At 39.3% G+C, this 123554-nt stretch overlaps 1 protein-coding gene across 1 annotated transcript; it reads right to left on the bottom strand.

The window, feature by feature from the left end:
- Nucleotides 1-1919: 1919 nt before the first annotated feature.
- ALG13 (ALG13 UDP-N-acetylglucosaminyltransferase subunit) lies at nucleotides 1920-76691 on the bottom strand (the record flags this gene model as incomplete). Its single annotated transcript, XM_084258489.1, is given in 28 exon segments — nucleotides 1920-2176; nucleotides 7136-7319; nucleotides 9440-9480; nucleotides 13668-13841; nucleotides 21500-21665; nucleotides 22887-22958; nucleotides 27408-27463; nucleotides 27562-27594; nucleotides 30146-30266; nucleotides 30672-30828; nucleotides 30980-31093; nucleotides 31513-31759; nucleotides 32484-32611; nucleotides 33625-33725; nucleotides 34023-34087; nucleotides 35377-35485; nucleotides 36484-36559; nucleotides 38430-38592; nucleotides 38789-38870; nucleotides 51702-51774; nucleotides 53132-53178; nucleotides 53884-53934; nucleotides 55941-56024; nucleotides 56555-56914; nucleotides 56918-56936; nucleotides 73918-74056; nucleotides 75419-75581; nucleotides 76611-76691. Coding segments are annotated over 28 exon segments (3363 nt in total).
- Between the last annotated feature and the right edge of the window lie 46863 nt (nucleotides 76692-123554).

The raw sequence follows: 123554 nt of genomic DNA, 5'->3' as shown, positions 1-123554 counted from the left end.
AGGGAACTAACCCACATGTGGCACAGCAGACCTCTCCTGTCTCACCCACTGCTCCCCTTAGAGGTGTTCAGTAAATCCACCTGTCCTGTTCCCCACACTGTCTCTGGTGAATCCTCACATTCCCTGCACCTCTGGCCTACACCACAAACTACACTCCAGTTCTTCTATGCATAAATCTTAAAAAAAAAAAAAAACTTGGGCCTCCCTAGCGGCACAAGGGGTTAAGTTGTCCACAGCCTCTGCACTCTGCAGCACGAGTTCAATCCCTGGCCAGGGAGCAACCCACATGGCGCAGCAGACCTCTCCTGACTTGCCCGCTGCTCCCCTCAGCAGTGTAATTCCGTCAATCTGCCTGTTCTGTTCCCTACTCGGTCTCTAGTGAATCCTCTCACACCCCCCTGCCCCTCTGGCCTGTGCCCCAGTTCTTGTATGCATAAATAAATAAACCTTAAAAATAAAAAACCTTACGAGAAGGCAATATAAAGAGGCTTTGGCCTGTAAAGAACACTAAAAATAGCTGTTTGTCAGGTGAGACACAACAAAAGCATTCACAATGAATTACCCCTCAGAGGAGAACTGAGAGAGAAAAGCTTACAGTCTTTGGGTAAAGGGAAAAGGCAGAAAGGGTGATGAAATTAAGACACAGAAAGTCAGGCAGGCCTAGAAAGATACAAGTCTAAAAACAAAAATTGCGAGATATGACAACTACTAAAAGGACAATGAAAAAATAAATGTAGATTAATGTTCCACATGGGAGTTATGGATTTAAAAAAAATTACACCTGGGCCTCCCTGGTGGCGCAAGGGGTTAAGACACAACCTATGAAGCTGTCCGCAGCCTCTGCAGCACGAGTTCGATCCCCCGGCTGGCCAGGGAGCAATCCACATGGCACAGCAGACTTCTGATTTGTCCACTGCTCCCCTCAGCAGTGTACTTCGGTCAACCTGCCTGTTCTGTTCCCCACTGTCTCTGGTGAATCCTCTCACCCCCAACACCTCTGGCCTGTGCCCCAGATTTTGTATGCATAAACAAATCTTTGAAAAAAATAAAATAAAAATACACCTAAAAAGGAACTTCTCAAAGGAAAAGAACTAGATATAGTAGTATGCATTGCAATGTTTTGAAACTAAATAGCATTTCAACTGGCCTTGTCAGTTTATGCTGTGAATTCACTTTCTTCCGCAACCAAAGGACCAAGGGAAAAAACATATTGGAATGATCAAACGTCTGGTACTCTCTGCTTACATGAATAAAGCAAAAAAGAAAATCCCACTCATTTTAGCAATTTTAAATGCTAATTTTTATTTACTGCTAACTGTGCAAAGGACACCAATTCAATACTGTGCAGTAAAAGTTACATAAATCCAACATTAAACAATAGCATATGGGATAAATCTAAAGCAGAACACCATGTGCCTTCAAAACTGATTAGTATTAGAACACAACCCAGTTAACACAATTCTTAAGAATCCTAAAGAGGTCTCTCATTTAATATAAAGACAGTTACCCAGAAGCAAAGGCTCTTGGTTCTGATGTTTTATAATCTAGAAAAAAGTGGCAGTCATTCCAATTTTGCATTGTTTAATATAATGTGTGACTCGAACCACGGATATAGTTCAGATGTCATTCCTTTTATCAATTGGTACCATCAACTAACTAATACAAAGTTGAGAAGCTGGTTGATATGAGAACAGCTGAATACAACTATGTTCAATATGGGGCTAGTTGTATATCCAATTTCCATATTCACAGCTCAAAGTAGCAGCCCTTTATTTTAAATCAAAAGATAAAATAATCTTAAAGGTAGATATAATAACCACTTAAGCTACCTAAATCACTTAAACACTAACAAAATATTTTAAAAAATTAAAAAACAGCAAGAAAAATGGCAGTGCAAGAATACTTCATACTGCTGAATGTTACATATTCTGAGGTACATAATGAGAAGGTGAAGCAATATAACCAACTGGTCCAGGATTCACAGCACCATGAACAGGAGAACCACCACCATATGCTGTGCCAACTGGATGCCACGGTGCAACACAGGGATAATCTGGCACAACAGGAATACAGGAATCAAATCCCGGCAAAGGTGGCTGCCCATAGGGATCTGACATCACTGGATAATAGACTGTTCCCTGAGGGACACTTGCAGGATCAGCATTTGGAAATGTACCTGAAAAAAGAATGTATACAGAACACTTTATATACAGACCCACTAAAACACCAACATAAATCGATGTTCTTACAGGTGATTAAAAATTTGCACTATAGAAAAGGTCACAACAATTGTGGCATGAGGAGCACTTGATAGGAGTTAACTGATAAGAACAGGCTACCTCAAACAAAATATTATATAAAAATATACCAATATTAAAAATTTAAATGTATCTGTATATAATATGTCAAATGTATTCGACCTAGAGATAGCCATCTTCTTGGGATGATCTAGTACCAACAAACTAAATATATAAATATTCTCTATATTCCTTCTTAGAAATTAAGTTCTTCTAAGAATTGATCACAATGAAGTTACCCAAAAGTTTTCCAGTATAACAAGTATCACCCAAAATAACCATTTCTGTATCACTTTGCAACAATTAAAAACTACTGTCACCTCCTGAATGTCATTAAGTTCCCAGCATCATTTTAATTTTACAGCAATTTTGCTACCACGAGTCAGTTTCAGAGGAAATAGACATTGTTCTGACCCTTCTAATAGGGACTGTATAAATGTTAAAAAAGAAATTCTTCATTAGTTGGGATAACTTAGATTCACTCATTCTGTAAAAATAAGAATACCATGATCTCATGGCTTATACAAATAAAAATAGCTCTATAAAAGTTAACTTTTTAGGGGCCTCCCTGGTGGTGCAAGGGGTTAAGACACAACCTATGAAGCTGTCCGCACCCTCTGCAGCAAGAGTTCGATCCCTGGCCAACCAGGGAGCAACCCACGGTGCAGCAGACCTCTCCTGACTCACCCGCTGCTCCCCTCAGCAGTGTACTTCAGTCAATCTGCCTGTTCTGTTCCCTATTCTGTCTCTGGTGAATCCTCTCATCCCCCACACCTCTGGCCTGTGCTCTTGTATGCATAAATAAGTATCTTTAAAAAGTTAACTTTTAAAAAAATGCAATGTAGATTGATACTTTTAATTTTCACCACCATGGGCCACATCACACCACCCCACCAGGGATGAGATTCTATAATGCCAACATTCAAGAACCACTAATATGCCTGGGGAAAAAAGGGAGAAAAGAAAGGAAATCTGCTTTCCTAACATGTTTCTGCTGGGAAAGCTACTCGGTTCAAGCAGTCCTTCCAAGGTATGAATGAGTCCAAAGTCTTGCTCCAAATAGAGAGCCAGACTCTGAGGGCAAGGTTGAGCTCTTCAAGGGGACGCACCAGCACTGGAAGTATGCCAAAAGACTGAGTCACATCTTAGCCAAAAAGTCAGGAAGGGGCCTCCCTGGTGGCACAGCTGGTTGAGCACAGCGCAGTGAAGCTGTCTGCAGCCTCTGCAGCGCAGGTTCGATTCCCAGCCAGCCAGGGAGATTCCCACATGGCGTGGCAGACTTCTCCTGTCTCGTCTGCTGTTCCCCTCAGCATTGTCTTCGGTCTGTCTGCCTGTTCTGCTCCCCACTCTGTCTCTGGTGAATCCTCTCACCCTCCCACGCCTCTGGCCTGTACCCCAGCTCTTGTATAAAAATAAATAAATCTTAAAAAAAAAAAATAGCACAGTGATCCTGGGCCAGGAAGTCATGGAGTCTCGAAAGAGTCTATTCCAGTTCCTTCCTGTGACACAGTGATGAGCAGACTGGATGAAGCCATGCAATGAGTGGAAATAGGTCTGGAAACTGTCCAGGATGTTCTTAGCAAAACAATATAATCTTTGTGATTAAGACCTCAGTACAGGGAGCAGGACTGGGTTGGGAGTTCTGAGGCCCAGTCTTAATTCTACTTTGCTCCTGTGGCTAAGGAAGAACAAGTGTTTTCAGTTCTCTACCCACCCTTCTCCTGCATAGACACTTGTTTAGTGATTCAAATGTGAGTTACAATAAAAAATAAAGTGTGTATACATATGTTTACATATGTGTACATATATAAAGTATATATATTAAGTATATATATTAAGTATATATAATAGATATGTGAAACATACAGTTATACATATAAACAAATCTATGAAGTGTATATGTTATGTATATGTATATATAAAAAAATAAGCAAAATCCTGAAAGTTATGTTAACTCTCCAAACAGTATTTCTCTCCATTTCACTGGCAGAGCAATTCAAGAAGGACTCTTGGAGGAGGAGCTGGGTTATCCATGACTTCTTGGCATTCCTGTAGTACTCTAGCAGCGTGTTTATTAAAATGCTTGAAAGCCTTGGGGTTCTTACTGTGTCAGATCACAAAGGGTTTCAATTTGCAGCCTGCAAAACTGCCCCCAAGTGAAACTGTTATTCTGCCTTTAAAGCCTTGAACCCAGGTATTGACTTGGCCTACTTATGAATGAAAGTCCTTTCAGGCATCTATTCAGAATAGGGAGGTTTCATCCATACCAAAGATTTGCTCTGGCAAGTTACTACTCCTCCAAAATCAGTGTATCAAGAGTTTAAAAAAATTCTTCAGCTGATTCCACCAGCACTTGCAGACTCACCACTCAATTTCAAATTATGTAATGAATGACAATTCTTGAATCATTTAAGCCACTCAGAGCTAGCAGTAAATTTGACATGGTAGTCAGGTCCAGCCTTTCTTTCAACTAACTTTTTGCTTTGGTCATGATGGTCATGGTGTTGGCAAAGACTATGTTTCTATGTCTGGTCTTCAATCCAGATCATTAGAAATTTCACTGTATCTGAAATAGGCTCTTTTTGACTTTTTGTAAGTCTAATGTTTTCAATGAAACAGCTACTTCAACAGCCTCTGTTTCTTAGTGCTTGTTACTCAAGATTATATCTATGATAGAATGGGACACGCCTGACTGGGGAGCAATAACTGTCACTGACTTTCCACTTTCATAGTCCTAATCACTTTTAATTTTGTTTCTAGGTCAGTCACTTGGTATGGCCTTTTACTGACAACATGGGCAGTGAGCTTTGTAGACTTAGGGGAAATGAATAAAACGACACAAGATTAAATCAAGCACAGGGGAAAATGGTGTTTTCAAGAGACACAGTAAATGCGGGACACATGAGGCTGCTGCCAATGTAAAATGCTATGAAGTCATGATGCTCTATTTTTAGGTAGCAGGAATTTTGGGGACCATATATGTTGACGGTTTTTGACCAAAATGTCATTACATGGTACATGACTGTATATTTAGTTTTTGTAACAACTTTGGCAAGTAAAGTATCTCCCACTTTACAGAAAATCAGGCTTAGGGAGGTTAAGAAACTTGGCTGTGATACAACCATCAAATTGCTGTGCTAGAATGGGCCACAGATTTGGTTAGGTTAGTTCAATTTCTCTATCTCCTTGCTCATTCCTTCTGAGGAGGACAGTCCAAAGATCCCATTTAAATTCTTCAAAATATCTTCCCATCTATTATACTGTAAACTCAGAGAGCAACCATACTCATGGTCTAGTATGGTGGCTCAGATTTTTGGTCTCAGGATCCCTATACATTCAAGAATGTATAGTCCTCTCCTATTTTGGAGAGGACTCCAAATAGTTTTGTTTATATGGGTTGTATCTACCAATATTTACCATTAGGATTTAAACTGAGAAAATTAGAAATATTAATTCATAAATAACCCAATCATATATTAATGCAAATAAAAACTTTTTGAAAATTTAGTTCATTTTCCAAAACAAAAAAAAATTTTGGCATTCTACACTTGTGCAAACATCTAATATATGGCTCACTAGAAGACAACTAGATTCTCAGTTCTATTTCTGTAACCTGTTATATATTGTTTTGGTTGAAATATAAGAAATTTGGTTTCATAAAATATATAGTTGGAAAAGAGACTTTCTTAATAACTAGTCATTTCAGATAATTGAGGATTTCTCTGATGTTAGTAGTTTCTTTTTTTTTTTTTGGTGGGACCCTCACCAGCGGCCGGGGAACGAACCGGCGCTGCAGAGGCTGCGGGCAGCCTCGCAGCCCAGCGCTCAACCGCTGTGCTACCAGGGGAGGAGTAAGTAGTTTCTTAAAGGTGAGTAGCACCGTGAACTTTTCACACATTAAAATTCGTTGTCATACCTTGTACTTTAGATAAGATTTTTAACATAATCATATATAGGTAACATCATACACTGGAAATTAGGAAAATGTTTTCTCCTTGTATCACTGAGTTATAGAGAGTTCCCAAATGTTGACACATTTCATTACACAATGTAAAAAATGACATTCATTAATAGTCCCATAATTTATGATAAGTGCTGAGTATCAGGAAGCTGTCATGGTCATGAAGGCAGATACAAGTGTTCAAAATTGTAATATTTGAGAGTTGAGTTTTTATCTTTGACAACAAATATATGTTAATGAAATGAGAGGCTCACACTGTTCATTTGAGACATTTGAGAAAATGTCTGCCAGATCTACAAGTCTGAACATGGTTGACCTATCATTCTTTCAAGTAAAAAGTGTTGCATGAAAAGTCAGCTAGCTCAGCTTAGAACTGCATAAATCCTTTTAAATTGATCATCATACTTGAGTATGCAGAGTGCTTTATGAGTATTTCCCATTCTGTTATGCCAAATATTAAGGACAATGATGCAAGTATAAAGTTTTAGTAAAAAAGAATGCCTTTGATAACATAAAAACTGGCATTTCTGTATCACAAGTTTGTGCAAGAGAGGAAGATACTGATTACTAGCATAGTTTAGTGCCACCACCTTGTTTTGTGCTTAGGTGCCAGCAGTTTTAGAGAGCACTGATTTTTGTTCCCTCAAATGAAATGCAACACAATCAAAGGGACAAATAATATATGTGTATAATGATAAATACTTCTGGCCTCATGAATCCCTTAACAGGGTCTCAGGGACAAGGTATGCATGGGCACCATATTTTGAGAAATGTTCACCTAATTAATATATTAACCTAAAGAAACATCTGAAGGCCATTATTAGATTATACGGAATAAAATCCAGTCATCTTTTCCAAAGGCAATCTTGTTACTCACCATTTGCTGATGCTTCTCCTGGTGTGCCATCTTGTCTCCCCACCTCATTGTACAACTGAGGAACAGTTTGATCTACCATAGGAGGTGGCTCAGTATAAACTGGATAATTCTCCACATGAAGCTGCTGTTGCTGCTGCATCTGTGGTACATAGACCATGGAGTGCCAGTAGTTGTGGTGGTAACACTTGGGCAAAAAAAGAAAAAAGAAACAAACATGGAAAATCTATTCTCTACTACATTAAGATCTTTTGCAGCATGTGTATTTCACATTTGAACAAAGGAATTCTTTTAGGAAAGCACCCAAAGGAAAACAGAATATACACAACGACCTGTACACATGAATGGAGGAGGGGATTACGCTAACTGAAACTAGTAAACAGAAAGACAAATACCAGATGATTTTATTCATAAGTGGAATATAAAGAAACAAAACAAGAGAACAGAAAAACTAAACCCAAGCAGAACTGAGGCTATCAGAGCAGGAGAGTGAGGAACAAAGGCGGGAAGGAGACCTAATGGACTATGGTGGAGGATTTGGGGGCTTTGGTGGAAGGTGTGGTGGGGTAATATACATCTGAAGAGATGGGGACCTATATCCATAAATCATAAACAGTGTTGTAAACCAATACTATCTCAATTAAAAAAGCAAATTTTAGAAATAAAAATAAAAGCAAAACCACTGAGTAATCTAAATATTCAACAGGAAACCAGATGAACAAATTTTGTTATATTCATGATGGAAAATCATACAGGCAATCAATATCATGATATAAAATAAATGAAGAAAAATTCATATTGTTGAATATCTCACACCAGTGAGAATGGCCCATATTAAAAAAATACCAACAAATGCCAGTGATGAAAATACAGGGTGTTGTCACTCACATGTGGAATACAAAGAAATTGAGTAACAGGTTAAACACCCTTTAAAAACCAACCCTTGAGGGGCCTCCCTGGTGGTGCAAGGGGTTAAGGCACAACCTATGAAGCTGTCCACAGCCACTGCAGCATGAGTTTGATCCCCTGGCCAGCCAGGGAGCAACCCACATGCTGTAGCAGACCTCTCCTGGCTTGCCCACTGCTCCCCTCAGCAGTGTACTTCGGTCAATCTGCCTGTTCTGTTCCCCACTCTGTCTCTGATGAATCCTCTCGCCACCCCTCCACACCTCTAGCCTGTATCCCAGCTCTTGTATGCATAAATAAATAAATCTTTAAAAAAAAAAAAAAAAACCAACCCTTGAAAGCTGATATAGAACTGAGGCATTTGGGGGCCTTTGGGGGCCTCCCCTGGTGGGCAGCAGTTGAGTGCTGGGTTGCCCACAGCCTCTGCAGCGCCGGTTCGTTCCCGGGCCGCCAGCGAGGGTACCACAAAAAAAGAAAAAGAAAAAGAAAAAGAAATGAGGCATTTGGGGTGGGGGTGTGAAGGCTGAGAACAGTGTAGGCAGAGAGCACACCGGACTATGGGGGAAGACTATATATAGGTGCTTTGGTGGTAGGTGCACTAAGGTGACAGCACCTGAAGGGAAAGATCTATATACTTCCAAGTACTAAAAAGGATGTAAACCAAGGATGCACTTTGATAGAAAACTTTAAAAGCATTAGTCAAAAATGAAAAAAAAAAAAAAAACACCATGTAATACCACTCTTTACATGTCACTAAGTCTACTTGTCACATAAAATGCAGGGATAGCCACATGAATGTTCTAAGTAGAATAATTTATTATTTTGAGATAAAAACATAGTAAAAGGCTGGCATATGATTTAAAAATGGAGTTTAATGGTGCTAAAGTTGTGCTACTTAAAGTTCACACGCAACACAATTTAACAACTATTTTTATATAAAAAATTACTGAAGTACAGGAAGGCTAAAGTAGAAAAATGACCTATATACATCTTCAGAAATATCTCAGAGGCACCAGGTGCCTCCCTGGTGGTGCAGGGGTTAAAGACAGCATATCAAGCTATCGCCAGCCACTGCACCATGAGTTTGATCCCCAGCCAGCCAGGGAGCTACCTACATGGCGCATCAGGCCTCTCCTGTCTCACCTGCTGCTCCCCTCAGCAGTGTATTTCAGTCAGTCTGCCCGTTCTGCTCCCCACTCTGATGAATCCTCTCACTCCCCCCCACCCCGCACTTCTGGTTTATGCCCCAGTTCTTTAATGCATAAATAAATAAATCTTTAAAAAAATAGATAGAAAGAAGTAAACCTTTTAGGTCCTTCACAGTGTCGCTGGCTTTTAAAATTCAAGAGCCTGACTATAATTTTAATATAGTTTATAAAGCAATTTTAACATGACCCTTACCTGCAATCCCAGATTGAAGTAGTACTGCAAAACTTTTGTATCTAAAATTAAAAAATTAACATTTTAATTTTAATTTAATGAGTAGATGACATTAGCAATTAGAACTAACGTAGCTTCTCTTTTAGCTTTGATTAAGGTAAATACAAATACAGTCATCCCAGATCAATACCACCCTCATCAATTCTACCCTAAACAATCATTTCCTAGAGTTAGAGGTAAGATTATTCTCTGATCCAAGATTTAACCAACAAACATTTTATTCATATTCTTATTTGACATGTTACAGGAATATCACTCTGCTAATATTTAGAAAGAACCCAGTAAAAGCATTTTCTTGCCTGTCTCAAGACCAAAATTTAATGCAAATCTATTACATAAGTAATCACATTGGTCTTCAAATAACAGAACTACTATATAGTAACAATGTTAAGACTAGTGATATCTACTGAGACAACTTGCACCGTACAAAACACTTCATCTTTTTATTTGACATGATTAACACACCACCACTCCAATGCCAAAAAGAGGAGACAATGAGCAAGGTTAACTTGAAAGAAGTTATATTCTAAGATGATAAAATTTCTCCAAATATAGAATTTAATATTTCACAAACAAAAACATGTACCAGGGTAGGAGGAAATAGTTTTAGCATTCTAATTATATCTCAAAGTATCTTTACTAACTGACTTGAGATCCATGTATATTCTTATAAAACAATATAACTTGTGTTACACAAATGAACACTCAGAAAAACTCTAAATTTGAAGAACACCGATGCATACAAATACATATAGTGCCACTTTCAAAACACAAATTTGATGCTTTTTACTATCACATGGAAAATAATACCCAAGCTAAAGAATATGAAAAGATAAAGTAAAATTCACAAGTGCATGAGAACCTAACCTACTTTTTGGTATATACAGACTTCACTAAAAAATCTGTATAAAAGTATCAATAGCAGTATTATTCACAATAGTAAAAGTGGAAATGACCAAATATCAAAATGATAAAATGTGGTATATCCAAAAAATTGGAGTATTATTCAGTCATAAAATATGAAGTACTAGCATATGATGAACCTTGAAAACATCATGCTAAGTGAAGGAAGCCAGTAACCAAAGATCACATAGGATATGACTCCATTTACATGAAATGCTCAGAACAGGCCAATCTGTATGAAGAAAAAGTAGATCAGTGCTGGCCAGGGGAGAAATGAGTGAATGCTAATGAGTATAGCGTGTTCTTTGGTGACGGTTATAAAAATGTTCAGTAATCAGATAGTTATGATGGTTGCACATATTTGTGAAAAAACTGCCAAAAAAAAAAAACTTTAAAGAGGTGACTTTCATGTTATGTGACTTGTATCCTAACAAAAGGTACAAAAAAAGAAATACAGGAACTTAAAAACAGCAAGCTGAATTTCAATGGGGGGGAGTATTGTGAAATTAATTGCATTTGAACAGAAAATTAGAGGGGAAAGTAGATACAGAATTTGAGTAGAATCACCAAGTTAACAAAGGCTTAGAAGTAAATACTAGGTACACAGAATTCTTGTAAAAGTAGAAAAAGACAAGGTATACCTTTAGAAAAATGACTAGCAGTTTCTTATAAAACACACACACACACAACATGAGCATGCAAGAGCTGGGGTGCAGGCCAGAGATGCGGGGGGTGAGAGGATTCACCAGAGACAGAGTGGGAAGCAGAACAGGTGGAGCTACTGAAACATATTGCTGAGGGGTGCAGCGGGAGAGACAGGAGAGGTCTGCTGAGCCATGTGGGTCACCTCCCTGGCCGGGAATAGAACTCATACTGTAGTGGCTGGATAGCTTCATAGTGCTGTGTTCACAGCAGTTCTAAACTGCAAATAGGCCAGAAGTCCATTAACATAAGAATGGACTAAATGTGAAATATTCACATAATGAAATACTCCTCACTAATAAAAGCAAGTGGACTAATAAATGCAGCAACAGTAACTTGCTCTACCTCATACAACAACTGTCAGAGTTAGGATATAAATCTATATCTAACTTAAAAGGCAAGTACATCCTAAGTTCTGGATGGTGTACAACAAAAACTACTACAACTATGAAACCAGTGACAACTCATTCAAAGCTGATGGAGTATAGGCCTTTCTATGGAAACATCAGCAGTAGGTGAGAGAGAATCTTCAAGTAAAATCAAATAAAAATATATTGTATTTAATTAAAAAAATAGGGCCTCCCCTGGTGGCGCAGCGGTTGAGCGCTGGGCTGCGAATCTGCCCGCAGCCTCTGCAGCGCCAGTTCGATCCCCGGCTGCCAGCGAGGGTCCCACACGGCACAACAGACCTCTCCTGCCACGCCCGCTGCTTCCCTCAGCAGTGTATTTTGTCAGTCTGTCTATTCTGTTCCCCACTCTGGCTCTGGTGAATTCTCTCACCCTCCCGCGCTTCTGACTGTACCCAGTGCTTGTATAAATAAAATAAATAAGTCTTTAAAAAAATAAATGCAGCAACATGGAAGACTCAAAATATTACGCTGAGTTTAAGAAGCCTTTCACAAAGAGTATATACTACTGTGATCATGTTTATATGAAATTCTGAAACAGCCAAAATTATGGCACAAAATAATTAGAACAATCATTGCCGCTGAGGGGAGGCAGAGATGGAATTAGCTAAGACTGAAAAGGAACATGAGGAGACTGAGAGAACAGAATTACTTTATACACCTCAGTGGGAATCTGAGTTACACAAATGCATGCATTTATTTGTCAAAATTCAACAGAGTTGAGCACTGCAGCACTGAGTTCAATCCCCAGCCAGGTAGCTAGCCCACATGGCGGCAGCAGACCTCTCCTGTCTTGCCTGCTGCTTCCCTCAGCAGTGCATTCCTGTCAATTGGCCTGTTCTGCTCCCCACTCTGACTCTAGTGAATCCTCTTACCCCACTCCCTGCACCTCTGGCCTACACCCCAGGCTCTTGTATGCATAGATAAACAAATCTTAAATAGAAAAGCTCAACAGAGCACATTTACAATTTGTTTGTAAACTTTACAATTAAAAAAATAGCCAACTAGTTAATGATGTGTGCTGAAGTTTTTAAGGGGAGCTATGATGATGCTCACGATTTACTTTGAAATGCACCAAATATAAACTATAAAATAAAATTCAAAAATATAAATTCAACTTTCATATATATTTGAATATTTTCATAACAAAATGCTGGAATATACAGAATCAGCATTATGAGGTACTGAGTAAATCTTGGGCAGGAGCTAGGTAAGCAACCACAGAAGAGGAAAGATATCAGGTGTTTAGAGTAGGCAGATTAAGGTGGAAATGATACTATTAACAAATTGGGAACTCAAAAGAGAATTGTTCTGCAGGGCCTGGAGAGAAGAAGTGAGATAAAGATGAGGAGTTTCATTATAGACTAAGGGTGAAATGAAAGACAAGTGAAAATGTCTGGCAGGTAGCTAGAAACTAACAGCCCAGGGCTAGAAGAAATCATCTATATAAAGATGATAAAATTTTAAAGTAAAGGAACAGAACAGAGTTGCAAAAGATCTTGGTGACTTAGGGGCTAAAAAAAAAAAGAAGCGATTAAAAAAAAAAATCAAGAGACTGTTACAAGCAAGGAAAATATAAAGAAGCTACAAGCAACTTTCAACTACAATTCTCTGAGAAATACTGTCAAACTGAGGTTTAACAAAGAACTGTTAATGGAAAGCTATTCCTTAGTTTTCATAAGGAAACAATACAAGGCAGGTATCAAGGCAGATCAGGACCCCAATCCCTCCCCCGCCAAAAAATAAATAAATAAAACCCTCTCCAAATTTTCATAAAATTCAATTAGAATTCTAAATATCAAAGACTGCAACAATTTCAGATACTTGTGGTAAGACTTTAAGACATGGTGAAGATTTTTATAGCAACTCCTGCTTTTCAAGAAAATAGAAGAAATCTGGTTGAGAATCCTGTTCAGAGCAGACATGTAGCTACAAAAAAAAAAAAAAAAAAAAAAAAAAAAGCAACATATGTCAGCTCAACCATCCACTTCTTGATTGTATATAAGATGTTCCCAGCTTAAAACTGCTCCTTTCCTTAGTCACTTAACTAGCATTATACTCTGAGGTCAATTTCCATAGGACCCCAACTCTACCTCACAGGACAACCAAATAGAGATGTACTTAAATTTAATTTTCAGACCCAATCAATCTATACACAAACCTCAAAATCTGCTTACCCTGAGGCAGATCACTACCACTTGGATCACAGGAGTAAGGTGGTGGTGGTGGTGGTAAGTTTGGTGCCTCTCCTACCTCAAAAGGAGGAGGAAGAGGTGGTGGAACAGGTAGAGAAGCAGCAGCAGCAGCAGGAATAGAAGCAGGGAGATATGGATAGGATGATGAAGGAATCACTGAAAAAAAGAAACAAAAGTAAGTAACAATGCACAACTAACACCTTAAAAGCAGCAGTTCAGGGCCTCCCTGGTGGGTAGTGGAGGGTTGTCTTCAGTGCTATCACCTGTTGTGGCCTAAGTTTGATCCCTGGCCAGGGAGCTAACCTACATATAGCACAGCAGACCTCTTCTGTCTCACTCATTGCTCCCCTCTGCATTGTGTTTCAGTAGATCTACCAGTCTGCTCCCCACACTGTTTCTGGTGAATCCTCTCACCCCTGCACCTCTGGCATATACCTTAGTTCTTTCATGCATAAATAAAATCTTTTTTTTTTTTAAAAAAGCAGTAGTTCATCTTTTACAAATTCTTGTGTGTCTCCAGTATGGTCAAACAACTCTAATTCTTATAATTTGACTTATAAACAAAAACTTGAAAGGTGAACTGCCTGTGGGCTGAAAACTGGGAATTCATTACAGGTTATTCTGAATTAAGGAAATTACTTAAAATTAAAGGGGAAAAAATGGAAGCAGCAGGGCTCAATCAAGACTTTGAACATGGGCTAACAGGTATATAAAAAAATACCATTAAAGAAAGTTTTAACTTGGCTTAATACTCAATTCAAAGTTAATGCTTTCAATCTGCCATTCTTAGTCAAATCACAAAATGCAAAAACTAGTAAGAGACTCAATTGCACAGATCATGGACTTAAGTAATCCCACCAATTTCTTTTTTTAAAAGATTTATTTATTTATTTATACAAGCACCGGGTACAGTCAGAAGCGCGGGAAGGTGAGAGAATTCACCAGAGCCAGAGCAGGGAACAGAACAGGCAGACTGACAAAATACACTGCTGAGGGGAGCAGTGGACGCCGCAGGAGAGATCTGTGCACCAAGTGGGACGCTTGCCGGCAGCAGCTGCAGATGCTGTGCGCAGCTTCGCAGCCCAGCGCTCAACCGCTGCACCAACGGGAAGGCCCAATCCCACCAATTTCTACCCATAGCATTAAAGGAATATAAGGAACTAAATCATGAGTTCCATTTGTAACGATATACCAGAAACTGAAACAAACATGCTGGATGGTATATCTTACCCATTTTAACTTTCTATGCCTGTTACTATTGTTTAAAAACAACTCATTTTATGAGTTTGTTTTTGACATAAGAAATTCAAATGTTTGGGCTTCCCTGTTGGCGCAAGGGGTTAAGCACCGCACTATGAAGCAATCCCCAGCCTCTGCAGCATGAGTTCGATCCCCGGGTGGCCAGGGAGCAACCCACATGGTGAAACAGACCTCTCCTGGCTTGCCTGCTGCTCCCCTCAGCAATGTATTTCAGTCTACCTATTCTGCTCCCCACTCTGTCTCTAGTGAATCCTCTCATCCCTCACATCTCTGGCCTGTACCCTAGCTCTTGTATGCATAAATAAATCTTTTTAAAAAATTCAAATGTTTAAACGTGAATACATTGCTCTGTGACAATGAAGGAAACAATGCAGTTCCACTCTAGTAAAAATAAGTATCTTCATGCATACACAGTATGACAGATAAATTTGTTAAACGTTCCAGCAAAAGATGGATGATACAACCCTTCAGTTACTTGAAATAAATCATTTTAGTCAACTTAGAAATTTAAGTACTAGATTTTATCATTGTGTTTCTTGTACTATAATTTTAACCCTTAGAAGTATAGCAAATCATCCATTTGTTCAATAAAGGCTTAAATTCAGTTTCAGAACAGATAGTTTAGTATAGGAACAGGCCACACAAAGTAAAAATTTGTTTTTCAGGTACTTCAGTGAAAGGAATTGAAGGCCAAGTTTTAGAAGTAATCTACAGTTTCAGTCACTGACATAAATACTAAAAAATACAGCTCTATGCAGTGCCAAAAACTCAAAAACACATGAATTTTACTGTATTTACAGTAAATTTTAAAATCTTGCTCAAATCTTGGGAGTGCTGTCATATGTAGAGATTTCTACTTTTGCTGTGGAAGATGAATTTAATAATCAGAACATCTCCAAATGTTCTAGAGGCTTTATATGGGTTTGTTTTCTATAAAATCATGGCTTCTTCAACAAAGCTCCTTTCTTATTCCTTTCAAACTAACACACTGCAAATGGAATAAATTAGCTAAAGATAGAATGTGATTATGATCGCTAGGTAAAAAATCAACTACTAGACAAACAGGTAGCTAAACAAGTTCTCACAGGTGTGAGAGAATCAAAGGTATCAGAGATTTGGAGGTTACTTTGCCTGAATTCACCTTCCTTGTAAATACATATTACAAAAAGCCCTTATCAAAAAAGTTTTATAACTTCCAGTTGCTCCAGAGATGCGCAAGCATCTGCACAGGCTTAATGGGTATAAGTTAAGGGAGGGATGGTTCTAGGACAACTGAAACAAATTTTTCTAAAATGCTAATGAAAACCAACCACATTCAAAATGCTATTTCCCCCTGTCCAGGAAACTGTAGTCTGCCTCAGGACATTTCAGAAAAAAACATGAAAAACAGTAAGCCCCACAGATCTCTAGATCACTGGGCAGGGCTGGGACTAAGATACACTGAGGTACTAAAGTTAAGGGACCACCAAATTAATGCATCGTGGATATCGAAACTTTATAAAGACAGGATCCAAGCCTGTACTGTATATCTCAGGATAAATACCTCAACTCACCATAAGCCTTGCCCAAAAATCCTCCTTATTTAAAATTTTGATAGTCTATTGTGGATTTTTTACATACATTTTGATTTTTTTAAATAGCGTAAAGTATCATTTATCTTGCTCACTATGGTGTTTTGGCATGCACTCCCTTGCATTTTGCACCCAGGAAATGTGAGTCACTGGTCCCAGCCCTGGCAAGTCTTGGGAATAGTTACCAAAACCCAGTTAACAGAATTTAATGATGATGAGTTAGGAAACTGATATTAAAGGCAAGGTTAGCCTGGTTACCTGGCTGCTAAGAAGTGACTTAAAGGAGGATGGGATGTGGCTGCCAGAGACATGAATTAACACAATGGGAGACATGAGCTGTTTCATGTGGATAACTGACAGGAATGATAAAAAACTAAAAAAGCAGTCATGACCTGGTAGAGGCATACCTGAGGTTCATAAGAGATTCAAAGAACAAAATGGAAAATAAATGAAGGCAGTATACATTTTTAGAAGAAACTACACAGAACACAAATCTGGCATTTAAAGGGTAAGCTTTCAGTGATTCTTCACAAATGAGACATTATAACGATTGATTCACCTTATCACTTGATTTTTTTTAAGCTCAGACATGTGCTTTTGGAATCAGAAGTCAGTACTTTCCCTTTACAGAGTAATAAAGCCAGGTCTATATTAACATTTCCAATAAAAATTTCTGTGGCCATTAACATATAGTGTATATTTTTGTTCCAGGCACTGTGCTAAGCAATTGTTTTTATTATAAACCAAATAAGTAACAAATCAAATATATGATTTAATGAATTGTTTTAAAGTGGATACTCTCAAGGTCAAGAACTGAAACTTTGCCACCACGCCACAGAACTTCCATGTGCCCCACCCCAATCCCAACTCTCTCCCTTCCACCATAATTAACCATTATCCTTTCCATTTTAAGGAAATGCTTCTTTTTTAAGTGTGGTATCACCCAAATGTGAATCCTCAGATACGATTTAAAGTTAGAATCTTGAATCCCTTTTGACCTATTGTCCCTTACTCCATTCTTCTTAGTTCTTCTTTTCAAACAACCTGGGTCCTTTTGACCTGTTGAGTTTGCACGGAGAATTCTGTGGACTATATAATCATAGCGCAATTCAACATGTTCTGCATTTCTTGCAAATAAGCAGAACTAGACCTAGGAAACTAAACACAGGACTGATTTCTTTGGCACATCTAAGTAGGCAATGTCTATTACTGATGTTAGCGACTGCTAACATCTGTTAAATACCCATCCATTAAGGCTGCAAAATGATTATATTCTGCCACTTCTTTCCCACTGAATAGTAGGAACATTTCCCCTCAATCTCTCACCTTATTTTCCAGTTTTCAAGAAAATGAATTGGTTTCCTATCATCCTCTTAAGGTAACCAATTTTAAAAATATCATTAGGAACTTTTAATGTATTTAATATGTTCTAATCTATTGCAATGATCACTGTTGAGGTGTTTCAGCTTTGGCCAGGTGGAAGCCATTTCAAGATGGCTCCTGAGTCCTTTGACATGACCCCAGTCTACGATAGCTTCTAAGCTTATCTTGAATATTTCCTGCCCAGACTTGGAAGCAGCCATTTCTCCATGAAATCTGTTTTGTATATGAGAACTGGTATTTTAAGACAACAGACTAAATGCTAAAGATACTCATTGTTTCTAAAGTCTTTTCAGTGGTCAGTTAGGAAATAAACACACATTGAAGATAGAATAGTCTCTTTATACTGATATTCCCAATTCCAATTGGAGGCCATAGTGCTTTTATTTACTCTTTATTACCACCGTATTACCTTTCTTCAATACTGAGGCTCCCAGTTTGCATGGACACAAAGCAAAATTAGAACATTCCATACTCCCAATTTGTTTTGGCTTACAATAAATCCTCAGAACTGAGGATCTAGATAAAGAACCTGATATGATGACTGAGAGCATTAAACAATGATTTGGGCACATGGTTCCTCAATTCTCCTGTTTTTAAAAATCACCATATTATTTCTACTGCCCAAACAAAAGGCTTTATTTAACATAGTATATTCTCAATCTCTTGGGTTTCATTTTGTCTTAATTCTATATTTAATACTACTTATGTTTATGTCTCTAATTGTCTCAGCAGTCTAACAGTCAAAATTCATTCTCTGGTTTACTGTGGTCCATCCAAAACAACTGTTTGGGATAGTAGAAGTATTCTATTTCTGTACTGTCCAACAAATATCCACTAGTCATATATAGCTTTGAGCACTTGACAACTGAAGATTTTATATTTAAAATTTGTCACATGTGGCTAATGATACCTTGCTTGACAGTATTGCATTAGTAGATTCCTCAGAAAGAGCTCATGCAAATACTCTGAATTCTTACAAACTGCTCTTTAGGTTTGAAAATCAGTTTGGATAGGTATAAAGTCTTTGGTTCATCGATTCATTATCTAAAATTATGCTCTAATTTCTTGCAGCATAAAGTATTGCTGTCAAAGTATCATGATTATATTTCCTTTATACTCCTATAGGTTCTTTGATCAAGATAATCAGAGGATTGTTTTTCTTTAAAGTCCAGTCATTTCACTAGAATATCCTAGTGGTCGTTTTAAGTAAATATTGTCAGCGATGCAGAGTATTTCATATTTCAGTATGTAAAAATTTCACCAAAGCTTTCTGGATTCTAGTTTTTATTACTTGTTCCTTTAACTTACTTTGGTTTTCTGCATCAGGATTTCTACCTAGCATTTGAGTTCCTTTGCCTAACTTCATTTTATATTTCTTCCCTTTCTTAATCTTCCTCTAAAGCATTATCTGTTGTATAAATTTGGCTTCCCTGGTGGTGCAGTGGTTAGTCTCAACATTATGAAGCTATCGGCAGCCTCTGCAGCATGAGTTCGATCCCCGGCCAGGGAGCTGATCCCCATGGAGCAACAGACCTCTCCTCTCTTGCATGCTGCTCCCCTCAGTAGTGTATTTCAGTAGAGCTGCCTGTTCTGCTCCCCACTCCCTCTGGCGAATCCTCTCACCCCCGCACCTCTGGCCTACACCCCAGTTCTTGTATGCATAAATAATCTTAAAATAAATTTGGTCCTGTTCCTTTTAAGTCTTCATTACAGAAATTACTTTTAATTTCTAATGTTTTCCTGAGTTGTTACCTAATCGGAGTTTTTCTAATTCTGGCCTATGATATTCTTTAATGTTCTCAATTATTTCATTAATGCAAGAGACTAAATGCTCTAAGCTCATTTTGCATTGTTAGGTTAGTTTACTTTAGCTTGGTTCTGTTCAATGGACACATTTGTGACAAGCTTTTACAGTAGAGATTTTTGCTTTTTTTGTCTTAAAGCATCTTTATACAGTAGTTGACCTTAATGCTTTTCTGCTAGATTTTAGGTAAACTTATTTTTCCATGAACTTGAGAGTCAGGTGAGGTATACAAAAACTTTTCTTATTTCCTAAGGCTCCCATTTCTATTGCTTTTGTGGTGCTTAAAAACATGACTCCTTCCTGAGAATCTTGGCTCTTTCAACATTAGTCTGGACTTGTTCTTTTCCCTATCTTGATTACTTCTGATTCCACTCCCGGCAGTTTCCATTTCAATTTCCTAAAAGGGAGCCCTGGAGGTCAGTTTTGGCATTTCTTTAGGGGCCAAACTGCTCCAAGTGCTTCAGTCTTTTTACCATATTCCCAAGGCACTCACCCAGTACACTGAAGAGGTCAAATCCCTTCTCGGTCTTAGCTACTCCTTCCAAATATTAACTCTCTTTGGGATTCTTCTTTTCTCAGGTCCAAAGACAATATCCATGATGCTTAACTACTTGCTCCCACACAGACCCTGATAACATGCAGGTCTTATGACTAGTGGTTTGTCCCTCCCTGCTTAAATTTTGGGTTTGCTGGAGATAGCGTGTCACCTATTTATTAAGTGTTGTTCGTGGGTTTTGGCTTTGCTATTTTCATTTTTACATGGGGGTGTCAGATTGAAAAGCTATGCTACTGTTGCCACCACCTTTCCAGTTCTGAGAATTTCAAATTATCTCATTGGTACTTACAACCACTTCATAAATGGGTAGTAACAGTACCCACAAGCACACAGACAAAGAAGTTTAATAATTTGCCGAAAATTATATAAGTAGTGAGTTATAAAACCAGGATTCTAATTATCTCATTGGTATATGACAACCACTTCATAAATGGGTAGTAACAGTACCCACAAGTGCACAGACAAAAAAGTTCAATACATAAGTAGTGAGTTATAAAACCAGATTCTAAGGTAGATCTCTTAAATTCTAGAGCCTAGTTCTATATTATGACACTTGCAGGAAAATGATTCACTATACAAAAATGTATTTTATAGCAAATTTTCAGGAACTCTGTGAAGCACGAAACCCCGTCTCCCCTTAATTCCTATATAATAAAACAACTCAAAGTTAGAGAAACTAATACAAGTCCTATAAATAGTGGGGGTAAGCAAAAATATAGCTTCAAAATCTTATCAAGTCAAATTTGCAAAAACAATTGAAACACCTATCCTCATATCTCATGGGTTCCTTGACTATAGAACATACTTTATTAAGTAGTCAAAAAAGCTAAACAGGGCCTCCCCTGGTGGTGCAGCAGTTGAGTGCTGGTCTGCGAAGCTGCCCCACAGCCTCTGCAGCACCGTTCGATCCCTGGCCACCGGTGAGAGTCCCACATGGCACGACAGACCTCTCCTGCTGTGCCCGCTGCTCCCCTCAGCAGTGTATTTCATCAGTCTGCCTGTTCTGTTCCCAGCTCTGGCTCTGGTGAATTCTCTCACCCTCCCGCGCTTCTGACTGTACCCAGTGCTTAAATAAATAAATATAAGTTATTTAAATATAAATAAATCTTAAATATATATATTTTAAAAAGATAAATACTGGAAATTAAAGTAATCCTATCTAATCAACTAGAATTGTTGTATCTACATATTCATGAATAGGGAAAGAGGCTTCCAAAGAAAGCGACCACTAATAACCTACCTGGCCTGCCTTGTGTAGGTGGAGAAACAAATAGAGGCTGTATAGCATTCTGTGAGGAAACTGAAGTGGTACTACTAGCTTGATTAGCTGTTGCACAGTTAGATAAGACTGGAGCTGGATCATTATTGGCACGGGAAGCTGCAACTGCTGCAGAATTTACCATCACCTGTAAGTGTGGAAGAAAGTTTAAAACTCTTAAGTTTGGTTTCTCAAACAATATTAGTCTCTGATGCTAAATTTCAGGAAATAGTATTTTGATTAACTAAACAGTGAGAAATCAATACTTATGTAAATCCTCTATAAAAAGTTTCTTTCTTTTAGAAGTCTCCATATTAATTTCAGAGCTTTAACTTTTATTCTTTTTCTGAAAAGGTAATAATACATTAATGATTCAAAAATCAAGTATAAAATTACATACAGTGACGTTTCCCCCACACTTCTGTCATCTATCTGCCCAATTTCCTGCACAGAAAGGTAAGTTCTGGGTTTCCTACATTACTTCAGTGACCTATAACAAACATTTTATTACATGCATATATATTTCCCTATGCAGACAGCATGGCTTTTTTTTCTTTATGAGACTGCAATTTGTTTTTCTGATTAGGCCAGAGCTACTTCCCCATGACACCCAATAGGGGTTGTACAGGGACATTCAATGGATGTGACAACTCTTTCTAAAGACAAAATCCACGCTGGCAACCTCCATTTCCTAACCACTACACTGCAGTGTAGCTGCTATCCGCTCTGGTCATCAGAAACTTTATTCAAAGTCACCAGTAGTCTCCAAGGCAACAAATCCTAACAGACATTTGTGAATACTTGTGCTGCCCGACCTCTTGGCAACAACTGACATGTTTGCTCCTTGAAACAGTCTCTTCCTAGGGCTTTGATGATAAACTCCTGCTTCTCCTCCTTCCTTAACTATCCCTTCTCTGCCTTCTTGAAAATTTGGTGATCCATAGGTTCTGTTCCAGATGTACTTCTCAATTTCTTCCTTATCCCAGAATGACCTTATTTACTCCTATGGTTTCAGATCCATTTTTGATGACTAGACTTGGCCTAATCTACAGTAGAGCTTCCCATTTAAGTTTCATTAAAATAGAAGAGACTTGACAGGTAATTCATATTAACTATCTCATTATGTAAGAGGTTCAGAGTAGACAATATGCAGTCTAACACCAGCACCCAGAACAGTGTCTGGAACACAGCAGTTTCTCAATTTGTTGAATAAATTTAGTAATCACTGTGCCAGGCACAACAAGGTGTAACAATACTTAAGAACATAAGCAGCTTCTTTAAGTATGATGGAGGGCAAAGAAAAAGTAATTACTTATTCCTTTGTTCAGACCACTGCAACTGACTGCTTGATTAACACTATGAAGATTACCTTCTGGGGATAGTCATATGAGGTAACTGTATCCTGAGGAGACATAGAGCATGGTCTTCTGTCCTGAAGAGACTTTAATGAATAAAGAAATAGTTAAATAAAGGGAAATTAAGAAACCAAATAATACATCACTAAAGTATCTGCCTTCTTTCAGTATCTTCTAAGACCAAATGAAAGTGATGTCTTGAAAGCATAAATTTGGAAGTGACTACTAAGACCAACATTCCAAAGGGTACCATTTTAGTCACTGATTTAGATAATTGTTCTAGTTCCTATCTACAAAGATCCTCATCACAGCTAACACTAATCGCAATGAAAACACTAAAATGTTAACTGAGGATTATTTACTTTCTTGGAGGCCTTTCTTGTCTTTCAAGTTCAAAATCAGGACCAACAAAAGTGCTAAAAGAAAACACTCCATCTAAAAAGGCAGCTTGGGACAAGGGTAGATAATTGGTTATTCAGCCATCCCTTCTAGCTCAAGACCTTGTTTTTCTTGAAAGTAGAGTGATTTGTTTATTCACATTCTTCTTTTCAATCCAATTTACCACCTTATCCTCACTTGCAATCTAATGAAAAACTCATTTTAAAAGGCTCTGAGTTATCTTATGAATGACAAATTGTCACAGAAGCAAAAAAAAAAACATGTAGCAGCAGACACTGGTAACACTGAGAAGAGCAGGGAACTAGGGGAAGTAATCCACAGGAAAGAACAACACCATGACCACAAAAGATGAGTCCAGTTTAACTTGGACTTAAGAGTGTATGTTTCTAAAATTTGTGTTTAAGTATAGCCAAAACATCTGCCAAAAAGCAAGCTAGCCCTGGTTCAGAAAGCCGAGTGTAAATGTTAAACTCTAGAGAAGGATTTCTTTGAGAATTGGGCATGGAATTAGGTAGAAATAAATGTTCATGGTTTCTTAGAAGACTGTGCCTGAAGATCTTTAAGAGGACCTCTCACCTCATAGAAACTTGCTATGGATTTGAAGACTGGAGAATAGAAGTGAGCACATCAAGAGATCAAAAGCTACTGTGCATTAAAGTTCAGAATAAAATGGAACGTGACAACTGAATTAAAGGTGCAGAAAGAAAGAATCGAAACCTGTCATCCCTGATGATGAAATCTTTACCTGCTTTTTAACTTGAGTGGCTATTATAAGAGATGGCATAAAAAGCATGTAATAGAACAGTAATGGAGTGAGGGGAAAAACTTTCTCTAGACTGGCAAAAGGAGGAAAGGACAAAATAAAGAGAATTACACATCATATGTTCTTCGACTTTCTAAGATGTATTGCCTTATCAGTAAAAACAAATATTTAGTATCAATAAAAACGAATAATTTAGTACATAGTACATCAAGCTACCAAAGTTAAAAGTAGTCATAGAAAATAGTGTAGTTACTCAAGTTCTTCATAAATATTCCAGAGTTCCCATCTGCATACATGGCCTCATCTAAACTTAAATATAGCCAGCTGACTTGTGTAGTCAATGAAATATTAGCATTAATATTAAGAGGCATTATTAAATTTCCCTATCTTCTGCCCTGCCAAGGTGATTATCTCAGTTCGTGACTATGATGAACAAAAAGCTTGCTACCAACCAGTACTGGACATGTAACATTACCAAGAACAACTGTCCTGGTTAAGCTAATGAGATTTTGGAGGGTAAGGGGAGTTACAAGTATACTGAGGCATAAGCTAGCTTGACTATAACAGTAATCTATTAACTAGAAATAGTGTTACGATAAGGAAAACCTCAGTTGAGAAGGTGGTTATGAACGTGTATGAACTTGTAACTATTAGGGGCAGAGGTGTGGAAAACAGAATGTTAGTTGTGCGCTTTGATTACTGTTAGCAAAGGTTAGGCAAGGTATCTTAAGACATATGCATATAGGGGGCCTCCCTGGTGGCGCAAGGGGTTAAGCACCACACTATGAAGCAATCCGCCACTTCTGCAGCACGAGTTCGATCCCCGGCCAGCCAGGAAGAAACCCATATGGCGCAGCAGACCTCTTCTGTCTTGCCTGTTGCTCCCCTCAGCAGTATATGTCATCAGTCTGCCTGTTCTGTTCCCCACTCTGTCTCTGGTGAATCCTCTCACCCCCCACATCTCTGGCCTATACCCCAGCTCTTGTATGCATAAATAAATCTTTAAAAAAAAAAAAGACATGCATTTAGAAAAGTAGACTTCAGGCAGGAATGAATGGGAATAGAGTCCTTGAATACAGGAACTTGCACTGAAGAGGCAACTGCTTTCACCCAAAACTATAAAAGATACAACTGATTACTACTCTGACCAACAAAGATCACTTAAAATTTGGCTTTTTGGGCATCCCTGGTTGCGCAGTGGGTTGGGCACAGCGATGTGAAGCTGTTCTCAGCCTCTGCAGCACGGGTTAGATTCCCAGCCGGCCAGGGAGAAACCCACATGGCGCGGCAGACCTCTCCTGCCTAGCCCGCTGCTCACCTCAGCAGTATCTTCAATCTGCCTGCCTGTTTTGTTCCCACTCTCTGGTGAGTTCTCTCACCCTCCTCCGCCTCAGATCTGTACCCCAGTTCTTGTCATAAATAAATCTTTAAAAAAAATTTGGCTTTGAATAATCAAATCATTTTTTAAATATCTGACTGCATTAAAATATCCCAAACCATGAGTCCAAATAAAGATGTTCTACCCAGTAATTCTTACAGCACTTGAAAAGAAATGGCTCACTAAAAAGCATGCAATGGCTCTTCCATCAATGCCGAATAACCTCAAGATACTTGCAAGAGTAGAGACACAAAGGCATAAGAAAATAAAGAATTATAACAAATCTGTGTAGTGAATCTACTAACAAGAAACAGAATTGGCAGTATGGCTACTGGCAAAAAGAAGGAATCAAACAAAAGCAGCATAATAAATTAATCATACAACCAAACAATGAGCAGAAAACAACCACCCATCTGAGATCAAATGACCTCTGTGCGCCCAATTTTCTGAATACAAAAGCTAATTAGACTATTCCGCTACAAGGATTATTTTCCAATGCCTACTTCAAGGAAAGGGGCCTTGGAGTAACCAAGGGTCCCTTCAGGGAACCGTCCCCATGCCTAAGTTGGGGGTCCTCACAATGTCTGTTACAATGTTAGAATTACTACAGGTTAGTAATTGTTTCTCCTATTTTTCCCCTTTCTGTATGGTAACTTTTATCACAATGGTTCAGTATCTGCCCCACCTTTGTAAATTATGTGAGGAGGTGGTAAATAACTTTATATCTTTGTATTCTTGGTTTTAGGCCATCAGATCAAGAAGAGCCACAGCTGGACCAAATACAGAGTAATGCACATTACCCAGAAACCTTGGGCTTTGAGTTTAATTACATTAAATAGGATTTTTAGGTTGCCCCCTTTGAGGTGGAAGCAAGTGTTCTGCCTATGGGAGGGAGTTCAATTTGGATGTTGTGGATCTAAGTGCTGTTAAAATATTTCAAACATTTTGACTTCAAGTTACAGAAAAGATTCTTCAATGGGACATGCTTTGGCATAGAAAAGAAACTGACAAATAGTCAGCTCCAATTGTAAGCTGCACCAGTCAGTGACCACCACTTTTGTTATCTGCTTTGGCAACAAAGGATGGAGATTCCATCAGCCTGAGTCCCTGAAGAGAACCTTCCTGAGGACCTCCAATGGTTATGTAGCATAACTAAGAAATGAACTTTTGTTATATTAAATAACTGATAGTTAATGGTCCATTCTCACTAACAGAAAAATGGTAAAATACTCAAAAAAGAAAGGTCACTGCTAATGCTTGACTTTCTTCTTGTAAACACATATTAGGAATACCTGAATAGATTAATTTCAGAAAAGGATGTAATGACTAATGGATAATTTCTGGGTCTCAATTTCTTCATCTATAAAATTTAAATTTTGTAGATTTAAATACATTTACAGCAGGTCCTTATGTTACATTCATTGTCATTTCATCATAAAGTTGATGAGAAAAAAATAAGATTCCTAGTCAGGGCCACTGTATGTGTGAAGTTGCATTCCCATGTCTGTGTGGGCTTTCTCCAGCAGTTCCCTCCCATATCCCAAAGATGTGCACATTAGGTTAACTGGTGTGTCTGAATTATTCCAGCCTGAGAATGTAGGTGTGCATTTGAGTGCACTCCACCACGGAAGAATGCCTTGTGCAGGGTTTGTTGTCAACTTGCTTCCTAAACTACTGGGATGGATTGTGGCCACCTGAGACCTTTAATAGGAATAAGTGAGTTAGAAAGTAAATGAATACAAGCTATATCATATAGAAGAGCTTTGGGTCTTCATTTTAGAAGTTTGATGATGCTTTTGTGGCTAGAAATATGCCATAGGAACTTACTTAACTCTTGATGATATCAATTAACCTATTTATACATCATTTAGCTTTAAGTCAATTTCCTCAAAACTATGACATTAAATGACTTACTGCGTAGGTATAGCTCTTAAAACAGTGCCCTAGTACACAGTAGGAGCTATAAATGCCTGTCATTATTATATAAATACATACCAAGTTTGCTGTAGATTCAGTTGTGCTATAAACACCTGAAGTTTCATAGTCTGAGTCTAGAGGATAGTCAAAGTAAAGTTAAAAATGAAAATTATTTTATAGTTTAAAACTTCTATTAAAAATAATGATAATGTTGTATTTAGATCTCACTGACCTGAACGATAAACATATTCTTCATGATATCCACCTAGAAAAAAAGATGGAAGAAGTGTGTTCTATAGAACATTTAAGGTCAGCAGAGTCAAATAGCCAGCGCTTGCTTTATCTCATATTTTAAGGACATATGTTCAAAATAAAATGTATACATATTTGAAATAAATGATTTGATCTTTCATACTAGTCAACAAATATTGAAGCCAGAGATTGGCTGGATATGGTACAAATTTGTCCTCTGAAAATCCCTTGTTTCTTAGGGTTCAGGCAGAGGTGAAAAACCCAGCTGTTTCCAATTTTTCCAGTCAGGCAAAGTGGTGATTATAAAGTAAACTCAGCATAATCTATAGCTCACAGGTGTTTTCAGGTAAATAATACATTTTAAATCCACTTGTCCTCAGAGGATGGCCCAGTGGACTGAAGTAATTTCCTTTAAGACTGCTGTAGAGGGGGCCTCCCTGGTGGTGCAAGGGGTTAAGCCACAACCTATGAAGCCGTCAACCCCTTCTGCAGCAGAAGTTTGATCTCCGGCCGGCCAGGGAGCAACCCACAGGGCCCAGCAGACCTCTCCTGACTCACCTGCTGCTCCTCTCAGCAGTGTACTTCGGTCAATCTGCCTGTTCTATACCCCAGTCTGTCTCTGGTGAATCCTCTTACGCCCCACACCTTTTGGCCTGTACCCCAGCTCTTGTATGCATAAATAAGCAAATCTTTAAAATAAGATATTTCATTGTTAAAAAAAAAGACTGCTATAGCGGGGCCTCCCGGTTGGCCCAAGATGTTAAATCTCAGCAATATGAAGCAATCAGCAGCCCCCACAGCATGAGTTCAATCCCCGGCCAGGGAGCTAACCCACATATGGCACAGCAGAGCTCTCCTTCTTGTCCACTGCTCCCCTCAGTAGTATATTTCAGTTGACCTGACTATTCTGCTCCCCACGCTGTCTCTGGTAAATCCGCTCACCCTCCCCACCCCCCGCAGCTCTGGTCTACACTCCTGTATGCATAAATAAATCTTAAAAAAAAAAAAAAAAAAACAACTGCCATAGCATTGAAGTGCAGAAAAGGTCAGTCTTGGACAGTTTCCCACAATATAAAACCCTACACATCAATCTGGATTTGATTTTTTTTTTGAAGAGTCCAGATGGATTTATTGTGCTTTGTAATACAATTTAATAAACTGCTATTTTTCTCTGAGAAACTGATAAAATGTTCTTCCTGCTATGTAAAAAAAATATGGAACGCTTCATGAATTTGCATGTCATCTTTGCGCAGGGGCCATGCTAATCTTCTCTGTATCGTTCCAATTTGAATATACATGCTGCCAAAGCAAACACTGGATTTGATTCTTAAACACGCATGTATGGCAACCCCTCTATATAGCAGAATTTAAGGTAAGAAAAAATATTTGGATACTGTGCATATGCCACTACAGGTGAATAGCACATCTGAAGGTACCCACTATGCTAAAGGGAAGGCAAAAGGATTATGTTAAGGAACAGGTTACACATCTTTAAGCAAATGTATGCCCATGCATGTACAAAGTCTCCACCACAGATCATTCTTATGCTAGAGATTCTGTCCTCATTAAATTCCCAGAAATATCTCTTCATCCACATAAATAGCAGAAGAAACAATATAAGAAAATAAAGAACTTGACTGGTAAGTCAAGTCTCCACCAGACACAAAGGACCATATATCACTTAATTCCATTTATATTAAATCTCTAAAATAGGTAAATTCATTAAAACAGAAAGCAGACTGGTAGTTGCCTAGGGCTGGGATCAGCAATTTGGGGGGAAATGGGGGGGTGGCTGCTATGGGGAACAGGTTTCTTTTTGGTTATGAAAATGTTTTAAAATTGACTATGGTGCTGGCTATATAACTCTGTGACTATATAAAAACCATTTAATTGTACACTTTAAATGGGTGAATTTATGGTAATTTTATAGCAATAAAGCTGTCGTAAGAAAAAAAAAATGTCTACTACTTACCAAGGCCATGCAATTTACTCTTTAAACCTCAATTTCCTCATATATAAGATACCACATTCCAGGGAAGAATAAAATATTGTAATAATAAATATAACGACATAGAAGATGATCAATTGGGTTGAGTGAATAGTAACATTTACAGATCAAGTAGACACCTAAGTGCAAAGAATAATTTCTTAACGTCTTACAAAAGTCACTCGTCACATAAAAGGTTAAAGTAATTACAAAAATTGGCGAGGACAACTCTAAATAGTGGCTTACTAGTAAGGAATAGATGTTTTCCATACTGAAATCTCACTAAATCAAAATTCACTAAAGACCTATGCAGAGATGAAAATTAAGTTGCTAACAATATAGTGGCCAAACTATACATCTGTACTTCTCAGCAAGCTTTGAAACAAGAACTGGTAACTCAATACAAGCTGCCAGAGTAGAGTGAGGTCATTAAACCAAAATGGTAGGTTACTTCAGAATCTTGATGTTCTAATTCCACAGAATTATCTTTTTTAAATCAAATTTTGATTTGCCATTAGTTTACATAAATACGTAATTTTGGAATAATCATCTCTTAAAACAACTCTAATTGACTCACCACTGTCACTTTGACAATCACCCTCCTCGGAATTCAATGTTTGTTTGCCTGAGTTATGTCCTTGCCTTGCAACACAGTATCTTGAAGCAGCAGGAACCATAGAAGAGGGCCCTCCATGATTCTGTATCAAAGAGACACACATTCCCAAGTAGTTTCCCCTTTATAATCAGAAAAAAGGCTAGAGGGGTATTTTGAAAGTCAATTAAAGAAACTAGACTAAGAAAGTGAACTGCTGTTGTATGAGACCTATGGAAGTAAATATTTTAAAAGTACTATAGAATCAAAAAGAAATGAGCAAGAAAATAGAAAATATTAACCCATATTTTATAGGCAAGATCACTGTCTACCATTTCTTTACAAAAATGTTTATTCTCCTATCTTTAAAAGTGCTAAGATGAAAACATGTTTTCCAGGAAGGATTTTAATCAGTCATTTGTACAAAAGTATAAAATTTATCCACTATCTTTACTTTAAAAAAAAAATTAAAAAGTAAATAGTTATTTGAATGCAGCTTTGACCTACTTACAGGTAAAGTTGGATAAGCAGTCTCATCCCCTTCTTCAACTTCATAAAAGGTAATGGTTTCTTCCAAGCCCCTGGGCATCTGTCCATTCACAGGGGCAAAGCTATACTGGCACTCCTTATTCATACAATGCATCTGGCGGTGACTACGTCTAAAGGAACTGTAGTTCAAAGAACAAAAAGGGGAGAAACTATAAATATGGTAATAATGTGTTCCTAACTCCTAAGTAACAGTTCAAACATCTCAAAGCTGAAACTTTAAAAAAATTATTACATGTATTTGCTGACTTTCAACATTTAAAATTCACTTACCGAGACCTATAGGAGAAATTATCATAACTCTGACAGCACCTTTTACCTGGGGCAGGGTAAAAACCAACTTTAGGCCCCATGATGTTTGGCCTGTTTATAAAGCGAGATGAATCCCTAAGAATAAAGGGAAAGAAAAAGTTAACTCTTTTTACACAGTAGTGCTTCACTCTCCTGTTAAATGAAATTAATACATCTTTTTACAAACATCCAAATAAAGAGCTTTGCTTTCCCAACTACTGTTACTAGGTTATTATCCATTATTAATGGATATAGTGACACATATGTGGTACTCATCTTCATGGTGTTTTACCTTCTAACATTTCTTCAACTGCACCACACTTCCTTAGGCTACTAACAAAGTCATTTGACAAGAATTGAAACATACATCTCCATCCTTTATTCGCTCTTCTTTAAGTAGAAATTTAAAAAAAAGTATTTAGGTATTTCTAAATGTTACTATAATTCTGTACAGGAATTATTTTCAAGATCTAAAACAGAGATGTACATTATGTTAAAAATCAGTTAAATCTTACCTGGGCACTCCATAGCCCCGACCTTCTCTCTGAGGTATATGCTGAGGATGAAAGAGTTCACTAGCCATAACATTTTCAGCCGTCTGTGAGTACTGCATAGAAGGGTCGTGCCCATAATGCATACTGTGCTGAAGCCGGGGTGGAAGGAATGGGTCTCCCCTGCTGTAAGCCATAGTCACATAAAACTCTTTCCCTCTAACTTTTCTGAACATCTTCTTCCGTTGTTTTATGTCCATCTCTGACATAGCTTTCAGGCAAACAAAGAAGCAGCAAATAAGTTTCATAACTAAAGCAAAAGATTCAGTGTTTCAGGGCCCCATCTGTTCCACAAATGCCTAATATCTCCGATGTTTTCTTGGGAAAAAAGCCAAATAAACATGGGGAGGGAATTTTTCTATATTTTAAGGATGCAACAGATCTCCCATTTAGAGGGCAGAACCAGCAAGTAATTTCTTTTATCAACATCTCAGCACTATCTTTAGTATTGGCATATTTGATCATGAAAACGGTGTCATCTATATTACTATTATCCAAGATATTATCCCTGTTAAATCTCTATTTCTATTATTTTATAGTTCTTTGAGAAATCTTTTCATAAAGTTTTAGAATCTAAAATCCACTTTAGGGCCTCCCTGGTGGTACAGGGGTTAAAGTCTCAGTGCCTTCAAGCGATAGCCAGCCACTGCAGCATGAGTTTGATCCCAAGCCAGGGAGCTGACCCACATGGTGCAGCAGACCTTTCCTGTCTTGTCCACTGCTCCCCTCAGCAGCGTAATTCAGTGAACATGCCTTTTCTGATTCCCGCTCTGTCTTTGGTGAATCCTCTCACCCCCTACACTTTAGCTTAAGTTTACACAAGTCTTCACTGTGCTGCTGCATCAAGGTGCAAGGGGTGGAGGAAGGGAAAGAGGGACAGAGGAAAGACTAAGGGAAAGACTAAGAGAAATAATGAAAAATTTCAGCATACAAACCCATTTCTGGGACATAGGCCCCAGGTATTTTCTGGAAACCTCTTCCTTTCCGACAGGGCACAGCATTCCAGGCAGGAAGAGGTGTCACTTGAGTAACTGGTTTTAAGTTAGCCAGTGGAACAACATGCCTTAAGTTAAAAAGATACCATCATGAAGTCACTGCAACACAGATTTAATTCTCCTTCAGTACAAATACTGCATCCCTCCTGCTTCCTTTTCAAGTGTTTTCTACCTAAATCTCTTGACACTAGCTCTCCTATTGCCATTTTCTTTTTAGTTAGAAAAGTTAAGAGTAGTTTATACAATTTCGCAATTGTCTATAGCACCTATCACATTCCAGAAGAAAGATTGTTGTAAACTATTAGTTCACAGATACTTGCTGCCTCTCCTTGGATTATATTTGCCCATTCTAGAGACAACAGTGTAATCTATGTGAGCAGATAATTTAAGAACCAGCATGTGGTTTATCCTTTCATTTTTTTTCTGTCTGTAGTCATGGAAGCAAGACAGAGCTGCTATCATCTTGCATCCTCTTTGCTGACCGCGAGGGACATGCTAAATGACTAAGACTAAGAAATGGGCTTTACTGTTTTAAATTGTTAAAATCTTTTGGTTGTTAGAGCAGCATAACCTAGTATAATGGTTCTCAAAATAAACCAAAAGCGTCAGTATCACCTGGAAACTTGTGGAAGTTCAAATTCTTGGTCCTCACCACAGACTAACTGAATAATCAGAAACTTTCATAGTGAGCTCAATCTGTTTTAATAAGCCCTCAGGTAGTTACAGGAATGCAAATGTTTGAGAATGACTGAAGGAGCTTATCTTGATATTGTCAGAGACTCAGTAAGCAAACCGGCTTTCCAATTAGTATAAACAGTTTTTATACAGGAATTAGTATTAACAGTTTTAAATAGTTTTTATACAGCTATGGTGCTTAATATTTCCAGTAAGTCAGCTAGTGCCTAGGACTTGGGAACTTTCATACATAGGATACTGAAATGTCACGTCAACATATACTTTTACAATTTGAGCTAAGTCATCTTAGGCTGATGATAACTTTGTATCTCCTAGAAATTCTAGATTTAGTATTACAAAAATGCATTAGGTGAAGATTTTATTAATTCAATAATTCTATTCTTACTTTTCTGCCATTTCTTCAATGAAAACTGTTACTGAATTGTTCTCATTTCCAACTTCCTGAATATGAGCATTATAGTATTTTCCACCTGATTCCAAGCGAACCTAAAAAAGGGGAAAAGACTGTAAGAATACATATAGTCTCGAGTCCATTGGGAGATATGGCTTCTGCCAAACAAAAATGGAGTACAGTGTCTATTGAAGCACAGTTGATTACACTGCCAGTCTGATTCAATGGAGGGGGAGTCTTACATCAAAATCACAGAAGTTTGTAACTGAAATTTAACACAAACACAAAAACACATTGCCAGCATTTCATAAATACATTTTATTGAAGTCATTACTAACTATAACCACAATCTTCGAAAAACAAATTACTGATTCTTCAGAGAAGGAACTAACCTGACACTTGTCTCCCAAATAGTATTGTCTCCCAGCATACTCCATGTAATCAGATTTTTGAAGTTCTATTAAAAGAAAATGGAGAATCAAGCTCAACTGGACTGGTTCCTTTCCTATTTTACATCAATTAATCATCTCATTTACAGTTACTGCTATAAACTAAAATCTGAGGGGAAAAAAAAATCCCAAAGGACCATTGTATCACTTTTGGTGGGTTATTTCTGCCAAAATAGCTTTATAGTATTAAACACAAATAGGTGGTTGTTGGGAGGTTACAATTTTAAAGCTGATCTAACACCAGTAAAGTATAATTTGAAAATAACACTTCACAGGTTCTTCAAAAGAGCCTACTGCTTTTAACAACTTACTGTGTTCCATGAGGTTTAAAACTCCATCTAGATTAATCATACCTAGGTGCACCAGGGCTTAAGAAGTTGAATATGAAACATTAAAGGCTACCATGACTTTTTTTTTTTTAAGATTTATTTATTCATTCATTCATTCATTCATTCATTTCATTCATTCATTTATTTATTTATACAAGCACTGGGTACAGTCAGAAATGCGGGAGGGTGAGAGAATTCACCAGAGCCAGAGCAGGGAACAGAACAGGCAGACTGACGAAACACACTGCTTAGGGGAGCAGCAGGCATGGCAGGAGAGGTCTGCCGGGGATCGAACCAGCGCTGCAGAGGCTGTGGGCAGCTTCACAGCCCAGAGCTCAACCGCTGTGCCCCCAGGGGAGGCCCTAAAGGCTACCATGATTTAAGGAGAGAGAAACAATTATTTCAACAGTTGGCAAACTTTCCCAGTTGTCAGGTAGTATTTTAAATTATCATGGGCCATACAGACTCCATCACAACTACTCAATTCTGCCATAAAACATTATTTATGGACATGGGAATTTGAATTTAATATAAACTTCATGTGTCACAATAATTAACTTTTCATTTTTCCTACCATTTAAAAATATAAGATCATTCTTAGCTCATATAACATGCCAAAATAGGCAGCGGTCAGATTTTTTCCACGGGCCATAGTTTACCAACACCTAACCTACTCATTTATCAATGAGAGACTACAATTTTGGGGGGGAATCTTAAAATTAACCAATGGTTAGCTCCACAGTGTTTGCATATTTGAAGTCCCAAATAATCAGAATTTCAAAGATACCTCCCCACTTCTAAATCTGTTTTCTCCTTTGGATTTTAGTCATGTATTTAATAAGCTTTAAAGTACCAGGTTTGGGGGGTTTATTTTTGGTAACAGTACATTAAAAGTCTATGAGGAGCAATTTGCAAAATCATTCTCTTTGATATGTCAGGATTCAAAAGTATCCTGTTGATTTCATTACCTTTTCTGCTGTCCAACCAAACATCAAATTCTACATTACGATAGATTTCTGGATCCAGGGCTTTGAGCACCTTATAGGGGAAGAGCATCTTTGATGGATTTTCTGGAGACTTAAACAAAAATAATGATGCTACAAAACTCATCAGCCTTCCCTTAAGTCTTCATTCTGTGAGAAGGTAGAATTAACATTCTTTTCTCCTTTTTTTCTTAAACTGTATACATATGGCTCTCCTTCTTCATTGAAACAAAAAATGAATGACAATTTTACTTGCATTTTAAAATTTCAGGAAACTAAGCAAACAAAATGTAAATAATCTTAAGGATTTTAGATGGCAGAAGGGAAGTACTGTACACAAGCAGTCAATGCAGGACACATTATAAATTTATGCAACAAAGACTGGGATTAAATATTCGGCCAGGAAAAAAAAATTCAGCCAGGGCTATTCAAGTGTCATGAGAGGTGCAAGTGTTTCTGTACCCTTAAATTGTATGGACAAAAAAATCTGTAAAGTTTACTTCATTTTGATCAAAATCTGTTACAATTGCAAAAGCAATTGCCTTTTTTGTCTTCTTTCCTAGAATCTCACCATACTCAACATTGTTCCCAAATTACCAGCATTGAGGGACATAGAGACTGTTAAAATACTTCACCTATTAGACTGCCCTCAAACTGAAGGTCTGCTTGATATTAAGCCTATAAAGATGACAAAATTTCTCCCACCCTAATAGACCAAGATCATTACCTATTTTCTTTGAATAGGGATAAGCATACGCTTTCATGAAAAAAAGAAACAGCATCAGAAGATTGATTACAAACTGAATACCTATTGGCTTTGTAGTATTACTTTAATTTTTAAAACAACAGTCTCTGAAATAGTCAAATGCTCAGTTTGCCTCAAAAAAAAAAATCTACAATTTTGCAGAATGAAAATTTAGAGAACACTAAGCACACATTCACATTCTCAGTTTAAGACTTTCACAAAGGAAAACATTAGCAACTCCTCCCTTTCCCCATATAACCAGAACAAACCATCTGACCTTAACTATTTTAAGTTATGATGCTGCAAACCAAGACTATGAAAAGTCTTTGCCCTAGAAAATCTCAAACCTTTGCTTCTTCAGTTCCTTGATTGTACCCCTCTGGTATATTTTCAACATTGCAGCTGGCATCCCATTCTTCAGTCCTAATTGAAATGATTTAGAACAAAAGAGCTTTATATAAATGCAAGTCTAATGACTATACCACCACCTAGTGGTGAAAGCACAGTGTTAAAATTGAGACAAATACTTCATTACAACATTTACATTTATGCTTCCTGTATACAAGTATCTACTACAATATATTTTGCAGATTACTGTCCACATTTCATGTCACCTATGTGGATACCCTGTGAAGATAATCCCTTTGATCCCTGGCTCCCCATGTTCACATCCTTATGTTTTCCCTCTAATTCAGTTTGCTTCTAACCATAAAGATGTAGTATCTACCTCTCTATTCTCTCTTGCTGACTATAAGGAAGCAAGCAACCATGTTCATCACCAACTCCATCTGGCAGGGAGCTGAGGGTCATCTCTGACTGACAGCCAGCAAAACAATGAAGTTCTTAATCCTAACAGCTGTAAGAAACTGAATACTGCCAAAAACAATAGCAATGAGGAAGTATATCCTTCCCCAGTCAAAGTTCCAATGAGAAGAAGCCAACACATTCATTACAGTCTTAGGAAATCCAGTTAAACCGTATGTACTCAGGGTGCTAGCATGCATAAATTGTGAAACTATGTTGTTTTAAGCTGCCAAGTTTGTGGTAATATTGCTATACTGTAGCAAGAGCAATTATACACCTAGTTTTCACAAGCCTGAAGCCCTTAAGACAAATGGTGAAGAATGAAGTAACTTTCACCCTGATATATTTGGCTACCACCTTTCCCCCCACATTCCCAAATAAACTAGGGGAAAAAACCAAACCTCTTCTACCAAAAGACGTTGCCAGCATTTAACATCCAAGAAATAGGACAAGACAAAAAGATGAGGTGACACCTGACAGGCACCAAGATCATCTAAATTTCCAGACAAAACTAGGAATCAGCAAAAAAAAAAAAAAAAAAGACAATGCCTACTTCATTATATAAAACACAAAGGTTTTGACTAAATCTATTCAATAACAGCTGCTTCCTCAGAGGTATACAACCCTTTTATCTAGAATTTTTTTTAAAATTTATTTATTTTTGCATAGAAGAACTGGGGTGTAGGCCAGGGGTGCAGGGCAGGGGGGGGGGTAAATGAGAGGATTCACCAGAAACACAGCGGGTAGCAGAACAGGCAGATCTACTGAAATACACTGCTAAGGGGAGCAGTAGGCGAGACAGCCCAGGTTAGCACTCTGGCTGGGGACCAAACTCAAGCTATAGAGTGACAGTGCTGAGAATTAACCCCTAGGCCACCAGGGCGGCCCCCTCAGAGGTACACAATCTATATTCCACTAAATGAGTATCAAAGGCAGACACTGGAAAGCTCCTAACACTCCCCTTAGCCTGACAAATTATTTTCTACAAGCTGGATGTGTGTGTAAAGTAACCAGTCTGAACCTCAGCTGGTTTAGGAGTTCTTTCTCAAAATAGGGTCCACGGCCTTCCTATGTCAGAACACTTGGTTGTATTTGTTTAAAAAGTAGATTATTCCTGCCTCTACCATCATCTCAAATTTTGTGAATGCAAACCCAAGAATCTGCCTCTCTAAAAAGCATCCTGGTAATTTATATACAACTAAAGTTTGAGAATCATAACATTAGATAGTAAAGTCTTCTGGCAATAAAAAAAAATGATTCTGACTTGGACTGAGCCCCCAAAGCCTGAACATCTCACAATAAAACTTATCTTTTTAGTAAATCTTCCCTCATTGAAAACTATATCTCTATACATACACACATTTGTGTGTGTGCATGTGTGTGTAATATCTAAGTCACAAGTTTGCCAGGTCCCTTCAACTTTCAAATGATGCACAGAAACATTAAATACAATGATCTAATAGATATCATCCCTTTTTCCCTTTATTACCTATCTTGAGTTGAACTCTTGTAGTCAATGTGGGCATCCTCACTGCCAGTAATAGCATTGTTTCTGTTCTTTTTAGAACCACCTCGAAACAATTCAACTGCAGTCTTCAACTCTTCTTCATCCACCACAAACACATCTTTGTAGAGAATTTCATATAAAACAGCTGATGGAAAAAATAGTCAAAATTCCAATTGTCAACATAAGATTTTTATAACATGATGCTAACCATAACCCAGTACACAAATTCATTAGATACCAACAAAGCTTTACAAGATTTATTTATCGCAGGTCACTCAATTTAAAGATTGGTAACAAATCATCTGAAATTATACCCAGATATTTATAAATCCTTCACATACCCTGACAAATAGCTGCACTTGACTGAAACTGTTTTGAATACACTGAATCATAATGACCATTACTGGAATAGCAGAGTAGAATCTGAAAAGAAAAACACACAGGACAATTAAGTGAATATTACACATCTTACATGCATGAAATACTTAAAATTGCTAATCAGAAATTAATAAATTAATGTGGTTTTTAGATTTCATTTTAAAGTGTCTATTTGTTGCTTTCTGACTTATTTCACTAACATAATGTGCTAATTACATCCCAAAAAGCTGAGGAAGTGATTTTTTTAATTTAAATACAGATAAATGAAGCTAAAGAGATTTTCTTGACAGCGACTTTTTAAAATTGAGGTAATATTGATATACCACAGTGCATAAGATTTGGGGAAACAGGATCATGCCTCTTCCGATGTATGATACCACACCACCACCAAAGCCCCCAAATTCCTCTATCATCATCTACCGGGTTCTTCCCCTCCCCTCTGCTCTTCACCCCTCGTGTCCACTGTTCCACTCTAGTATCCTCAATTCCATGGTCTTGACAATGATTTTTAAATGCCAAGATAAAATCACCACTAAGGTTACACTGTGAACCTCAATCACATTGCTGTTAATATGCCAAACAAGTACTGATTCAGCTATTTTGCAAAATTACAAATTTGCAAAAGATAAGAACTTTTACAAATTGAATGAGTAAATTAAACATAATGCCTAAAGGAAATCAAAAGATGTAGCTTCACTTCTAACGATGACTGTAGAAATCAGGTCAAATACCAAATAATCCAAATTCAGATTATGGGGGGAGGAACCTTGATTAAATTGATTCAAAATGTTATCCACTGTACGTAAATATTAATGTATTAATACACTATATAGGCGGAATGCTGCTAAAGAGACTTCCTTAATGAATTAAGGTACTGTGATGTCTACAAAATAAGGAGTTAACATCTTAGCTGATTCCTTTGCTCTTTGGTTTTTTTCAAATAACAATTCAAAGCCCATGTTTACTAATATCTAAATTATTTCAGTAAAAACACTGTATGGCTCCATGTGATAAAATGTGTTTAAAAAACTGCTCCGGGCCTCCCTAGTGGCGCAAGGGGTAAAGTCTCAGCACTATGAAGCTACTGGCAGTCACTGCAGTATGAGTTGGATCCCCAGCCAGGGAGCTAACCCACCGAAGCAAACCTCTCCTGTCTTGCTTGCCAGCTGCTGCCCTCAACAGAGTATTTCAGAATATTTGCCTGTTCTGCTCCCCACTCTGTCTCTGGTAAATTCTCTTACCTCACCACACCCCTGGCCTACACCTCAGTTCTTGCATGCATTAATAAATAAATCTTTTTTTAAAGCCTTTAAAAAAATAGAAGGTCAAAGGTAACAATATGAACATGAGGTATTTATTTCTTTAAATGTTTACTCTGAAGTATATTTTATGAAATGCTCATTACTAATAATGTTCATGGTTTTTAATAAAATCACTTTGAAAACTCAAAAACTTCACATATAAATCCTAGTAGCCTAAACTGAGAAATGGCAAATAAGTGTTAGGCAAAACAAGGTGTCACACAACGAAAGTGCCCTTGCTGTCGCTTGGATTTTCCACTTAAATATCAATGTGAACAAACTTATTTCATACATTCTCCAAATAGACACATAAATACTATCCTTTGCATATATCCAGCTACTGATAAATAATACCTGTGTGTGTATGTGGATGAGACTTACACGTGATAGTCTCATGGCTGCACACAATGAGTCTAACAAGTTTGTATGCTTGTGGTTCCCACTGGCTGTTATTTTCCCCTTAATTAGCTCAATAATTCCTCTGTAAGATGTGTAAGACTCAATTAAAAATGAAGCTGTATGCACAAGGGACTATGGTGATGGTTCGCAGATGATGTAGTGGTGGGAGATTTATGGGATCATACCTGAATGCAGAAATCAAATATTGCACAAAAATGAACAACAATGCAAGAAAAAAGTTTAATCAAAAAGAAAAAGCTTGGAAGAGGGGCGGAGCAACATGGCGGCGAGGAGACGCTGCGAGTAAGATCTCCCATTAAAAAAAGTTAATAGGGAGGAAAAGCGGCAGGTCCCAGTGAGAACTGGGACACGGAAGATAAACGGAAGACTCCAGCAAACTACCCGAAGAAGAAAGTTGCCATAAAAGAGGACCAGAAGGGGGCCTCCCCGGTGGCGCAGCGGTTGAGCGCTGGGTTGCGAAACTGCGCACGGCCTCTGCGGCGCCGGTTCGATCCCCGGCTGCTCCCCGGCCACCGGAGGAGGGTCCCACATGGCGCGCAGACCTCTCCTGCCGCCCGCTGCTCCCCTCAGCAGTGTACTTCGGTCCTTCTGCCTGCTCTGCTCCCCGCTCTGGCTCTGGTGAATTCTCTCACCCTCCCGCGCTTCTGACTGTACCCAGTGCATGTATAAACAAAACAAACAAACCAGCAAACAAATAAATAAAGCATGCCTCTATTAAAAAAAAAAATAAAAGTTAAAAAAAAAAAAAAAAAAAGAGGACCAGAAGGGAGGAAGGCGCAGAACCCTGCTCCCCTCCCCCGCCCACAAAGTCGGCACTCTCCGACCGGCAGAGAGGAGGGAAACAACAAACCAAAAGGGCCAACAAGAACAAAGGACGCAGCAAGCAGGACTGTGAGTGGAAAGGAACTATTTCAGCCACCACACCCCGTGAACGGGAGCTGTGGAGAACCCTGCAGGATCCGCCGCGGAGGTGCGCTCCAGGCACCATTAAAGAGAGCCCCGCCCCCCAGGAGGAGACCAGCACCAGCACACAGCCCCGGCAGCCCGGTAAGCTTGCGCGAAAAGCAGCACGCTGGAAAAGCAGACGCGGATCGGGATTGCGCGGAAAAGCAGCGTGGATTGCAATGAAAAGCAGTGCGGTTGAAAAGCAAACGCGGATCCGGATCGGATCGCAGCTGCCCAGGTCCCCACGCCTGCGACCTAGGCTTGCGGGGAGACACGCGGAGGCCCTCCCTGAGTGAGCAGGAATCAGACGCCCAGGCAGGGGGGCGGGATTCAAAAGGCGCCATTCCCGCGCCACTGATCTGGGCTACAGCCCGCGTCCTGGAACTGAGGGCTTTGGAACTGAGACCCGAGGCACGAAATTAGGGGCGTGGGTTCCCCACGACGGTGGGGCACAAGGCAGACACAGCACCCCAAAGCCGTTGAGGTGTACCCTACCATCCCCGCTCTGCTCGCTGTCCCACGGGGTGGAAAATCAGCTCCCAAGGGCTCTAGGAGAGATCTCTGGCGCCACCTAGCGACTTGAAGCCAGCACAGGCTCCTGAAGGAGCTAGTGGCCAGCTGGGGAGTTAGCCCACACCGGGCCCCTTCCGAACAAGTAGTCTGAGCCCACAGGGAGAGCGAGCACCCACAGCCAGGGCAGACCAGGCGCGCAGAAGAGTGTGCCTGAGACCAGACGCGCAGGGAGTGTGTCCCACATCACCATTTTAGAACAGGGACATTTCTTCAGTAAAGACTACCTGCAGAAGGCTTCCTCAGGAGCCAGAGGTGAGCGGGGGAAGTTCGCCCACGCCAGACCCCCTCTGGCCTGCAGTCCAAGCCCAGAGGGGGAGCAGGAACCCACCGCCGGGGCAGACAAGGCGCACAGGGGAGTGTGTCCCCCATCGGCATTTTAGAACAGGGACCTTTCTCCAGTAAAGACTGCTTGAAACTGACAGATGACTCCTGGAGGAACCAGAGGGGAGCAGAGAAGCCCACCCAAGATGCCGGCCAGTCCCAACAACACAGTGTCCCAACGCATACGGCAAATTAGAAAACAGACAGTAGGGAGGAGAAGAACCACACGCAACCCAGCAACTAACTCTCCAGAGAAAAAGCACACCACAAAAAGAAAACCAGCCCCCAGATTGCAACGACAATAAGTTGGAAGAACTTCTGAGCCTTCCAGAAAGAGAATTTAAAATTTCCGTGATTAAAAAACTGACAGAAGTCATAAAGGAAAACAATGATAAGGGAAAAATAATCAACGATCAGAAGAATGAAATTGAGTCCCTAAAGAGGGAAGTAAAAGAAATGCAGGAGATCAAAGAATTAATGGAAGAACTAAAGAATTCTGGGAAAAGCAATGAAAGCAGAATTGATGAAATGGAAGAACGAATAAGTACTCTTGAAGACACAGAAATAAAAAGAACCAAAACAGAAAAGGAAAGAGAAGTACGAAGGAAAAAGAATGAAGAAAGACTTCGGGAACTATCTGACTCCATGAGGAAAGGAAATATAAGAGTTATAGGAATACCAGAAGGAGAGGAGAGAGAAGTAGGAACAGAGAAAATATTCAAAGAGATAATTGAAGAGAACTTCCCAAATGTGAAGAAGGAGCTGAAAATTGATATACAAGAAGCAAGAAGAACACCAAACTTCCACGACGAAAGGAAAAATACAGCAAGACACATAATAGTAAAGCTCCCAAGAATCCAGGACAAGGAAAAAATAATGAAGCTGGCAAGAGGGAAGAAACAGGTAACATTCAAAGGAAAGCCAATTAGGCTGACATCAGACTTCTCCGAAGAAACACTACGGGCAAGGAGAGAGTGGAGGGACATAGTCAACAGACTCCAAGAAAACAGATGCCAACCAAGAATACTCTATCCCGCAAAGCTCTCCTTCCTCTTTGAAGAAAGAATATGGACCTTCCCAGACAAACAGAAACTCCGGAATTTCATTGCAACTAAACCCCCACTCCAAAAAATACTACAAGGAGTCCTAAAGCCAGAACCTCAGAGGGACGAATAACAATGAAAGAAGGCCAAAAAAAAAAAGTTATTAAAAGAATAAATAAATAAAATCAAAGGAAAGACAAACACAATGGCAAATACAGATGTTAACATATCAATATTAACTCTAAATGTAAATGGACTAAACTCTTCAATAAAAAGACACAGAGTTGCAGCCTGGATTAAGAAACAAAACCCAACCTTTTGCTGTCTCCAGGAAACACATTTAGCTACTAAAGATAAAAATAGGCTCAAAGTTAAAGGATGGAAAACAATCCTACAAGCAAATGGACCAAAAAAGAAAGCAGGAACAGCTATACTTATATCAGATAAAACAGATTTCAAACTCAAAAAGATAAAAAGAGACCCCAATGGTCACTACATTATGATCAAGGGGACAATACTTCAAGAAGAAATAACACTCATTAACATATACTCACCAAACGAAGGAGCACCAAAATATATCAGACAACTGTTGTCCTCTCTGAAAACAGACATCAGAGAAAACACATACATAGTGGGAGACTTCAACACACCACTATCAACAATGGATAGATCCACAAGACAAAAAATAAGTAAAGAAACCAAAGCTCTAAATAAGGACCTAGAGCAATTGGGCTTAACAGACATCTATAGAACACTAAACCCCAAAAAAACGGAGTACACATTTTTCTCAAGCGCACACGGATCATTCTCCAGGATCGATCACATACTGGGGCACAAGACAAACATCAACAGATACACCAAGATTGAAATCATATCAACCATCTTTTCTGACCATGAAGGCATCAAACTAGAAATAAACCATAAAAAGAAGGCAAGGAACTTTCCTACCTCATGGAGATTAAAAACCACACTACTAGAAGACCACTGGACTAATGAGGAGATCAAAGAAGAAATTAAAAAAATTTTTGAATTGAACGACAAGGAGGACACCAATATCCTAAATGTATGAGATGCAGCAAAAGCAGTAATAAGAGGAAAATATATAGCAATAGAAGCTCACATCAAGAAACAAGAAAGAACTCAAAGAAACAACCTAATCTCGAAGCTCAAAGCTCTAGAAAAAGAATAACAAAAAAACCCCAAAACCAGTAGAAGAAAATAATAAAAACCAAAGCAGAAATAAATGAAATTGAAACTAAAAAAACAATCCAAAAGATCAATGAAACCAAGAGCTGGTTCTTTGAAAAAATCAATAAAATAGACAAACCCCTAGCCAGGCTCACAAAGGAAAAAAGGGAGAAAGCACAAATAAACAGGATCATCAATGAAAGAGGAGAAATCACAACGGACACAGCAGAAATCAAAAGAATAATCAGTAACTACTATGAACAGTTATATGGAAACAAGTTTAACAATCTAGAGGAGATGGACAAATTCCTACAACTCTACAATCACCCAAAGCTAGATAAAGAAGAAATAGAACACCTAAACAGACCAATTACAAGCAGCGAAATTGAAATGGTAATCAAAAACCTCCCCAAAAACAAAAGCCCAGGACCTGATGGATTTACAAATGAATTCTACCAAACATTCAGAGACGAATTAGTGCCTATCCTTCACAAACTCTTCCAAAAAATTGAGAAGGAAGGGACAATACCAAACACGTTTTATGAAGCCAACATTACACTAATACCAAAACCGAACAAGGACAACACAAAAAAGGAAAACTACAGGCCAATCTCCCTAATGAACACTGATGCAAAAATCCTCAATAAAATTTTAGCTATCAGAATCCAACAATGTATCCATAAGATAATTCACCACGACCAAGTAGGATTCATTCCAGGGACACAAGGATGGTTTAACATCCGAAAATCAATCAACGTTATCCAGCACATCAACAAAAAGAAATATAAAAACCATATGATAATATCAATAGATGCTGAGAAAGCTTTCGACAAAGTGCAACACCCATTCATGATAAAAGCCCTTGAAATTCTTGGGATACAAGGAACATACCTCAACATCATAAAGGCCATCTATGACAAGCCAACAGCCAGTATCATTCTCAATGGTGAAAAGCTGAAAACAATTCCATTAAGATCTGGAACAAGACAAGGATGTCCACTCTCACCACTGCTTTTCAATATAATACTGGAAGTCCTAGCCAGGGCAATAAGACAAGAGAAAGACATCCAAGGAATCCAAATAGGAAAAGAAGAAGTCAAACTATCACTATTTGCAGACGATATGATATTATACATAGAGAACCCCAAAAACTCCACAGAAAAGCTAATTCAACTCATCAATCAGTTCAGTAAAGTGGCAGGATACAAAATCAACACGCAAAAGTCAGTAGCCTTCCTATACACAAACAATAAATCTGAAGAAGAAGAAATCAAAAAAACCATCCCTTTTGTTATTGAAACAAAAAAAATCAAATATTTGGGAATAAATCTAACAAAAGAGGTAAAGGACCTATACAAAGAAAACTATAAAACACTGTTAAAAGAAATAGAAGACACAAAGAAATGGAGAGACATCCCCTGCTCATGGTTTGGAAGAATAAACATTATTAAAATGGCCATCCTTCCAAAAGCAATATACAGATTCAATGCTATTCCAATCAAAATTTCAATGTCATTCTTCAAAGAAATAGAACAATGATTGATGAAATTCATATGGAATCACAAAAAACCCCGAATAGCCAAAGCTCTCCTGAAAAAAAAAGAAGGGAATGGAGGCATCATACTCCCAGACTTCAAACTATACTACAAAGCCATAATCATCAAAACTGCATGGTATTGGAACAAGAACAGACATACAGACCAATGGAATCGAATAGAAAATCCAGAAATAAACCCACAGATTTATGGTCAACTAATCTTTGACAAAGGAGCAAAGACTATGCATTGGAGCAAAGAAAGTTTGTTCAATAAATGGTGCTGGGAAAACTGGGTCGCTACATGCAAAAGAATGAAGCTTGACCACTACCTCACACCATACACAAAAATCAACTCAAAATGGATTAAAGAACTAGACATAAGACCTGAAACCATAAAATATATAGAAGGAAATACAGGCGAAACACTACGTGATTTGCACATCAAAGACATCTTTACAGACACATCACCCAAAGCAGTGATAGTGAAGGCAAAGATAAACAGCTGGGACTACATCAAATTAAAGAGCTTTTGCACAGCAAAAGAGACAATAACAAAAACAAAGAGAAACCCCACCAACTGGGAGAACATTTTTGCACCCAACACTAATGATAAAGGACTGATCACAAAAATCTGCAAAGAGCTGATGAGACTCAACAACAACAAAGAAAATAATCCAGTCAAAAAATGGGCAGAAGAGCTAAAAAGAAACTTCTCTGAAGAGGAAATGCAAATGGCCAACAGGCATATGAAAAAATGTTCAACATCACTTGTCATCAGGGAAATGCAAATCAAAACTACCATGAGATACCATCTTACACCAGTGAGAATGGCACATATTAAAAAAACTAGCAACAACAAATGTTGGTGAGGGTGTGGAGAAAAAGGAACTCTTCTGCACTGTTGGTGGGAGTGCAAACTGGTCCAACCACTGTGGAAAGCTGTGTGGAGATTTCTGGACCTACTAAACATAGAGCTTCCATATGATCCAGCAATTCCACTCCTAGGTATTTACCCAAAGGACACAGAAACATCAATTCCAAAGAGCACCTGCACCCCTATGTTTATAGCAGCACTGTTTACAATAGCTAAGCTTTGGAAACAACCCAAATGCCCAAAAATAGATGACTGGATCAAGAAGATGTGGTACATATATACCATGGAATATTACTCAGCATTCAAAAAAGATAAACACATGCAATTTGCAGCAACATGGATGGCGCTGGAAGGGATCATGCTCAGCGAAATAAGCCAAAAAGAAAAAGAAAAATACCGGATGGTCTCACTCATAGCAGGAATCTAGAGAACTTAAATAAGGGACCAGGAAAATGAATACAAGAAAGTGAAAATCAAAATCAACAAAAAACTATGAACCAGAGACACTTTTAGGGGGGCGGGGGTGGGAGGGGTGGGATTGGGGTCAGAATGGGGGGGCTGCAATTGTATGGAGAATATAACAATAAAATTTATTTAAAAAAATCATAATAAAAAAAAAGAAAAAGCTTGTAATCATGACTTATATTTGTTCTCTGGGAAGTTATGTAATACAGCTAAATTCCTTTTCATTATTAGTACATTAAAAAACAGTCCTTCAGGGCCTCCCTGATGGCGCAAGGGGTTAAGATGCAACCTACGAAGCTAACTGCAGCTGCAGCACAAGTTCAATCCCCGGCCAGGGAGCTACCCACATGGCGCAGCAGACCTCTCCTGACTCGCTTGCTGCTCTCCTCAGTATTTCAGTCAGTCTGCCTGTTCTGTTACCCACTCTGTCTCTGGTGAATCCTCTCATCACCCACACCTCTGGCCTGTACCCCAGCTCTTGTATGCATAAAAATAAATCTTTAAAAAAATAGTCATTCTGGGCCTCCCCGGTGGCGCAGGGGTTGAGCGCTGGGTTGCGAAGCTGCCCGCGGCCTCTGCGGCGCCGGTTCGATCCCCGGCTGCTCCCCGGCCACCGGAGGAGGGTCCCACATGGCGCGCAGACCTCTCCTGCCGCCCGCTGCTCCCCTCAGCAGTGTACTTCAGTCCTTCTGCCTGCTCTGCTCCCCGCTCTGGCTCTGGTGAATTCTCTCACCCTCCCGCGCTTCTGACTGTACCCAGTGCATGTATAAACAAAAACAAACAAATAAAAAAAGAAAGAAAGAAAACATGCCTCTATATAAAAAAAAAAAAAAAAAATAGTCATTCTGCCCTTTCCAAAAAAAAAAAAAAAAAAATGGAGCTGTATAATAGTTGGAACTAGGTGACGGGTATGTGGGTATTCACTACACAAATCTTTAACTTTTCTTTATGTGAAAACTTTCAGAATAAAATGTCAAGGGAAAAAAACTGAACTAGTATTAATGGTGGTTTCTTTTGCTTTACAGAAATTTTTTAATTTGATCTAGTCCCATTTGATTCCTTTTGTTTCTAGTCATTTGAAAAAGAGCCAAAGACATCACTAAGGCTGATGTTAAAGAGTTTGTTATTTATATTTTCTTCTAAAACTTTCTTTACAGCAAAAGAAGCCATAGCTAAAACAAAAAAGTAACCTACTGAATGGGAAGAGATACTAGCAAATCATATCCAACAAGGGGTTAAGATCCTAAATTTATAAAGAACTTGTAAATCTCAACAACACAAAAAATAACCCAATTAAAAAATAGGCAGAGGATCTTATCAGACACTTCTCAAAAGACATACTGATGGCCCACAGGCACATGAAAAGATGTTCAGCATCTCTTCTATTAGGGAAATGCAAATCAAAACAAACTATCACCATATACCCACTTCAGTGTGAGAAAGGCAATCATTAAAAAGACAAGAAACAAGTATTGGTTGGTGAGGATGTGGAGAAAAGGATCCCCTGTAACACTGACAGTGGGAATGCATGTAGGTGCAGATAAGACTCTACCTACAACATGGCAGATTACAGACACTGGGGTTATCACTTCCCCTAAAAGCAACTATAAAAATTTTTTATTCAAAGGCAACCCAGAAGTTCCCTGATAGATATCAGTACTTTCCCAAAGATAATTTGAACGAAAGTTGGTAGCTGCTGAGGGGAAGGAGTAAGAGGAAGCAAGGGAGAGTGAGTGGGAGAGCAGATACTCCAGCCAACAGAATGGGATGAGAGCTGTCCATCCAAGGCATGATGGGGTATTGTGAATTTCCCTGAGGAAATCTTGCTTACGCATGGACCTAACCCACAACACTGGCAACTCCACACAACTTTTGTGTGGGCACAAAAAGCTTTCCTTAATGCCCCTACCAAAATAAATCAGAGACATCAGGCTGAGCCAGGCCAGGCCACTGTGTGGGCCCAATAACAAAGAGGAAGACTGATGCGATAACTCATTAATCCCTTGGAAAGTACCAAGGGTGCTGTACAGATCTTGCAGCCTTGATCCTTCAAGAGCAGTGTGCAGAGGTTGGGGCAGGGTGGTGATGGCCATTATTTGTGTCCACAGCCAGACAATGGGTCACATGCCCCCAGGCAGGTGCCTCCTGCCTGTCGAGGACAACAGCATCTAAGAGTGTGAGCTTTGGGGCCCCCCTGGTGGCGCAAGGGGTTAAGATGCAACCTATGAAGCTCTCCGCAGCCATTTCAGCACCAGTTCGATCCCCGGCCAGGGAGCTACCCACATGGCCCAGCAGACCTCTCCTGACTCACCCGCTGCTCCCCTCAGCAGTGTATTTCAGTTAATCTGCCTGCTCTGTTCCCCACTCTGTCTCTGGTGAATCCTCTCACCCAACACAACTCTGTACCCCAGAATATTTATGTATTCTTGTATACATAAATAAATCTTGGGAGAAAAAAAAAAAAGAGTTGTGAGCTTTGTGGACCAGAGCTAGCTGCCCCCACTGGGAGACTCAAGCTTCAGAGATCACAACACACTGCAGAAGGGACCAATAGTGAGGCAGGGTGGGAAATTAAGACAATTAATCCACCAGAACAAAGCCTTTTAGCATACAGAAATGCAATGTATCTTGGCATATCCTACAACACATCTCATTATGTAACATAAGCTAATCTTTTCAGCATTGCCTATACCAATGTCTTGGGCCATAAAGGGTCTCTGGCTCCTTTGTCCTTGCATATAGAGTTTCCTCTGAACAGACTGCCTTTCATACTTACTGGACTCATTTTTTGATATTCTACTTACATGTCACTAATAACATGACACTTTGTAAACTGAAGGGCTATTCTATGTTTTTTGTACATACTCATAAAACATATCTTACTACAGTAAACTATATACATGCCTTATAGCTCCTTAAGCTCTTGGAGGCCAACAATTTTGTATTCATTTTGGTACCCCCAGTACCTGTACATTATAGAGACTTAATGACTGCTTAATACATTAGATGGTGGTACAACTGGTAAAGCAATTAATGTGCCCCATTTACACGCAACTTCCAATTGATGTCTCACATCCTACTCAGCTTTCTCTATTCTTAATGCCACTTCGCTAGTGTAGGTCTTCTGTCTAGATTACTATAATGGCATCTGAACAGTTCCCCCAGTGTCTAGTATCTCACCATTAAAATGTTGACCAAATTAGGCCTCCCTGGTGTCACAGCGGTTGAGCGCTGGGTTGCGAAGCTGCCCACAGCCTCTGCAGCGCCGGTTCAATCCTGGCCACCGGGTGAGGGTCCCATATGGCGCACTGACCTCTCCTGCCGCCTGCTGCTCCCCTCAGCAGTATACTTTGGTCCTTCTGCCTGCTCTACTCTCCGCTCTGACTCTGGTGAATTCTCTCACCCTCCCGCACTTCTGACTGTACCCAATGCTTGTATTAAATAAATAAATACATCTTTTAAAAAAAATGCTGACCAAATTTTGCTCCATGGTGTGAAACAGGACTTACAAAACTCAAACACTGTGTAGTCTATATTCACTAATCAGGATAAAAGGTTCTTCTTAAAATATGTGGAATAAAAAGTATATGCTGGAACAATTTGTCTATCTGCTAGAGTTCTCAACCAACAAAACAACTACCTACTATTTTCCCAGCACCTTATTAAGTAGCAGTAGCACACTGTCCCTGCCTTCAAAAACCTTTCAGACTAATGAGAAAAAAGCAATGTAAGCAAATACAATGTGATAAATACTACAACACTTGGAAGCTGCTAGGGGAACATAAAGAGTATAAATAACTTCAAGGGGGTTGAGAAAGTTTCAGAGGAGCTGAGGTTTGAGATACAAAGGTAAACATAAAATATGAAGATCAGACTGTCTGGAGGCATGGTATATTAAGGTTCAAAGACAATGACACTGGAAAGGAAGTCTGAGACCCTTTAGGGCACTGAATGCCAGAGTTTGAACCTTATCTTCTAAACAGAGAAGCCAACTAGGTTTTGAGTGTTTGTTTCCTATTACAGAGAAGTGACAAGATCAGTTCTGTTAGGAAGGATAGCTAACAACACTGAGGATGACTAAGTGGAGGAAAAGCTGGTGGCAGAGAAGCTTGGCATATAGGTTGACTAGGTCAATAAGGACTTCTTAATATCCTGGTAATCCAGAAGCATCATTCAATTTCTTTTAATAAAATTTACTCATTTTCTTACCTTATCTTCATAGCCATTATCTGTGACACAAGTTGGAGGCTTTCCAGGATAGCGATAAAGAATGAAGTCCCGACTACACAAGTAGAAAACAAAGGTGAGAAAAGATAATCTGGTATATGCAAAAGATAATTACAAAAACAAGTATTTGTCCATTTAAACCGTCTATTTTATTCATATAGAATAACCCAAGTGTTTAAGAAGCTAAATAATATTAGGTCAAGGTAGATAGCTAACAGCCCCTCTAAAGTCCTATTTTTTTTTTTTACATGTACCTTAATGTGGAAGGAGGAAGAGTGAAGAAGACAGATTATTAATTGTACATATATTTATGAGTTTTGGGCAGAATCCTTTATTTAAAACAGATTGACAAATTTTCCTTGGTAAAAGACCAGGTAATTTCAGTTAAACATTTCAGTTTTTGCATGTCACATGGTTTATTCAATGTTGACATTATAGCATGAAAGCAGTCATGTGCATTTATTTACACATTAATTATCTTTAACTCTTCCTCCTTCCAATAAAACTTCTTGGACAATGAAATTTAACTTCATATAATTTCACATGCTATGAAACCTGTTGATTTTTTAAACCATTTAAATTATTTTAAAAACCATTCTTAGTTTAAGGGCTATACAAAAACAGAAAACAGGTCCATTTAAAAGTGACAGACACCTGCTTAATGCCTCTTCTACACTACTTGCAGATTTAGTGAGAATGAACAGACTGCAAAACACTAGAACTAGGGTTCTGATTCTACCAAGGTATGTTAACATCTCAGCATCCTAAAAACAGTTACAGAGTCTAACACAGCTTCTTAATTAAACAAGATTCCCACTAGTCCCTAACCTACAGTATATTGGTATTTTTAAAAACCATACTGCTTTCAAAAATGCCACTTCTGCAGTTTTAAAGACCAAATCAGAATTTCTAGAGCAATAGAACAGTGTTTCTCAAATTCCCATACCCCATTACTACCTCCTTAAAGAGCCTTTTTCAGATTTCTTAATTGCCCTATGAAATTTTACCACCAGATATACATTACACCTGTTTATATACCATCACTCTTTGAAAGACCACAAACCACTAATTTTTAATCTTTTTCTGTCCCCCAGAACCAATTTCTACCCTCTTAGACGCAATACTGCCCTACTGAAGATGCATACAAGACTGAGAGTTAAATACACAAAATCTCTAAAATACTGACTTTTTACAAGAATAATAGCAGCCATTATAAAAGGCCTTTATTCTTCCATTTAAACTGACACAAATGCTAGAGGTTCTCCTGCCCTAAATTATACCAACTGACTTTGCTTAGATCTTTTTATTCTACATAGCAATACATCAAATTTCCAACTTCTCTGTCCTAAGGGAACTCTAACAGATATCTTACCCACCATCCCCAGCCCTAAAGAAAAGGAAATTCTACTTACTTATAAATTAGAGAAAGAGCTCTTATTTCCAGCTGGCCAGCACTTTCCTAAACATAAATAGCACATAGTTTTTAAAAACATTCTGGAGCTGAGAGGCAGAATTTTTGCAAGTCAACAATTGTTTTTTAGATGCTTAGCACTGTTTTAGGTGAAGAATTTGTATAACACACTATAACTTGCTGTGAGGCTTGGGATATTGTGAACAGTTACTTATTAACATAAACTTATTCTAAAAGAAAAGATCTAAAGACCTTAGCAAGGAATTTAAAGGGCATAATATAAATGGAATTAGTGTAAGAATGTAAAGTTAGCAGGGTATTTAGTAAATGTTTTAAGTCTAGAACTAAGTAATCACATAAAATTATTTTAAATTAAGTATTTGTATATGGCTCTTAGTCCCACATAAAAGAAGGCTAACTACATATCAGGAGTCAGGAGACTTACTAAAAACAATGTGACTTCCTAGTAACATTCACTAGTACCCCCCCACCCCCATACTAAGGTGAAAAGGCTTAGGCCTGTGCTACTTGCAATGCATACTTTCACTAGTCTATGGATGATAAGGTTAACACCCATTTCTCAACATTCAACACAAATGTCAATTGCCAGCAGCCTCTAAAATTTTGCTAAAACTATTTGATTCAACACAGCTGGCTACTTAATATAGACTAGATCTCGGTTAAGTGACACAGCTAAATATTTAGATTATTCCAAATACTCTGAAAAAATTAAATCCCCACTTTTTATCTTACCTTGGGATCTCCCAACCGTTCCAGGTATTTCTCAAAAGATCCCTCCACATACTTCAAAAATAAAACAAACTTGACTTAACCAAATACATAGCATTACTGAAATCTGATTAAATTCTGCAATATTACCCTCCATCGGGTTTTTTCACTAAGCTCAACAATTATGGTATTAAGTTACTACTCTGTACAGCACCTCAAGAAGATTTGCACATACACAAAAGTTATGAGTGGGGAAAAGCTGGATTATAAAAGTATCATAGGAACTGGTCTTGACTTATCCACACACCAGTGGATTTCATCAAATGGTATGCCTTTGAGTTTCTTTTGAAATGCTAGCATAAGTAACTTGCCAATTTCCACAATATGGGGCAATGCCAATAACTCTAAGGATCACAAATTTGACAGGAGACATATACTGACAAAGCCAAATAAAGGAATTTTAGGAGGAATTTTAAATAAAAGTTCATTAGCTTCAAAATGCCTAGCGCACTAGGGAACTTTAAAGGGGATAGAAATATTCTGCATTAGATTGTGGTGGCAGGTGCATGACTGTATTACCGCAAAAACTGAAAGCATTTCTCAACTTAAAATGGTGAATTTATTGTTATGTCAAATATAACCTCATAAAAATAAAATTAAACTCAGAGAATATAACATACTTCTAATTCCATGTGGACTTATCACTAGACTTAAAACAATTTTCCCTTAATTCGCTGTTTAAACAGCTTGAGATATAACTGATATGCAATAAACGGCACATAAATAGTACAAAATTTGATTATCTGTATATACCCATGAAACCATGATGACAAATAGTGATTATACCCATCACTGCCATTAAGTCTTCTTTTATCCCCTAACTCCTGACCCCTAAGCAACCACTAGTCTGCTTTCTCTCACTATAAGTTGTGTTGCATTTTTTAGACTTTTATGTAAGAAAATCATGCAATATGTACTTTGGGGGAGTGGACAATCTGGCTTCTTTCACTCAGCACAATTATTCTAAAATTTATCCAGATTTTTAAAATTTTACACTAAGTTTTGTTACTCAAATTGTGGTCTACAAACAAAAGCAAGCATCACTTGGGAGTTTGTCAACAATGCAGAAATTTGGGGCCCCAGCTCAGACCTAATGAATAAGAATCTGTTGATCCTCAGGTGATTTGTATATACAAAAATACTTGAGATGCACTGCTTTACACCATGGTCTTGCATTTGAAGTAACTGCATTAATCCTTTCCCCAGGTGTGGTGAGGACTACAATTAACTCCAAGGTAATAATAGGCTTTAAAGTCAAAAAGCCTTCATAGTTTTTAAAACTCACTGAAACCTGTTAAGAAAATTAAGAGTAAACCTTGAGCAGCAGGCAAATACTCATAATATAAACAGTAGGAAGAAAACAAATAGTACTGGAAGGACTAGGGGAAAACAGCCACACCAATTAGACCCCATTTCATTAATGAGAATTCAAAACTTCAATGTATACAAAGATATATTGTAAAACTTGCTTAAATGTCAATCCGTGGTGGAGCTTCAGTTACAGTTTGGCACATGAAAAGTCAGGTGTTTAGGACAAATCTGTTTCCTTACAATTAAATTTTACAAGATTCTTCAAGTTGACTGGCTAAATAAAGACCATGTGCACAGATTTAGGAGAAAGGAGTTCCCATTTGTGCACATTTCAAATGCACATTTAAAAAAATAATAACACAGCCTAAGCTTTTGTGAACTATGATTAATGTTCAAGTAAGCACTGGGTATGGACTAATACAAAACAGTATATAATTTTTTGGGTTCAGGGTGTTTTTTGTGTTGAGGGGGGAGAAATAGGAAGGATAGAGATTGTTTTTTTTTTTTCCGTGACTTTTAATTAGAATACAAAACAGCCTAATTCTTGGAGGACATCCAGAGTAGACTAGCTAGGGGAAAGGAAACCAGGCAAAAACTAAGTATTTGCTACTGAAAGAAGAGATGACATAGCATGTAGACAATCAAAATTCACTTCCCACTTGCCACACACTCTTACAGCTTTCTCTTGGGTATGTATATATTCTACTTACAGACTCAAAAGTTTGTTGATTTTCCCTCATATAGGAGACACAAGCTTTCCTGATTTCCAAATGATGGACCTGGCTGAAAAACAACTAAAAAGAAGAGAAAGAGCTCAGTGTCAGCAGTCATTTTAAAGAGAAGCTTCTAAATTAAGACTGTGAACTGGACACATTAACTCCCCCTTATTTAAAATACATGTAGAGTACTGAAAAATAAGCTTACTAGAAAATTTGCTTTTGTCATCTTCACTGAGATTGGTGAGAGATGACTGTCAGGTCCCTAACTTTTCTACTTTTTATGGACCTAGCCTGTACATTTTTAGGTATTAAATTTAGATATATTTCAAAATTTTCTTTGACAGCTTTACCTTATCTCTATTACATTGCAAAGTGACACTTAGGGAACAGAAAAGCTAGCAAAAGCATATCAACATATTTGGACTAAAAGGCATAAACCAAGCTAATAAGTAGCAGAGACCCAAATGTTTTCACCAGGTTAGAGAAGAGGAATTTTTTGTTTAGGTTAGGCTGTTAGGTTAGGCTTTGATAAGTCTTAGATACAATACCATGCCACATACCAAATTCTAAAAACTCATTATAGGTAGTATGTGTTTTCCTTTTACCTGCTCCGAAATAGCCCGAAAGAGGCAAGAGGCATCCTTGGCAGTCAGTTTCCGAAACAGCCCTAAGCTGCCTAAATACTCATCCATGGACGCCTCATTCAGAGACTTCTGGCCGCAGTACTTTTTCCATCCTTTATGCATTGTGTACAGGGGGATGGAAGTAGGGACAGGAAGAAAGGAACTCAAGTGTAGCAAAAAGGAAAAAGCAGGGTGCAGGTAGGACTGGGTAGCAGTGACAAGGGATTGCTTATGCAGGTATCCAGAGAGTAGCCCCAACTCTAGGTATGAGAAGGCAGTTGGAGTCAGCGCAGCAGAATCTTGGCAATCCTCGGGAGCAGGAGAAGCAAAGGGCCGGCTTGCTCAGAAGTCAGAACTCGGGACCCTGTGAAAAGAAGATGAAGAGCCAATGCTCCTAGGCATAGAGAACTCAACTAGGAGACACAGGAGGGAGAAGGCACTTGGCAGAGCTACCTCATTGGTAGGATTGGTAGGAAGGGTGGGATTAATCCAATCAGCTTAAGGTTGAAAGGAGTACAACTAAATTCACAGCTTAACTCAGAGCAACTGCTACACACGGCTGCAAAGGGGCTGCAATAATGCTCAGGTGCGTAAAATGCATCATGGCCCACATAACATTGCTTTAAGATCTCTGCCCAGAATTTTCACCTAGGCTCTGCCCAAGTTCCGAACCACTAGCCTTCAGTTTCATGGTGAAGGAGGGAGGAATTTGAATCTAATTAACTAGTAAGCCTTGGTATTAAAAATATCCTTTTTCAAAGATTTATTTATACAAGAACCAGGGTACAAGCCAGATGTGCGGGAGGGTGAGAGGATTCACCAGAGACAGCGCGCGGAACAGAACAGGCAGACTGATGAAATACACTGCTGAGGGGAGCAGTGGGTGAGGCAGTAGAGGTCTGCTGCGCCATGTGGGTTTCTCCACAGCCAGCCGGGATTGAACCTGTACTGCAGAGGCTGCAGACAGCTCCACAGTGCAGCGCTCAACCACCTGCACCATGAGGGAGGCCCTTAAAAATATCTTAAAAGACAGTGGCAAGAGGCACCCTCTCAGTCTATAGGGGTAAAGCACTGCACTATGAAGCAATCCACAGCCTCTGTAGCATGAGGTCGATACCCGGCCAGCCAGAGAGCAATACACATGGCACGGCAGACCTCTCCTGACTCACCCACTACTCCCCTCAGCAGTATACTTAGGTCAATCTGCCTGTTCTGCCCCCCCCCACTCTGTCTCTGGTGAATCCTCTCACCCTCCCGCATCTCTGGCCCATGCCCAGCTCTTGTATGGGTAAATAAATAAAATTTTTTTAAATGTTTAAAAAAAAAAGGCGCTGCAGCAGTTATCAGGATATTTCAGGTATGAGGTCTTAAGTAATCATCTCATTTAGTTCTCCTATGTAGTAATAACCCCCTGCTAGAACCACAGTAATTAATGCCATCATTTAATTACTGATGCTAGAAAATGCTGGCACAATTCTAGACTAATGCCTCTAAACTATTGTATATCATTAACAAAAAGAAAATTCAGTGTTACTTTAAAAATTACAACACTGAAAATTTAAACTAAAGCAGCTTGAGAGGTTTATCTTATCCATAATCTTTCTAGTAGAACACATTTTAGATGCTGTGACACAGTATCAGGAGTATTGGGCATAAGGAGAGGTATATTTCAATGAATTTCCAGAAAAACTGCTTTGGATACTGAGAAAAATAAGGGGCAACTATGTTTTGTTTTGTAAGATTCAAAGACTATAGTGGTCTCTTTTATCACTTGATTCCACTTTTAGGTGTCTTACTTTTATTTAAATAGCAAAAGTCAATGCCTTATTTTTCCTAAGTGCTAAAAAAGTGAACTAAATAGATCAAGAGCTGGCCTTACACAATGCAAAATTAAGCTGCTTTGGAAATTGTTTTTCTTAGTTGTGAAACGAATAGTAATCATGACTGGCCCTACAGGAAAAGCATCAATAATCTTTAGCAATGAAATAGAAGCATGGCAGGAAAAAAAAAAAAAGAATAAAGTCTTCCCCTTAGCATGTCAAGCTGAAATAACCGTAACTAATTTCTTTTTTAAAGAAACCATAACACTGGGGAAATGATTCCTTTTGCAAGACTTCTGAAAAACTGTTTGGGAAGAGGGATCACTACCTTTAATTAAGGCCACAAATTCACTGAGAAAAAGTAAGGGTTAGAATTAGAATGAAAAAAAGTTAATTCATTTTTTGGCATGTTTTTTATTGGTAGAGAAAAATGCATATACTTCATATTTATTTCTGCTTAAACTAAAAAGATACATAAAACTTCAATTAGTACTAAGTGACATACTTTATTTAAGGAAAGGAATACAGGGAAAACTGGGAGGAGAGAATCAGAAAAGTCATAGGAGAAAGAGCAGGAAATAGAAAAATAAAGAGTAAGAAAAAAAGAGGACGGGAAAGTAGCACACAGAGACTCACACAAATATGTCAACTGATCTTTGGCAAAGATCCAACCAGCAGGTAAGGTCAAAGGAGAATATTTTCATTAAATGGTGCTGGAACAATTGACAACCATATCCAAAAGAAAAATGTAATCTTCAACCTATACCTTATATGTCTTGTACAACTAAAAACAGGTCATAAAAGACCTAAATGTAGAATGAAAATTTAAAACCTTTCAAAAATGCATAGGAGAAACTCTTTAGGACCTTGAGTAAGGTAAGAGCTCTTAGATATAACAAAAGAAAAATTAACTAGATTTTATCAAAACTGAAATCTTTTGCTCTGGTAAATGAGTTAGGAAAATGGGAGTAAATATGTTTTTTATATCACATCTAACCAAAAAAACTGAATCAAAAACATAAAGAACTCTCAAAAGTCAAAAGCAAGAAAACAATCCAACTTAAAAATAGGCAAAAGATTTGATCACACATTTCAAAGATATAGGAATGCTAATAAGCACATAAAAAATGAAGATACTCAACATCACTTGTTAGGAAAATGCAACTAAAACTACAATAGACATCACTACATGCTTACAAAGATAGCTGTAATAAATTATACAATGCAAGGATGTGAACTAACTGGAACCAAAGTGAAAGAAACCAGATACAAGAGGAATTACAAAAGATGATTCCTTATATATCAAAAAGGTAAAACGACAAACACTGGGTGGGAATGGGTATGAACCACAAAGAATATTTCTGGTGTGATAAAAATGTTTTGTGATGTTTGTACAATTCTATATATTCACTAAAAATTATTGAATTGTACACTTAAGTGATTTTTAATAGCATGAAATAAAATCCACATACCATGCAATTCAAACTTTCAATGGTTTTTAGTATATTTGCAGAGTTGTACATCCATCACAATTTTAGAACATTCTCATTACCCCACCCCACATAACTATATAAACCTTTAATCCCCCTAGTTCTATCAGCTCCAGGCAATCACTAACCTTTGTCTCTTTCCTATACTGGACATTTCAAATAAGTGGAATCATGCAACATATAGTCCTATGTGGCTTCTTTCACTTAGCTTGAGGATTTCAAGGTTTACCCATGTTGTAGCATGTATGAGTATTTCAATATACACTATAAACTATTTTACTTATCTATTCATCAGAGATGTAAATTAGCTTTCTAATTTTTGGTTATTATGACTAGTGATTCTTTTCAAGTTTTTTTAGACCTGTTTCTATTCACTCCAGTAATATCCAGGAGTGAAGATGCATGGTAACTGTTTAACTACTTGAGGAATTGTCACAGCAGTTACACCATTTTCCAATCTAATCAGTAGTGTATGAGTGAGGGTTTCCATTTCCTCACATCCTATAAACATTTACTGTCCAGGGGCCTCCCTGGTGGCACAAAGGGTTGAACACAGCACCGTGAAGCAATCCTACCCACAACCTCTGCAGCATGAGTTCGATCCCCAGCCGGCAGGGAGCTCCCCACATGGCACAGCAGACCTCTCCTGACTCTCCCACTGCTCCCCTCAGCAGTGTATTTCAGTAGATCCACCTATTCTGTTCCCCACTGTCTCTGGTGAATCCTCTCACCCCCTGCACCTCTGGCCTGTACCCCAGTTCTTGTATGCATAAATAAATCTTTAAAAAAATTAACTGTCCAGCTTTTGACTATAGCCATCCCAAAGGGTATGAAATGCTATTACATGATTGTTTTCATTTTTCTGATGGTTAATGATCTTGATCACTTCACATGCCTCTTTAATGAGTTACCACTACATATATCTTAGAATGACTAAAATGATAATTAAAAAAACTGACAATACCAAGTATTAACAAGGATGTGAAACAACTAGAACGCTCATTTGTTGCTGGTAAGAATATAAAGTAATATTGTCACTCCACAAAACAGTTTAGCATTTTCTTATAAAGTAAGAGTTACCATAACCCGCAATCTCACGTCTATGTATCTATCCAAGAGAAATAAAAGTTTAAGTTTACACAAGAAAACCTGCACATGAATTACAGCTTTACTCATAATCATGATCTCACAAACTGTACACAAATATCCCTTCCAAACATCCTTCAACTGGTAAATGAACAAACTGTAATATATCCATAATAGAATACTACTCAGTAATAAAAAATAATGAAGTGCAATATATACAAGAACATGTATGAATTTCAAATGCATTTTGCTAGGGGAAAAAAGATTAAAAAGGCTACATACTATATGATACCGTTTATTTACATATTAGAAAAGGCAAAAGATATAAGAAAGAAAACGGATCAGTTGCTGCTAAGAGTGTGTTTCAGAGAAAGACAGACTATAAAGGGATGACAGGAAGGAATACATAAGAGTGATGGATGCATTCTGTATCTTGATATTGATAGTGGTTAAAAGATTACTCATTTGTGAAAACTTACAGAATTACACAAGTAAAAATGCTAATTTTCCTATATTTAACTTTAAAAATAAAAAAGAATCAATGAGGGGCTCACAGAATAAGACTGGAAAGAAAAAAAAAAAAGTAAAGGATCAATCCAGGGACGCCAACATCTACCTAACCAACAGGAAGGCCAGAAAGAGAAAGTGATTGGGAAGAAATGATGATGGTGATAACACAAGGACAATTGTAGTACTGAAAGATAAGAGTAACTACATGTATATTGAAAGGGTCCATAAGCAGCCAGAACAATGAAGGTGAAAAAGATGATCAACACACGACTTATATTTCTAAATATAAGTCATACACAAGATCAAACATGGGAATAAACAATAAACCTCACAGCTCACAGAACTACAAGCAAGAAAACAATGAAGTTCAATATTTGAGGCGAAATTATTTCCAACAGTAACAACACATCAATCAGATGGGAGAGTGGAAGGTATCTTCAAACAGGAAAATTTTTTAAAAATTACCATTTCTTGGGTCTCCCTGGCGGCACAAGGGGTTAAGCACCGCACTATGAAGCAATCCAAAGCCTCTGCAACCAGGGAGCAACCCCACATAGCGAAGCAGACCTCTCCTGTCTTGCCCACTGCTCCACTCAGCAGTGTATTTCAGTCAGTCTGCCTGTTCTGTGCCCCACTCTGTCTCTGGTGAACCCTCCCACCCCCCCCCCCAGACCTCTGGCCTATACCCCAGCTCTTATATGCATAAATAAATAAAATCTTTAAACAAAATTACCATTTCTCAGGGGGCTCCCTGGTGGCACAAGGGGTTAAGACACAACCTATGAAGCAGTCCCCAGCCTCTGCAGCACAAGTTCGATCCCCAGCATTGCCAGGGAGCAAGCCACATGGCGAAGCAGACCTCTCCTGTCTCTCCCACTGCTCCCCTCAGCAGTGTACTTCGGTCAATCTGCCTGTTCCATTCCCCAATCTGTCTCTGGTGAATTATCTCTCACACACACCCACACACACACACACACACCTCTGGCCTGAACCCCAGGTCTTGTATGCATATATAAATAAATCTTTAAAAAAAATTATTTCTCAGAAAGCTACTGCAGGATATTTAAAACCAAAATAAAGATGCTAAACCACAAAAAGAGGGAGGGCGTAGTCATAGAAATAGAAGAGTCAACACAAGAGATAAGCAAAGAAATTTCCAGGATAAGGGTGAAAAGGAAATCCCAGGACTGACAATGACAGCAGGATTAGATAGAAAATTACCAGTTTAGGCAAAAGAGAACTCTTAGTACAGACTTTTAAAAATAATTAATAAAAGTTAATATAATGTGTTTGAGGGGCTCCCTGGTAGCACAGGGGTTAAATCTCAGCATTATAAAGTTATCCCCAGCCACTGCAGCATTATGTTCTATCCCCAGCCAGGAAGCTAACCTACATGGTACAGCAGACCCCTCCTATCTCACCTGCTGCTCCCCTCAGCAGTGTATCTCAGCAGATCTACCTGTTCTGCTCCCCACTCTGTTTCTGGTGAATCCTCTCACCGCCTGTACCTCTGGGTACACTCCAGTTCTTCTATGCATAAATAAATAAAATAAATCTTTAAAAAAATTATGTGTTTGAACATACTGGGAAAGATACACACCTCTGTAAGAGTTTGGGGATGTTTCTATAGAATATTGAACAAATAAATTAAAATCAAAATGAGGTAAAAGTCTAATAGAAAAGAAAATATAATCAATGAACACTACGTGGCACAGATGTGAACATTATACTCAAGTAATTAATGATGTCAACACTGAATCTGATCCCATATGAACTGATAAAACTAAAATTTATTTTTTACACTGAAATATCATCTAAATTTTCTACTGTGGAAGAGAGAAAAAGTCTGCTTTCACAGTAGTAAGTCTATAGATGAATTTTCTATTTAAAAGACAAAACAAAAACCAGTTTGAATATCACTTGTAAGACATAAAATGGAGTATCATCACCCACTGGAAGCAGGGTCAGAGATGGGGAGGAAAACACAAAAAAAGTACTGTTTCTTGTTATAAACCTGAGAAAACTAGTTAATATTTTATATTATTTACATGTGTTATATTAGACAAGTTAAATTTACAAAGGTGGGGCAGGAGGTTGAGCGCAGCGCTGTGAAGCTGTCCACAGCCTCTGCAGCACTGGTTTGATCCATGCCAGCGGGCGAGGGTCCCACATGGCACGGCAGACCTCTCCTGTCTTGCCCGCTGCTCCCCTCAGCAGTGTATTTCATCAGTCTGTCTGTTCTGTTCCCTGCTCTTGTCTCTGGTGAATCCTTCTCACCCTCCCGCGAATCTAGCCTGTACCCCGGTTCTTGTATAAATAAATAAATAAATCTTAAGAAATAAATTAAAAAAGGTGAAGTTCAATGAGCAAGAAACAGATTAGTATAATAAACTAGGAAAATAGATATGTAGAATTTTACAAATGAAGAAACAAGTTTCAAATAATTTCAAGAGTAGGCCAAAGTTTTTATGCCCCAGCAATAATAGTACTAGGAACAGAACCATATATTGTCTTCTGACTTGGCACAATTATAAAAAGAGGAATTACAGATCAAAGAAGGTAAGATAAGAACAAAGGCTCAGAAGCGGTTAAACACAGGATATGTTCTTCAAATTAGCACAATAAGACTTTTTTTTAAAGACCTATGGGACAATACTAGACATCATTCTGTATGTAACAGAAGACCATCTCAAAGTATTTATCACTGTAAATTGAATTATCTATTCTACTTGAAATTCTCACTGGCTCACCATTCTTACAGTGCGAACTACCCTAACCCTGTAAATAAACCTCCAAAACAGTGGTTCTGAAATGAAGGGCTTAAAAAAACACAAATTGGTCCATGCACTGGGATTCTGATTCAGGTATGGGGTGGGTCCTGAGAATTTGCGTGTCTAACAGGTTCTCAGGTGACACTGCAGCTCCAGGGATCACACTTTGAGAACCAGGGCTCTAGAACAATGTATTCCTTTAAGTTATTAGTAAGTGCTCCTAAAAAAGTCAATTTCAAGGTCAAAATTTTAAGAAACACTACATACTATATAATCCCACCTTTGAGGCCCACAAAGCCCATTAGCACTATGAAAGGCTCTGAGGAATGCTACCATTACTTACTTAACTTGACCATAGACTCCATGTGGGAAAAAAAAAATTTGAGAAAGGCCAGGTCAAAGTTTAGCAGACAGCTTTTGCATTCAACTTACTAATACTTTTTAGTACATTATAGCTACTGTTTTTAAATTGAGTTTTTTCTATAATGTTTTGTGACCTAACTATAAGGTTGTTGGAATAATTACATGAGATACCTCATACCAAGTGTTTAAGGCACATAATAAACGCTAAATATTAACTGCTACTAGCCGCTACCTGACAAAGTAGTTCACTAATTATTTTTGGTCAAGAAAACATAAAGTGAGAACCAAAATAATTTCACCTAAAATTACTGGAAATCAAGACAAAATTCAAATATAGTTGTCAGTAAGGTTTTCTGAACTCTAATGGAGTTTCTCCCTTTGACATCTAAAAAGAATGGGAAGAAAAATGAATGTCTAGGGCCTCCCTGGTGGCGCAAGGGGTTAAACACAGCACTGTGAAGCTATCGGAAACCTCTGCAGCACTGAGTTCCATCCCCAGCTTAGCAGACCTCTCGTCTCCCCCCTTCCTCCCCTCAGCAGTGTATTTCAGTCTGCCTGTTCTGCTCCCCACTCTGTCTCTGGTGAATCGTCTCACCCCCACAGAGACACACCTACGGCCTGTACCCCCAGCTCTTGTTTAAAAATAAATAAATCTTAAAAAAAAATGATTGTCTAAAGACCATTAGGCACTAAACTCTGGGTGCAGATTAAAATAAAACAAGTCTAACAAAATGAAAACAATTTAAAATAATTACTAACTACTTGACCTGTCATAAAATTGATATTGCTTAGGGCCTCCCCGGTGGCGCAGCGGTTGAGCGCTGGGTTGCGAAGCTGCCCGCAGACTCTGCAGTGCTGGTTCGATCCCAGCTGCTCCCCAGCCACCAGAGGAGGGTCCCACATGGCACGCAGACCTCTCCTGCTGCCCACTGCTCCCCTCAGCAGGGTACTTCGGTCCTTCTGCCTGCTCTGCTCCCGGCTCTGGCGAATTCTCTCACCCTCCTGCGCTTCCGACTGTACCCAGTGCTCGTATAAATAAATAAATAAATCTTTTTAAAAAACTGATATGGCTTAATTTTAAATTGCTACTTTTTATAATTTAACCTGAGAAATGTGATGTTGGTTTAATTGCTACAACTGTCTATTCTTCCACTAATCAAATGGGGGGAGTTCTTTGCAGTAAAACATGAGTAAGTTTTAGTTCTAAGATAACACTCCTCCCAAGCTTCAATTAAATAAGTTAGGTAGATGCCTAGAATTTTAAGCACAAATTATCTGTGACATACAAGGTGTAGTTGTAAATGGATATTAAGACATAGTGCTTTTTAAAATTTTAGTTCCAGGGCCTCCCTGGTGGCACAAGGGGTTAAGCACTGCACTATGAAGCAATCCGCAGCCTCTGCAACATGAGTTCAATCCCCAGCCGGCCAGGGAGCAACCCACATGGCCTAGCAGACCTCTCCTGACTTGCCCGCTGCTCCCCCCGCCCCCCCAGCAGTGTATTTCAGTTAGTATGCCTGTTCTGTACCCTACTCTGTCTCTGGTCAATCTTCTCACCACCCACACCTCCAGCCTGTACCCCAGTTCTTGTATGCACAAATAAATCAATCTTAAAAAAAAAATTAACCACAAAAATAATTTGTACGGAGATTAATCTAGTATCCTGGAAAATTGTGGGGTTGACTGACACATATAAAAATGATAAATCTCATTTACCAAATGAAATAAACAAAAATTTAACGATAAAATTTGTTACTTTGAGTGGTGATGGATGTTAACTTCTTGTGGTAATCACTTCATTGTATATACCTACACATCAAATCATTATATCATATTATTTTAAATTTATACATTAGGTGAATTACATCTGAATAAAACTGAAAAAAATAACCCACCAATAAACACAGCTGGTCAATTCTAGAACTTCTTTTCAAGGTCTTTCATTACTAAAAATTATAATGGTAAACTATTTAAACACACATTTTAACAGCAGTCTGGAAATACAACCTGCCATTTCTTTATAAGGTGGTCATTTAAGCAATTTAGACTTGATTTCCCAGAACAGTGATCCTTCTTCAGATATGCAAAACAGAAAAAACATTACCAGGAGCCACTTGCTTTCACTTCATTCTCTTCCCCATTTCCATATAACGAAGCATTCTAATATATCTAATATAGAGTAGAAAAAAGGAAAACAGTACTTGTTTAAAAATATTAGCACAGAAATACAGTTGTTTTCATTTTTTTATTCTTTGTTTTGATACACAGGAAAGACCACTTAAATAAACTTTAATTCTCTAACTATAACCCCAGTTGAATATGCGACTGAACATCAGTTTAAATGTGAAATTCAATGAAAACTCCGCTTTCTGTACCATTTAGTAGTATTTATTTTCAATTCTAGAAAAATACCTTTTAAAACAAAACTTCTAACCAAGAGAAAAGCATGTCAAGGACATTATTTTAAATCATCTCATACAACTGGATTTACATCTTAGAAGTCAGGTCTTCAATTGAGGGAAGTGAAGTTTCACTAATTCAAAAATGGGAAGAAAGCGATACAGAAAATTACTTAGGCCAAGGATTTAGAAATGCGCTTCACTCCTATTATCCACTCACTTCACACTGAGAAACAACCAATGTGTGCTCCTGTACAAAAGGGGAAATGAACAGTAAAAAGGATGCAATACATACCCTCACAAAAATCCCAACAGTGATTACCAGCTCAGCGAATGCTTTAGAAGCATAGCTGACAGTGATAAGATTACATTACCATATTGCTTTACCAGGTAGCCTAATGTTATAGATATTAAAGTAATTACAAGTGAAAAAAGTAACCCATTTTGTTATTTTTATCTATTAGAAAGTACTACAGAAGGCACTGTGGATCAGATACTGAGTTAATGGCTCAATATTATTAAGGTTAGTTTCAAAATGTGCTGTTTGGTATGAGAAAAAAAGCTTATACTTCCTGTTAACTGAGAGCTAATAAAACATGAATATATTTAACCAGAGGGTTAATTATAGTTGAAGAGTTATCACTACAATATTAATGAACAATGACAAAGAATAACCAGAAAGAGAAATATAATTTTAGTTTGGGGCACATTGAGTTTTAAGGTGTTCAGAGAATTAACCAACATGACCAACAGACAACTGGAAATGGCACTCAGGAACTCAAATATAGATGGGAGTCAATAATGAAAGTTCTGTGAGCTTTGAAAATATCAAGAAAAATATATAAAAGAGGACAAAAACAGAATGTAAAACACAAGTATTTGAAGAATAAACAAAAGCCAGCAAATACCTAGCAAACAGGCACATCAACTAAAAGTTTCTCCACAAGAATTGAGTAACCATTAGCATGTTTTTAAATATGCAATGAAAACTGAAACAGGTTATATACTGGTGGCTATCATACAGTCTAAATTTCTGATTTCAAATATTCTGTCCCCCTGTCCTTACAGTGACAGAAATGTACTGAAATTCAGCATTCCAGTTAGAATTCCCAGCCCATCTTCTGGTATCTTTAAGTAGTCTAGGACACCCATTTCACATTGTTTTGACCTGTTTCCTTTCTGCAAAATTGGACAATGTCAACTTCTTCAAAGGGTTATTATAAATACTGAGTTCATAAATTGTAAACTTCTTCGAATAGTACCCAATCCATACTAAGCTAGCAATGAGTGTCAACTTATATTTCATTCCCCACTCCCCCATAAAAACATACTACCTGTACAGCAGAAAGTTGATCACTACTTAAGTATCAGGACCACTCATCCCAAATCTCTCCCAAAAATCAATTTCAAATAAACCACCCACACATCTAATTTCTAAGACTATTATGCAGATTTTTTTAATCTCTGAATATTTTGTATTTTAACAAATTAGAAGGATTAAGTTCTTATGCTGTAATAAAGGACCAAAGAAAATATCTACATTATTGCCAGTCATTGCCAGATTTAGTCTTGGAAAACTATTCCTCAAACCATCAAAGTGGTAAACATTACAATTTTGCCATTTTGGTCTGCATATGATTTGCCTTTAAAAGCATACAAAGTAGTACATTAAGGAGTCTAAAATCAGATGCATGATAGTACTTTCAAACTATTTTTAAATGTTCCAGAACCACAAGTTGTTTGTACTATCTTACCTGCCACCGAATCTTGCCATCTCTTCCTGTCCTCTGAAATTATAAGCAGTCTCCTAAACTTACTAGCCAAGGTTATAACTTCACATCACTTTTTATCTACTCCAACACCATCAGCTTCCTATTATTACCTGTCCATATTTGAAGCTAACCATGATGTAAATTTCTCAAAATATTCTCTTTTGTGTCCTCATCCCTAAAAATCTAAATACCTCTCCAATACCTGGAAATCCTTCTCCCCCACTCATATATATATCCTATACACACACACACACACACACACACACACACACATACATACATATGATGGGACAGGACTAAATGCAAGATACTGAGCCTGTAAAGTCAAAATGACTCCAGGGTTACCCTTGATTTTTAAATCCCACAACTAATAAAAAATTTCACAAAGGTGTAATCTGTGGTGTCACTACACACAAGGAACTTTGGCTTAAGCCTTTGCTAAATAAGTTATGCATTTAAAATGTGTTAGACATTTTGATGGGAAAGAAGCCAAGGATTTGGGGTCCCATACTGCTTTCAAGTGTGTGATGTTCTGAGTATACCCATTCGTTTCTGATTCTCTGTGGGTACCCTCATCACGTAAAGTAACTACAAAGACTGAGCGACTAATTTCAATTTTAAGTCACAATTTTACCAACTGAATACATTTGAAAAAAAGCACAGAAAATAGTCGAATCCTCTGCATGGTTTAAAATAGGCCCTTCCCTATCACATTAGTATAACATTCAATATACATTTATGACTATGGTGCTATGAACTCTCAACTAATGTAGGTACAGATAACTCACTTTTTATTCTCAGCAAAATTTTAATCCAAGTTGGCTTCCTTCTGCTACCCAGAGCACCTCTCAGCTACCATCTTCTACCATTAGTAAAAATCAATTTTTATATTAGCCTAATAATCAGGAAAATAAACCTATGAAAACACCACATAATGCATCCCAAGTAAAATGTTTAGAATAGTCAACATTTTGGTATACTATAAAGATAGGTCTTTACAGTGAATGTTTTATTTTTATGGATGAACTATACCTAAACTTTCTATCATAAAACTTCTATTTTAGTTCTTCAGAAAACTTACTATGAGAATTTTACAACGTATCTAGAGTTATGTGAATTTTAAAACCATGTATTTAAACCATTATACATATCCAGTCATTTATTCATTTGTACAACTAATTTTTTAAGTACATAAATTATAAACTCCTCTAAGTTATAGTAAATGTTTGAATACCACTGTGAGAAGAATAAAAAAATAACAGCAAGCCCTACTGGTTTTAAGTCCTTTTTGAAGTATTCTTCACAAACCTGTAAAGTTTTGACTATTTTAACACTTTCTATTTTAGAGGAAAATAGTGAACACATCTACTACACTCTATTCTTCAGGATAAAAGTAGTTTCTCCAAGTAATGGTTTGCTGGGAAAGCCATGAAGCATTTAAACTTTTCTGACAACCCATTACAATAGATCAACTGACTTGATAGTTACTCTTTTAGGTAATTATTGAACTTTTTATTTCACAGAACACAATCCACCACTTTTGCCTTTTTTATAATTTGGTTTGCCAGATTAAGAAGCTAAAGACGCTAAATCAAATTTTTATACAAGTTTGTTACTATTTCTTTTTTTATTCTAAGGAACATCGAACTACATTTGTGTTTTTGTCAGTTTTCCAATTTCTTTTTTCATGTTTCCAAATTCGTTTGGTATTTGAGAATAAAACCTGTTAATACGACGAATTTGCTTTACTAGATGAACTAAATAAAAATTGCCTCTTTTACTAGGAAAAGCCCCAATAAATTCACTAAATGGTTAGGATTTGTGTCCAAATGCTAATGGTTACACCATAAAATTTTCAATACATTTTATAGATGCAGGAAATTTACTGATTTATATTATTCTGCAAATACATATTTAGTCACATTCCATAAGTTGGATTTTGGGGGTATTTTTAAAGTGTTGAGTTTACGGTTTATTTTTTTAATCCAACAACTTTATCCAAAAATGCAGAAAATTTTTCTGGCTGGCCAGGAGGAAAACATTTCAGTGTTGATAAGTCCATTGACTGTAACAATCCAGGAAGCGTGCTAAAACAAAAGAAGAAAAATATTAGGTAAAATGGGAGAAAATTCCAAAATTCATCTGCTGTCCACTCGATGACTCTTAACTTCCAAGAACACTGTGATGCTTCTCAAACTGTACATGTGAACTTTAATGTAATTTAATGTTTTATATATATAAGATCAAAGCAATGTAGGTATCCTCTGCTTTTTGAAAGTTCATGTTATGCCACTTTGTTTTTGCAAAAAACCTGGTATTAATACCCGTTTTCGCTAACCATAAGAAATGCAAAGTTTTTCAATTTTTTGGACAAAAGCAAGTGTTCAGCGAGCAGTTATAAGGCAGCATGCATTCCAAGAAGTGAGCGGCAAACTCCTTCCCTAGGAACCACTTTATAAAGGCTATGTTTTTATCATATTATCCCTATTTTTACTATGTTATTTTAGGTTTTGTGTTATCGTGTGTGATTTGATAGGTGATTGTTTAATTACTGGTAATTGCTTCTTTGTGCATTACACCATTTTCAGCTTATAAAAGGTTTCACAAGAATACTATCAGATAGCGGAGAGCTGTACTACATGTCAGTATCAACTCAACATTTTATCTTACATCACTGAAATATTTCAGATATGTTATTTCATGGAAGATGTGTTCACATGGCTTCTCACAACTGGGTAACTAGAAATTGAAGTAAAATTAATTTATGAAAACACAATAAATAAACCAAAATTAAAAGCGAAAACAAGAACAATAAGCTGGGAGACTACTAGACCATGCATGAGGATTGTGAAGTAACTTTTTTTGGCCACTAATTTACTATCATAAATCCATATATAATTAAGCAATGTACAATCTCCATGCATGTTGGAAATAAGGTTCTAAACCACAACATAAAACAACTACTTCAGAAATTTAATTAAACTAGCCACTTAAATTAGAACCACCCAGCCTCGATTTAGGGCAAATAAATGATAAACCTAAGATGAAAATACAACCAACCAGTTATTAATTTTTATGCCATCATTGTGTATGATTTTCTTGACAATAAGGAAAAAAAAGACTTCTAAAACAAAACAAAAAAAAAAAGAGTATATTAGAAAATCGTACAGCTTCCTCTTCAGCCTGAGTGAATAGTTAGGATTAATTTACAAATCAGTGTTCTCCTTCCCCCTTTTTTTAAGATTTATTTTTATTTATTTATGCGTACAAGAACTGGGGTGTAGGCCAGAGGTGCAGGGGGTAAGAGGATTCATCTGAGACAGTGTGGGAAGCAGAACAGGCGGATCTATTGAAATATACTGCTAAGGGGAACAGCAGGGGAGAGGAGAAGTCTGTTGCACCATATGTGGGTTAGCTTCCTGGCCAGGGATGTAACTCAGGCCACAGTGGCTGGCAATAGCTTGATAACGCTGAGACTTTAACTCCTGCGCCACCAGGGAGGCCCCTCATTAATATATAATGAAAATATTCATCAAAAGTTTCTGGAAAACTTGATTTGCATAAACCAGTTAGGAAAATGAGTTTATTCCTCTTTTAAAATGTTAACCCCCTAACAATCTCAACTATCCAAGGACATATATACCCTTGATCCAAAGGTCACATAATTCTGGTTAATTATAGCTTCTACACAACTTCAATAATTTTAAGAAAGGCTTCCACATTACAGTAACCCTGACATTCCCCTCCACCATCATTATAGAGAGAAAACCATACTCCTGAAAGGTTCAATGGATCTATTGCCTCTCAATGAGAAAAAAAAAAATCTTTGATATATGCCTACTGTCTAGAATAATGCCTGGCAAATACAGAAGTGTTCAACAAATATTTAATGAATTATATACGGTGTCTAAAAGACAAAAGCAAAGAAAAGTTTACTATATTCTACCCTGTTTCCTCTAAAGTTTATTTTTAAAATTAACTCAACTTATTATAACACAAAAATACGTAATATGTAATACTTTCATGAGGTCTTTACTTTATAAAACACCAAATTGGAATAGTTTTTAAAGTCAAACAATTGAGATTACTGACCTGACCCTTTGGCAAGCTTCTATAGTGTCTCAAGAAGAATTAACAGAAAATCAAACAGCAATTATCTTCATCCTTCTATTGTGATGTTGATCGGTTCTTGTTGAATTTTAATGTACTTCTAGAAAATAACACTCCTCACACCATAAACACCTCTGCTGAACACACTTAAATGGTTTTCCACCAAACACAGAAAATCAGAACTCTTAAATGAGCTCTCTTCCACCCTCCCCCCCCAGTCTCATCTGAGGCTACGCTGGCCCTTGCTCACCACATTCCTACTACACTAATCTTCCCTGTGTTCCTCAAACACAATCAAATTCCAAGCTTATTCCTAACTCATGACCTTTGCAATTGCTACTGATACTTTGGCCTCTAGAAGGTCACAAGGCCGCCGACTTGACTCTTCCTTCTCATCCAGGTCTCAGCTCAAATACCCTATTATCCAGTCATGCCTTTCCTATCATTCTAACTCATCTTCACCCCAGCTATCATTTCGCCCTGCCTTATTTACTTCATAACACATTTCACTATGTTAAATTACCTTCATATTTATTTGTGAATTGTCTGTCTACCTTTCACCACTAGAACATAAGCACCTGAAAGCAGGGACCTTAGCTCATTTACCACTGTATCCAAAGCACCTAAAACAAATGCCTGCCGTATTATCAGGCGTAGCTGAATTAATGAATGAGTAAATGCAAGGATTCCAGTGGATTTACTGAACACAAAATCGTAATCAAAAACAAGCAAAAATGTTTTTCTTGAATAATGAAAATCTAAACAAGTTCAAAAACTATATTCTCAGACCTGCGCACCCAGATGAACACATATGTACACATACATATTCAAATATTCACATGCAATGGAATAAGCATAGATACAAGAAATAACATGATCACAAAGTGAAAAACAAACAAGATGGTTATACAAGTAAGAAAATCAAAGTATGATAGAGTGAAGAGGCTGAAGAGAGATGCCTTAGTTAGGTAAAAATAGCTAGGGAGGGATTAAGGCAAGGCCAGATAATCAGTCTCCAGTATACCTGCAAGTACAGTAGAAGAGATGTCCGTCTTTGTGTAGCTGCTTCGCCAATTCCAGCTGATGATTGTTCATCAACTTTTCGTTTATAACCACTACAAGTGGCTTTCTATTTTCCAGAGTCTCCAAACAGCTCCCTGCACCTACAATAAATCAAAGTTGTTAACAGAGTTTAAAAAAAAAAAAGTTAAGGTGCTCCACCAAGCATTATAACTAGAACTGAAAAGCAAAAAACTTAGTTGGCAAAACTACAAACCAGGCCTTTTAATTATATATTTCCAAGTGACAAGTTTATCAGTTGCTCTCCAGTGTTATACTGACTTGAAAAACACATTATTTCATCACTTCCAACATCAAGACCTATGAGTTAGTGTTTTGCCATTTGCACTCTAGTAGTATGCCCGGGGCATGGGCATTGAACCCAAATAAGATTCGGGTTCATCATACTGTACATGAAAATGTACTGCACTTCTATTCAAACACAAAATAAACCTTCAGCAATGACAGGCACCAATGAAGAAAAGCTGAGACCATCCCTCAGGAATCCACCTGTTTGATGCCTGAAAAGTCAAGGATTAAATCTACAGGAGTGTGCAAATATATATAATAAGTAGATCAATTCAACTTTGAAAACTAAAATAACTTAGGGATTTTAAATGGGAGGAGACTGATAAGTAAATAGACAAATCCTTCTTGGGTAGACAATGCTAGGATAGTAGTTAAGAACTCATTCCCTAAGGTCACATTTTCACTTGTCTACCATTTAATGAGAGACTGGGTTAAGATACCTGACCTCAGTGTCTGGTTCCTCATCTGTAAAATGGAATTACCAACAGTAATTAATTCACAGGATTGTTTGGGAGGATTCAACCAGCTACATAAAGAATGTAGAACAGTGCCAAGAGCGCTGTTAAATATTACCCTATATATTTTTAATCGCTAATCTTTCCTAATGTCTATTTCAAATGACTTTTCTCTCTTCACAGTAGGCATTTTAAGAACCAAGAACCTTCGAACGCTCTCTAAAAGCAGTTTCTACTGAATGTACTGAAAAGTTAATTAACTGATCAAGATGGTTCTCTGAAGGGTAGGCAGGAGATTTACACAAGTGGTTGTTAAATAATTTCTAACGGCATGAATTTCACATTCATATTTAACAGAAATGTAAAAAAAAAAAATGTGTCAGGGCCGCGTCATGACCAATCCAATCAATCAAGAACATTCTTGCAGATCTGAGCTCAAATACTAATTTTCAGGTTTGGCAACTTACACATGCCTTTGGATGAATTATTTTGTCCCCCTGTGTTTGGTATTTCTCACTCTAAAGTTGGGCTAAGGTGATTAATTTCCAATCTTTCACCCAGAAATAAATTCTCCTCAACAGTATTCTCAATCCTTCCATTCAAAAAATACTATTCTTAAAATTATTTTACCTCAAAAAAGCTCAGGTTTCTGTCCCTTTTTGTCTACCAGAAACCAAACTTTGAGATTCTAAGGCACTTTACCTGCGTGACTAATAACGAGATCTGCTTTCTGAATGTCTTCTTTCAATGAATCCTTGTACCTGTAAACATCCAGAGTAAACGACTCCGTAGAAAACGATTCAGGCACCACGTTTCCTCGACCTATTTGTAGGACAAGTCGGTTGTAACCGAGGCTCTGGATTATCTGAAACAAGAAAAAAAGAAAATGCGGGCATTTTAAAAGGGCTGCCGTAAAGACCACAATAACAGCCATAAACTCTAAAGTCGGCGTGCGCCCTCCAGCACGGGCTGCAGGATGCACCTCAGCCTTCCCAAAGGATCTCAGCGACCCAGCTCACCCCGTCAGGAAAACGCGGGTCCCGCCAGAGAGAGACCCGGCAGAGACGCTGAGAAGGCGTCGACAAGTGAGGGGACCCAAGACACAGCTCCGTCCTCCCAGCGAAGCACGCCGCGCCGGCCGAGAGCCCCGAGGGCACGCCGAACAGACGCCGCGCCGCGCCACGCCGCCGAAGACCGCGTTCGCGAGCGCGCCAGAGGAGTAGGAAAGGTAGGCTCCACCCACGCGCCGCGGGAAAGGGGCGGGACCGGCCGGGGGCGGGGCGGGGCTGAGGGTGGGGGCGGGGCGGAGCTGAGGGGGCGGGGGGCGGGGCGGAGCTGAGGGGGCGGGGGGCGGAGCGGAGCTGAGGGTGGGGGTGGGGTGGGGGCGGGGGCGGGGGCGGGGGCGGGGCGGGGCCGGGCGGCCGCCAAGCGGATCGGGCCGTAACAGACCCGGGTCGCGCTGAACGTTGGGCGCTGAGCGCGCGGTCCCGACCGCACCTGAGAAGGGGCCCGCCCGGCGAACTCCCGCCCCTGAGGCGGCGGGCGGGGCGGAGGGGCGGAGCCGCTGGAAGGACGCGCTAAGCCTGAGATTTCAGAGGCGAAAATCCGGAGGGGAAAGCCGGGAGGGAGGAAAGGAGGGGCCAGAAAAAAGGGGGGAGGAGCAGCCCAGGGAGGCGACCGGAAAGCGGGAAGAGGCGGAGGACCCTGACGAGCCGGGCGCCAGGGAAGGGCACAGCCATGCCCCGGCACCCGAAATCGACCCGCGGCAGTTTCTTTCCGAGCACCCCGCTCCGGTCAGGTTACCGGCCGAACCTAAGGCCGACGGCGGCCAGTGGCGCGTGAAGCGGGCCGAGTCCGGCCGCCTCCCGCTGCCTTCCCTCCTCCCCCCACTCACTTGCAGGCTGTCGTGCGCCGATATGCGCGCTATGAGGTCGTCGAAGCTGGTGGTCCCTACTGTAACAAACACGCACTTCATCGCGCGGGTTTCGCGGGCCCAAAGTCGCCAGAGCCGGATGTGACGTGCGGACGCCACGCAGGCCGCCCAGGCCCCGCTCCGTGAGGGCCGCGGAAGTCGCCCTGGCCACCAGGGGGCGGCGGGACCTCGACCTGTGGGGCGAGGCCAGGCGGAACCCAATTAATGATTTTATCCCGAAACTGCGAGCCACTCTAGCGTAGCCTTTGCAGCTACGTGCTCGGGACCCTCACAATTACGGCGTGGGGAATAGCTTCATTTCCTTTTTTCACAAGTGGTGGTTAAAAAATAACTATGAAACCCAGTACCCTATCTTAAGCGTTGTGTTTCCATTATTGCTTGGGTACCTACCACACTTTTTTGTAAAAATCGAGACGTTAGCGATTCTTTGTTTGCCACTATGTTTTACCCATATACATTCTCCCAATGGCTATACTTACAGTCTGGTGAAGGCACATTTTTTTAAAATGTGCTTTTAAGAAAATCACACATTAAGCATGGGCTTATCTTGTAACTGGTTCTTAAGCCGGAAACCTAAAAGGTCCCTTGGAAATTGCAAATTACGTCTTGCAAATTACCTCCATTTGCAAGAGGTCTGTGTAAGAGCCTTCTACTGCAGTTCATTGAACCCACCCCTCGAAGGGCTTAAAGTGTATAATGTAAAGTCATACATTAGCATGATAAAAATACCACTGATACCTTACACTTAGGCAGTCAAGTACTGGAGAACATATTTCTCAAGCCTTCCCTCCTCCTGCCACCATTAAGGTCATTGTCCAAGCTATCTCTTCTATTGTTCCTGGCATTTCCTACTGAAAATCTCCTCTTAACCTCATTTTTATGCTTTTCCCTGCCTGGTATACACAAAAGGGAAGCTGTGAAATGAAATTCTTTCAAAAAGGGAGAGGATGCAGGCAACTCAGAGCTACCATCTGAAAAGCCTTCTTAGGCCAATTTGTTCTGATTGTTTTATTTTTTTAAGATTTATTTATGCATACAAGAACTGGGGTACAGAGGTGTGGAGGGTGAGAGGATCCACCAGAGACAGAGCGGGTAACAGAATGGGCAGACTGACTGAAATAGCTGCTGAGGGGAGCAGTGGGCGAGTCAGGAGAGGTCTGCTGCGCCATGTGGTTACCTCTCTGGCTGGGGATTGAACTCGTGCTGCAGTTGCAACAGGGTGGTCCCCAGGAAAGGGGGAGGTTCCCTGCCCCACCCAAGGGAGGGTGGAGCTGAGCAGGAAGAGGAGAAGCTGCAGAAGAGACTGAGGAAGGAAGCAGGATGGAGCCAGGAGACCTGGAGGAGGCTCGTGGAGCCTAGAGACACGTGAAGAAACAGCGCTTGTCTTTTGGTTGTGGACTGGGTGACACAGATGTGGGTGAGACCCATGGGGAGGTGACAATGGAAGCTTTTATCTTGATGTTGATTTTGCTCTTTTCCTTCCGGGCTTGTCTGGTTGTTTCTGGCCCTTTTCTGTGGGTCCCCACTGGAAGATGCTTTAGACTTGAGGCAGGATTTGGGGCCTTGTTCTGGGCCGATCCCATATGGATGGACTTTTACCCACGAGGGGATGGGTAACTTTGGGTTCTTGATTTAGAAACTAGACTCTTTGCCTTACCTGTATTGTTTCCTAGTTTTATTAAAGTTCCTTCCCATTAAAGTCTCATATGTTTTGTGTTGATGCGGCGGATGGCAGAACCCATTTAGAATAGGCAGGGCTGCCCCCTCCCTGTTCTATAACAGATTTGGCAACCACGAAGGGATAGAGCCATCCGTGGTTAGTCAGCCCCATGGGGAAACTGGGCTTCCCTATGGCACTGGCTACCATAAGCGCAAATGTGATTTTTGGTTTCTCCAGTGTGTTTGTTTCATCTGTCGATTTGCTGTTGAAAAACTGGCTTGGGCTATGTGAAAATTCTGTGTTTGTGTGTAATTTGTTTGTAGTGACTTGCTAAGAGATTTTAATTTGTGGAAATTGTTCTGTGCCAGTTTTACTCAAAGGATTAGGCAGTACATTGGACCATGTGGCCAGATCAAAGATGGCGTCTGAGGCCACTTGGCGTGCTTTTGTAAAATTCAGAGGTTCTTGTTGCTAGGACTTTGGAACTTTTTTTTTTCTTTCTTTTTGTAATCTCTGCTGTCTCATTAGCATTTCTAAAGGCAATAATGGTTCTTCACTGGTATGTTGCTTTGTCTTTGGCTACTTCCTGCTCTCTGCCTGATGGATTTTGCAAGCCAATTGTGGAGCAGTGGTGTTTAAATTAGCAAATGTGTGCCTGGGTGTTAAGGAAAGAGTAGCCTTAAGCAGTAACTGGTAATTGCTGGTATCCTTGATGGATTCTTGGAGATAACTTGAATTTTTGCAAAGTCTGGATCAGAATAATTAACAAGATTTTGTCTGAGTCTGAAAGGATTTGCTACTGTGAATTTTGTCTACACAATTTGTTTTGGGCATGTTTGCCATTTTGAATACTGGATTTGATCAATTGCTGGTGTAAGACAAGATTCTAAGTTTCTGCTTCCTACTGAGAAAGGTCTGTTATGGAAAGCACTCTTTAGGGTGCATCATATAACTGTACCAGGTTTTCATACCTGTGTTGTTGTCCCTCCCTAGTGTGGGGGAGGTGTAATCTGTGCTTAGATGTTTAATCTGCTCTTTCAGCTTCTGTCCCAGAGTGGCTAACAGAAGTAAGGAGATGACTCCTTTTAATTGAAAGTTAATTACTGATAATTTAATTTTGCTTTTTCAGATTCTATTCCAGGAAACCCAAGGAGTGCCTGCTTGGTGGGTAACAAGAGATGACTCCTTTTGCTTAAAAGTTAACTGTTACTTTTGCTCTTTCAGCTGCTATACAGGATACCCCAGGACTGGCTTCTACTAAAGAGGCTTAAACACTAAAAACCCTAAAGTAATAAACAAGGTCATGTAACTCTTGTGATTAATAAAACTTTTCCTTCCTATTTCCAAAGTGTTAAGTTTGTAGGATGACAACTGGAAATTTTTCTGCCAGCAACACTCCACATTTTTTTTGGACTTTGACATTTTTTTTTTCTGAGCCTATGGAGTAAAACTGCAGTTACATAACATTTCTACGTGGCATAACTAAAAAAAAACTGTCTTTGTCTATATGTTGTATGTCTGTACGTCCTTGTGTCTGTCTTGGCCTAGAGAGGTTGAAAAATTGGTATATGTGGTGCCCACAGACGTTGAAAAAAAAAAAGAGTCTAGTTATGAGGAAACATAAAGGTTATGGTTTGATTGTCAACATTGTACAACTGAACTAAGCCGGTGCCTTCATAGAGATTTAATATTGTTGTTTCTGTTAATTTTCTAATATTTATGGCAAAGCTTCCCAGAAATGTAAATTCAAGTACAAATTTGGTAGCCTGTCATTTGAGTGATGCAAGGAAATTTTGTGGAACCTCAGTAGAGCTCCTGAGACACTCCACAAAGTTTCTCCCTTTCCTCCTGGGAAGGCATTAGATGAATTTGTTCTATTTGGCTTTTACCTAATGGAGCAAAACTGGAAGGGAAGCATTGTCACTTGGGAAAATGGTAAAACTTTGGTATGTACAAAATGTTAACAGTAGTTTTCTAAATGTGTAAAAAAAAAAACCTCTCAGTATCTGGTATGTATGTAAATTGTCAATGGTGATTGTCACCTTGTAATATTGTATAATTCAATTGTTTCATATCTACAGAAATTGTTTCTGGAAATATAGGGAGAAAAGGTCTCAACAAATTCCTATTGATGGAACTGTTGAGAGTAAAAACTTTCTGCAGCTAGCTTCATAGGTTGTGTCCGAACCCCTTGCTCCACCAGGGAGGCCCTCTTCTGATTGTTTTCAAATATTGTAGTTTGGGCCACTGTTTCTTTAAGGAACAATGTGCTTTGACATGAATGATACCTTTATTAATAACCAAATTTCACAAATTCATGATGTAATGAAAGTATATTTCATAGTAACAATAATGTAGAAAGTTCATGGTTGAATAATAAAACGTAAGCACAATCATTTTCTGCCAAATAGGAATAAACTATGAATATTTGTTGGAATACACATACAAAAATATGCAGACTATACTTAACTGTACTAAAAAAAAAAAAAAACAAACTAGGCCTTTTTGGTTTATACCCAAGAAGAGTCAGAGGCTACCTCAGTTGCTCTGAAGCACAATATGCTGCAGAAACCAAGGTGAAAACTAAGAGTAGAAAATTTGGAAAGAAGGCATCACAAGACCAGAAGATGGAGGTGGGGGTAGAAATGATTAACAGTCCTTAAACAATCTGTATAGGAAAAAGTAAAGTAGCCTGAGGCACAGATTAAGGTGCAAACCAGGTGGGGATATGGAAATTGAAGGCCTTTGTAAAATAATCACAAATCTACCTAGTCAACCCAAATAAAGAAAAATCCTTAAGGCGCCAACCCTAGAAATAATTAATTTAACAGCAGTTAACAATCCCACAAAGGAATGAACCCCTCCCAAAGAGAAGACTATAATCAGTGCAATTTCTTCACTGGCAAGAGGCAGCCCTCCTGCCCGCCTGTGCCTTTGCAGGTGTTTCTCTTCACCAACCTTCGCCCTTTGCAAAGTAGCAGAGGCAGCTCTTCCAAGACCGCCTGCCTGTGACTATGTCGGCCTTTGTTTTAACAACCTGTCCCTTTCAGACCCAGTGCTCTCTCTGTCCGCCGTGTCTGTGCAAGCATCCTTTACTTACCTTCTTAAAATAAACATGATGGAGAAAAGAATAGAAAACCAAAAGGAGGCATCACAAGACGAGAACCTGACTCACACAAGGAAATGGGTGTAGAGGGAAATAACATGACCATTAACCCAGATGTAGAAATCAAGATCCTTAGGCGCCAGTACCTTATCACAAGGCTTAAGACCCAAGCAGGTATCAGAATGCTGTAGGTACCGTCTAAAGCACAGACCTGAGAAAAGATAGAGATTGGGCCCAGTGTGGAATCTCTGGTTCCTTTCAGATTCTGCATAGTTACCCAAAATCAGCAGCAAACAGATCACTCCACAAAGGAGTGAGCCCCTCCTAAAGAGAAAAAGTCTATTATCAAGTGCAGTCTCTACACTGGCACGGGGCAGGAGTCCTTCTGCCCACCTGTGATTATGGAGGTGCTTCTTTTCACCAACTCTCTCCCTCTGCAGGGCAGCAGCCTCCCTGCCTGCTCATGACCTGTATCATGCCGGGGCTTCTCTTCACTGACCTCTCCCAGTAGAGGCACCTCTCCTTGAGGCTGCAGGCCTCTCTCAGCTATCCTGTCCCTTTCAGGGCAGCAATTCCTGCCCTCTTGTGTCTGTGCAAGTGTCCTTTATTCTACTGTCCCCTTTCACTAATAAACCTACTCTTTATTTTTTTTTTAAAGATTTAGTTATTTATGCCTACAAGAACTGGAGTAAAAGCCACAGGGGCGGGGGGGTGAAAGGATACACCAGAGACAGAGTAGGGAGCAGAACAGGCAAATCTACTGAAAGACACTACTGAGGGGAGCAGCATGTAAGCCAGGAGAGCTCTGCCCCAAGTGGGTTAGCTCCCTGGGGGGCACATAACTCATGCCACAGTGGCTGGCAATAGTTTGATAGCGCTGACACTTTAACCCCTGAGCCACCAGGGAGAAGGCCCTCTTTTTTTTTTTTTTTAAAGAGGCATGTATTTATTTATTTATTTGTTTGTTTGTTTGTTTGTTCATTTACACATGCACTGGGTACAGTCAGAAGCGCGGGAGGGTGAGAGAATTCACCAGAGTCAGAGCTGGGAGCAGAGCAGGCAGAAGGACCAAAGTACACTGCTGAGGGGAGCAGTGGGCGGCAGGAGAGGTCTGCGCGCCATGTGGGACCCTCCTCCGGTGGCCGGGGAGCAGCCAGGGATCGAACCGGCGCCGCAGAGGCCTCGGGCAGCTTCGCAACCCAGCGCTCAACCGCTGCGCCACCGGGGAGGCCCGAGGCCCTCTTTTTTTAAACTTTCTATTTTTTTCATTATCATTGCTTTTTTTGTGATTTCCACATGACCGATGAGTTACTCCCATTGTAGCAGCAATGATTGGGAATTTGCTTTTATGGTTTAACCATTTAATTTGTGTAATCGTGGATTAACATTAACGATAATCAAGGCTTATTCTCAGTTGGACAAGAGACATAGAATGACTTTTTTAGTCTTAGTTTTATTTCTCTATTTTGTCCTCAAATCAATTAAGAATTTTGTGCTGCCGGGAGAAGTGAACTGGTACAGTATCTGGACTGGTGAAGTATTTGTGTTTCTCTGCTTGTGATTTGTGACTGAAGTTGTAGATATAAAATTAAAAGCTCTCTGTAGATATATGTGTGGTCATAATTCAGAAAGACCTTTATCTCTTGTTATGTCCAAATATCTAAAATATATTAAATTAAAGGAGCATTGTTCTGATTAGGTCAGAGAGAATAAACATCAAGCATTCCTAAATTCTTGGGAAATAAATTGCATTTCTAATACTTTAAATGTGCTAGGCTTTAATAAAACATCTTTTTGCAGAAACTGATACAGAAGCATTTTAAGACCCACAATTATATAATTAACATAAAATTTTGGAAATTAAGTTGTTTCTTTGTTTTGTCAGTGCTAAGTATAATACAAGCATGCATTTTGTTTTACTTGAGTGTGTTTTTCCTAACCATATGCAAACTTACTGATCAAATAAGTTAACATTACCTCTAAAAATATTCATGGTTATGAAAAAATTAAATGTTTTCAACTATGTTAAATCAGTACTCTGACACACTTTATTTCAACATCAAATGTGTTTTCTAGTATGCCAGCTTAAAAGTAATTTCCAAGATCTTTAAGCAAGTTCAATCCAGTTCTGACATTAAATTGAGTTAATGTATATACTGCACAGTTAAGTACTTTCTCAGTAACTAAGTATACTGAAACATTGGTTTAAACAAGCATAATTTTAAGTTTATATGCATTTGCTTCCGTTCTGAAATGCTATAGAGAGGCAATACCTTGGAGTTGCATAATGAATGTGTTCATTTTTGCCACTTTAGGAAGCTATAAAAAAGATTTGTGTGACCATAGGAAATTTTGTTATGTGTATTCATAAGTTCTGCAAGACTGCTAAAATGCTTCTATGTGCCAAGCAGGTCTCAATTTTCCAAGCTGCACTTTTAAAATAGAAGTCACTTTGGTTAAAAGTTATAGTATAGGTGGTTGAAACTCTTCAATGAATAAGTGACAGAGAATTACAACAGTATGTGCGCTTTTTGTCTTTCACGAAAATGAAGTTTTTTCCTAAAGTAACTTTTTGGTTTCCAGAATCCCTTATATTTTTATAACAATCCATATTTACCATTGTAGACACCAAAAATGATAACATTTTAAAATATTTATTAATTCATTAGAAAGTAACAATGATGTACTACCTGTTAACATAAATGACCCATTTTTATGAAAAATACCTGAAGTTTTCAAAACAAAAAATTTTTTTTAAAGAATAGCATTGTTGGAACTCCCTAGTGGTGCAAGGGGTTTAGCACCGCACTATGAAGCCATACACAGCCTCTACAGCACGAGTTCGATCCCTAGCCAGCCAGAGAGCAACCCACATGGCGCAACAGACCTCTCCTGACTGCCAGCTGCTCCCCTCAGCAGTGTACTTCAGTCAATCTGCCTGTTCTGTTCCCCACTCTGTCTCTGGTGAATCCTCTCACCCCCCCACATCTCTCACCTGTACCCCAGCTCTTGTATGAACAAATAAATAAATCTTTAAAACAAATAAAGTATAGCATTGTTTCATATGTTTGCAAATGCCTTTACTGCCTGGGCAAATAGGAAAAAAAAAGCTACATCATTGTATCTGCTTCTGCAGTTAATACATTGCATTATCACACATCACATAGCCACTGGAAAACACTATATACTCAAGAGACATTAAGAGTAAAAAAGATGGCCTCCCCGGTGGTGCAGCAGGTTGAGCACAGCACTGTGAAGCTGTCTGCAGCCTCTGCAGCGCAGGTTCCATTCCCGGCTAGCCAGGGAGATTCCCACATAGCCCAACAGACCTCTCCTGTCTCGCCCGCTGCTCCCCTCAGCAGTGTTTTCTGTCTGTCTGCCTGTTCTGCTCCCCTCTCTGTCTCTGGAGAATCCTCTTACCCTCCGGCACCTCTGGCCTATCCCCCAGTTCTTGTATAAATAAATAAATCTTAAAAAAAAAAAAAGTAAAAAAAGGTAACATCTTAGTATTATTCTGAAAATTATTTTGACCCCACAGATCATCTAAATGAATTTGAGAACATATACAAAAAATGGGGGTGGTGAATTGTATTTACCCTGATTTCTACTACCTGAGTCTGAAAAGAAGCTGTGAAATGTTTTAAAATGTTTAGTGTTTAAATGGTCTTCCTTCCTTTTTTAATAATTAATGTTTCTACCTAAATCTGAAAAACTTCGCCTTATATGTAATCCGTCTAGATAACAGAGAGTCTGTATTTTTCAAGAACAGTTTTCTGTGATACAATTGACCTTTATTATGCCTTGTTTACTTGGGTTAGAGATTGGGAGAGGAAATAAACCCTCGCCATAGTGCTACCTTCTGTTTCTTTTCAAATGGTTTATTTTGGCTTTGATTAGACAGATTACAGAAGTACTGTTTCTCCAGAACTCAAGATCCTATGTACTCAAGTAGACAGATCCCTGACAATTCTTAACTTCACCTTCCTAAAATCAATTGCTAAATTTAGAACAAATATAATTAAAATTTCAGAAAATGTCTTAGACCTAAAACTAAAACTGTTATAGAGCAACCCCGATATTAAACGGGTTCCTGGCTGTGGGTCCTCACCCGCGCGCTTTAAAGGGACTTATGAATACTCTATAACAAAACTTTTAAAAAATATTTATTTATGCATACAAGAACTGGGGTGTAGGCCAGAGGGATGGGGGGGGTGAGAGGATTCACCAGAGACAGTGGGGAGCAGAACTGGCAAATTGACCGAAATACACTGCTAAGGGGAGCAGCCGATGAGACAGGAGAGGTCTGCTATGCCATGTGGGTTAGCTCCCAGGACAGCCGGGGATCCAACTCCTGTGCTGCAGTGGCTGTGGATAGCTTCATAGTGCTGCGACTTAACCCCTTGCGCCACCAGGGAGTTGCTAAAACAAAAACTTTTATACCTAAAACCAGTAAGATTTTCAGATCAAAATACCTCTGGAATCACAAAGATTTGTTTTGTCACCTTATAAAAAGAGATATTGGAAATAATTAGGTTTGTTTAATGTGTGAAGTTGAATGGAGAGAGCTTGTCAAATCAGAAGAGATGATATCAAACGCCGGCCTCAGTTTCCCTCAGCCAATAAAAGGAAACAGAGTTTGAGGAAAAGGAAAGTGGTTTAATTTGTCAACAAATGAGGAGGGCAGCAGACTCATGTCTGAAAGACAACCGTCCTGCTCTTTGGCACAGTGCAGGGATATTTACACAAGGGGGAAAAAAAAGGGGAAGGTGGGCAAGGGTCTGCAAAGGGGTGGGGGAAGGTGTATGCACTGTACATGGAGATGGGTGGGCACCAGCTTGCTTTTCAACAACTGCTGGATTAAAGCCCTTTTCCTTGGAATGCAAGAAGACAAACCTGTCAAGCAAGGGAGAAATTGCAAGAAATACAGGAAAGACAAACTTGTTAATGTTTATCTGATTGTCAAATAAGGGGAAAATTGCAAGAGATGGGGGAAGACAAACTTGTTAATTCTTATCTGAGAGACCAGTCATTTGGAACTGCATCAGAGATACTCAGCCTTCCCTAAATTAAATTTGTTTTCATAAAATGCTAATAATATAAATATTTAATTTTATATGTTTTTTTTAACATTTATTTATACATACAAGAACTGCGGTACAGGCCAGAGGTGTGGGTTGGGGGGGTGGGAGATTTACCAGAGACAGTGGAGAGCCGAACAGGCAGACGAACTGATATATACTCCTGAGGGGAGCAGTAGGGGAGACAGGAGAAGTCTGAGGTCTGCTGCGCCATGTGGGTTGCTCCCTGGCCAGGGATCAAACTCTGCTAGAGTGGCTGTGGACAGCTTCATAGGTTGCATCTTAACCCCTTGCGCCACCAGGGAGGCCCTCATTTTATATGTTTTATGGGCAGTCCCTGGTGCTTTGTCAGTGCCCTGTCTATAACATTGCTTTACCCTTAGAGGTAACCATGATCAAAACTCTTATGAAATAGTTTTGTGCTGAAATCCAATATAAAATTGTATGCCTCTTTATTATGATAGAATTAGCAAAAGTGATAAATTAACCACAGTCATTAAATCTCATAATGTTCTCATTTTACTATAAAGCTTACCTGACAGGGCCTCCCTGGTGGCGCAGCGGTTGAGCACTGGGTTGCGAAGCTGCCTGCGGCCTCTGCGGCGCCAGTTCGATCCCCGGCTGCTCCCCGGCCACTGGAGTAGGGTCCCACATGGCGCGCAGACCTCTCCTGCCGCCCGCTGCTCCCCTCAGCAGTGTACTTCGGTCCTTCTGCCTGCTCTGCTCCCTGCTCTGGCTCTGGTGAATTCTCTCACCCTCCCGCACTTCTGACTGTGCCCAGTGCATGTATAAACAAAACAAACAAACAAATAAATAAAACATGCCTCTATAAAAAAATAAATAAATAAAGCTTACCTGACAGCCATACTATAAAACAGAAGCCAGAAGTTGTGTTCTCAACAAAGAACAATCTCAGAGCCTCATGGAAAAGAATGTTTCCAGGTACTTAACATGATCGCCTCTTCAAAGAATAGACTTAGAGTTCAGACTTATGAGCTGGCATCACTTAGATTACTTTCGACCATACCAATGGACTGAGTTAAGATTTCAAGGGCCAATAAAAGGCACAGACTACTATAGAAATAGCTAACCAGCAGGAATCTAGAAAACTTAAATAAGGGACCAGGAAAAAGAATAACTATAAGAAAGTAAAAATCAAAATCAACAAACTATGAACCAGAGACACTCTATGGGGGTTGGGGGGCGGGGAAGGGAGGGATTGGTGTCAAAATAAGGGGGTCGCAATTGTATGGGGAATATAAAAATAAAATAAATAAAAAAGAAATAGCTAACCAGGAAGGATGTGCTAGACCATACATAGCCTTCCATACGAATACCCAGTTATCTTCTTTGTTGTTGTTACTCTCTCAAAGTCATTCATAGTTTGTCGTGGCATATGAAACCCAGATTTTCTGACAAACATTTTAGAAGTAATATCATGCATACTTGCCCACAGAAAATAAACATAGAGCTATTACTGGGAATTTAAAGGAAATATGAAAAATAAAGTAGCATTAGGTATCCTTATAATAAGGGTGGTTTCACACTGATTTTGTATTACTAAGGAATCTATTTTATTTGTAAAATAAAATTGTAATGAATGTATGCCATATTAATTCATATTCTTTTGTATTTCTTTGTTTCTGCTCTTGCTATTTCCTCCCCTCCTCCTTACCCCACCCCCATCAATATGACTAATCCTTCAAGATTCAGCAGAGGTGGAATTTCCTCCAGGAAGCCTCTCTCATACCCTTGTAAGGTACTCCCATTATTTGTAAATACTACTCTTTACCTACCTCCATCTTAATTCTTGACTGTAGAACCCTAAAAAGGAGAAACCATGTCTAAGTCATCTCTAAATTCCTGGAATTTTGTGTTGTCTCAGGAACCTAGATGACACTCAATAAATTTTTGTTGAACTGAAAAGAGTTAAATTATTAGATATCATGCTAGGCCTTTTGGGGAACACAAAGATAAATAAAATAAACTTCCTTCCTAGCTCAGCAATATATTGTTTTGTACTTAGACTGACCAATGATTTGTAGGCTTTCAAAATTAAGAACCCATGAACAATATTTTTATTTTATTTTATTTTTTTTAGAGAAGCAAGAGCAGCTTCTTTTTCGTTCAAAGATTTATTTATTTATACATACAAGAACTGGGGTACAGGCCAGAGGTGCGGGAGGGTACAGGCACACGGACCAAAAAGCACTGTTAAGGGGAGCAGCGGGCGAGACATGAGAGGTCGCCGGCGCCATGTGGGAGTCTCCCTGGCCAGCCGGGAATCGAACCCACGCTGTGCTCAACACCCTGCACTACCAGGGAGGCCCTTCTTTTTATTATATGTACAGGAATTGCCAGCTGTAGCACACTAGAGAAAAAATTACTGGTTTCAGAGAGATACATGTACTTGTATTATTTTTTGCCTTTTTAAAAAAATCTATTTATGCATATAAGTACTGGGGTCTAGGCCAGAGGTGTGGGGGAGGGGTGAGAGGATTGACCAGACAGAGTGGGGAGCAGAACAGGAGGATCTACTGAAATACAATGCTAAGGGGAGCAGTGGTTGAGACAGGAGAGGTCTGCTGTGCCATGTGGGTTGCTCCCTGGAGGGCCTGGGATCGAACTCTTGCTGCAGTGGCTGGCAGTAGCTTGATAGTGCTGTCTTTAACCCCTGCGCCACCAGGGAGGCCCCTTGTGGTTTTTTTTTATGGAATATACAAGTTAAGTGTTTGCTACATTTTTTTTCAAGTGGGCAAGACAGGAGAGGTCTGCTATGCCATGTGGATCACCTTCCTGGACGGGGATTGAATTTGTGCTGCAGTGGCTGTGGATAGCTTCATAGTCTGCATCTTAACTCCTTACACCACCAGGGAGGCCCCCAAAAATAAACTTTAAAAAATTATTTAAAAAAAGAAAGTAACATATTGAAGTCCCCTACTATAGCTGTATTGCCATCTTTTTCTCTTGTAGTTCTTTCTATATATCTGCTTTAAATATTTAGGTGGGTCTCCCTGGTGGCACAAGGGATTAAACACAGCAATGTGAAGCTATCTGCAGCCACTGCAGTGAGTTCGATCCCCAGCCAGGGAGCTACCCACATGGCACGGCAGACCTCTCCTGTCTCCCCTGCTGCTCCCCTCAGCAGTGTATTTCAGTGGATCCACCTGTTCTGCTCCCCACTCCCTCTCTCTCTGGTGAATCCTCTCAACCCCTGCACCTCTGGCCTGTACCCCAGTTCTTATATGCATAAATAAATAAATAAATATTTAGGTGCTCCAATGTTGGGTGTTAGGGCATCTGATTGACACTGCTATCGCTATACAGTGACCTTCTTTGTCTCTTGACTGACTGACTGAAATTCTATTTTATATTATATAACTATAACCACTCCTGCTCTTTTGGTTACTATTTGCATGTAATATCTTTTTTCATCTAATGTTTATTACCGTTTAAATCTGACACTAGTATACTACTTTCCTGGTAATTTGTCCTTGTATTTAAGTTATAAAAAACACATGCCTATTTACTGCAAATCATAAAATGGAAAATAAATACTGAAAGAAACTCTGTTTCCTAAAAGTGGCAGCATTTGCCCACTTGGGAGACAATTGCTTTGCTTATACCTATAAATGTTGCTAGCTTTCAGTTAGAGAATATCCACCAGATGGCAACCTCAGCTGCCTGTGAAACATGATGTGGAATCCTCTGAACCCATTACAGGCCCCTTGAGCCAAATGCTCTGTGAATAATGGCTGATTTCTAAAGTGATCGCAGTGAATGGACACTAGACAGTCACTCTGCAGTGACTGTGGGAAGGTGGAGGAATATGCCGAAGTGGGACATATTTAGCATTAACTGTGAAATATTTTTAGTAGTGGCCTTTTTTTTTTATTAATATGGAAACAAACTTAACAGTATCTATTGCCATCTTGCCCTCTAAACACATTTCTCAATTGAAGCAAAGAGAACCATATTCATTTTGTTATAGGGCAGCCCTGATATTGAACGGTTTGCCTGGCTGTGGGTCCTCACCCGCGCGCTTACAAGGGTTTTATTAATACTCCACTACAGGCATACACAAAAGGTTAATAAAAGGTTTATTTACAAGGGAAAAGGAAATAAGGAAAATGTACAACTCAGGGAGAAAATAGGGAAATAAAGTCTTTAATGCGTCCTACCCGATCGGCCGACCTGGAAACCCAAAGGCACTCTCAGAGCTGACCAGACGCTGCGAGCTGGCGGAGAGTCAAAATGGGGGGCCCCTCCAAAGCCCACGTGTCTGCCTTATATCAACCTGGCTGCTTAACCCCACCCTCAGGTCCCAGCCACCTTCCCTTTGGTGGTGATGGGATTTGGAGCTCCCAGTGTCTTTGGCTTTGGCCTGGGGTGGGGGTGGAGTCCAAAAAGCCTGTATGGAATTAGCTTTAGGACATCCTTTTCCCCCTAACAATTTCTCTAGTTTAGGAAGTTGTAGACAGTATTATTTCTTCATGGATCGCAAGTTATTCTAGTTGGAATATTTTGTTCTGCTTAATGACACAATCTGGTAGCTAGCTGGTTTACTGCTTAAAATGTAAACGGTCTTCCTTATTTCCCAACCTGATAGATAGTATGAAGAGAGTACTGCTGGGGATATCTAACATGTCCATACTGTTTTCTGTTTATAAACAACCTGCCCTGAGGTACTAATTAAGTGAAGCTACTGCATATACTTAGCAAATATTGTTGTGTTTTTCCATGCAAATAAGTCTGTGGTCAAGGTGAAAGTCATTGATGGGTTGGTTACATGAGACGCACATTTCTGAAAGCATGCATGATAGTAAATGTTCCAGAAAAAGGAAAAAATAGATTTGTTGATATTTTAATTCCTGAATAGCTAGTCCTGATTGCATCTGATATTTCATTAATAATGCCATTTCTAAAGTGGCATGTTTCACCTACATTAATGTACAGCTTATGTAAGCTATCCGTCTGAGTTAAATATCTGTAATATATAACTAAAAAAATTTAAAAATATCTATAATATATAACAGATTGTCATTCCTTATGACTGTAATCGACTTTATTTTATATCTGTATGCTTTTTAAAATCCATGTGATAACTTGAAAAAATATGTCTTTTTAAATTAGTGTCCTTGGTATTTTTAATGACTTCAGTAAGTCTTATTTTACATGGCATATACTTTACCCATTTCAAGAATTCAATGATTTTTCGTAAATATAAGTCTGCTGGATATGTTTTAAGTGGTAAAGCTCTGCCAAGATGTTGTTCCTCATCACATGACTACATACTCAGCATTGTGGCAGCTCATGTATCTTTGTTCCTAAAACTGCCTGCTTTTAGATATTGTTGTATAAACGAAGGTCAGAAAATCTGACTCTTGCATGTCTAAAATTTTGTTAGTGTCAATATCTCATCTAAATGGGGTGGGAAGACACATTATTGTTAAAGAATTGGGGGCTTCCTGGAGGCACAGGTGTTCAAGTCTCAGCACTATCAAGCTATCACCAGCCACTGCGGCATGAGTTCCATCCCCGGCCAGGTTGCTAACCCGCATGGCACAGCAGACCTTTCCTGTCTCATCCTGCTCCCCTCAGCAGTGTATTTCAGTGGATCTGCCTGTTCTGCTCCCCACTCTATTTCTGGTGAATCCTCTCACCCCCTGCACCTCTGGCCTACACCCCAGTTCTTGCATGCATAAATAAATTTTTAAAAATTACAGAATTGGCATTTTGACTTCATTTTCTTATAAAACTAACATCTAATCTTTAATACATAAAAGATTGTTCTTGCTCTTGAAAGATTTACAAAGTAATTGGAAATTCATCTAGGTTTAAGGAAGTCTTCAGAATTGAAAATCCTTAGATACCATTCATATTCCCTATACCTTTCCTAACTTCTTTTTCTCATTCTCAAGACATATGGTCTTCTGTTCTACCATCTGGGCTTGCTAATATGACTCCATGTTCAAATCACATCAGCAATGTGCACATCAAGGGCCTCCCTGGTGGTGCAAGGGATTAAGTCTCAGCACTATCAAGGACACAAACACATATCTATATGGTACCACATAGTATCTATAAGCTCTCCATTTCGCTAATATGAATAGTGTTGCCTGTTACCTAATTATCTGGAATGTCCCTAGACCCAGAATAAATAACTTAAGTTTATTATCACTTGTTCTTATCAGGAATTAACATGGTCAATAAAATTTATCTAGTATTGACAGTGACAAAATTGAATGCAATAAACATGTTGTGATAAAAGGAGGGTTTTTTTTTTTTTTTTTTTACTTCATATGTAATTTGCAGCCCAGAAGATATAGTTTGGATGATGAAATTTTAGGTTTTTCAGGACATTTGGGTGGTTTATGTAGGTAAACAGACTAAAAGTAACTTTAGTTATATTCCACTGCCTCTCTAAATTTACCTGATCTAATTTTTTTTTTTTTTTTGGTCTGAATGGATTGTTCACTTAATGTCAGATAACTAGCTCTTTAAAAAAAAGGTAATTAAATGGGCCAGTCATTTCAATGTTTGAGAAAGTGATTTAGTTGATTTTACAGTTAACAATTTAACTTCAATAAAAAGTGGCTCCTAGTTTTCTCTATAGAGTTGTCTAACACAAATGAATACCAATTAAAGTACAATTTTTCCACTGGGGTTTAGACCATCATTTTTCTAATTATGGTATAAATCCCTCCATGGAAAAACAAAAAAAAAAAAACCTTCATCGATAATTCCCAACAGAAATGCTATATATCGTAGAACAACAATTATTATACATTTCTTAATACCTTTGCCAAAGGAGGCATGCATCAATCAGTGCATTAAAATGATGGAGGTATAGGGAAAGACAAATTATATTGGGAACAAGTAAAATATTGAGGATATAAAATAACTCATAACTGGGCCTCCCTGGTGGCACAAAGGGTTAAGCACCCCACTATGAAGCAATCCGCAGCCTCTGCAGCACGAGTTCGATACCCAGCCAGCCAGGGAACAACCCACATGGCGCAACAGACCACTCCTGACTCGCCCGCTGCTCCCCTCAGCAGTGTATTTCAGTCAATCCACCGGTTCTGTTCCCCACTCTGTCTCTGCTGAATCCTCTCACCCCTCAGCTCCTCTGGACTGTACACCAGCTCTTGTATGCATAAATAAATGAATCTTAAAAAAAAAACTCATAACTCCTTTGACTTAAAGATCTTGATTTAGCTTCACTAAATTTTGGATGTTTTTAAAATCTGTTTTATGTAACTGGGTAAAATTAAGCTTTTTCTAGTTCATTAAAAATAATGCACTCTGGGCCTCCCTGGTGGTGCAAGGGGATAAATCTCAGCGCAATAAAGCTATCAGCAGCCACTGCTGCACTACTTGCCAGTGAGCCAACCCACATGGCATAGCAGACCTCTCCAGTCTCACCCGCTGCTCCCCTGGGCAGTATGTTTCAGTGATCCGCCTGTTCTGCTCCCCACTCCGTCTGTGGTGAATTCTCCCACTCTCCCACACCTCTGGCCTATACCCCAATTCTTGTATGCATAAGTATTTTTTTTTTTTAAAAAGAAGGCCTCACTGGTGACACAGGGGTTAAAGACAGTGCTATCAAACTATTGGCATCCATTGCAGCACAAGTTTGATCCCCAGCCTGCCAGGGAGCAACCCACATGGCACAGCAGACCTCTCTTTGACCCTTGCCTTATCTTGCCTTCTGCTCCCCTCAGCAGTGTATTTCAGGGGATCTGCCTGTTCTGCTCCCCATTCTCTCTGGTGAATCCTCTAAACCCCCATACCTCTGGCCTATACCCCAGTTCTTGTATGCATAAATAAAATAAATCTTAAAAAAAAATAATGCACTCTTATTCTCTGTCTTTTGTTTTCCTGCCTGTAGGAAATGGATTTATTGCTCATGATATAATTTGGGTGGTGATGTAACCTATAGCCCCTCGCATACTGACTAAGCTTACATGTCATGATTTAAGCAGACATTAATAAGGCTATTACATTCATACTAATCACAATAGCTTAATTATTTGTGTGGTGATTTGTAACAATTATTTGGCTGAAATGATCCTATGTAGTCCATTCCTCTCATTCACTTAAGCATGGAGTACGAGTTCCTCACTTGGGTGAAAATATGCCACATTTGTGTTATGGAATTTACTTTGGATAAATTCAAATGCAATTTTTATTATAAATACTAAGTCACATTAAAAACACAGTAAGTATAGGGCCTCCCTGGTGGCACAAGGTGTTAAGTGTCAGCACTATAAGCTATCGCCAGCCACTGCAACATGAGTTCCATCCTCAACCAGGGATCTAACCCACATGACACAGCAAACCTCTCCTGTCTTGCCAGCTGCTCCCTTCAGCAGTGTATTTCAGTAGACTTGCCTGTTCTGCTCCCCACGCTGTCTCTGGTGAATCCACTCACATCCCCCAACCCCACACCTCTGGCCGCATCTCAGTTCTTATATGCATAAATAAATAAAAATAAATCTTTTTAAAAATATAATAAGTATAATTAAAATTTATACTGACTGTTAGATAAATGACAGTTAAAAACTCCAAAAATGCTAATTATTGCATACCTCTGCTTTTTTTTTTAAGAAGTAGGGTACAGGCCATAGTTGTGGGGGGAGGGGTGAGAAGATTCACCAAGAGAGAGCGGGGAGCAGAACAGGCAGATGTACTAAAACACATTGCTTAGGGGAGCAGCGGGGGAGACAGGTGAGGTCTGCTGCACCATGTGGGTTGCTCCCCAGCCAGCTGGGGATTGAACTTGCGCTGATACCCCCTGCACCACCGGGGAGGCCCCATACCTCTGCTTTTTTAAGTCAGTGTTTGGCATGTCACCATTCCAGATATGCCAATGGGGTTTATTATACTCTCCTTGCACATGTGGCTATAGTGGGTATATATTCATAGGTAGTAAAAACAAAATGGTTCTTGCCCCTAGATGTCTATAAGCTATGAAAATCACCACTAACACAGACTCGAATGTAATAATAACATCTCAGAATTGAAAGGAAGTTATCTAGTCCCACTTCCCACTCGATGCAGAAATCTCACCTGTAATTTGAACTGAGAGGCAATGTCACATAGAAAAAAATGGCATTTGGAGTTAAACTTGAATTCAAATTCCAACTTTCTCATTCATGAGATCTATAACTTGCCCATGTTACTTGACAGGACTTTTTTTTTTAATAAATTTTATTTTTATAGTCCCCATACAATTGCAACCCCCTTATTTTGACCCCAATCCCTCCCCTCCCCGCCCCCTACCCCCCATAGAGTGTCTCTGGTTCATAGTTTTTTGTTGATTTTGATTTTCACTTTCTTATAGTTATTCATTTTCCTGGTCCCTTATTTAAGTTTTCTAGATTCCTGCCATGAGTGAGACCATCGGTATTTTTCTTTTTCTTTCTGGCTTATTTCGCTGAGCATGATCCCTTCCAGCGCCATCCATGTTGCTGCTAATTGCATGTGTTTATCTTTTTTGAATGCTGAGTAATAGTCCATGGTATATATGTACCACATCTTCTTGATCCATTGACAGGACTTTTCATCTCCTAATCTATAGAATTGAAATGATGGTGTTTACCTTGACTGTTATTTACTGGAACGGTCACTACTCAGTAGGCACTGTCCTTACATAGTAAACACTTACTCTCTCGCCACCCTTCCTCATCTCTCATATTAAGGGTTTCCTAAGCTGCAAGTAGTAAATACCCGGCACAACCTAAACTACTTTGCATTTACCAGGCAGAGATCAATAGGACAATGACTAACAGATGTAAGAGCTCAAGTTTGTCTTTAGCACACTCAGTTTCCCCTTCTTATAACAGCAACAGGGGGGAGAAGAAAAAATAACTCTGGTCTAAAGCAATCATCTAGAAACTTTAATTTCAGGACTCTAACAGCAAAATACTTTGGGCACACTCCCCCAAATTTAGGTTTTTTTTTTTTAAGATTTATTTATTTATTATTTATTTATATGTGCATATAAGAACTGAGGTATAGGCCAGAGGTGGGGGAGGGGTGGTGAGAGGATTCACCAGAGACAAACTGGGGAGCAGAACAGGCAGATCTACTGAGATACACTGCTGGGGGGAGCAACGAGGGAGTCAGGATAGGTCTGCTGCGCCATGTGGGTAGCGCCCTGGCCCAGGATTGAACTCATGCCACAGTGGCTGGCTTGATAGTGCTGAGACTTAACCACTTGAGCCACGAGGGAGGCCCCCCAATTTTGTTTTAATCAATGTATATTTATTATTGAACTGTTTTTTATAAAACATTCAAAAAATAAAAATTGTAAAACAAGGTAAAAACTAAGTGAAAGCAAGAGTTTCCAGACTATATAAAGAACATTTTACAACTTCATAATAAAAAGAAGAGTAACTCAAAAATGGGCAAAGGATTAGATACTTCTCCAAAGAAAGTATATGTGGGATACAGATAAACTAAACAAGGGAATAGGTAAAGCCAAACTTAAAAATTAACCCTGGAAAATTGATTGTAGAACTGAGGAATCCCAGGGGAGGAGTGGGGAGAGAGAGAGAGAGAGAGAGAGAGAGAGAGAGAGAGAGAGAGAGAGAGAGAGAGAGAGAGAAAGGTGGGGAGGGAGCACAATGGACTAAGGTGGTCATTACAGGTGCTTTGGTGGTGGGTACACTACGGCACTGACACTTGAAGGAGGGTCTTATACTCCCAATATACAAACAACTATTTAACCAACATTGCCTCCATTAAAATCAAAACATACTAATAGCCAATAAATACAAGAAAAGGCCTTCCAGTTAGTCATCAGGAAAATGCAAGTCAAAAAGTGAAATCTACAGTGTGATAGCACTGCACACCCACTAGGTAACTATATTCAATAGAAAATAACAAGTGTTGGTGAGAAGGCAGAGAAAATGAAATCCTTACACATTGCTGGTGGAACTGTAAAATGGTACAGCTGCAATGACTAACAGTCTGGCAGTTCCTCAAAATGTTACCATATGATGTACAATTTCATATTCCCAAAAGAATTGGAAATATGTCCATGCAAGGACTTTTTTTAAAAAGGTTTATTTATTTATGGGGTCTCCCTGGTGGCGCAAGGGGTTGGGACACAACCTATGAAGCAATCGACAGCCTCTGCAGCATGAGTTTGATCCCTGGCCAGCAAGGGAGCAGCACACATGGCACAGCAGACCTCTCCTGACTTGCCCGCTACTCCCCTCAGCAGTGTATTTCAGTCAGTCTGCCTGTTCTGTTCCCTGCTCTGTCTCTGGTGAATCCTGTCACCCCCCACATCTCTGGCCTGTACCCCAGCTCTTGTATGCATAAATAAATAAATTTTTAAAAAAGCAATGAAGGACTGATACATGCTATAACATGGATGAACTTTGAAAATTATATGCAAAGTGAAAGAGCCCATCATAAAAGACCACTATTATATGAAATTTCCAGTATAGGAAAATCTATACAATAGATAGTAGATTGATGGCTGCCTGGAGATGGCTGTTAGTGGGTATGGGGTGTCCCTTTGGAGTATTAAAAATGTTCTAAAATAAGGGGCCTCCCTAGTGGCACAGGGGTTAAAGTCTCAGTGCTATCAAGCTATCTCCAGCCACTCGTGGCATAAATTTGATCCCATGAGTTCTATTCTATTGTTATGGGGCAACCCCGATATAAAACGAGTTGCCTGGCTGTGGGTCCTCACCCGCGCGCTTACAAGGGTTTTATTAATACTCCACTACAGGCATACACAAAAGGTTAAAAGGTTTATTTACAAGGGAAAGGGAATTAAGGAAATGTACAACTCAGGGAGAAAATAGGGAAATAAAGTCTTGAATGCGTCCTACCCGATCGGCCGACCTGGAAACCCAAAGGCACTCTCAGAGCTGGCCGAATGCTGCGAGCTGGCGGAGAGCCAAAATGGGGGATCCCCTCCGAAGCCCACGTGTCTGGCCTTTATACCAAACCTGGCTGCTTAACCCCACCCTCAGGTCCCAGCCACCTTCCCTTTGGTGGTGATGGGATTTGGAGTTCCCAGTGTCTTTTGGCTTTGGTCTGGAGTAGGGGGTGGAGTCCACAGAGTCTGTATGGAATTAGCTTTAGGACATCCTTTTACCCCTAACACTATGAGTTTGATCCCTGGCCAGGGAGATGACCCACACAGCACAGCTGACCTCTCCTGTCTCTCCCGCTGCTCCCCTCAGCGGTGTATTTCAGTAGAGCCTCCCGTTCTGCTCCCCACTCTGTCTCTGGTGAATCCTCTCATCCCCACCCCCCACACTTCTGGCCTACAGCCCAGTTCTTGTATGCATAAATAAAATAAAAATAAATCTTAAAAAAAAAGTGTTCTAAAATAAGACTCTGGTGGGGGCTGCACAAATCTGAATATAAAAAAATGACTTTTATACTTCAAAGAAGTGAATTTTATGGTATGTAAATAATAGCTCTATAAAGCTACATGAAATAAATTAAAAGATAAATAATAAAAATTCTTGTTTTTTCCATCATGTGGCCCATGGATCATCTTGTTCATACCCCGAGAAGTACACATTCAGTTTGGGAACCTATTCTAAAGGTCCTTCTCTGTGATCCAGAAAATAACATTGTGTTGGTTGCCAAAATTTCAGGCAAGTAAAATGTAATCCCTCACCTTATGATAGCAAGCCCAATAGTAAATTGTTGAAGAAGGAAAAATGACAACAATTACCAAAAAAATAGATTTGGACTTCAGTTAACCTTCATTTTATTCCTATTGGGTCTATTTTCCCAAATGGAGATTCCCTTAGCCAAGGATATCATTTTAACCAATTTTATTCTAGCCAAGGGTATTGAATATAACCCAAGAGTGTAAACCTATGTTTAAAATTCTTTCTTATGACAATTTTAGTGGTTACTCCAAATAGTCAAAGACTTTAAATGGATCTGATCCCTAGATCAAACTCACACATATCACTTTTAGTAAATGTCCTCATCAAAATTAAAATTGCACCACTCAAAGTTAACAAAGTATTATATCACTCTTCTCAAAGTTACATTTTTTTCCTTTGGGTCTGTTCCAACTACAGTATTTTGACACTGAAAGTTTCCCATTCCCATGAATAAGTGTATTGCAAACTGCTGAATGAATCCAAAATGCATTTATATTGCTGAAAGCCTGGAGATGATATATTTTATAAACATCTGGTTAACGTTCCTATAAACCCCAGTAAAAATGGGAAAGAACATAACTGCAGATTCAGTACACTAGTAGCACATTGTTTCATTTTAAACACAATTTGATTTCAGGAAAATATTGTGAAATTAATTAATTGCTTTTAACAGAGAACTAGAGAACTGTGCCAATTTCAGTTATGCAGAGAAATAGTCATTGTAAGTATATTCATATCAGGCATCAAATTTTCACTCATAAAGAAAGCAACTGCTCTCCAGGAGAATTGTACTGGGCCACCTGTACCGTGCAGATTTTAGGTGCCTGGGTCTTTATCAGCTCCTTTCCTTTTATTTTATGAGTCTTCCAGGAGTTACAAGACCCGACTCAACCTTATTTCTTTGATCTGGGTCATACCCTGACTTTAATTTGGGTACATAAATGGAGATATATACATATACATATGTATATACATATATACCACTGGCATTTTGACCCAGGACATGTTCCTTAGAATGGACTGCAATTCTATCTCATACTAATCCCATCTTATTACAAGACTTAAAGTTCAACAACAAACAATTTCATGTACTATCATGACTGCTTTTAGACTTTGAGATGCATATATTTTAGTTTTAATTTTTTTATTATATACAATTATGCTCTGAAGTCCTAACTATAAATGCATATAAGCCATCTTTCCACATGGAAGAAATTGAGGGAAATCTAACTGATTAAAAATATACCTTTCCTCCTTAGATGCTCTCATTCAGAAAGGTTCTAGATTCATTTTTAGGACTTGCCTCCAAAAGTTGCTGATTTCATTCACATTTTTATAGGGTAACTACAAAGTTTATTGAGGATTGCTAGTCATTCTTATATATGCTATTTAATGCTAACAAAATTATGAGGAAGACTTCGTTATCAGTATTGTTTAAATGAAGAAAACGATTCAAATTAAATTAATAAACTAAGGCAAGATAGAAAATAAAGACAGGAAATAAACGTAATTCTACTGAATTCAAATCTAGTTGTCTATATTGGTTTCAGTTTTCAGTACTATTTGATTTTTAATGTGTCTTGCTCAATTATTTGTATACAACACTGTTCTGTTTGCCTAAATGCTTTAGAACAAAAATACTTGTTGTGACTTTTATTATAAAACACACTCCATTCCAAAATGACTTTTTGTTTTGTGTAGGGACACACTCAGAACACCACTGTTGGTGTGAAGATTTTTTTAAGCTTAGGGCTTTCAAAATTCAATAGATGCAGAAAAACTCTTTCTCAGAACACCCCTATCTGACAAAAAGCAGAAATTTCTGAGAAATGAAAACTGCCATAAATTCCCTCTTGGGCAGTTTTCTATTCCCAGTAGAGAGAGTAAGAGCAAACCTGCCATAAATCTGTTCTCTGCAGGGGTTTCATGGTTACAAGGAAGATGGAAAGACCAGTCACAGCTACATAAACAAAATTATCATATACTTATATCCTATTTGTTCTTCTTGAAACTCATTTGTCTTTTGAAAAAAACAAATCAATTAAACAAAAAACCCTATTTGTTCTTCCCACAGAAAAATTTCTCACCTTCCTTTCCCCTACTAACTTATGTACATAAGCCCCAAATTCTAATCATCCTTTTGAATTATTCCTCAGTGAACACACCCTCAAGTATTGCAAAAACTGTTTTTTTTTTTCTCTTGCTAATTTGTCTTTTGTCAGTTAAATTCACAGGTCTCCGGATACTAAACTAACAAGAGGGTAGAGAAAAAAATATTTTCTTCCCTGTACCTGCAAAATGCAACATGCTATATTACCTATTTTTTAGAGATTTATTTATTCATGCATACAAGAGCAGGGGCGCAGGCGGGGGGGGGGGGGCTGGGGTGACAGGATTCACCAGAGACAGAGTGGGGAGCAGAACAGGCAGATCCACTGAAACACACTGCTGAGGGGAGCAATGGGCGAGACAGGAGAGATCCACTGCGCCATGTGGGTCACCTCCCCAGCGCGGGGACCACCGAACTTGTGCTGCAGTGGCTACCGACAGCTTCACAGTACTGACACTTAACCCCCTGCACCACCAGGGAGGTCCCCGCTATATTACCTGTTTTGTTTGAACCTACCTTTCTCTTAAAATGCTAAGAACCATTTTTCTTTTTTAATTTTTTTTTTAAAGATTGATTTATCTATGCATACAAGAACCGGGGTACAGGCTAGAGGTGTGGGGGGTGGGAGGATTCACTAGAGACAGAGTAGGGAACAGAACAGGCGTTTTGGCTGAAATACACTGCTGAGGGGAGCAGCAGGCAAGATAGGAGAGGTCTGCTGTGCCATGTGGGTAGCTCCCTGCCAGGGATTGAACTGGTGCTGCAGAGGCTGGGAACAGCTTCATAGGTTGCATCTTAACCACTTGTGCTGTTATAGGACAGGGAGAGGGGCAGCCCAAACCCCGCAAACCTGCCTATTCTACATGGGTTCTGCCATCCGCCGCATCAACACAAAACACATGAGACTAATGGGAAGGAACTTTAATAAAACTAGGAAACAATACAGGTAAGGCAAAGAGTCTAGTTTCTAAATCAAGCACCCAAAGTTACCCGTCCCCTCGTGGGTAAAAGTCCATCCATATGGGATCGGCCCAGAACAAGGCCCCAAAGCCTGCTACAAGTCTAAAGCATCTTCCAGTGGGGACCCACAGCAAAGGGTCACAAACAACCGGACAAGCCCGGAAGGAAAAGAGCAAAATCAACATCAAGATAAAAGCTGCCATTGTCCCCTCCCCACGGGTCTCACCCACATCTGTGTCACCCAGTCCACAAACAAAAGACAAGCGCAGTTTCTTCACGTGTCTCTAGGCTCCATGCGCCTCCTCCAGGTCTCCTTCTGGCTCCATCCTGCTTCCTTCCTCAGTCTCTTCTGCAGCTTCTCCTCTTCCGGCTCAGCTCCACCCTCCCTTGGGTGGGGCAGGGAACCTCCCCCTTTCCTGGGGACCACCCTGTTGCAGTGCCACCAGGGAGGCCCACTAAGAACCATTTTTCAGTAAATGTGTTTGTAAATTCTTACTCGTATTAAGAAAGAAATTAAAACAAGTTCAAAATTATTTATTTTTCATACCTGTGGTTTTATCTCTAGATAGACTTCTCTACATTTTTCCTTAGCAATTGATTTGCAATTGGCTTCTGAGATCTGTGGTACTTTAGGAAACAAGTCTATCTGAGCTGCACTTGTAGACTAAATTCTCTAACGCAGTAATATCTAATAATCATCTGAGCAATTTGTGGAAAATGCAAATTCCTGGGTTTCACCACCTATCTCCAGATATTCTGATTTACTAAGGAGGAGTGCAGAGGTTTGCAACAAGCACCCCAGGTATAACATTCAAGCATTTTTAAAGGGCTGTTCTAAAACCAGAAATACCCATAACAAATATATGTAGGCAAGCCTTTCAGCAAATAGTCATCTTTTTATATCTCACTTGGTGGCCTTTTGAAATACTGGGGAAACATGTAATATGGTTGTTATCTGGGGAATAAAAAATTAAAGTAAAAAGTCAGTATCTCTCATACTAACTTTAGAATCTTTTTGAGATACTAAAGTAGCCATGGCTGGTCCTTGTTTGGAATACATACTCATTTTCAGTGGACCCTTGAACAACACAAGAATCCATTTACACATGGGTTATTTTTTTTTTCTTTATCATCAGGGTCTGCATTTACAGATTCAACCAACTTATGAGTTAAAGCTACAGATGCTGAACCCTAGTATATGGAAGACCAACTATAGTAATGTATGCATTTTTGACTGCAGATGGGGGTCTGTGCTCCTCATCCTCTCCACTACATTGTTCAAGGGTCAACTCTAATTCCAAATTCAAGACATAAAATTATCTTGTTTGTAGACCCGCTCAAATATGAAACCAGAATCATCACTTCATCTCAAGGGTGCAAAGAAAATCTATATTTATTGTAATGCTAATGAAAGAAAAATGCACATTTTTTAAAAAACATAAAAGTCAGTGTTCACACATTTTACTAAAGTTGTTCCCTCTGATGGAAATGTCCCTTCCCTCCTCCGCTACTTGGTAATCCTTTTTATTTTTTTCTATAATTTACTAGAATTTCTTTTTTGTATGATATGCTTGTTTTGGGAGGGGTGGAGGTATATATTGGCTTATAACATTGTAGTTTAGAAGCAAAGGATTTCCCCTTTCAGATGTTGTTACCATACCATATCCACCACCGAACAACCCATAGTCTACCACCATAGTCCACTGTGCTCCCTCTCTACTTTGTTCTTGCTCCTCTCTCCCCAACTAGGAGCCTCAATTCTTGGGTTTCTAGTTAGTTTGACATTATGTGACCCTTTCTTTGGTCTCTCTATAGTCCACATATAAGTGACACCATCCAGTATTGCTTAAATACAGATGAGTGGATCAGGAAGATGTGGTATTAAACACAGTGAAATACTACACAGCTATCAAAAGTAATAAACTCTTGCCATTTGTTTGGCAACATGGATGGAGCTGGAGGAGATTATGCTATGGTTGGTAGTTCTTTGACCCTTCTCAGTAGTTATCTCCTGTGAGCCCCTTCTACTTGAAAATCTCTTTTCTTTATTTCATTATGATCACTTTCTTTTACACAGTACTTTTTATTTGTTCGAAGTATACATTACATATGGCAATTAATTCATTATATATGTGTTCACTGTTAGGCTATAAACTTCTCTAGGGCAGAAATCATGGTTTAATTATTTCTGACCTTAGTCCTTAATTTACTACTTCATTTAGGATACATGGCCATGATTTGATATCAACATGCATAAACGTCTCTGTTACAGATACATCTTCATGAAAGGGATGGACCATTTTCTCTACCCCTACTTACATGCAGCCATCTTGGATTATCAGTCCTACTATGCCATGAACTCCATGGACTTTCTGAGCAGGAGAGCTACTGAGACCTAGAGCAGGAGCTGAGTAGCCAGGTAGACCTATATAACATGGAAGGCAGGTGGGCACTTTATTTCACTTCTCCATCTTTGACTTGCACCCTCATAGTGCTAAGGGTAAATTGGAGGTCTTCAAGAGGGGTTGGATAATTTGGGGAGATTGTTTTCTTTTCTCTCCCTCTCTATGCACACCAATTCTATTAAAAGTTTTCACAGTAAGAGTCTTCTTCCATTAGCTTTGTGTGGCAGATGGTAGGACCTCTTTTAGAAAATTCACCCTTTAACAGTTCAGATTCTCTGGGTACCCCTCAGTGATGCATTAACATATCCACAGGATGCCAAACCAACTTTGTCACTATAACCTCAGGTTTAAAATTACAATAGACTTCATCAGGCACTTTCCCCTAAGAATGATAAAATAAAGATATATGCATCCTAATAATTCATTTGATGACTGGATGACTCTTTTCAAAGTATTGCTAGATATCTTTGAAAATTCATAACATCTAAGATATAATTAAATTCCCATTTTCAGGTTGTGAGGTACTAATGAAGAAAGAAAAAAAAAGCCCCATGTAGTAACTACCTAGATTAAGGCGATGATTGCATGAGTTTTGTGCTATCTTAGTCCTATTAAGGTGATATTCAACAATATGGGGTTTCTGGCAGCTTAAATTTTCTCAAGTCTGCTTTGTCTGATTCTGCTGACCAATGTCATCGTTCATAAATTAAGCAATGTTGTTATTGTTGCTAGGTAACAGTTACCTTCTACCACACAAATCAGTTTTTGAAAAAAATCAGATATTCATTTGTGAGGATGTGTTCTACACATTTCAAGCTGAATAAAATCATAATAATTACTGTGCAAAACATTATGATTCTGACTATTCTATGTCAATGATGTGTGAGTCTGTCTTATTCAGATGCCACTCTAATTTACTGCTACATTAAGCTATGGGAAAGGTCAGCCAGGAAATGGGCCACGGCCTTTTAAAAATCCCAGTGTTCAGCCAATTCTATTAATTCCGAGTGCTTTGCTCTTTTCCTCTGTGAAGAGGCATCAACTTAGCATAATAGGTCCAATTTTCAAAAGACTGCATCTGATTTATTTCTTTTGGAAATTCAGCTTTCGGCCTAAAAAAAAAAAATAATGTTCTTGTATTTAAATAACCACATTTTTCACACAAAACTGGTAGGTGGAAATACAGAATCAGAAAAGACTTCTCTGAGAGACTGATTACTAAAGCACATTTTAAATAATGAACTGTGAAGGAGAATTAACATTTTCCTCTTATTCGGGTGTTAGGAAGTAAGGGTATAGAATCTTAGTTAGGAGGCCAATTTGCTTGAAAGCTTGCTTTAGAGGCTTTAATGCAGTCATTACTTCACAAACGTGACTTCACTTTAAGTATACATGATTCAAAATTTAAAACAGGAGGAGGCAGTTTTAAATGTATCAAGCAAGGAAGTAGCAAACTCTGAACAGATAATCAGCATTACAAAAATTGGTTCATGACATGCACAGAAATCTTATGTAATGGCCAAACAATTTTCTTGCCCCAACTGAATGCACTAAATTCCTTGGAATTTAAAAGATAGTGTTAAAGAATAATTTTTGAAAAGTGAAATCATGACTGCCATGCAAATATAAAATGAACATGTTGTCGAAGATACCATTTAGCTCTTTAAGTAATGAAAGAGCCTGGGCCTCCCTGGTGGCGCAGCAGGTTGAATGCTGTGCTGTGAAGCTATCTGCAGCCTCTACATCGCAGGTTCGATTCCCAGCCGGCCAGGGAGATACCCACATGGTGCGGCAGACCTCTACTGCCTTGCTTGCTGCTCCCCTCAGCAGTGTCTTCAGTCCATCTGCCTGTTCTGCTCCCTGCCCTGTCGCTGGTGAATTCTCTCACCCTCCCGCACCTCTGGCCAGTACCCCAGTTCTTGTATAAATAAACAAATCTTTAAAAAAAAAAAAACTAATGAAAGAGCCAGAAAGTTGTTATTGGTTCAAGGTGAATTCAAAGAGCAGAGGCACAGATAGCTTAAGAAATGAATTAATGAGAAGATTCAAAACTGTCTTATTCCATAGAGGGAGAGGTAAATCATCTCTCCACTAGACACAGGATTATTCTGTATATAGAAAAATCATTTGCAGTGCTTTCAGTTATCTACAATTTAGAATTGTACAAAAAATTCAAAAGACAGTGAAAGCTGGAGATAATTCTGCTAGGTGAGCACTACAGAACACCCATTAGTAATTTGTCCATTTCAAACTTTCATAATTTTCCTCACAATGCAAACTGTATATACAAGAAATTGTTCACTTCATTAAGGTGATTTAAGGTTTCTCTTCTTCAAACATAGTTCTTCTGCATTTCTATAGTAATTCATAGTTTTGTTATTTTTGTGTGTGTGGTTAATCTACATAACTTGCTCCAGTCTTCTTGGGAGTGAACTGAAAAATACTTTGGAGAGTCTTTTTTTATTCTTTAAGAAGACCCCTTCTGTGGTAGGTGGAATTCTAAGATGGCCCCCAAGATCGTTATTACTCTGCAGTAATGAACTACCTCCCCCAACCCCCCATTGTGGACAGACCTTGTGAATAGGATGCCAAAAAGGGATTTTGCAGATATTGCCTTTGAGTTAATCAAAGTGGAGATTATCTGGGTAACTTGGAGATTACCTTAAAGAAGATTAAGAAGCAGTAGCAGATATGTTCCTGCTGGCCCAGAACGCAGCTGCATGAGTCTTCCAACAACCACATGATCTTAGAATAGAACCTAGAGCCTCAGGTGAGACCTCCATCCTGATAAAACATTGATTTTTGCCTAGTGATGAGAGAACCTGTTAGGGGGAAAAGGATGTCCAACCTGGTAAAAAAATGTTCATCTGAGACTGCATCCCAACATCCATATATTCGATCTTCATCACCATGGAAATGGTGGCAAAAAGTGAAAGGGGGGAATTGTTTGGGGGAAAAGGATGTCCCAAAGCTAATTCCATACAGGCTTTGTGGACTCCACCCCTACCCCAGGCCAAAGCCTAAGACACTGGGAACTCCAAATCCCATCACCACCAAAGGGAAGGTGACTGGGACCTGAGGGTGGGGTTAAGCAGCCAGGTTGATATAAGGCAGACACGTGGGCTTTGGAGGGGTCCCCCATTTTGGCTCCCCACCAGCTAGCAGCGTCCGGCCAGCTCTGAGAGTGCCTTTGGGTTTCCAGGTCGTCTGATCAGGTAGGACGAAGTATGCCTTAAAGACTTTATTTCCCTATTTTCTCCCTGAGTTGTACATTTCCTTAATTCCCTTTCCCTTGTAAATAAACCTTTTATTAACCTTTTGTGTGTGCCTGTAGTGGAGTATTAATAAGTCCCTTGTAAGCGCGCGGGTGAGGACCCACAGCCAGGCAACCCGTTCAATATCAGGGCTGCCCTATAACAAACCCAGTTAACTAGTGCCCAGAATCCTGACCTATGAAAATAAATTATTTTTAAGACTTCTAAATTTGTGGTATTTTGGTACACAAAAACAAAAAACTAATACATTTTCCTTTTCCTCTAATATGAATTCCCCCTCCTCAAATAAATAAATGGATAGGTAAATAAACAAACGAACAAAGGTAAAATCCACAGGAATAATTTCAGGCACCGGTTAGAATAACTGCATGTTTTAAATAATACCTGTCCCTCCAATCAAAGATAGTAACCTCTGGGGAAAAAATGTGTTTGCCATTCTTTTTGTTTTGCTTGCAATAATAAAAGGAATTCTTGTTTCTTTTAGAAAATCTGGAAACCAGACATCGGTATAATCACATTTTGGATGATTTCCTATCACTTTTGTCTTTATGCATATTTTTCATATGCTATGGTTATTCTTGTCCATCATTGATGCCTCACTTCTAGTATATTACATGGTGCATAGTGGATAAGATAATATTTACTGAGAAAAGATAAGATGAATAGGTAAACAATTTTGGACTTTTGTTTTTATTATTTAAGGATATTTTATAGAGTTAATTCTTGTGACTCTGCATCAGACATGGATAATACAACTTCTAAAGAAGTAGTAAACAATGAATTGAACAGCACACTATGTGCTGGTATTCTTCTAGAATACCTAGAAGAACTCACATGAGCTTGCCACTCATTCTCTCTTTCCTTTCTAGTGAACTGACTTTCTTTTTTTAATTTTTATTTATTTTTGCATAGAAGAACTGGGGTGTAGCCAGAGGTGTGGGGGCGGTGAGAGGATTTACCAGAGACAGAGTGGGGAGCAGAACAGGCAGATTTATTGAAATACGCTGCTGAGGGGAGCAGCGGGCGAGCCAGGAGAGGTCTGCTGCGCCATATGTGGGTTAGCTCCCTGGCCAGGGATCAAACTCAGGCCACAGCAGGGAATTTTATAATTTCAGATTAAAAATTTGCCAGATTGACAACATGTATATTGCATTTCTATAGCTCAAAATGGAGCACTTTGTTCCCCCAATAAATAGGTTATGTTTGACTTTCATCTTGTATAGTCACCTACACACATAAAAATATGTGTTTTCAGTTATGAATGATATTTGCTACAAAGCTGGCCATGATGACCTGTTATCATGGATATTAATTGGCTGCCTACTCAGCATTCATGTCCCCTTTCTCTATCCTAAAAGCGCCCAGATTTCTGACCAGGAAGTTGCCCCCTTTACTAGAAGCTTATCATATACATACACAAATCCACTGGAGTGTGCACACATTTATATATTCCATTGTATGTGCGCCTGTATCTGTGAAACAATGTTTCCTTTTATACAACTAAATGGCCTTTGTAGATAGTAAATAAAGAAGCTGCATATGCGGGCCTCCCCGGTGGTGCAGCGGTTGAGCGCTGGGTTGCAAAGCTGCCCGCAGCTTCGGCAGCGCCTTTCCATCCCTGGCTGCTCCCCGGCCACCAGAGGAGGGTCCCGCATGGCGCGCAGACCTCTCCTGCCGCCCGCTGCTCCCCTCAGCAGTGTACTTCGGTCCTTCTGCCTGCTCTGCTCCCCGCTCTGGCTCTGGTAGATTTTCTCACCCTCCCGCGCTTCTGACTGTACCCAGTGCTTGTATAAATAATAAATAAATAAATCTTTTAAAAAAGAGAGAGAGAGCTATTATACAACCCATGTTTCTTTCTTTAAAAAAAAAAAAAAAAAGAAGCAGCTGCATATGGGAGAAAGAGAGCTTGTGTGGAAAACAGATGAGTAAGAGTAGTAGGAAACCAGGCTGGTTAGTGGTATTATACTCCCCCTAAAATGGTGATTATGTAGTATTGAGTCCTCTGAGAACAAACTCATGCAAAAGGGAAAGCCCCAAGGGTGTTGAGATGCATTTACCAGGATTGACTGTGTCCTCAGGCAGTTAATGAGAGAGGATGCTGAGGCCTAGTCAGAAAGACTAGGTATCAGTAATCATTCTGAGCAGCAGAGAGGAGAGGAGGGGTCTAGGAGAGACAAAGACTATGAGATGCTAAAAAAGGGGTACCATCTAGTCACCAAAGATATGATAGGAACTAGGAGGCTGCAAAGTTTGAGGTGAGCTTCAGACAGTGCAATAAGCTGGGACACAGTTTGGTGTGTGTGGAGGATGGGAATATTCAGGAACACATCTCGAAGAACTGAGTATATAGTTTCAGGCCCCTTTCCAGAATGTTTTGTTTGCTCCCACCAATTGAACTGAGTCTTTCGCTGCTACAACCAAACTGTAGCTGCTACAATATTACAACCAAATAGTATTTCATTGGCAGAAGGATTACGTACACATTTTTTTAAACTCCATGGCCTTATATATAGGAATTAAGTTTATTGCTCCCGGTCTATGAGACCACCATGTGCCAGGCATGCCTAAGAAAACTTAGCATGAATGTTCTCATTAAGTTTTAATAATATCCTTATGCATAAGGTACTGTAAGTATTTTGCAAATGAAGAAATTAATGCCAGAGATGGTAAGTCATTTGTACAAGATCACTCAGCTAATCAGTGGCACAGCTGGACTGCAAGCCGAAATGTGTCAGATTCCACGAAGGACTTGCTCATAAGTACATGTTACATTGCTTTCCAGATAGCCCCTATGCTGTTTTCAGAGACATGGGCCCTGTGTTCTTCTTCATTAATCATATACTTAGTATGTAGATGAAGGTGCCACTTCATGCATTTAGCAGTGAATGGGGAAATACATCAAGAATACAGAATGAAAGAGACTCTTTCAAGAAAGCAGTAAATAACTGAGCTGAGGCAAGGGCAGAAGTCCTCTCCATTCCACAGCATTCCCGTCGAAATGCTGAGCAAATTGCAACTACAATGAATTACATGGTACCAATAAGCTGTGTTATAATTAATCAAACATACATTCTTTTCTCACTGATGTAATGTCTTGGAATGTCTGCCATTTTCAGGAGGCTCCTGGGAATATGGTAGCTCTGTTAGGAGTTGGCACCTCAACTCCATCCGGGGTTCCCAAAGACCACACGGAGCCAGAGATGCAAAAGCAAAAAGGCTTTCTTGCTAGCTTAAGCTAGGGCCCAACTCTGCCTGGAGTACTGACATAGCAGACTCATCAGGTTGAGAGAGGGACCCCCTCCCAGAGCAACCAGCTGTTTTTGTACTTTGTTGACAGGATCCGGGGACTTTTCACACCTGGGACAGGGTCTACCCTGATTGGATAGCTGTCATGATGCCAGCTAGGTTTCCTTTCTCCTTATGTTGTGGTTTCTGCCCAGAAACGAAACCTAGCTGTGCCCTTTTGAGATGGCAGTTATTTTTCAAAATGGCTACAGTCTTGCTCATCTTACAGCTCAACACTTGAATTCTCTATACAGCTCATGATCTGATGCAGAACACTCTGGACAAACTCTGGAGAAGATTTAAACCACTTCTCACAAAGTCCAAATGACTTTCCTTTTTATAATTTTGTGAGCTTCTCAAGATTTAAAAGTAAAAATGGTCTACTGCAAATCCAACCAATGCTAACACACAGATAATATGATTTCAGATGACCTATAGGGCAAGTCTTTCAAAATGAGGTGCAAGGTGACTTCCATTGCAGGTTAAGGCAGCTTAATGAGAAGCCACCTGCCATTTGGCCAACTGTAATTGGGAATAAAAGGAGAAATAACATGGAAAAAGAAGAAGACTTCCATCTTTCCCTTAACTTACACTTGATCCTATCTACACATTTTCTTACCCAAGTATCTTTGTCTTTCTCTTAATAGAGAATATACTAGGGTTAATAACAATTCTGAGATAATAGTAGATATTGGGGGCCTCCCTGGTGGAACAAGGGGGTAAGTTGTAGCACTATGAAGTTATCTGCAGCCACTGCAGCACAAGTTCAATCCCCGGCCAGGGAGGTGACCCACATGGCACAGCAGACCTCTCCTGTCTAGCCAGCTGCCCCCCTCAGCAGTGTATTTCAGTAGATCTGCCTGTTCTTCTACCCACTCTGTCTCTGGTGAATCCTCTCACCCCCTGCACCTCTGGCCTGTACCCCAGTTATTGTATGCATAAATAAATCTTTAAAAAAATAGTAGCAGAGAGGAGCTGGAATTATGCTCTCAGTCTGGTCCCAGAGTGCATGTTTTTGTTTTTAAGATTAATTTGTATTTATTTATGCATACAAGAACTGGGATGTAGGCCAGAGGTGCAGGGGGTGAGAGGATTCACCAGAGACAGGATGGGGAGCAGAACAGAAAGATTTACTGAAATACACTACTGAGGGGATCAGCAGGCAAGAGAGGAGAGGTCTGCTGTGCCATGTGGGTTAGCTCCCTGGCCAGGGATGGAACTCAGGCTGCAGTGACTGCCTATAGCTTGATCGTGCTGAGACTTAACCCCTGCACCACCAGAGAGAACTCCCCTCCCCTCAAGTGCACTTTTTTTTTTAAAGATGTATTTATTTATGATTACAAGAACTGGGGTACAGGCCAGAGGTGTGGGGGGTGAAAGGATTCACCAGAGACAGAGTGGGTAGCAGAACAGGCAGATCTACTGAAATACACTGCTGAGGGGGGCAGCTGGCTAGACAGGAGAGGTCTGCTGCACCATGTGGGTAGCTCCCTGGCCAGGGATCGAACTCACACCACAGAGGCTGTGGTAAGCTTCACAGCGCTGCGCTCAACCCCTTGCACCAACAGGGAGGCCCGAGTGCACTTTTTTTTTTAAGATTTATTTATTTTATACAAGAATTGGGGTACAGGCCAGAGATGCGGGGGGAGAAATGATTCACCGGAGACAGAGTGGGGAACAGAACAGGCAGACTGACTGAATACACTGCTGAGGGGAGCAGAGGGCGAGTCAGGAGAGGTCTGTCCTGCCATGTGGGTTTCTCCCTGGCTGGCTGGGAATCACACTTGTGCTGTAGTGGCTGCAGATTGCTTCATAGGTTGCGTCTTAACCCCTGCACCACCAGGGAGGCCCCAGAGTGCACGTTTTTAACCACGCTTCTAAGAGCACATTTCAGAACAAGTGTGAAGAAATCCATAAAGAAAAGCAAGAAGAATATTTTAAAAAATAAAGATCTGGAAAAGATTCAGACTGTGATAAATGCAGCGCAGATGTAGCTTAGGGCAAAGAGAGAAAGCAAGATTACAGAATCCTCAGGGAGAAAAAAGAAAGCATAGCCAAAGAACAGATGGGGATCAGGGCAGTGACTGCAGGAATTCTGTGTTCATTGTCTCTTAAACAGAACAAGATTGAATTTTGCATCTGTTCGATTGATCTGTAATTGTCTAAATGTTTGAAACTACAGCTTTCTTATAGATTCAAAGAATTATACCTATAATTATAAGTATTACCTTTTTGGTAATATAAGAAATGTTGCTTTTATTTACTGTTTTTAAAGATTAATTTTTATTCATTTATGCATGCAAGAACTAGGGTGTAGGCCAGAGAGAAGTGTGGGGGAGGTAAGAGGATTCACCAGAGACAGAGTGGGGAGCAGAAAAGGCAGATCCACTGAAATACATTGCTGAGGGGAGCAGCAGGTGAGGCAGGAGAGGTCTGCTGTGCCATGTGGGTTAGCTTCCTGGTTGGGGATTGAACTAATGTTGCAGTGGCTGGGAATAGCTTGATATCACTGAGACTTTAACCCATGCACCAATAGGGAGGCCCCAAAATGTTGTTTTTAAAGGAGGGAAATGCCCTTATAGTCTCATAGCCATTTCCACTATTGTTTGAATATTAATAGGCTGGTTTATATGATGCTGCAGTCTAGATGCATCCCCCCGGAAAAATCATTAGATCTCTCTAACATTTATTTCTTTGTAAAATTAAGGGTAATAATAGATTAATTTTTTACATATAACTTTCAGATTAAAAATCCTGCCTGTTTCTTTATCTGCTAATCCAATAATAGTAAGTCAAACAATATACACATTGGGGGAAAAAACCCTAATATTGTAACTTAGAGAAACACATAAATGCAAAAGACAAAACCAGGAAAGAGTGGGAAGGGTACACATCTATCTGTACTGTTCATTTGATGATCATGCATCAGTTCATGATATCACAACTACCATTATTTGAATCATGTATTAAATAATTTTACTATATTCTTTTAATTAATTGAACAAATAATTATTGAACACTCCTTAGGGTCAGAAACTGCTCTAGACACTGGGCATTAAAAATCAAGCCCATTTGATTTTGTCAAGGAGAATAATTTTAGGATATTTTATACTTGCATTCAGTGAGGCTCAGTAGATGACTCAGTTTTACTTTTCTGCATAGACAAACCCCAATTGTTATATTAAAGACCATGTTCCATAAAATAAGCAGGTTGAGGGTCATCCCTGGTGGCGCAAGGGGTTAAGACACATCCTGTGAAGCTATCTGCAGCCACTGCAGCACGAGTTTGATCCCTGGCCATGGAGCTACCCACATGGTGCAGCAGACCTCTCCTGTCTCACCTGCTGCTCCCCTCAGTAGTATATTTCAATCAATCTGCCTGTTCTGTTCCCCACTCTGTCTCTGGTAAATCCTCTCACCTCCCACACCTCTGGCGTGTACCCCAGTTCTTGTATGTATAAATAAATAATTCTTTAAAAATAAAATAAGCAGGTTGATATGAATTTTAATTGAAAACAGTGCAACAGATGTGATAAAATTTTAAAGAAACCCTTCACTGGCAGACTGCTATTGTTAATCACAATAATATTATCAGATCATCAAAACTTCTGGACACCAAATATGTTCAAGGTGATATAGGGAATATAAAGAATCCTTTACTTACACCATATACAAAAATTTTGTTTTATTATTTTTTTTAAAGATCCATCTATTTATGTATACAAGAGCTTGGGTACAGGCCAGAGATGCAGGGGGTGACAGGATTCACCAAAGACAGAGTGGGGAACAGAACAGGCAGATCTACTGAAATACACTGCTGAGGGGAGCAGTGGGCAAGACAGGAGAGGTCTGCTGCCCCATGTGGGTAGCTCCCTGGCAGGACGGTGATCGAACTCGTGCTGCAGAGGCTGCGGACTTCCTGATAGTGAGGTGCTTAACCCCTTATGCCACAGGGAGGCCCAAAAATTAACTCAAAGATGGATTAAAGACCTGAATGTAGGGCTCCCCGGTGGCGCAGCGGTTGAGAGCTGGGTTGCGAAGCTGCCCGCGGCCTCTGCGGTGCCGGTTCGATCCCCGGCTGCTCCCCGGCCACCAGAGGAGGGTCCCACATGGCGCGCAGACCTCTCCTGCCGCCCGCTGCTCCCCTCAGCAGTGTACTTCGGTCCTTCTGCCTGCTCTGCTCCCCGCTCTGGCTCTGGTGAATTCTCTTACCCTCCTGCGCTTCTGACTGTACCCAGTGCATGTATAAACAAAACAAACAAACAAACAAACAAATAAATAAATAAACATGCCTCTTTAAAAAAAAAAAGACCTGAATGTAAGATCTGAAACTCCTATAAGACCCATGTAAGAAAACAGTGGAAAGCATCGTGACATTGGATTTGGCAATAATTTCTTGGATATGACACCAAGAACAAAGGCAGCGAAAGGGAAAATAGACAATGGCACTACATCAAACTTAAAAACTTGTGCCAAGCAAAGGAAATAATCAACAGAGTGAAAGGTCAATCTACCAATGAGAGAAAGTATTTACAAAATATGTATCTGATAGTGGGTCAATATTAGAATAATGAACTCACATGATTCAACAACAAAACCCTAAGTAACCCGAGTTTGCCCATGAATGGGCAAACGATTAGACATTTCTCCATAGGAGATATACAAATAACCAACAAATATATGAAATGATATGAAATTTCACTAATCATCAGGAAAATACAAATCAAAACCACAATGAGTTATCACCTCATTAGGATAGTCATTATTAAAAACAAAAATACTAGGTGTTGGTGAGGATGTGGAGAAATTGAAATCCTTGTGCACTTATGGTGAGAATGTAAAATTACTGGTTTCCTAGAGCTGGGGTGAGAGGTTAGGGCCATTTGAAAGTCACTGCTAGTGGGTAAATGGTTTCTTTATGGGAGGGCAATCATGTTCAGAAATTAGTTTATGGCAGTGAGTGCACAACCCTCGAAATACGCCCCAAACCATTGACTTGTACACTTTAAATGGCTAAAATGTGTGGTATGTAATTTGTATTCCAATTAAGCTGCTGAAAATCATGGCAGAGCTTAAGCTAATGAAATAAAGTCAGCATATGGAAATGCAGACACCTTAAAAATATTCACGTATTTGTCTATGTAAAAACTTGGAAATGAAGAAATCAAATTAGAATTGTAGGGAAATAGGACTAAATATTTCCTGGTGATATTGTAAATATGCTGTCATATACTGCAACATGAAAGAACATTGAGGATATTATGCTAAGAGAAATAAACCAATCACAAAAAGACAAATGCCATATATAATGACAATATGTAACAAGAAGTATTATACTAAGTTTTGAACTAATAAAAATAAAAGGCAGAAAGAAAAACTAATGATTTAGCTATCTCTGCACAGGACATAGCTTATTTAGAAATTTTCTTAATTCTGTATTTTCAGTTTAGTCTCAGAACATAGCCCTTCCTAGCCCAAGTGCTTTTCCACTTCATTCAGAGAAGTCTGGATTCTCTTCCTGCCTCTACTGGTTTTCCCCACTATGTGAAAGTATAACAATCCTAGCAAAATTTTCATAAACAAAATGGTATAAAGCAAAAAAGCAATTACTATTAATTTATAAGGAAAAAATTTTGAGCATCTCAGACCTACCAAATAGCCTACCATATTATGCCATATAACACATAAAATCTGTAACAACATTGACAGACAGCGTATGCAGGGATGCCCTGGTAAATAGCCTGTATGAAGTCGTTCCTGGGAAAGAAATACATGCCGCCTCTGCAACAGCTCACTGCAAAACAAACACTGAATACTAATTTTGCATTTGCCTTTATCAAAACAGCAAAAATCCTCTTCTGTTGGCATACAGCCGGGTGGGGGGGGGTAATGGGTGAAAATAGGGGAGGAAAGAACACAAGGGAATATGGTGACAGATCACGGTTGATGTGGTAGTGGGAGATTTATGAGAACTGCACATGGATGAAGAAATCAACTATTGTACAGAAATAACTGAAAATGTAAGAAAAAAATCCTCTTCTGTTAGTGAAAACTGCCACTAATGTGGGTGTTTTATTAAAGTGAGGTAAAGTGAAATTTGAAAGGCAGAGGATAACTGCACTATGGTTCTACTGCCAAGACATGTTTGAACTCGTTACCTCTTTGCTGATTTTGTCATACTAATTTATCTTCTTCATTACATTATGAGTGACTTGAATGTCAAATCTATAATTTCCAGGGTGACATTGTATTAGGAAATTAAACTGGGGGGAGGGAGACATCATTAAGATTGGACCACTCTCATGTAATCAGTTGTGTGATTTAATTTCTCTAAAGCTTAGTCTATCTGCAAAGTGGGAATTATAATCTATTTCAACATGCTGTTCTAAGAACTAAATGGGAGGGACCTCTCTGGTGGCCTAGGGGTTGAAGCTCAGCATTACCACAGCCACAGGCCACCACAACTGCCTGAGCTTGATCTGTGATGGCCTGAGTTCAATCCCCAGCCAGCGAGCTAAACCACTTGGCACAGCAGACCTCTCCTGTTCCCTCCTCCCCTCCGCTGCTCCCCTCAGCAGTGTATTTCAGTCAGTCTGCCCGTTCTGTTCCCCACTCTGTCTCTGGTGAATCCTCACCCCCGCTGCACCTCTGGCCTGCACCCCAGTTCTTCTACACAAAAATAAATGAATAAAAAATTGAAAATAAACCCTAAATGGGATGAAGTTATATGAGGTATCTACCATGGAGCCTGATGGGTCCCTTGGGCTCCCTCTGTGAAAGATTTTGGCAGAGTTCCCCATTTAGCAGCACTGGGCTTACTAGGGAAAAAGACATTTGCATAGACACAAACAGGAAATGGATGTATTTTTTTTATTTTTAATTTTTTTTAAGATTTATTTATTTATGCATACAAGAGCTGGGGTACAGGCCAGAGATGTGGGGGGAGGGGATTCACCAGAGACAGAGTGGGGAGCAGAACAGGCTGACTGATTGAAATAAACAGCTAAGGGGAGCAGTGGGAGAGACAGGAGAGGTCTGCTGTGCCATGTGTGTCAACTCTCTGGCCAGGATTGAACTTGTGCTCCAGTGGCTGGTGATAGCTTGATAGTGCTGAGAGTTAACCCCTTGTGCCACTAGTGACACCTTTTTTTCTGTGGCCCTCTGTTCTTTTTTCCCAGTTCAGATGAAATGGTCTGTTTGCCCTAATTCTCCTCATTCTGTGAACAAAAATGGACTGCTAACTTTAAAATTTACAGAGTTCTTACCAAGCTTTTAGTTTTTACTTCCCATTTGTTCCTTACTATTTCTTGGTTTTATTCTCTTTTATTCCTTCTCATGTATACAGAGATTTATATTGACTGTGTAATTTCTACCCAGTTTTAGTAGGAAGTGGATATAACGACAATTTTACACTAATAAGGTATTTACATAACATCATTAAATATTTCTTAACACTCTGAAAAGGGGGGTTCATGTATACATATGTAATGGGAAAGAATTATTTATCAGAAACTACTGCTGAAATTAAAAAGCTACTTACAGCTTTAAACTTCATTGCTAAGATACAGAATTATCCATCATCTTAATTAGATGCCCTTCTTAAGAGCTAATCCAGACATCAATCTGTTATGCAAGCAAAGAATCAGGAAGCTACAGCAGAGCTCAAGGAAGCTTTTGCATATCTTCTGTACAGATTAAATTGCTTGATATATCTTAATAATGTTTAGATTAAATGCAATAAGTAATGTTAAAAAGTGTGCTGAGGGAAGAAGGGAGAGGAACTTATAGTGAGAGACCAAAAGAGAGGTGTTGCAGGTTTATTCAGAGCTTGCAGTTGATGCAGCATAATCAGTTATGCTAATGCACTCTAGCAAAAGGCCACTAAGCACATCTGTAATCGAACAAGTTGGATCTACTGCTTATTGCAGGAGGGGAGAATGTGCACTGAGGGCTCCCTGGGGCACTTCACTAACAGTATTTTTTTTTTTAATTTTAAAGATTTATTTATTTATGCATACAAGAACTGGGGTACAGGCCAGAGGTGCGGGGGTGGTAAGAGGATTCACCAGAGACAGAGCGGGGAACAGAACAGGCAGATGACCAAAGACACTGCTGAGGGGAGCAGAGGGCAAGACAGGAGAGGTCTGCTGCACCATCTGGTTTGCTCCCTGGCGGGCAGAGGATCAAACTCCAGCGGATTGTTTCATAGTGCTGTGCTTAACCCCTTGGGCCACCAGGGAGGCCCCACTAACAGAATTTAGAAAGGAATTTGCATATAGGATTTAGATTTGTGTTAGGTGATTTTGGGAGGGACTTAAGTAAGGGGTCTTTTCTCTGGATGTGGATACTGTGTGGATGCAGGAACAATTTGATTGAGTATCAATATATCTTGCCTAGAGGAAGGGAAGACTAGCTGAAGGGTAAATATCTAACTGGTACAGAAACAGCAGTCACTAATATTAGCTAAGATCGGGGGTATTTAGTCATCTTTGTGGCTTGGGCAATGTTCACATGTTGTCTAAGTTCAAACATGATTGCAAAGTTGTCTTTCACTTTCATTTTGCCTTGAAAGATTATAGTTACAGAGTGGCTTCGGTGTTCCTACTCTGAAGATTGCTAATGTTCAGCAAAACACCAAGATCTTGTAAATATCAGACCAGCTCCTGGATGACAGGGCCAGCTTTTCTCTTTCTTGATTAGAAGCATTGCTGGCTCCTACCCCATTTTCTGTTATTTTGTTGAGTTCCCACTGTAAAATCAGATATTTTCTAAGACTACTGATATTGTTATAGGGCAGCCCCGATATTGAACGGGTTGCCTGGCTGTGGGTCCTAACCCGCACGCTTAAAAGGGACTTATTAATACTCCACTACAGGCACACACAAAAGGTTAATAAAAGGTTTATTTACAAGGGAAAAGGAAATAAGGAAAATGTACAACTCAGGGAGAAAATAGGGAAATAAAGTCTTGAATGCGTCCTACCCGATCGGCCGACCTGGAAACCCAAAGGCACTCTCAGAGCTGGCCGGACGCTGCAAGCTGGCGGGGAGCCAAAATGGGGGACTCCTCCAAAGCCCACGTGTCTGGCTTTATACCAACCTGGCTGCTTAACCCCACCCTCAGGTCCCAGCCACCTTCCCTTTGGTGGTGATGGGATTTGGAGTTCCCAGTGTCTTAGGCTTTGGCCTGGGGTGGGGGTGGAGTCCGCAAAGCCTGTATGGAATTAACTTTAGGACATCCTTTTCCCCGTAACAATATTAGGTAGGAAATGGAAGGGAAAATAACATTTATTGAGTACTTATACATCAGGCACTATTGTATACATGACGCATTATATCATTTAAAAATAATAATAATCCAGAAATTTCAACTACATTGCACAGAGGAAGAAATCAAGGCTCAGAGAGGATAGGTAACTTGCTTAAAGTCACACAGCAGGTACATAGAGGCTGATTTTTTAATTCAGATCTGTGTCAAAAAACTTCTGTATGTTTTGCTATACCATGTTACCTGGTAGGAGATTTAGAAACACAATGTATTCTTTGTATGTATGGCTTATTTATGAAAATATTATAGTCATAATTGGCCTCCCTGGTGGTACAGCAGTTGAAGTCTCAGCCTTATCAAGCTATTGCCAGCCACTGCAGCATGGGTTTGATCCCCGGCCAGGGAGCTAACTCACATGGCATAGCAGACCCCTCCTGTTTCGCGTGCTGCTCCCCTCAGCAGTGTATTTCAGTGGATCTGCCTGTTCTGTTCCCCACTCTGTCTCTGGTAAATCCTCTCACACTCCACGCCTCTGGCATACACCCCAGTTCTTGAATGCATAAATAAATAAAAAATAATTCATAAAAAGAGAAAATATTATAGTCATAATTGAAATATGGAGAAGTAACAATTCCTTGAATTCAGTTTTATGTAATATTTTTAGATCAGATTATATACACCAGATGGCAGAAGCTGTAGGAAGCACATGATAGTATAGCCCTATTCCTCATATATTGTAAACGCTCAGGGAGGACAAAGCAGAAGAGAACTAAGAGGTTTTTTTTTTTAAGATTAATTTATTTATACAAGAACTGGGGTACACACCAGAAGCGCGAGAGGGTGAGAGAATTCACCAGAGACAGCGGGGAGCAGAACAGGCAGATGACCGAAAACACTGCTGAGGGGAGTAGCGGGCAAGACAGGAGAGGTCTGCCGTGCCATGTGGGTATCTCCCTGGCTGACCAGGAATCGAACCTGTGCTGCAGAGGCTGTGGAGAGCTTCACAGCACTGTGTTCAAACCGTTGCGCCACCATGAAGGCCCAGAACTAAGAGTTTTAGAGTCTGCACATAAGGATTCTCTGCCTACGAGAATGTAGAAATGTAGGAACTGGCCGCTTAGAGAACAGTGGTTTCTAGACATAAGTTCTCTTTTTTTAAGATTTATTTATGCATACAAGAACTGGGGTACAGGCCAGAGGTGTGGGGGGTGAGAGGATTCACCAGAGACAGAGTGGGGAGCAGAACAGGCATATTGACTGAAATACACTGCTGAGGGGAGCAGCGGGTGAAACAGGAGAGGTCTGCTGAGCCATGTGGGTATCTCCCTAGCCAGGGATCAAACTTGTGCTGCAGTGTCTGGGGATGGCTTTATCGGTTCCATCTTAATCCCTCACGCCACCAGGGAGGCCCTCTAGACATAAGTTCTTGGTATAAGAATCAGTTCTTCTTTAGTTCCTACAGCTTCTGCCACTTGGACTATACATATAGGCTTAGCCTTGCCAGTCTTTAGGAGCTCAAGAACAGGCAGATGCAAAGAACCCTGGGCTTACAGTTCAGTCACTCAGCATAAAATCAGCCTTCCTACCAGTCTCTTTCTGACTTAACATTTTCTCTTTTTTATTATATATAAATATATATACCAAAGCTCATTTTTTAAATAATGCTTGCTTTCTTGACTCAGGTGTAGTCCCTATAGAATTTCCACCACCAATTCACCCGTGCACCATCACCATAGTGACCTAACATTTTCATCCTAATAAATGGGCTTTTAACTGGTTCCTTATGAATAAATTTTTACCTTATAATGCATTTCCAGGAACAAAGCTCCCCTCAGGTACAACCTCACCCTAGTTCTTTTTTCCATGACATGGAGCGAGGAAGGAAAGTTTCAATGGTCATATTCTTCTTTTCATATGTGATTAAATGACTTCAAGGGTTTACATCTACGTGTCAGACCATCTACTTTGTAGACTTTTATCAATGTTCAGACATAATTGTGAGACCACTCAGGCTCAGGGACAAACAACCACCACAACAGGGTTTATTTTACAAATAGGAGATTGGAGAAAAGGCGTTTCTAAGGCCACAAATGGCTGTCTCACCACAGATAGTGTCTGCAGTGTTCAGTGGTTCCAAGCAAATGCTGCTCATGCAAGATGGCAACATGCCATCAATGACAGTCTAGAACTGGTGGCACACTGGCAAGCAGTGGGCCAGGATCCAACTCACAGTGGCAGCTGAAGGTGCTGAGGTGACACCACAGCGTGCAGCAGCAGTCTGAAGCCTGGGTTGGACAACACTGGGTGGTGGACTGGACAGCAACAGAGGCAAGAGTAAGTACCAACAGGCAGTGTTGGACAATCAGAAGTTGTAGATAACTCTCAAAGGTGACTGAATATCGAGGGCCAGTCACCTGTAACAGTGCTGGACAACAGTGTCTAGTAGTGCCCATCATCACCAATAACAGGGAGGTGGCGTCAGACACACCAGTGTTAACAGGTCTTTGTGAGCTATTGGTATGAGCTGATAGCTCACAGCTCTTTGAGACACCAGGTTGAGGCCAATGGTGCTACTTGCAGGCGATATCAGAGGCAGAGCCAGAGGCAGGTGCAGCAGCTGGGTCTCTGCATAGGTCTACATAGCTCTACAGGTCTGTGGTGTTCTGGTGAATCCCACAGAGGTCCATTAGCTTACACCTGATTGGTCCATTTAGATCTTGGTTTTAGATATAAAAAGGAAAAGCCTGCCCCCTGTCCAGACTAACCTGCACTGAAGTCAGGGAATGCTCTTGTTCTCTGGTTTCAAAAGGGAACCCAGAAGGGGAGTTCATTTGTAGCTCAAAATATTTTGAATACTGTGGGTGGTAAGACAAATGGCATCATGATAAGAATATTAAGATCATGCTCTAAGGTTGATTAGAACATTTATTAGACAATTTATTATTAAAGGGCGATGCTATCTGTAAAAGTTCAGCAAAAATAGAAGGTATAATTCCTAGTCTACTTATAGGTCACTTTCAGGATTTTTTCTCTCACATAATATCAGCCTGCCAGGTTTTTATAACTCATTGTCTCTTCTACCTGCTATCATTCCGTGAAGTTT

This window comes from Talpa europaea (genome assembly GCF_964194135.1).
Source record: "Talpa europaea genome assembly, chromosome: X".
In the NCBI taxonomy this organism is placed as follows: Eukaryota; Metazoa; Chordata; class Mammalia; order Eulipotyphla; family Talpidae; genus Talpa; species Talpa europaea.
Note: the sequence above shows the minus strand (reverse complement) of the source record. Positions and strands in the feature narration are given on the sequence as shown.